The following is a 116,931-nucleotide window of genomic DNA, read 5'->3' as shown; positions in this document are numbered from 1 at the left end:
GGAACTGGTTGAACAATTTTTGAGTTCACATGTTTTCTAACATTTGTTTCTTGAACTCGAGAAACACTTTCCCCATAGTCTGCAACACGCTGACCTCTGTCTTTGAGTAGTTCATCCAAGATGTAATTTCTTTTATTTTTGGTTTCACTTTCTTCTCTCTCATACACTTTGGCTTCTGCCTCCGCAGTTGCTGCTGAACATGCTTTATTTAGAATTGTATTTGTCCATTTTTTGACTTTTCGGTTTGATGGCCAACCTGCTGTCTGACTAATGCTAATTTTGTTAAAAATACTGACCAATTAGTTTTACTAACACAGACTAAAAAAATCATAGCAATCATTTTTGCACGTTGCTTAACTTTTTTTCAAAGCTTTGCCTTTACTTCAAACCAAATCGGTAATGAGCAAATAACTTACATAAAAGGCAGATATATACATGTAGGTATTTATGCCCGCTTTATTTTAGATATTCTGAATATTGTGAAAAATTTTAACAAAAAGGGGATCCTGTTATTTTTAGACTTGGAAATAGAATTTAATTTTGCAGAATAGAATTTTTATAATTCTAAAACACCAGAAAAATTAGACTTTGGGGAAAACTTTTTAGATTAGACAAAAATTCTATATATGAAAGTTCATTAATTAGAATAAAGAATATCGGATGGATTTCAACAACATACGAAATGAAAAGAGGAATAAGACAGGGCTGTCTAATCTTTTTGTTGCCGATATTTTATCTGAAAAAAGTGCAGAATCAATGCAACATACTTATAACCTACCTATGTACCACAAACCGATTAAAATAAGTATACTAATATAGAATGCATACATTAATTACCTGTGCATGTTCACTTGTATATTGTAAGATTATCCATGAGATTAGATTTATATTTGATATTTTCCATTTATTATGTTGATTAGTATCAAATAATTATATTGAAGTCATATTGATGTTTTAATGTATGGCGTATATTGTACCGGTACCGTAAAAAGATGTTCTAAGCAGTTTTTGTTTAAAACTGACTAATTCTTTTTTTGTCAAAAACGAATACAAGTTTCAATGAAAAAAAAAGTAATTTTATCGCTTTCTAGGTAGCTTTTTAGATGTTAAAGCTTTACACAAAACTCTAACGATTTTACCGAAATTCTAACAGGTTTGCACAAAATGCTACACAGTTCGCATTTCGTGCACTGCACGGAAGTCACAGGCTTTTTGATGTAGTTAAACGCTTTAAAGATAGTAATATTCTCAACAAATTCGTTGCATATGTATTAATTACATCCGTGAATTGGAATGACCAAGCGGTTCTAGCTAGTTTGATGCAGTAAAAACAAACTCATTCAAATTCATGAGCATATAATGTGATTGTAAATTAAATTTTCATCACTTTATATTAATTTTTTTAATTGACAGATATGAGAGACGGCAGCACATGTCAGAGTCAGTGTTTGTGATACTGTGTGAAATCATTGGTAACTCAACTCAGATGGCGATCAGAAGGGAAACATGCGACATCAGAGAGGTTTTGAACAGACGAGTAGCAGCTAATGATGGGGTCATTGGAATGTTGAGTGGAAGTTTCAGAGAAGGATTCAGACTGAAAGGATCAGATATTGACTTTATGTACTGGCAAAATGACCATCGAGTGATTATGGACATGTCACAGTCTGAGGATTACAACACAGCCAATACAACCTTGATTCTCTCTGACAGTTCTGAGAGTCCACCAGGTTTCACTTTACTTCAGCCACTGGCATTATCAACATACAAAAATGTCCAAGAAGCAAAGGTCATAAAAAATAACGGGGAATATATATCTAGTTCTAAATACAGACAATTAACTTGTTCAGCAGTAACTCCTGGTTCTACAGTACATGGTCCCTGTGGTAGTGGTGTTAGAGGGGGAGTAGAATATGACCATGCCTGGTGCTTTGTTTGCGACTTTTGGCCATCGCCTGCCTCTTCTTGGAAAGACAGATGTCACTCATGGCCTGATCCTATAGTTGTTAATGACATTATTAGAAATGGATGTCATTTTGTAGCAATAGGATGCCCATTAGGACCCCATAGAGATGAAGAATGGAGAATTTCCTTTTCTCAAGCCGAAAACAAACTCGTGTCATCAATGAATCACTGTCAGTTTTTGACATATGGACTGTTAAAACTTTTCTTGAAAAATGTTAAACAGCAACTATCAGATGAAACTAAAACACTTTTGTGTTCCTATCACATGAAGACAGCAGTTTTTTGGGCGATTCAACATAACTCGGTTCCTCACTGGAGTCCACAAAATCTCCTGGCCGGCTTCTGGGTCTGCTTTAAACTTCTCCTTCGTTGGGTGTATGAGGGAGTTTGTCCCAACTTTTTTATCCCACAGAACAATCTATTTATGACAAAGGTTCATGGCGCAGCACAAAACAGATTGTTCCTACAGTTACATGAATGGTACGAGAAAGGTCTGGCCTGTGTGTTACAGATTCCTTCTATCAAGTCCGATATGATTTATGCTCTAAACAATCCAAATGGCATTTCTCTTTGTATAATTAGGTCTGAAGCTGAGTATGTCATAGAACTTGTCAGTGAATGTTTAACAGTTGTTACTACCTCAGGAGAATTATCTTGCCTAACAAAAGCGATAACAGCTGTAGAAAATGTAGTATGTTCACAACTGACACAGTTTCAAGTTGTCATGTTACAAAAATGTACAGCCTTCATCCTTCAGTGTACTGCATTCAAATTACACAACAGGTATTCTAGCACGGGTTGCCATAAACAGGTATACATTGCTAAAAAAATTTCCTATCAAATGCTGAAATTAGCAGCTAAGTTTGGGTATATTTCTGATATGTTGCACATTGCCATGTATTATTACAAGACATTCAGATACAGGGAAGCTATATCTGTTATAGAGATGACAAATGCCAAGTTAACACGGGAACATTCGATGTATTGGAAACATGTACATGTTTACAGAGAAAAAACAACTGAGGCTACGAGTGGACATTTCTGGTCAACAAAGATGAGACAGGCTTGTATGGTGGCTATAGAACTTCACAGTAAAATCGACTATATCAGTGAATTGAGAACAGAACAACAGTCTGCTTTACAAAACAAGGAACTTACAATTCATATTGGAGTGTCTGTACTGTTACACTTTCTTAAGTTTTTGTGTTATAATAAACACTTTGATGCAACATTATCAAAAAAAGCTCTGAATGAGCTATATGTCCTAGTTCACCGAGATCAGGAACCGCAGACTATTGATACATACAGAGATTTTTCCTGGGAGATCCTAGGAATATGTCAACAGATCACAGGGAACTATAAGGCTGCTCTATACTCATACCAACAATCACTCGAGCAGTGTCCGTTTAACAGAATACAAACTGCTACAAAGAGAAGAATGCGTGAAGTACGAGGGTTGTCCCAAAATAATGTAGACAGGACACATCATTTATAATCTGTTCACTGCAATTTTATTAGACTTCTATGTTTTCTTCAATGACCCTTTGGCAAACAATACTGAAAAATTTACATCTGTACTTTATTTATTTCTCGAGAAAATAAATATTTATTAACAACAAGTTTTGTCAGGCGGCGCAATGTGCGACGTCGAAAATTTCCAGTTTTACGTTGTTGCTTAACCCTCCACATCGTTTTACGATAACATTTACGTTTTATTTCCGAAAATGTTTTCGAAAAACATCATCTTTGAACATGTACCCTGAGTGCACATTCAACATATATTTCTAGTTTTGTTTTGTTTTTTTATATTTTCTAAGTACAAACGATCAGTCGTCTCCAATCTGATATTCAAACAATGTTGTTTAACTACTTATTCACAAAACGCATTTCTAATCGGTTTTGTTCATTTCATTTACTTCCAAAGCCGCTTAGGATTTATTTCATAGTTTTTACAAAAGTGTATCAGTTAAACGCTGACATCGTCATTTTATTACGAGTTAACTTTTCAACTTATCACAAAACGCGCTATATAATATTTAAAAGTTTTGTTATAGCCAAAACATTTTCTGAGTACCTAATAGATTTATTATCAAATATTGAAGTATGTTTTATTTGAATTGTTTTATTCAAAAAGTACTTTTTCTCGCAATTTTTATTTCATTATGTTGATTTTAACTTTTTGTTTTTGACATTGTGCCGCATATTGAATTTCTGATCTAACATGATCTAACATTTCACTAATTTAATCTCAAACAATATTTGATTTTAAAACATTATTTGAATGCAGATATCTTGAACCCTTTGTGGTACAAATTTCATCTTTCTTTGTATTTGATTAACTGAATAACGCCACTTGTCTACGCTATTTTGGGACAACAACCCTCGTACTCTCATATAATCAATAAATACCAAAGTATATTATACATCAGTCTAAGATTTTAAGTTACTTTTTTGGTAGGTATTTATTTATTCAAATCGGCTTGTGTTTACAGGTCTGTATGTCAATGTCAGTGGGTTATAGGATGGATTGTAAGTGTGATATACCGGGTCACTAACCCTCTGTTATTCAGAACTGCACAATTCAGAAAGAGAAGTAATTAGAAATGGCAATGAATCTTCTCTAACAAACCATTTAAAAATTGTGTTAAGTATTTTGTTGGATCTATTGTTATATGTTTAACGGTGCAACCTTTTGGGCGAGCGCAGCATGTGATCAAATAATGATTTCTAATAAATCAATAAAAATAAAATTAACAACGCAGCGTAAATGAATTTGAATGCAAATAATAAAAAAGGGCCATTTTTTCAATAACCTTTATTTATTTATAATAAAAATATCAGATACTTTAAGAACCAGTGTGCGCAGGAAAAAGAACGAGCTTAACCTACAGTTCATGAAACAAAATTTTTTGTCTACATCCCATAATGCTCTCTAATGTTTTCACCCTTGGTGCTATGCCAAAAATGGCCGACGTTTAAATCGTAATTTACGGTGTCTTAAGGTTTGAAGGCACGTTTTGAGTACCGCATTTGCTTTGGCGAGACTCAAGAGATTTGTTACATGCTTCCATACCTTCGTATATTGAGTCGAGATAGGTAAACAAAGACGAACAAATTATAGATGACGTCACAGTGTTCTCGCGCCATATTTCCCGCGATAAATTTAGAGGCGAATCAAACATCTGTAAAGCGTGTACTAGCTATTTCAGTATAGACTGCGATACCTGCCTCATTGACATATGATTTGTTTTTAATTTTTTTTACATATAGAAATTATATAAATAAATACTACCAACCCCCTAAAAATGTTTATCAAATATTTTTTAAACAATAATTTGATCATAAAACTCCTTTAAAATACTTTTTCTGCTTAAATAAATGAGAAACTGATTAAATATTTCAAAATATTTTAAATTCAATGTATCAGGATAATTTAATTTGGCTTTATAAGAATTGTTTCTATATTTTTTTTTGCAAAGGGCAGATAACTCCAATGCAAGAAAACCTTATTAAATGAGTCTTAAAAAAATAATAGAATGAAATTCTGTTTTTAGATATTTTCCATTAATGAAATAGGTTAACTGCTTGAATAGATAACAATATTTATGATTTTTACCACTTTAAGAAGGCTTAAATTGATTTTTTTGTATGATAAAGGGCAGAAAACTCCAAATATCCGCACAAGGGGAAAATGATATATCTTTTCAATGCAACTCCAGAAATAAAAATCAACACTTACTTAAATACTAATATTTAATTCTTCAAATTAATATTCAAAATATATTCCAAATCATGAAAATAATATAAAAATACACAACACAGTAACAATAAATTAATGTTGAATTGCTCAATATTTTAGCGAGTTCAGTTTGTTTATTATTTGTTCATCTAGCATTGTATGTCTGACTGTCTTGCTGGTCTTGGTATTCACTGGACTGTTCTGATCATTTTCCTCAACACTCTGCAATGTTGAAAAAGTAAAATATTACATGTATGGATCATTTAATAAAATCATTTACATGTATGTATTTCGCATAAAATACCACAACAGACATGTTCAAATTTGAGTGAATTGTTGTTTTTTTTTTTCAAATGTTGTTGTGTTTATGTTTACATGTACAAAATTTAAAAAAGTGAAAAAGAGGAAATGGCTTTTAATTATTATCTCAAGTTATATTGATTAATGTTATTTTCACTTGGAATATTAGTCTATAGCTGCATGCACTAATTAATAGCTGCAACTGAATTAGATATAGCATAACAGGGCCCGCCATTAACTAAAATATTAACCTGTTCTTTGGGCAAGTTGCTTACTTGTGTAAATGCTATTTTAAATTGTAATTTGTCATTGAAAAGTATGGAAAATTATGAATAGCATATAAAACTAGAAACGAGCTCGTTGCAAGCAACGATTAGGTTTTCCGTCGTAGCTGCGTCATACTTGTGACGTATTACAAAAAATTGATAGCTGACCATAGTACAATATTAGATGTGTAAACACTGAGAAACAAAGTATTATACTTCTGTGACCGCGTAGATTTTACGGTGATAGAGAATTCGTCTGGATCTGCATCGGTCGTGTGCAGTACGAATCGGGTGAGGGAATGTTGGCGTAAAGTGTATAAGGTAAAAGGTTGGGGCGCGCTGTGGGCCGTAAGCTTAAACGAAGGGAAGGTTTGCCGTATTCCCGAAGGTCAACCAGTATTCAGTTCCAGAGAAATAAACAATTGATGCAGGATTCCACATTATTGGACGAGACTCAACGATGGCAAACTTATAACAATTTAACAGACAGACATGTTACAAACAAGTCGGATATGGCCAGAAGTGGCCTCCGGACTTAAGACTCTGAGAGAGTCGGACGTGGCCGGTGCTGGCCGCCGTATTCCAGACTGCGCATTGACAATTGTACATAACTATTTATAAGAATCTTAACAATGAGTATAAATTGCAATTGACAGGTAATGATATAAGTAAGCTGGTTGAAAGGTTCACAGATATAAAATAATTAAATAAACTCAATGAGTCTTTGATGTCCAAGAAATGAAAATCTGATAATTGCACAATGTTGTTTTAAGAGATTAACAGTCCTTGAGACATGACACTCTGTCTCTTTGAAATCACATATAAAGTCTGAAAAGTGTCAATCACTAAATAAAAAAAAGGTAACTATGTAAGAAATAAACTGTGAGAAAAAATTACGAAACAGATGTTGAATTTTACAAGTAAAGTAAAAAAAATTATAATTGAACAGTGCATTTTGCACGATGATACTACATGTTTATAAGCAAATACAGATCTTAACACGTTGTCTCTAGTTTGATTCGCCGCATCTCTTAGTATATATGCGGAGATCCTGGAAATTTTCAAGGGGTTTTGAGGAATAATTTTGTATTTCGAGGAGGGGGAACATGCGCGGATCAGAAAATTTTTCCGGGGTGGAGGTTGAAAAGTCAGACGGTTATTTGAGTTTGCCAAGGGATGTCCGAGGCATATTTGGTAAGTTTATAATGTACAGTTGTACACGTACTTGACAGAAATTTCGCGGGGGGGGGGGGGTCTGGAACCCTTCCCCTTCTAGATCCGCGCACGGAGTAGACCGATGCCGGTAATTTTACTGTAATTTTAACCATTTTTTAAAAAAAATTATTCATGTTCATAATTATCAGAAAACCAATATTACCTTTCACAACAGTTTAAACTTAAGATACGAACCATTTAGTCTCGGTGACTATTGCGTCCGCGTACGAAAATAATGGCAATTTTCAAGAAATTCGGATGGACGATCTGTGTTCTAGGTCGTCCATCCGATTCTTTTTCTGACTAAAAGCTACAGACCCGCAGTTAGAGATTGTGTAACTCTTATTGATTATGTCAATTTGTTTGTCTCAAAGAATCATTTTTTAAATCAATAAAGTTTTACCTTAAAAATAAGAAAAAAATCGGGCACAATTTTCAATGTTAGCATTTTACAATTGTATGGTCTAATAAAATTTCAAGAAACAACTCTTCATTGCTTTATCCGAAATATTGCATGAAAAAAATTTACATCGCATTTTTTAAATTACAAAAGGATATTCAAAATGAACTTGGATTAACCGCTAACAAACAGGCATAAAGAGAGACTGAGAACCAATTTCTTCTCTTTTTTTTTTTTTACATCAAAAGAAATTCAAAAATAAATCAAAATATATTTTTTCTTTGTATGCGTTAATGAAAATGTAGATCAGCAAGGGGTTCTTTTTCGTGCAAGCACCTACTTAACAGATTGTTACACGGGTCTACAACGATGATATCGAAAAGGCAATATTGTGGGTGAAGGATGAATGTGTAGTTTGTTTTTTAAGTTTATTTTTGATACATGTAATTATATTTATATGGATCGGTTATGTTTGTTAGTTTGTTTTGATTATTAAAGAGGGGAATAAAGAAATGAGTAATTTCCAAGCACGTAGCATCGTTTTTGAAATTGTAGGGGGGGGGCAAACTCATCCAACAAATCTTGACAAGCAAAAAAAATAAAAAAAAATTGAATTTTCCAAAATTTTCAAAATTTCACTCATAATTTTATGATTTTCATACCATTTATTTTACATGCTACCAAAATGGGGGGGGGGGGGGGGGGGGGCAACTCCATGATAATTCATTTTTTATGTAAATTGTATAAAAATAGTTGCTTCGAGAAAAAGTGGAGAGAGGACATCTTTATGTCATATAACATGTGAAACTGATTTCATTCCACCCACAAGCTTGAAATAATGAAATAATTTTAGTGAAAACAATATAAATAGACGTCATAAATCCCATATCAAACGACATATTACCACTTGATTCTGCGCGTCTTCTTAAATTTTAATGAATTTATAAACAACGGCAAATTCTAAAATGTATTTTTAAAGGTAATGTTAGCTGCAAGTCTGTAGACCTTGTATGAAAAATTTCGGATGGTAGTCAATTTTTCCGGGATACAGACCGAGCGGTACATATATGCAGCTAAGGTAACTAAGAATGATTCCAATAAAATACTTTGTTGAGTAATGCAAGCTTTTAAGAAAGCAATACTTATATTTGTTTAAAATATAACACCCAAATACTTCGTCTTACATTCGCTATTTGTAGAACAAGCAGAACCAGTATCAGTCTGACCGGCCTCACCATATACATTGTTGGAATTTTATTGTCCTAGCATTTCATTGCTCTGCATGTATACAATTTCTTTAAAGTGTTCATCTATATGGCTACACATAACATACACACGTGATTCAAAATAACCCAGACGGAAAACGGTAAAGAATTCAGTCATTGAGTCTACGCTTTATAGAACTTGTAAGAAAACACATTTCGGGTCTGAATGTTTGTTGATATGTCAATCTATCAATATACAGTTTGTTAATTATTTTCGATTGCTAAGGCTACAGCGTATTTGATGAACATTGAACAACATTTTTTCCATGCCACTTTTTTCCATGGAAGATAGCGAATACAAGTATAAAGCATTTATAAATTTTATTTAATTACCTCTTTAGAATTGTGTATGGAATAAATAATGTATAAGTTGCTGCTGAAGGTTGTTTGGTATTTTCGTTTGTAGATGTTTTGCAAGTAAAAAACCTGAAACGCGGGGCAAGTCATAATTAATATCCCTAATACAATGTAACCGTAACTTAAAACTAGCGGCTTTGGATTCAAATATTATCGTATACGAATATTAAGTTCACTTTTTAAAATCATCTCCACGATGATAATTATATTATATCCATCGCAAATCAGTATTTTTTTTTTTGCTTTAAAAGAATTGTTCTATCGGGAGCAATCCCGCGTTCGTTTAAATTGCCAGCGTACATTTGTCATGTCAGTAATACACATTGTGCTTTATATGACGGCCGTGTATACGTATTGTAGAAAAGTTGAGTTTAATTACCATGCATTGGAACCATTTTTATTATTAACACATCTCCCAGTGCTGAAACGATTCAAAATGTCTCTGTTACAGTAACACATTGGGGCGTTAATCGTGTACGTCCAGCTCTACAAGCACATGCACTGTCGTCTATGCGACGGCCTGAATACAGCTAGCGACTCTCCTATCGATCGGTTACCTGAGTCTCGAAATGCATCTAAATATAGACAGGGGCACAATTATGAAACAAACAACAAAAATAAGGTCAAAGAGGTTTATCTATATGAAATGAAAATGTACATATGTATAAAAACATTTGGGAATTTTATGTGGAATTATTTTTGCGCGCTACATGTATCAGTTAGTGCATTACAAGAAGCCCTTTCATAACCTCATAAACGTGCGCACCCCCACAAAAATGGACCGAACTGACAACAATTGTTTCTGCAAATACTGACTATAAATTACGAAAACATTTAAATGAATACTATAGAAGGATTCAAAATTAATTTTATGAAATGGGTGGAAATCTTATATAGGAATCCAACATTTAAAATGAAAAATAATGGTTGGCTATCTAAAACATGTAATATGTCACGTGGCATTAGACAGGGTTGTCCTATATCGGCACTCTTATATCTCTTTGTAGCTGAAATTTTAGCAATGAAAATTAAAATTGATCCAAACATAAAAGGTATTAACATAAACTCAAATGAAATTAAAAGTGTTCAGCACGCAGACGATTTGACAATAACTGTAAGAGATGATATTTCTTTTATAAACACTATGAAAATAGTACACGAATTCTGTGATCACGCAGGATCCAAAATAAATGTTAATAAAATGGAATTTTTATTGCTAGGTGGACTAAAAAACACACTTACAGAAATTAATGGAATAAAAGTAGCTGATAATACTGTAAAGTGTCTTGGTATATATATAGGGCATGACAAAGAGGAATGTTACAACAAAAACTGGATGAAAATATATAATGATATGGAAAAACTGTTTGAATCATGGAAACGCAGAAAATTAACATTATTTGGAAAGTCTTGCATAATTAACACACTAGCTATATCAAAACTTATATACGTAGCGTCTATTTTATGCCTCCCAGGGAAGGAATTCTTAAAGAAAATTCAACGTCTCATATTTAATTTCGTATGGAATAAATCAGAAAGAATAAAACGCAATACTCTTATCGGCGATGTAAGAAATGGTGGTCTGGGTATCATTGATGTAGAAAGTAAACTCAAAGCTTTAAAAGCGGCCTGGTTACCAAGAATATTGAAATCAAAAGGAGTTCTGTACAATATACTGAACGGTTTTTGTAACAAATATAATATAGATGTGATGTATGTTTTGCAATTTTCGAGTAACGTAGACAATCTAAAATTTCCACTGTTTTATAAAGAAATACTTTGTTCTCTAAATGAATGTAAAATTTCCCGATTAGATGTAATGTCAAATGTCGATATAGTACGACAGCCGATATGGAACAATTGTAATATGCGATACAAAGGAAATGTATTATTTTTTGAAAATTGGGTTAAAAGTGGCATCCTATTTGTGAAAGATATACTGGATAATAATGGAAAAATTCGAACTTTAGAAAGTTTAACCAATGTTTTGAAAGATAGATCTAATTGGTTATGTGAATATAAGACTATTATTTCTGTGTTAAAATCAGTGGTGAGAAAATATGATTTTGCAAATACAAAATTTCTGGATAAGAAAATTGGTTTAGATTTTTATTTTCAAACTGGCTATGATAACTTGTATGGAAAAAAATGTAATTTTTTTTACAAAAATTTTATAAAGAAGAAGTTTACAAAACCTTGCTATCAGACAAAACTATCGAAGGAGTTTGAAATTCACGATACTCAACAATGGGAAAAAATATATGTCTGTAAAATTTTAGAAGTTGAAGATAAACAATTATCTGACTTCAATTACCGACTGCTTAATAATATATTGTGTAATAATGCATATTTAAGTAAATGGAAGGTAGATGTGAAACCAGAGTGCAGGATGTGTAACAAGATGGAAACAAGTTATCATTTGATTTATGAATGTAAAAATGTGCTATTGATATGGAGGTTATTACGTGAATTTCTTTCTTTTGATGTTAAATGGAAACATATTATTATAGGTTTTTACTTAGAAAACAATAGAAAAACTGCAACATTAAATTTTTTAATATCCTTAATAGCATTGAGAATATATAAGTATAAAATGTATTGTAGATTAGAAAAAATAGATGAAAACGAAGAAGGTCTTAAGACGCATATCAAATTATCTCTGTTAAATTACGCATCTGTTTTATGTTTGAAGTACAAATCTAGAGCAAGTTATATCACTGATTTTGCTCGTATGTTGTAAAATACTACTATATGTAAACTTATGTTATATAAAATTATACATTTATAGATAAAATATCTACTGAGAGGAAACCAGTCCTCCAGTAGCGCTGTCTATAGGGTATGTGAATGAACTGTAACGAAGAAGTGGTGATCCCTATAGACAGCATATATCTACGTTTACTGTACTCGGATTTATATATATGAGTTTTGTGATAAACCCTATTATTATTATTATTATTATTACCACTATTTTCTTTTTTTAAAGCAATATACATGTACCGTAAAATGTAACTTAAAAAAGAAAATGTCTATCATTTCATAAAGATGTATGCATACGACCTAATTTAGATATTTTATATTATTACCAGCACATGTTCCGTGGCTACTTTTGTCAATGCTAATACTATCATTATTATCGCATCTATTATATTTTGATTGATAAAATGTTGTTTATATGTTGTATTTAATGACAAGAAAAAATAAAATCTACAAAAAAAAAAAAAAAAAAAAAAAAAAATTAATTTCTTTACAACTTTGCTTCAATAATGCATCAGAAATGTTTATTCCTTTTTAAGTTATTGACAAGAAACTTTGGACGCCTCTAACTCCCTAATTATAAGGACCAGCCCCTTTTTCGGTATACCGAATGAAAGGTCTGGGTAAGACCAAGAACTTTTAAAATACATGTTATAGCAAATTTTTATCAGGTAGAAAACTAACACGGAAAATACGCGAATTTTTTTGATTTTTTTTCTTATCTTTGTTTCAACATCTATACCACCCCTTTTATTTGCATTTAAATAATAAATAAAATATATCTCGGACAAATTCAATGTATTAGCTTCCAAACCAGCCCATTTTTGAGACTCTGCCAGTCATCGTTAAAGCTAACCCACCTGGACAAAAGAAGTTGTTAAATTTTACTAAAAGGAGAATAACTCAAAACCGGATATGGATTTTCCTCAACTAAAATATGCAACGACAACATCACACGGCATGTTATCAGTCCTGAAAATTTCAAAACAATCGGTGAACAAACGAGCGAGATATTAAGGATCAAAGTTGGCGTCTAGAAGAAAAAAAAAATAAGAAGAAATTTGAAAAATTTTCTGATAATAGTAAGGTTTTCCACTGAGAGCGGAAAACCTTAATAAATGATAGAAATTGATAAGAGGTATGGTATGGTATTGGTATGGTTGGTCTCCATATTATTTACTGTCACAAAATATTTCATTAAAAATTATCCTTATTGTTGTTATTATCAAACGCAGTGTATCTGAGTACTGGGTCAGTATAAAAAAAAATCTTCTTAATATTTAAAATAAATTATTAAGGTTTAAAACATATCTTATCACTCAAGAGAAGGATATTCTACTCAATCTGCTGGTGTGTTCTAGTGATATGACACTGACAAGTAGATTTAGAACATTTATTTCAGTAACTAAGATACTATATAATTTGGATATAGGTTTTCAACCTTCACTGAAATTTTATATTTGTTTTTTTTATACTTAAAGTTTGATCTGTTCCATTACAAAGAAAAAAAATGTTTTAATTTTTCATGACATTTTTTGAGGTCTATCATCATATCATAATTGTTCGAGAAAAATGAATTGTAAACCTGACAAGTGTTTGTGTAGATTGACTTGTCCAAATACATAGATCAGCTGGACACAGAAACTGGACAAGTGTAACTCTTGATCCTTGCATGATAGATAATATACTATCAGCTGATTTGAATATCTACATGTGACATCACTTTTTGATTAATTTTGTTTAAAATCATCAACTCACATTTTCTGTTCTATGTCTCCCATTTGACAGACTCTCGCTGTTGTGATGACAAGAGACAAATTCATTTATTTCTGCAGCATACACTTAATCCTACAATTTCATTTTAATATATTTTCAGCAAATTTATAACAAAATGAATCATTTTAAACAAATTCCCAAATTACCTTTACCTTTACTTTAATGCTGTTAACTTTACATGTATATTATTAATCTAAATAAAGAAGTCTGTTCCAAATTGCATTTCCATCATTGGTTGCTTAATTAAGATGGCTTAAATCAGCGAAAAAAAACCCAGCTCAAAAACAACTTAGGTAAGAAATATAACATGATGCAAAAGAAGAATATAAATCAAAAAGGTGAAAAACATTCTTTTTGGAGGGGGGGGGGGGGGGAGTATTTGTATTTTCTATTACTTTAAGTATCAATATACAGATAACCTTAAATTATCAATTTAAAAAAAAATAACCACTAAAATTTCACATTGCGAATAATATGAACAACCTGGGTGATACTGTTAATGATTGGAGAGGGTGTTTGAGGGGGGGGGGGGTAATTTTGTTTGCCAGGGGAATCTGATGCCTGATTTTTAAAATTAACTCTGTACATTGAGACCTGAGGTGTATTCATTGAGAAAATCAACAAGCGATGGAAGCTTGAACAAACTATAAGATTGGTTGAAAATTATTTGATTAAGATGTGAATATACATACCTTGACCAGTTGGAATAAGGACTGCTATGGACTGCATCTTATCTCCATAGACTGTCTTTTTATGATCCTATTTTGTCGCTTGTTCATGAGGTTTTAAACATGTATATTTCAGAGATTTGGGGTTAATTTAATCAAACCACATCACTGACACCATATCTGACTTTCACATAAAATGCATGGCAATGATGGATTTCTGTAATCCCTGTGGGTACCTCAGGGTCCACCGCCATAAAACATTTTTAAGTCTGAGAATGTTCTCAAGTCTGAGAATATTCTCAACTCCCCAATTCTCAGACTCAGCCGCCGCCATAAAAAAGTTGAGCAAAATAAAAATTCTCAAATTCTGTTTTATTCTCAAATATTTGAGTCTACAAAAATGTAAACTTAAGAATATTCTCAAGCAAACAAAATGGCTGCCGCTTACAGAAGATTGCATCGAAATCGAAGACGACCTAATGTTTTAGTTCGTCCGAGGGTTTTCAGATATAGAAGTAATCCCTTGGATCAATCGGAGACGATTGAGGAGTTCAAAATCTATCATCGTGATAGATTTTGTCCCGACACCATTAATTTCATCGTCAATGGTGTTTCGGATCAGCTGATCACAGACACCAAGAGGGCCCCACTTCTGCAGGTCTTATTGTGTTTTTGCGTTTTGTTGCGACTGGGGCCCACCTTCGCCTTATTGTGGACAGTCTCGGAATTTCAGCGTCATCTGTTGGAAGATCCGTCAGAGCTGTTGCTGCCGCCATCGTCGCTGTTTTTGCCAGATCCCAAATCATCTTCCCTGTCGGTGAAGTGGCAACAAAAGTGAAGGAGGGTTTCAAAAGAGTTGCAGGTGCATGCACACACAATGCAAACACTATAATACCTTGCTTTTTCAAATAAAATTCCTTGTCTCTTACACTACCACCGCATATAACACATACTATTTTCCATATACTGACTCGGTGAAGTAGTCGTGTTCAATAATATACCATATTAATGTTTTCCTTTATAATGAGAGTTCTCGTGTAAGGGGGGAGTACTGGATGAGAAAAAAGATAAAGGCGGATCCATCTATTACTGAATGATCTTATAGATACACGAGGACGGCAATGAACAAATATGGAACGAAAATACAAACACTTTCCAGTTTTCTCATTCAAACTAGCTTCCCTAGAGAACAAAAACTGCTGTCAAATAAAAATTGAAAAAAATATTTTTAAAATATAAATTTGCAATCAAAGTTGGGGTGGGGATGGGGGGGGGGGGGTGGGGGGGGCAGTGATAAAGTTTTTAAAAGTTTGTATAAATTATACATGTGCATTTAGAATTCAAAATCAATTACCTCTAAACCGCAATTCAAATAACTTAAAATTATCAATTTGTTGAACAAAATTGATATAGTTTACATATTTAATTGTCTTTCATTATCATTTATTTTCATTCTTACTAGTTCATATTAATATCCACACACATTAATCAATCTATAGATTAAAAGATAATGAAAATGATAATTGAGTTACATGTAATATGAAAATCAATATACAGTTGTATCTAATCATTTTGTTTTCATGAATAGGGTTTCCTAAAGTGCTAGGATGCATTGATGGAACTCAGGTAAGGATCTTGGCTCCATCAATTAATGAACCTGATTATGTGAACAGAAAGGGGTTCCATAGCCTCAATGTTTAGGTAAAACAAAGGGAAAACAAATGTACTTATTAGGTGGTTAAGTATATAGTAACACACAAAATTGTGCGAGAATACATATACTAGCAAGTGTTTATAATAAAAAAAAAAATTATAGATATAAATCAATCTTTATTTTAAGATGGTGTGCAGCTCCTCTTTAAGAGTAACTTCACTGTGTGCAAGATGGCCTGGCTCATGTCACGACTCCAGAATTTGGAGAAATTCCCATCTTTGCCAACAGTTTAAAAATGGTATGCATGTATTACTAAAATCTTTAATAAACTTGCTGTCTTGCTCTCTCTCTCTCTCTCTCTTTCTCTCTCCCTCTCTCTCTCTCTCTCTCTCTCTCTCTCTCTCTCTATATATATATATATAAATTGTATATATCTTTATTCATGAAGTAATTTTCATCCATCAAGGATTGCATGATGGGATATTGCTGGGAGAATCCGGACACCCCCTTACACGACATCTAATGACACCATACTTGACACCTTCGAAGCGGTCTGAGGAAAAGTTTAATGCCAGTCTTTACCAAACCAGAGTGTTGATCTAGCATACTTTTGGAATCATAAAAAAAAAACAATTTCAGACTCTCCAGGTTGGGTTCAGGGTTTCCCCTCACCTGGCTGCGTAGTACATTACAGCATGTGACATCTTACACAATTTAGGAATTGAACGGGGTGACATTTCTATTCAGGAGAACTATACAGACATAAATGTAGCTTATTGCATTCCGGTAAATACTGTGGAACCAGGACAGGTCCGAAATGATAGTTTGCTCAAAAGAGCAGAGTGTTTTTCTAAATGAAATATAATAAAGAATATGGTTACAGAATAATTTGTTTTACCCTGATTTTCTGTTAAATGATAACAAGTCACTGTCAGACACAGTAAATTCATTTCAATTTTTTTCTATCTCCAGTACATGAAACCTCTCTCTTTTCTGATTTTTCTCTCACTCCCCTCTCTTTCTTTCCCTCTCCCCTTCTTTCTTTTCTTATTCCCCTCTTTCTCTACCTTCCCCTCTCTGTCTCTCATACTCAAATATAACATATATAATAATAAACAGTCAACGAATTTAAACACATTTTCAATTAACATGTAGCTGAGGTTACACTCACGCGCCAAAAGTATGTGAATTTCTTTTTTATATATATAATTATCTAATCTAGTTTTCTTTTGTCATAATAATACATGTATTAACTTAAGGTATTTTATCATCTCTCTGTTTCTCAAATTTGATATTATCCAAAGTAGGATAACTATTAACAAAAACCTATTTAAAGGTTTGTCAAAATTGCAAATTAAATTTGTTTTCAATGAAATGTAGAAAGAAAAAAGAATAGATTAACGACATTTAGCATGTGAGTATATTTAGATCGGAGAGTTGACTAAATTATTGTGAATGCGCATTGCCCTACATTTCAGCTAGAAAAGATGGATAAGTAGTTTGAATGTCCAAAATAAGTTTCTGTATTTTGAGGAGTAGAACTTCTTTTTTTCAGAGTAAACACTTCCTTTTCTTCTTTGATTTCAAATATCTTCCTCTAGTCGCTGGTTGTCCAAAGTTAAGTTGATTTCTTCCAATTCTTCAAGCTTTCTCTTTCTTGATGCACTCTCTGAAGTAAATTATTAAATACAAGTACATGTACTTCATATGATTCTTCCTACTTATAAACATTTTTAGATTTCTATTGAGAGAGAGAGAGAGAGAGAGAGAGAGAGAGAGAGAGAGAGAGAGAGAGAGAGAGAGAGAGAGTGACTGCATAAATATATAGAGATATCTATATAAATCAATGTATTTATCAAAAATTGGAATGAATTCTTACCTTTCTTTTCAGTTCTTTTTGAAGGTTTTGCCTGTTTATCTGCATAAAAAAGAACATCAGAGTATTTTATAATTTCCCAATGAAACTAATTATCTAAAAAACGTTATAAACTAAATTCACACAAAATTTATGCCAGCATAGTCAGTCTCCTATTGAAAAGTGTAAAATTGTAATATGAACAAAATCCCTCCCTCTCCTAACCAGGGATTGGGACACTGGTCATAATTTAAATCTTTGTAGCTTGCTTCCACATTTCTTTCAGAAAACAAACAAAAATTTGTTCAATTAAGATACTGAAAGATAACTTATAGAAACAACACTAACATAGATATTACCTTGTAATGAATCAAGGCTGATTTCCAAAGGCGCAGTGATTGCAATTGCAGGAAGTGTACTATCAGCTGAAATCAAAATATTCCTCAGCTATATTGAGAAGTAATAAAAAACAAGTGTAAAGTGATAAAAGTATTAGAAATTCAGTCAATTGAGTACTGAGGATACTACTTGTGTTCTACATGTACATGTACATGTGAATACCAGCTGTGTTTGTTGTTAACAACTAAATAAATTAGTAAATATAAACATTAAACATTCACTAATTAATCAGTTCCAGTGACATGAAATATCACATTAGTAACAAGATGAACTTGACTGTACCTTTCTGTGAACAGCCAGCTGCTGCCTCAGTATCTGGGACCAGTGGTTCTGATATACTCAGTAATGGAGCTATGTAAATTAAATCAAGCATAAATACATGTATGTAAAGCATGTAATATAAACTGACAGAAATAATTTCAAAGATGTGTGAATTCAATCCTAATTTATACACCATAATTTAAGTCTTCTAATTTAATTTAAGGACATTAACGCAATTTTGTCCTGTATCCTATCTTATATATACCATCTATCATTGTCCTTTAAACCTGGAGTGTTTTTTAACTTTATACATTATATTTTCATGCATAAAAACATTCTTAATTGCCAATTCATTAAATTATTTTAAACTACGCACATTTACTGTTTTATTTGATGTTCTTGAAATTACACAGGGAAGGGAAAAAAGCCATTCTATAATTTCAACATACATTTTATTTATGTGCTAAATTGTGTTAGCCTACTAAAATAAAACTGGAACAGGAACAAAAAGAAAAAAATATACATAAAAAAATTAATAAGCAGATAATAAGAAAAATATTCAAACCTAAATTGTCTTGAATGTGAAAGATTTAGCAAAGTGACTGTTGATAAAATCAACAAAAACTTTGATCTTTCATTTTTTCTTATTAAGAAATTACACGTTTTTCTTTTGTTTGGTTTTTTGGTTTTTTGGTTGTTGTTCAATTGAAATAATATCTGAACAATTTGTATGATTGTAATTTTATCTCTTAAAAATTTCCTGGCTGTTAAAGAATATTTGCAGTAATTATCAGCAATTCTAAGTACCAATAGTAAATCTCAGTAAATATCAGTAACCGTATATCAGAACTTTCAGCACAAACATCAGTAAATATCAGTAAATATTAGAACCGACAGCAATTATCAGTAACAACAGTAAAATTATCAGTAAATACCAGCAATTTTCAGCAATAACAGTACAGTATCAGTAAATATCAGAAATTATCATTACAAAATGGCACTTTCAGTACTTTTTAAAGCCAATAGTGTTTATACACCGTGATATTAAAACGAGTAGAAAAATAGTAGATATATATAGTACATTAATAAACAAATAAAAAACATGCAAGACATTACGGGGGTGTATGCGTCATGATCCTGCTTAAATTGTTGTTAACATGCTATATTTAAGTTTCTTTTAGGTTTTTATCCCTGTTTGAACAATGTTTTCTACTTTAGAACGGATTGTTTTCTTAGTTATTAATGAAAATTGATTTATTGTTATCTTAAGTTAAGTTCGTTATCACTCTGAATAAAGCCTACTATATCATTGAAGTTTATCATATTCCTGCTTCAATGGAGAGGCAACAAATATATTCGGATCTTGTAATTTAATATTTTGTTCAAAATTCTAGACATGTCAGAAAATTATTTTTGAGTTCAGTGTTTAGAAATTTCATTTTCAAGAAGAATGGAAAGAACTGTTGGGTTCAAAGATCTTATTTTTTTTTATATGTTATAGATTTCATAAAACTTAACATAACATTATAAGTACTTGATAACGATTATCTTAGTATTTTAACTCAAGCACTATATAATATCTGCCAAAAATAATTTTGACCGTTTTATTTTTATTGAAAATACAAACTAAAATTTAATAGAATTGTCTATATGACAGGTATATATTGGAGAAAAAGCCGTCGACGTTTTAAAGATTATAAAACATTCCAAACTAAACATTTTGACAACATTAGCTTAAAACAAAACTCTTGTTGTGTGTCATCTATATCTAAATAAATACAACAGATAAAAAAAAACAAGTATCTATTTTTCCTCTTTCTATATAAAAAAAAATTAGATATCTTTCGCCTTTAAATCGTAACCTTAATATCTCTGTTTTTATTAATTACGATTCTCACTTCTTAGATTCTCAAAATATTCTTCGTCTTCTTTTTTTAGTCAGAAGAATAATAATATTTCTCCTGCAAATGTCTCATCGTAAAAATTTGGAATACATTCGAGGGTTTTCCCAAAATTACGTACAGAGCACAACATTTGAGTTTGTTCACTACAAATTTATTATACAACTACGTTTTGTTCACTCTATCAATAAGTACCCCCCAAAAATCAAATTTGTTCTTCTTTACTTTTCTTAAGAAAAAGAAAACATAAGTAGCAAGAGGTTTTGTAAGGCGGCACAATGTATGCCGTCCTGAATTTTCAGCCTTTACGTCCTTGCGAAACCCTTCCCATCCTTTGCGATGCAAATTACGTTTTGTTTCCGATATTGCCTTTGAAAAAACTATTTTTATTGAATTTATACTCTGAGTCTGAATTCCCTATGCATCTTTAGTTTTGTTTTTAGCCTAAAGGGTTTCACGTATAACCAAACTTCATGTCCCCGACAACTGTATAACATCACTACATGTTTTATCTTACATTCCTTTAAAAAACAGACTCTTTTATCATTATGGCAAACTAGTTTTTTTTATGTTGATGATAATGAATAGTCAATCTTAAGCTCGTGCAACGATCTCTGTAGCATCATGAAAAAGTCCAGGAAATGAACGTTTCTGATACTCAGAAGGTTTATATGGGAAATGAAATTTCTTTTTTTTTTCTTGAAGCTTGAATGTATTTTTTGACGATTGCTTAGATTTTGACCTCAGCATTTATTTTATGCCTTTTGATAAGAAAAAAAATTAAGGTCAAACATTCTACCAGAAGTAACTGATATAGAACATTTTTTCCATACATGTGTATTTTTTTCTAAATAAAAATACAGAATTTTGACAAACTTTAAAATTTATTAATCAGGATGGAGAATAAAAACACATTTTTCAATGTTTTATTACAAAGATTTTTTTTGTACTTATTTGTGGTACTCAAAAGCGACATCGGTTGCATCTTTTACAAGAACAGCATTGTGGCAAACTCATACTGATCAGTTTGAAGCCATTGAAATCGCAGTAGATCCAGACGTAGAAGGTTCTGTAGCCGTCTGGAAGACATGTGCTGGACGACATAGACGTTCCGTAACAAGGGTCTCCTACTGCGGGAAAATTCCTCTTTATTCTACCGCCAGCACCTCCACCATCACCATCACCTCCACCATCACCTCCATGACCTGCTGCACAAGGCCTTATTTCTAAAAAAAAATCCGTTAATTTAGCTAACAAGTTATTACTCGAACGTATCAACAGAATATCACCTAAATAACAAGACATTATTCAAGCTTCTTAACAAGAGCAGCACATCAGCAACACCGGAGTGTTACATGCATATAAGGTATTTGACAAGAGCAACACGCGATATAATTAACAAGAGCAGCACACGAGCTCGTAAACTAGAGGCATACTAGCTAATTACCAGTACATTTGTATGGCTTGTCCCCATATGAGGACCTGCAAACAATATTATCGCCACTCCATTAAACAGTGCACAAGTCATTTTATTAAAAAATCAGTACATAAGTCATTTACTTAACGATCAATACATAAGTCAGTTTACTTCACGAATAGTACATAAGTACAGGTTCAGGTTTCAATACACATCCCAAAATTGAAAGTCTACGGGGATTTTGCATTGCATCAGCCATTAATAAGCCCGGGTGATAACGTTAAATAATTGGGCGAGGAATCCCGAGTATTTGCGAATGGAGAAACAATGTAAACATTTCCCATTATAAATCTCCGTAAGAAAATTGTTTTCGTTCCTGTGAAATTTTATGAGTGAAAAGGGATAATTGTTCAATGAAGATATCTTGGGTATGTTCCCTTTCATCGATTTCAATTGTGTTTCTTTCACAGGTATGTGTATTTTTATTAAATTTCATCAAAAATTGATGGAAGCAATAACTTAGGACAGACTATAAACGACCAGAACATAAGTCAGTTTACTTAAAGGAAGTGAACATGAAAAAAATAATTCTTGCTTAATAAATTTTAAAAGCCTTTTAAAACTTAAAAAAGAGGTCTGTTACCCTTTTGTTTATTTCTATCCATTATTCCCCAGCATGCATCTGTTCTCTGACGTAGATAAGCCACATTGCTGCTGGTGACTGGGTCAATGTTGGAACTAGCTAGGCCAGTGTTTATGTACATAGTTGATAAAAGTTACGAAGAAAAAATATGCCTTGATATGAAGAAAATTTTTGTGTTCTGTCATGAGAAGACAAGGATTTAGTACATTTCTATAAACGAAGCTCAGATAACTATTTATGATTTGTACAAAAAAATGAATAGATAAATTAATTTGTGAAATATAAGACCATCTCATTCCAGATGTTTATACGGAGATGTGGCAGTCAGTGTTTACATAAATAAAATGCTGTTTGTAGATTTCAATTTAAATTAATATAAAATTGTAATTTCATTTTCTTTGTGGGGTTTCTTACCGTTACTTTTTATTTAAGGAGGCCGACTTTAGTTTGCATTGCGCATGTTTTTGCGCATTCTAATATAATACAGTTGATTTATACTTCTTATGATTTGTTTTCGATATCATTTATAAAATTGAACACAATAAACAAAATACAGATAAAAATATTTAGATTTTTAAAGGAAATTTTTATTTTTAACACGATTTTTACGTTGTGCGGTAGGGGAGCATTGCCATTGCGCTTTTATGACGTTATGATAAAATGAAGCTTTGTAGGAGTACGTTATAAAAAATAACATAAAAGAAAAAGTTAAAATTGTGCGCAGTTGAAATTTTATATACAGAATGATGCTATCCTCGAGGACATTTTCCTAATTTTTGGAATGAATCCATTATATCAATCATCATTCGTGACGATCCAAATATATAGCAAAATTTGGTGCATTTTAATATTTTGAGATGGCCCCCACTAAAAACCAGACGGTAGAATTTTGTGTTTTTTACATATAAGGTAGGAAATGATATTACTAATCATATATTACAATTTGAGAAAAAATGCTATTGTAGTATTTTTTTAAACTGCTTTGATGTGCGGAAAATGACAGTTTCCTATATATTCCTATAGTAAATGTAGCTCTAGTTTGAGATGGTCCCTAAAAAGAACCAGACGGTCGATTTCTATGAACCTTCGCAAATAAACTAGAGTTGGTTTAAATTACATATGGTTAAAAAATAAAGAGTTATGCTATTGTAGTTTTTCCGCAAAAAAAACCAAATCGGCCTCCTTAAATGCCCTGGAAATTTTTCTGACTTGTCTTTATTTATACATAAGATCTTGATGATATGTACGCCGGTTCTATTTATGCTGTCAGAAGAATAACAGGACTAAGACACTTTTTAAAAGTCAGGATGCTGTGCAGTGCACCTTGTGTGCCCATTTATGTAGCACACATAATGTTCAAACTCATAAACAAGAAATTTCCGAGTGCAAGAAAAAATAGGTCACAATAACACTGATCCACGGACATTCCATTCTAGTTACATGTCACATTAACTGCAAGTGGGAATGCATCATTCTGAGATCCAAAATCTTCCTCCATAAACACTGTTTAAAATGACAACTCTTTACACTCCTTTCAAGTTTCCATTCACATTTTGATGATGGCATTTTATCTCTGTTACTAAACGTGTCTAAAAATGCAATGTGTCTCACTGACGTCAGCATCAGGGTTGTCCTCTCTTAGATGCTAAGAGATAACCCAGCAGGGAGGTAATGATTTTAACAATATGGCAGCGCTCATGGATTGCAAGAAATAGTTATTCTAAGTGGTATATCTTCTTACTGAGGAAAGCTCTGTCTAAACGGTTTTCAGATATCATTATACACATCAAACAGACAAATTTGAGCCCTTGATAATTTTTTCATGTTCACTTTTTTTAAAAACTTTTAGACAATTTGATGTCAAAACTGACCGTAAAATATGATTCAGCTAAGTCCTCCGTGTATAATGTTGTGATATACGAGCGTAAACAGTTTGTGATATATAATATCAATTAGAATGTAAATAATACTGCACAATATAAATTATACGTTTTTTTTTAATACAGAGTGAAAGATAAAAGCGTTGAAACCAGTATTATTAGATGTATCTCTGGATCAACGTTCACACTTAAAGTATGAAAACAATGTTCAAAACATTATTATAAAAACCGAAAGATATGATTTATACATTAATTATTTAATTAATTAATTAATTTCTGTTCAATCAGATACATATGCAAGTATCAGAAAGAGTGCATTTTCTTACTAAATGACATAATTTGTATCTGATAAGGCAATTCATGTCAAACTCAAAAGCAATTAAGCAAGATTTGGAATTTTTATTTGAATGCCTTTCATATCTGATTTCTATGTAAACGTTTATCGACGCGTTTACCGGCGTATTTAAAAAGAATGTGTTTTTGATATCGTTTTTGATATGTAAAGCACTTACGATCAAATTAAAGATTGTAACTTCAATAAGGGTCAAATCCGGAAATTGTATCTAGGAGGTTTACAGGCAGGTATACGGACAGACAGACAAACAAACAGAAAAAGTATTTAAAAAATAAGCTTTCAGGTCAGATGAGATAATAAAGATAAGTTCACCACAGTCGTTACGCCTGACTCATTGAATAAAAAAAATTGTAAGTAAGACTAAAAATGATATTTAATTATCGATGATGATGATGATAAAGGTTAAAGTTTGTTCAGACAGGACCAATCTATTATATTATTGATAAATATCAATATGTTAAGTGTATCAGACGTTTTGACTGATAGTGTAACTAAAATCAAAACAGGAACTTAATATTTTGTATTTATGAACGGGACGTGTTAAAATGACATTTTAATACGTTTGCGGTTGTTCAGGGTTACTGGACAAAAACAAGTTAACTAGGTTACTAGTATTGATCAAAAGACACTATGGATTACAAAATGTGTTTCCTATTTAAATGGGTTTAAGAATTTTTTCAAAGGAAATTAATTTCCGAACAGTCCTCATATTTGAAAAATTTAATTACATTTTACAAATATTGATTGTGTTTTCGGGCAACATTGTGATTATATTAGCCCCCTTGGGACTGATATATTGCCCTCTGCTTCGCCACGGGTAATACTTCGTCCCCCGAGGCATAAAATGGTTAATGTTGCCCCCAAAAAAACCCAGTCAGACAGTTTTGTTATATGAAAAAACAACCCCAAAATCAAGAATTTATTCGAAAACGATTAGCGTAATTTGTGTTGCTATACATTGAATTCACGGATTTTAATTTTGCGCAGAGTTCATTTCCAAATTATCGTCGGCATCAAAAGGTCACTGGTGTATTCCACCGTCCGTAGGAATTAAGCTAAAGATGTACCTGATTTTACTTCCCAATATTTACCAAATCCATATATTTATAATACACAAATATTTGGCTTGTAAAGTGTGCTAGAAGCTACGGCAGTTATAACACTGTAATGCACACAGGGTAATCAAAATGACGAGTTTTATTCATAAAGGATGAACGCTTTGAGCTGCAACGTCACAAGCGAAAATCAAAGTTCACGCTTGTGGATGTTGCAGTAGCTTTCCCATTAATATGAACTTATTCTTAGGATAAGATATGAACTTTAAGGTATAAATCAGATTTGCAGACAATACAAGAAGTTTAAAAGAGTAAATTTTAGCATTTAATCATGATATTTTGACAGATACAGTCTCATAACTGCCGCGATATGTACATAAAAATTGTTATAAATCGCGCTAACGCATTACTCAATTTGTATGCACACACCGCTGCAGATTTAAGACTGTATTTTTCAAAAAGTCATGATCTAATGCTATAATAACCATTACGATAGCAAACCGTCGCATTGTGCGTCAGTTGTTTTCTTGCCTTGACGTATTGCCTACTATGACGTCACCTTGTTTTGGAGTCGCGAAAAGTTTTTTCGGCGCGGTTTACGAATCAACAAATGAGAGGCGATGAATTGAAAAGGGAATATTCTGTAAATATCAATATTTCTAACCGGTCAATATAACATAGTGAGAATGTACTACTTAATATAAAAATACGAAATATTTCACAGTCCTATCAATATTATTGATGTAATGAAAAAATGACATTAACAAACTGTGAATCATCTCAAAAATATGTTTTGTTATTTTGTGGTTGCTATATATGTCTCTTAAAAAAGGAACATGTTTTTTCACATTATACTCTTTTATCTAATAAAGTAGCATTCCAAGATATTGTTCATCACATTTCGACTTCACTCAGAAAAAATATTATACATATATAATTTCATTTTGGTTGTAACGCGCTTTCTGATTGGCTTAAAATATTTTGTATCGTATAAAGAATGTTGCCTACCTCAAAGTAAGACAAAAATCAAAATCGTATCAATCAGACTGAATTTACGCTTGATTTTTATACAATTTGACGTCTTTTCAAAGGTCAAATGACTATTTTTTTTTTACAATTAAGAGTAGAAAAAATAAATTATAAGCAATGAATTCAATTTTATCAGGGTTTTTTTTACGATATAGAATGATTTGAAACAGTTTACACAATTTGATAATTTAAAACCGCTTTGTGGTTTATAAAAACGTAAACGGTTTCAACCCATGTTTTATCGTATAACCCCCCCCCCCCCCCCCTCCAAAAAAAATGATATCATTGCCTGAATTTTCAGGAGTTTTGAGTAATCACCATTAAAAAACAACTACATACATTTTAAATGATCATTGTGACGTCATATAACATCGAGGACATGTTGCACATTTAGAGTTCATTATGACGTTATATCATTAGTAATTTATAGTAGTACGGTAAAAAACATAAAATATATTTAAATATTAAAATGAGTTGCGAGTTTGGTTTTGTCATTTAACTCTGTACCCAATTTAAACAACTCGAGTGGCCGTTTTGTGCACATTCTTTTTGATGTCGTAACGGAGCCATCTCAAGCTTTCCCGATAAAACCAAATGCCCAGGGGTGTTAATAAAGTTATCATTTATATCCATACCGTTATTACTAGTTTATTTTCTTAGAGAGAGAGAGAGAGAGAGAGAGAGAGAGAGAGAGAGAGAGAGAGAGAGAGAGAGAGAGAGAGAGAGGGGTCTGTAAAATCGTTAGTCGTCGACTTCGGCAATAATTCTATAACAATTTAAAATTGTGTATTATATCAATGCAACAATGCATTATAATATAATAAATTGATGATATTTTATTATATTACAAGTAACGGTCTTGTCCCAAAATTAGTTAGTAGCAAAGCTGTAGACATATTTTCTAAATTAGTTGTGAAGATCTTGAAAGGCAAAATAAAATCCCAGAGCTCACAGATACAATTTTTTTTTCTAGAATTGAGATAATATACATAAGGTTTAACTAATTTTCCGACCAAGCGAATTAATTTGGAAATAGGGAACAGGATAATCTTGCACTTTCTAACAAAATTGATACCTCCCGTTCCTCGTTATTTTAGATATAAAAAACATAACATTCATTTGATTTAGAATAAAAGGGTAAAAAGTAGTTTTTCTGATTAATTTTTTGAAATATCAACTTAAGAGATCTATATTCTTTATAAGACAAGAATCATAGTTATTTGCACGTCAGTACAAACCGTATAAACATATGTTTAATCTCTTTCATATTCTTAAAATAATTCCCTTTTTAGAAATACATATACTTCAGCAATGTGATTGTGATAATTGCTTTTAATTCACTTTAACTGTTACGAAGTTGTTTGTACAAATATCGGTTTAGGTACAGTACCGATCAGACCCAACCTACCAGAAAGTAAATCCCAACTAAATCCTGTGTTTACTTTCTGGGTTTAGTCTGGGTTTCCTCCGGGTTTACTACAGTGGACCCAGAGTAAACCCAGAGTAAACCCAGAGTGGACACAGAGAGTAAACCCTGTCAGAAATGTACCACTGAAAGCAGACGCTAACTGTGTATTCGGAATATACAAGGGACAGGAATAACAGGCAGTAGGATGGTAAGATAAAATACGGGTCTATTCCACACTTCAGTGCGTACATTTAACCTCAAATACAATTTCCAAGTAAACCCAAAGTAAACCCCGAGTAAACCCAAAGTAAACCCCGAGTGGACCCAAAGTAAACCCCGAGTGGACCCAAAGTAAACCCCGAGTGGACCCAAAGTAAACCCCGAGTGGACCCAAATTTTCAAAAAGTAAACCGTCCCAGAGTAAACCCAGAGTAAACCCAAAAAGTAAACCCAGGGTTTAGTTGGGGTTTACTCTGGTGGTAGGTTGGGTCTGATCGGTACTGTACTTGCTGCGTGTATATAACAATTTTCTCTTTTCTGTAGTTTCGTGGAGAATTAGAGAGGTTAAGCATTTGAACGTGTACGTCTACGTGTACGTGTCTTTACACGTACCAAAATTTGTTTAATAAACTGTACGTGTAAAAGAACATGTACAATAATTAGATTTAACATGTTCAGATTACTATTATTGTTTATGAAATAATTCTATGAATTTGATGAAACCAAAAGCACAGTCGTCCTCAATTTATCGTGTGCTTTACATAAAACAACGTTTGATATAAACAACGTCTGTATTTCTATTCAAAAATGCTACAAGTTTTCATCTCCGTGTACTTTTGATTCTACACGTTCTGCACAACTTGTAAAATTACGCGGTATGCAGAATTTATGACGTAATACACAAAAATTTAGGGGATTCCCCTAGTCACACGTACTCGTAAACGTGCACGTTCAAATGCTTAGCCTCTCTAATATCTATGTAAAAAGGATCCGCGTCGTTTATTAAGCCTTAATTCTGGTAAAGTTTAAGGTTTAGTGGTCTTACATTTATTTTTTTCAATAATTGCTATCACTGAGTAAGTGGAACAGGTTTAACATTTTTGACGTTGTACTCATGACGTCAAATATGGAAATACGACAATTTGTGGTAGAATTATCGGAAACATAAAATAAAAGAGCAAACAATCAAGCGAGAACACATGTATTTTTTTTTTACATATATAATTTACAAATACCTGTTTTTAAAAGCACAAAAACAGTTGATAATTTTGTCTCGCTATTTGAATAAAAAGAGAAATATGCTAGTTTTCTATAAATTTCACTACAAAAGCGTCAAAACAGCACCACAAACAATACTAAATTCAGAGCGGTATTACATACAAAAAGCATATTAGGCAAACTGGGTAAACAAATTTATATAATGAACTGTATATCCTAAATAACGAATTGGTGAATTTTTAGGGTTTGTTTTTCTCGTGAGATTATTAATGGGTTAAACCCGCGACCCTCCTTCATAATTGTAGTGCATTCAATTCTGGTTTACATGATAAAATGAAAAGTTCCTCTTTTGCTTCACGTTTTTTTTCGGTTGTTGTTTTACAAGATCTAAAGATATACTTTAAAGTAGGGGAGGATTTTTTTGGCACAGTTTCTAATGTGTCCGCTGACAGTCGTTCAATTGCTGTTTACGACTTTGTTGTCGGCGGACGGGCATTCGATGTCTGCGGGTATCCCCAGTAGTGCTATCCACATCCAGAACATGCTATATCGTAGAGTAATCACCGTCCTAACTTTAAAATGTAAAGGAGAAATGACATTGTATGTTAAAATTTCTGCCGTTTTTGAATTTGAACTGTTGGCCTTAATAACAACAAGTAACCTTCAAGACGGCCAACAGTACTAGTTTTTTCTTTAAACTTTACAGCATGTCCTATGGATTAATTGTATTAAAGAATTGAATCCAATATTTATTTGTTTTAAACGATATAAAATGGTTTGGGCAGTTTACGTTTAAAAAAGCGTAAACCATTTCAAACCATTTTATATCGTATAAAACTAATAAATATTGAATTCATTGCTTATAATTTAATGATATTACCCTTCATTGTAGATAAAAACGGTCATTTGACCTTTAAAATGACGTAAAGAATTGTACAAAATTCAAACGTAGCGTCAGACGTATTGATTCGTTTTTGGCGTTAGTCTTACTATGACGTAAGCAACATTCTTTATACGATATAAAATAATTTTTTTAGCCAATCAGAAAGCGCGCTACAACCAGATTTAAATTATATAAGATAACCAAAAAGACACAGTATATTTGTGTTATGGTTTTTTTACGAATGTTTTAAAATCTTATAATGACACATATTAAAATTAAATATTTGTTAAACGATCATTTCAATTGTAGCAATGGTATACGAAGTTGTCGTATTACATGTACACCTATAATACATTTAATATATTTAACATATATATTTAACAATATATTTAACAAGAGGACATCATTTTTCTCGTTTTACACCATGTGGAGGGAGATTCAAAATAGCATTATGTTTTCTATTTCATTTAGATATTATCTTTTTCTACCGTCTTAACAGTGTTCCAATATTTACACTGTGTACAAACAATAATTTTTAGAATCTTTCATGTATTTGTTTACAAACTTTTAAAATGCCAATATTTCGTTAGATTTGTCATTAATGTTCATTTGTCCTGGTAATGGTATATTTATTCTTTCTTCTCTAAATCAAAAATAACTGGTTAAAGGTTCTTTTTATTATTGTAGGCGCTTTTTAATTTTCCATCTTCAATCAATGGTATACAAGAATATACCCTGACTTGTGTTACGAATACTTGAGACAAAAGGCCCAAGAGTGTATGGGATACAACTCGGGGTAATTCCGGGTATTAGCGTACACTTTCAAGGTATACCATTTTCGCCTTCAGTGCATTGAGACGTCACAATTAATGCATATTGTGACAACATGCTATATACCTTCGGTTCAAATCGTGTGTACGGAAATTTACACCCGGCTTATAAGCCAAACCTTGTTTTCCAAGCTACATAGCTAATAACAAATAACTGATGAACATGTAACTTAACTCCCACCTTCACGCACGCGTTTTTTTTTCTCATTTCGCTGTTACTAAATGCAAAGATCGTTCCTATCACTTTAATGTTCCAAATGATAACGATGCTTATGACCTATCAAAATAAACGTTTTGATGAATATTTTTAAAGTTGGGAATTAAAATGACCCGACTTCCCCTGGAGAGGACTATTCCAAAAGTATATAAGCAAATGTGCTGTGGAATGTTTGAAAGTTGTCAGAGATCAGCAAAAGAGTAAGCTTGTGAAAAAATGACAGAAATAGAAAGATATAGGATGAAGAAATAAGAAATAGGGTTCAGTATGAACCAGTGACAAGAAGCCCAAGGAATTGAGTCAAGGTGCTTTGTGTGGTGAATCCGAACAAGGTTGAGATACCAGTTTTATGTTTAGCAGTTGAAACCGGATAGAAACTGGGCGTAAAATGCCCATCACTTTAATTACTTAATTGACTGTAAATATTTTAAACATTAACCAAATCGTTGGAAAAAATTTACAGACAATATTCTCTCTGAGAACCCAGGGCAAACATGCCATATTATATAATGCCTCAAAAACTGGGGATACAAAATATCCTGATAGTTTTTGAAAATGTTTTTATATCAGTAGAACAGAGACTGTACTTCTTTACGTTGCTTTATTAATAATAGCAATTATTGTATTTTTTACATGAACAACACTGTGGTAGCTCAATGTTGATCAGTCTGAAGCCATAGTAATCGCAGTAGATCCAGACGTAGAAGGTTCTGTAGCCGTCTGGAAGACATGTGCTGGACGACATAGACGTTCCGTAACAAGGATCCTTTCCTTTGTCTGAGATCTGTCGTCTGAAAACGCCATTCAGAAACGAACGCTTATCCTTTGTAATAACTCCACCATAGGCACACGGGCTGAATAAGAGAAACAACAAACGAGTTACTTTCCAAGAATTGCATACGTGATACTACCAAAAACAACACATGAGCTAACTAAGAATAACAGTACACGAGCGTATAACAAGAGCAGCGCATGTATTAATTAAGAAATGCAACATATAAGCTATATAATAACAGTAGCACACGAGCTTGTGAACAACAGCAGACGAGCTATTGGGCCCGTAACGTTATTTTTATTTTACAATTCATTCATATCAAATATAAATTTTATCGTATTGTGCATGTATCCTGTTCTCTCGTGCGTTAATTCTATCTTATAGTGCTAGAATCATAGCGTATCATTTTTCTTGTAAAATATAACGTTGTGGGTAATGTAATGAACAAAAATAGCGCACGAGCCAATTACCAGAGCAGCGCGCGAGGGAATTAACAAGAGAAGCCAACAAGCTTATTAGGAAGAGTTACACAAGAGGCAATTAACATGAGCAGCTCTGCTTATTAGCGAGAGCATCAAATGGGATACTTGGCAGGAGTAGCATACTAGCTAATTATTTAAGCAGCAAACTAACTGATTAAGTAGAACAGCACATATGATAACATGTAAAAAAGAGATATAAAGAGCTGCAACATTTTATTAAGTACATAATGGCGATAACGATGGTTAAATAAGTTATCTTTCATATTTTTTATTTTTAACATAAAATTAATAAAAAAATATATGATATTCATTCATTTTAGCTTAATTTTCAGGTTAAATACAATTTAAGTTTCTCTACGTCATAAAAGTTTTTTTTTAGAACAAAGCAGATAACTTGATTTTAAATTTAAATCGTTTCTATATTTAAAGACATCAAGTCTAATTAATTCTACCTTAAATATTTTTATAAAGTCCCGACTTTGTAGGTACTCGCCTCTAAAGTTATTATGATTTATTTCGGAACCATATTTTTATTTGTTCATTTACGATTTTGGATCATTTCAATTTTGATGATGAATACAATTTCAAAATTATAATAATGGTTATTTGACTCGTGAAATTAAAAAAAAAACCGCACAACATCGTACGATCTTGAATCGGTCTTGTTAATGCCATACTATGGTAAACATCCTTTTGTTTATTGTTGAATTGTTTAAAATAAACTGAAAAAAAAGAATACATTTAACAGCTAGCGGTTACCATCTTTTGTTAATTTCCCATACTGAAGGTATATGCGTCAAAGTTTTAAAGGTATTTTTTAACTTAAACGTTAGAATTTGAATCTTACCTTTTTCTATCAAGGTTGAATGATCTACACTTTGTTTCTTAAAAGTCACAATTTGATTCTTACCCTCTGCGACGTATGCAGTATCTGTAGGTTACACATTGCTGATTGGGTCTCACAATGTAACACGTGTTGCCCCGGTATCGAACCTCAGTAGCTCGGAGGAATCTGGATGGACAGTTGTCTTCGAGACCCGCTGATCCCCAGTGACTTGTAAAGGCAACGAAATGACAGAAAGCTGAATTAATCATATCGACATGCTGTGTTGTTATATACAGACTAATACTTCGATTCGAATATCATAATTTTAAAAATGAGTTCTTTTAACTTTGCATAGTAATTAGGCAAACTGTATAAATTCAACAAGTATCCGGAAAGTAAACGTAAGTGAAGTACTTACTTATAAGACAGTAAATGTGCAAATTAACAAATAAGGGTAAAGTACGATTACAGTCGACCTTGTTAAATGATATTACTTTTATTATTCTTAAGTGTGAACTGTACCTTTTTTCACAGTTCATTGGGTTTTTGGATATTGCCTGCTCAACCGCAGCGTTTTTGCACAACATGTGCTCTATCTTCCTCCTTCAATAAAAATATATGCACACATCATTGTTTGCTATGCATCTCAATTAAGGCATATATGATTCACGTCTTCATAGTATAATGATAAAATGATTTAATAGCCGTTTTCATTTGAAATGAGTTTCTCTGATAAATAGGTCAGCGCGTGTGTTTTGCAAATTTAATTTTTTTTTTCAACAAATATTAAGCTAATCAGTTTTTCTTTCCAACTATAAAGGCATTTTATTTACTAAGTTTTATTTACTATGTCCCGTTATTAAGACCAAATACCTGATTGCTAAGTTAAAGAATTGCAACCTTCATTATACAAAACATTAGAAAAGCATAGGTTTATCCATACGGTAAGTATTTAAAGGAAATAGTTATGGAATACTGCTTAAATCAAGGCTTTTACGGTATTAAAGGTTTAGAAATATCAAATCTCAAGTTTGCAACTCCAATACACTTTTTTAAAATGACCCTCGCTGCCCGAAACTAAACATGTAATAGCTCGAAATCAAACTAAATGATTAAATCATCTGTCTTTTTTGATAGATATGGCACAATTATCAGGATAAAAATAGCTTCAAAACAACGTACAGAAGTTTTGAATGTTTGGGGAAAGAACATTTGAATCTAACAAAGCAGAATTGAGATAAATATGTGACTACAGGTCCCAGCGTTTCACTGATGTGTTTTGCTAAGTACTTCTAACATGGTTTACCTGACATGTTCAGACTGACTCTGGTCGTTCACGCTAAGTGAAGGCGCTGTTGGTCCATTTCTGTAGCAGCAATCCTCTGAATTGTAGCCACCATAGATAGAACCTGAATCACGAGAAGATGAGAAGCTTCCAACAGGGCTTTCTGCGATGTCGCCTTTTTGATCAACAACAGGAAGTGGTTCAGAGGGCCTTTCTTCTTCAGCTCCTATTGGCTGATCAACTTCAGTAGCTTTATTAGGATCCTCCTGGGCTGACACATGTTGTCCAATGAAAACCACGACAAGAAGGCCTAAGTAAACTCTTGTAGTCTGCTATGAAATAAAATTTAAAAAAAATTAAAGAAAATCGTTGTAGCGTATTCATTTATTCCACAGTAAAATATTTAGACATTGTGGCAACGCACTTTGGAAATAAAATTACGCATTTTGACTTTTTTTTCAAATAACAACAACAACTCTCATTGTTTTTTTTTCAAAGTTCGTTTGAGACCCAATGTCACACTTTTTTTCACACACCAACTGAAGAATTTAGCGTTTATCATCACAGAGACAGTTTTAAAAAGCCTTCGAAAAAAATCTAAATTTAAATAAAAAATTCTGTACTTGGTATTGAAAAAGTAGAAATATGAGTAAGTGACTTCAATCTTTAGGAACGAAGATGGAAGGAAAAAACCAAAGATACAGTTTATATGTTTTATACCTTGAATTACGTATACTACTTTCCGTGAACTGTTAGCAAATTGGAGTTAATTCAAAAAAATGTCTAAGACTACACCGACTTCCAAAGTTCAAACCAAGATATTTTATCATAAGAGATTCGAAAGTTATATGTATAGCCAATGAACCATTAACAAATATATGTAAAAGTGTCATATCTTTTTTGCATTTTTTTTCTCAAAATTATGATAATGTAAAACGTTTTCTTATTAGAAAAAACCTACTTATCAGATTAGCTAAATTATCCAGTAATTACAAAATCTCTGTTTTATATCCCATTTAGCTTAATAAGTTTGAAATGTAAATATTAACTTTATTTTCATTCTAAAAAATCGAATTTCAACTGTACAATATATTTTTTTATTTCTAAAGAGCTTCAATATTTACCATTTTTACTCACTTTATTATATAAAAGAAAAATTCATATTCTAACTAGCCCTAGTTGGTACCCTTTAGGTTAATTGGTTTCATGTTCCAATTTGCTCTAGTTGTTAGCCCTCTAGATTAATTAGTAGATTATTCTAGCTAGGTTTGGTTGTTAACCCTTTAGCTAAATTGGGTTCATGTTCTAATTAGCTTTAGTTGTTAGCCCTCTAGCTTAATTGATAGATTATTCTAGCTAGCTTTGGTTGTCTACTCTTTAGCTTAACTGTTAGATGTTTCCTCACTAACTTTAGTTGCTGACCCTCTAGCTTAATTAGTTTTATAATTCAACTAGTTGTTAGCCGTGTAGCTACATTTTGCGTTCAAGATTTGTTTAACTCGAGTGGTACTTTTGAAGACAAGAAACACAAAAATTGTCTTCACAAACCTAACATTAATTAACTTTTACCTAAATGTTGTTTAAGTTTTTAGAAACAACTTGAATAATCTTAAAGATGTTACTAGAAGTTTGAGAAAGAGAATTATACAATACAAATGAATTTACTTTACCTTCATTTTGAAGTCCTCGTTGAAGTGAAAAGTTAAACACACATCCTCTATTTATATACAAAATTTTTATAAAAGAATATGATACATTCCCAAAAACAATTCGAGGATTAAATATAATTTGGACATTAAAAGTAGGAGTATGATGTTTAGATAAAATAATTCTAATCTGCACAAAAATTCCTTTGATGGTTCATCTCTTTTTCTCGTTTCTCGGAAACTAACGCAAACGATACTTATCTGATTCAACAGTCATATACAAATATTTATGTGCAACCTTGAAAAAAAATGTGGGACACAAAATCACATTTGCATAAATGTTTCCAGGTCAATAAATAAATTTTACTAATGTAAGGATGTTTGTAATATTTCGTATAAAGAAAATCCTGTTTTAGCACAGAGAGATGATTGCTATTCAACAATTCTTTTGATGTATGGTATTTAAGGGGATGGATGGTTAGGTCTTATCTAAATTACATTGATTTCGTTGAGAAAACAAGATCAGTATAAAGCTATACAAAACCAATATTAAAAATTCAAAGCCAAAATGTTTAGAATTTTTATTTTAATTAAAAATAAATTAATAATTTTTAGCTTAAAATAAAACCATTTCTAAACATTTGAAGTATATCTGATATATGTGTAAGAAATTAGCCAGTCTCCTTGAGATAACATTTTGTTCTTGTTTTAAGTAAAGAACTTAGAAGACTTTTCGATGATAATTAAGAAAGAAATCCCCTGTGTCTATAAATAGAATTTCCAGATACATAAATGGCTCAATTAAAGTCAATGAATAATGACTAACAAACCAGAACAAAACGAAAAGGCTGTTTCCGTTATACCTTCATCGATATATTTTGTTGTCAAATTTTGACTTTACAGTCAATTTTTTTCTGTTTATCGACTTTTTATTTAAATCCAACAAATGACAATAAGACGAGAAGAAGGGCAAGTAACTAGAAAGAAGAACATATTGATAGAATAAGAAAACTAACAGAAAAAGAAAACAAATGAGAGCCATGTGTTTTTTGTAAGGTCATACCACCTTTCAAGTGAACGATCTTGTTTTATCATATGTTTTTCTTATTTTTATTGGTGACAGCTTTTTTCGGGAAATATTGAAACATTTTTTTCTTTAAGTAATTGACCATTAAAAGTAATGGTACCGAATGACCCTTGCCTTAATAACTCTCAGAATTAGAAAAGTTATTGTCCTTGTGTATGAAAAGCTTGTTATCCCTACTCCTCTTAAACCGTTCGAGGTAAAGACCTGAGACTATTACTAATGTTTCAACTTCACTTAAATGCTACTTCCATCTCATCATACCGAAAGGGTCCGATGTCTCATTTTCGCAGTTATTTCCTCTCAAAGTTTTGAACATTCCGTAAAACACAACTTATATAACCATACTTCGTAGAGACATCTGACCACCTGGGATTAAAGCGTCTACTTGGGCGATCAAATTGACAGAGAAGTTATTAATGAGTTTTCATATTTCCTTTTGAAGATATTAAGAAACTTTTTCATGGATGTAGTAAGACTTTTGAGGGCAATTTAAAATATAACTATTTATCCCCTATCTTTAAAATTTGTATAGAGTGAATGCTACTATTGTACAAAATACATGTTATCGCTACTCCTCATCAACCTTTAGAGGTACACTGTAGAGACTTGAAACTTTTACCAATGCCATTAGTACACTTAGATGTTCCTTCAATCTATTCATACTGAAAGGGTCCGATGCCTCCTTTTAGCAGTTGTTGCCCATGAAAGCTACACATTTTCAAGATAAACACTTAATCTTGAGAACCAACAATCATAGATTCATCGGGCCACCTGAAAAAAAAAGCGTCTACCTTGGCGGATCAAAATGACAAATATATTAAAGATCGAGGTCATTTGACGGTTTTTGTATTAAATTTAACATATTTTTTGTTTAAGCAGGTGTATAAAAACGTTTTATGGATATATTAGGACTTCATACATTTCAAAATATTAGACCCTAGTTTGAATTGGTTATAGAGTTATTGCTCCTATTGAACAAACTGCTTGTTATCGCTACTCCTCATACACTGTTTGAAACAGAGGCTTAATTTTTTTTACATGTACCAATATATCTGTTGACGCCATTTGAATAAAGTTATGCAGAGAAAACATTATATATTTTCTCTTAAAACAAAGATATCTAAAGCATGAAAAATAAGAAAAATTTAACCTCTCTTAAACAGCAAACCATACGTTTGTGAGAAAATTTTAGCATACTTCAATTGCAATGTGTATAACTACACCTCTTTGCTCTAACTCTAATATTTGTATTTAATTTTATGAAATTTAATATTTTTTATAACACACAGATAAGACCAAACCTGGCAGCGGTAAAGAGAAACACCTTTTCTGCCATTAGTCAGTTTCAGGTCTTGAGTTAATATCAGATTTGTAATATTGTCTTCATCGACATTTACACCATACATGAATTTCTTGGCTCAAAGGAACAAGTTCTTTTATTGTTGGATCAGACCATCATCAAAACTAAAATTGAAAAATAAAATAAAATGTATGTAGGAAAAACTGAATATTGGTTGTGAGGTTTGCGAGTTGAGTACCTCAACTAAACATTAAACAGTTAAAAAACATTAAAACTAAAGTGTCATCATATATTTAAATTGTAAGGTGTAGATTATAGTTATACGAAAAAAGAAGAAGAAAAAACCCACGATATTTAGATATAGAAATGAAATGATTTTAAATGTTTTTATAAATTTACGATTACTTTGCATCTACGATAACATAATGTTTACTTGCCTTTAACAAGTTTTGCGACAAAAAACAGTCTTTAGAACTAAACCGTTATACCTCTGTTCGTTAAAAATATATTTTCATTTCAAATGCACAAGTATACTGTAAGTTTTGTATGTTACTAAATTTTTAAAGTAGCTGTCTTCCTGAGCAGATGTGGATATTGTACCTTACGTAAGCAAGAGGCTTAAAAAACGCGTTTTTAAATTAATGCTATTGAATTTTATTCTTTTTATGAGAACAATGTTTATCCTTTATTCATTTTTGAGTCGTCCGTCGTCTAAAGAACTTTATTTTCTCAGTTGTTACCAATATTCTTTAAGATAGGATGGTTACATGACCATGATTCATATTTTCTACATTTTCACTTCACTAGAAAAAAATAATAAATAACCAATCTAGGTACATGTGTACGAGACATTGAAATGAAAAAAAAGTTAAAATTTTGTGTCCTTTGTTTGAAATTAAAATGTTTTATTTAGTTCTAGGTGCTTTAGATATTAAGAACGATATCATAAACATCCTTTCAAATACACCGGTAAATACGTCGAAAATCTTTTACATAGAAATCTGATATGAAAAGCATTCACATTAAAAAACAATACCTTGTTTTTATTGCTGATGAGTTTGATACGTATTGCTTTATCAGAGAAACGGAACGTAATCATGTGAGAAAAAAAAATATCTCCATATCATAACATTATACACAGGATGCTCAGTGAAATTATTTGTAATATCAGTATTTATATCAAACATATTTAACGTTTAATAACAGCAGCAAATCGAAAATTCACATTCTTTTTACAAACATCGTTTGCTTAAGAAAATCATTAAATATTACTGAGATTTTTTGTCAAATTGAAACTCTACCAACCAAGTTTTGCTTTTATCTCTCCATATTTTATGTCTTGTTTGCAGTTTTTTAAAATGATATTGAACTTTCATTATCTGGTTAGTATTTTATTGTCTAAGCTTTTAAATCAAGTGACCCTTTCTGATGTGTATTATAAGTTTTTTTAACCCCCCCCCCCCGATCAGAATATACGCTTTTAAGCATCTTCTTGTTTTTAAAAAATATTTTCCTTTTTAATATGTAGTTTCAAAATCTGTGATAGTTTCAAGCGATATCAGTAGCTCTATTTTATCTTTTTCATGTCTCTCTTTTTGTTTATTTCTTCGTCTTTCTCTTGAGCTCTAAATCAAAATTTAAGAAGTCTTCTTTATCTAATTTTAAAAAAATGTGGTATCATACTTCTTACATTGTACATGCATTTATAAGTTATCAGCTTTGTTTTGATAATATTGGCATCTAAAATGTTTCGCAAATAAATACACCAGAATACTATAAATTAAAAAAATAACAAATTGATAATACATTATTCATTTACTTATGATTTTAAATATTAAAACATGAAAAAAAAAAATCACTGTATATGAATACGGCTATAGAGGAGTAAGCAAACATTGTTAAAAAAATATTTATTTTATTTGCTAATTCAAACAGTTATAAACTCAATATGAATAGAAATATGCAATTTATTCAGTTTTTGTCTTACCAGTAAAGATGTTTGTACAAATAGTTTTTTAGAGATTAATTTTCACGCTTCTGTTCTGATACGTTTAATATGTTAGGCTTTATTCAATGATCAACGTGATAATTCACTTCAGCGAAAAGATGATATGATATTGTTATTTCGCAAGAATTGCATTGATTTTCATAAAGGATAACGTGTTTTGATGTTTACGTTCAATGATTGAACTGTGTACATAAAAAGATAGCGGGAATACATAATGACTGGGACGGATTAAATGATTTCATCATTCGTTAATACATGTAACTACCGTGTCAGGAACGTGTCACTTGTTTAAAAAGTTAAATTATTCTCCCTGCAATAAAGGCGGATAAGGCCGGTGCAAAAGGCCGGTGCTTAACCCCGACTTCCGTGGTGCTAAGTAGATGAGATTCTTTGCCTCTCCCTGGATGGCATGTGACACCAGTCCATCGAAGATTAACTGCCAACGTAAGCCAGTACCACATTTCAGCTGGGTTGACTGAGGCAATTTAGATAAAGTGTCCTCTTTCAGTGCACAACACACAACATCAAGTGACCACAGCAGGGTTTGAACCAGCAACCTTTCGGTAACTAGTACTGGCCAAACACCTATGACCTCTGAGCTCCGCTTTTCACTTATCATCTTATAACAATTTTATGATTCAAGCTAAACGCTTTCATATTTAATTTTTTTTTTTACATTTTTCACATAATATTAAATAAAATAATTACCCTTGAAGAAAAAAAAATATCAAAGGTGACCTCTTATTTCAATACAAGATTTAGTCCATGCACGAAAAACGGAAGATCTAAAAGCATCATATGTAGGTCTGTTGTAAGAACGAGTTCTTTTTTTAAAAGGGAATTGAGATTGCTTTATAGTATTTGATTTAATACATGTATTAGGTAAGGTGATGAAATACACATTTCTTTCATTTATATTTGAAACAAAAAACACATTCTTTTTTTCTCGTACTACAGTTTTTACTTTAAAAGGAATATGATTACGTGTGACAAAAAAGAACAACTTATTTATTTAACTGAAATTAACATCCAAATTCATAAAAGCCGATTAAGGGCAGAAAAATTCCATTCAGTCATATTTTAGAAAAGTGAGTTGAATTAATGGCCTAGTTTTACCCTAAGATGTGACTTATAAATATGTCAAAAACAACGCAAACAACGTTGGAATACATTGCAATTTTAACATAAAATGGCTAAATTTGTTATGTAAAAATAGTGTTATTATCTTTCAAACTGTTTCGCTTGGACCCAGATCGCCCACCCGCATTTCTTAAATATTGCCTATTTCTTTCTTACTCGTACGCAGATTGGTCGAATCCTCCCCGAGACTAACTTAACTTTAAACGACGCATTAAAAGGTTAAATCGAAATTCCGATAATTTTGAAAATGATTAACTAAATAAAATGAATAAATTTAACGAAAAAGAGTAGGTCCTATCCCCACCCCGGAAACAAAAATTATTCCCTCAGAACCCCTATAATTACTTACAGGGTCTTCGAATATAATCGTATCTTTTTACAAGATTCATTAGCCCTTGCCGCGTTCGTTAAAAAATGCGCGTAAAATGTTTTGTGGTTTGACCTTCATACCGGGTATACCCACTGTGTAAATAAAGTCATCCACGTGCTTAGTGGCCATGTTCTTTTCACCAATTGCCTTGACAAAAGATGCATATTGCTCTTTTTTGTTTGGTTGCCCCTTGTCGCTTTTATTTTGTTAATCTACATTTTATTTGGACTGGTTGGCTTCATTGCGTTTATGTTTCATGCTGTATTTAATAATACGCAGTATCATTTACATTCATTGATTTTTATACGATAACCTGTTCATATCAAAACATTATACACAGGATACTTAGTAAGATCATATTTTAAGGTCAGTATTTACATCAAACATTCAAAACGTTTATTGACCAAAGTAAATCACAAATTAACATTTTTATCAAAAAATTATTTAATATTATTTAGATGTTTGTAAAATTAAAACTCTACCAACGAAATCTTGTTTTCATCTCTTTATTTTTTCGTCTTGTTTTCATTTTTTTATATCTGATATTCAACTTTCATTATATAATTAGAACAAGGGTTGATCCAAAGGTTATGTCACACTATGCACCGCGTTTCATACTGGCGCTGTATTGTACAAAATGATACATCAAAATTCTAATTTGAAGTAAAATTTTGATTTAATTTCGTTGAACACTTAACAAGATATTGATGTTCATAGCATGATATATGCATAACATCGCCGCGTCGTGAATTTATGTCTTTTTTAAGGTTTGTTTTATGTATAAATTTAATCTTCAAAAAACAACCAATATATTGAAACATCATCAACTTTTTCTGTTTTAAAAAATTCTAGGGAATGTGACCTTCCATTTCATATATCTACAGGATACCTTTTGTCTCTAGATCATGGAAGAAGGAGCAAGAAAAAGACTGGATGTACGAATCGTGATACGGGGCGTTTTTTGCTTCGATAAATAGAAATCACTAGAAAATGTACTGGGATTGACATATCAACCTAAAATTGACAGCGATTGAACAGGGTCATCTAAACTTGTTCCAATATCTAATAAAAACATATGTCATATTAATAAATAAATTAAATAGACAGAAGATATACGCTCTGAAGGAAAGTTAAAACTAGGTTCTTACATCATGAGCTACTAGTAAATCATAAAGCTACGTTCATGACTTCTTAAAGAGACCTCGACAAACTGATAGCACATTAAATGATATCCAATATACTTATCAATCGATTTCAAAAATACTTATTAATTACTCTATATTAAAACAAGAGGCCCATGGGCCACATCGCTCACCTGAGGAACAATAGGTATGATAAAATCAGCTCAATGGAGTCATAATACAAACTATCTGGACAATGTACAATAATTCATGTAAATCCTGTATAAATAAAATTCATTTTTCCCTGGATATTCTTAGTTTATAATCATTAGTCCCTTTTCTAACAGGATGATTTTATAGTCATATCATATGTTGAGTATTGCAGTTCTAAAAAAGATCCCTAACAATAGTTTATATATGGGATATAAACGTACATCAAACTCTGAACCTTCTCGTGAGGCCAAAGAATTGTCCTGGGGCCAAAGTCTTAACAATTATAAAGAATCATCTGGCTGATTAGTTTCTGAGAAGATTTTTAAAGATTTACCCTATATATTCCTTTGTTAAACTTTGACCCCCCCCCTCCCCCATTGTGGCCCCACCCTAGCCCTGGGGATCATTATTTTCACAGCTTTGAATCTACACTACCCGATGATGCTTTCACACAAGTTTCAGCTTTCCTGGCTGATTAGTTTCTGAGAAGAAGATTTTTAAAGAATAACTCTGTTTATTCCTATGTAAAACATCGACCTCCCATTGTGGCCCCACCCTACCCTCGGGGGTCATGATTTTCACAACTTTGAATTTACACTACCTGAGGATGCATCCACACAAGTGTCAGCTTTCCTGGCTGATTAGTTTCTGAGAAGAAGATTTTTAAAGATTTACTGTATATAATCATATGTTAAACACCGATCCCCCATTGTGGCCCCACCCTACCCCCGGGGGTCATCATTTTTACAACTTTAAATTTTCACTACCTGAGGATGTATCCACACAAGTGTCAGTTTTCCTGGCTGATTAGTTTCTGAGAAGAAGATTTTTAAAGATTTACTGTATATATTCCTATGTAAAACGTCGATCCCCCATTGTGGCCCCACCCTACCCCCGGGGGTCATGATTTTAACAAATTTGAATCTTCACTACCTTAGGATGCATCCACACAAGTGTCAGCTTTCCTGGCCGATTAGTTTCTGAGAAGAAGATTTTTAAAGATTTACTTTTTATATTCATATGTTAGACTTCGACCCTCCATTGTGGCCCCACCCTACCCCCAGTGGTCATGATTTTCACATCTTTGAATCTACACTACCTGAGGATGCTTCCACACAAGTTTCAGCTTTCCTGGCCGATTAGTTTCTGAGAAGAAGATTTCTAAAGATTTACTCTATATATTCATTTGTTAAACTTCGACCCCCCATCCTCAGGTGAGCTAAAAAGGTTAAGTTTAAAATTCAATAAGTTGGTTTCTGGAAGAAAAGATTTTGAAAATTTTCGTAATAAATATTGACAATTTTTTTTACTTTTTTAATCTTTAGCTTTTAAGATCTGTGTACAAACATAGAATTGTAAGTAAATCTCTGTATCTTGCTTATAATTCGAAGCTTAACACTCAAATATGGTTAGTAAATAGAAATTGTAAACAATTAAACACAAGAAACATGCACTACATGACTGTATAACAAATAAAGAACACTATTTATTTTTTCGAAATGAAACATATATATATATACATGTATATACCTACATATTTCCGTAAGCGATATCAAACTCTATTTAAACCGAATAAACTAGAGAAAATGCCGAGCATCTCAACAAAACCTATTGCATTAATCTACCATAACGCAAAAGATAATGCCGAATTACCGATATAATGAATTGTATTTCAGTACCCCTACATCAGATTTTGCTTAATTTGCGCAGGTAAACAGTTAACGTAACTGTTTGATTTACCGAAGTCTCTGTTTGATTTGATACGTAAAAATCACGAAATACAGATGATAGTTTCCAGGTTACAAAGCATAAATAATAAAAACGAAACGAAAATCAGAACAAGCTAACACCAACGTCATGTGTGAAAACTGTCAACGCATTGAAATATTTAGCCTCAATTTACTTCACAAAATCGGCACCAATATATTTTTCATGTTTCAAAATTTCCCTTCATACGCGAACTGTTGCACAACAAGCAAATTCCTCATAGTCAGATCGACCCGTTTTCGTATAATGTCATGGCTGCTTTAAACAAAGAACCTCGTTTTAGAAGTATGGAATACGAGTCTTGGTAAAATGGGTATGAAAACCCGGGCCGTGGCAAAATAAATGCCGGGGCAGATCGGCAATCGTCAATTCCAAATACGCATTATTTTGCAGCAATATCTACAGCGAATACAAATATACTAGTCCATCAAATATCCTGAAATTTTAATGAGATTGGCAGATTAATAACAACTGCCAATCTTTTGTTTTGCCCAGGCCAAGTCTTGCCTACCCATTTTACCGGATGCCGAGCCCGAAGCTATTAAACTGATTGAAACACGCCTTTCCTTTATTATTATTTTCGTAATAACTTAGATTTGAAACAAACCTACCCATTAATTTTTGCAATTTATATTTTTCTTCCCATAAGGATAATTTATGCTAAACTACGTTGAATTTCCCTCGATAGTTCTTGAGAAGATTTTTAAAAATGCACCCCCCTTTTTCTACAGTTTCAAAGTTTTCTCCGCTTTGAATACAGATCGGACTTTTATTTTTGCAATTTATATTCGCCCTCCCATTATGATGCTTTGTGCCAAATTTGGTTGAAATTGGATAAGCAGTTTTAGAGAAGAAGTTCAAAATGTAAAAAGTTTACAGACGGACAGACGGACAGACGGACGGACGGACGGACGGACGGACGACGGACAAAATGTGATCAGAATAGCTCACCTGAGCTTTCAGCTCAGGTGAGCTAAAAATGAAAAAAAAATGTAAAATAGAGCATCGTGGCCAATTTTTATAGAGTACTAAATTACGACATTCTGCTAGAACGCCAAAGATCCAGAAATGACGTCGCAAGCGTCCGTTGACTATCCTTGCTTCAAGCTATACAAAACATATTATCTTCAGAAATATTTATAATAATGCATTAAAATTTTCAGATCTGAATTGAAATAGGTAGATATCTCAAAGCACAATTTTTGTCACTTTACGCGGATTTTTCATGATTTTAGTTTACTTTTGGATCAACCCTCGTAAATGTAACTTCCGTGTCAGGAACGTCGCACTCATTTAAAAAGTTTAATTCTTCTCCCATCAACAACGGCGGATAAGGCTGGTGCATGAAGCCGATGCTCATCCCCGATTTTCTAGGTGCTAAGAAGATGAGATTCATTGACTCTCCCAGGATAACACTGGACACCAGTCCGTCTGTGATTAACTCCCAGCGTATTGTTATAACGGTTTTTTCTTTGTGTACTCGCTTTGCTGAGGTACCGGGGAATAAAGGATCTTCGGGGACTTCGAAATAAAACCAATATTAACTAAGGTAGCTAAACACAGTTTCGTATAAAATCCAGGGGGTTTTTTCTGAGGAAAAGCATGATGGGTAGGGATTTTCCTGCTATTTTTATGCGGTATACATGAAAATCAAATTTTTATACTCTCAGTTGCATAATATAGTGAATTATCTTTCGAATACATGAAAAAAGTATGTAGAAAAATTTTAAAAATTAATTTAGTGAGACTCTAAAATAAAGGGCGGTAACTCCAAAAACATCCGGATTTTACACATGCAGAATTTCATGAATTTTTTAGCGGGTAACAAAGCTCTTTAAAAAGCTGGCGAATGTACCCTGAAAATACTATGAAATGATGCCTAAGGACTTGTTCTTGAAAATGTACAGAAATAAAAATGGCTGATTTGGTTGTATTCTGCTTTTAGGGGGAGCCTAAACTGCATGGGTGTACTGCATTTAGAGGCATCCTTTTGTCTTTTTTCCGCATGTTTTGAGTGCCAAATAAATTCTAGCATTAAGTTACATGTGCATTATTTTTAAATATTTAAAAAATGCACAATTTTATCTTTCTATTGATATATAAATATATATGTAACATGTTTTAACAATTTTTTTATAGGGGGCAGTTTTGCTTGCCCCTCATCTGAAAACGTCCATATAACGTAACTTATAAAACTGTGTTTTGCACCCTTAGGCCAAAATATAATGTTTATCAATTTAGATTGCAAATGTCAAAAGGTGTAAATTCACAATAAAACAATTGACAAAGAAAAATAACATAAAATGAAAATATATTTACCTTCGAAATAAAACCAAATATTAAAATATGGCCAAAATATAAAGTTTATTAATTTAGATTGCAAATGTCAAAAGGTGACAATTTGCATTTGGTTTTATTTCGACGATAATTACAAAGTCACGCCCATAAAGTGAATCCCGAAATATAAAACAGTTATGGGCGTGGATAAAAATGAAACGAACAGGTAACAATCATTATAATTAGCGTTAACAACCACTGTTCAAATTATGTAATTAAAACGCTCACAGGTGCCAGGTAAGATGTCAAAACAGGTTGAATTATGTAATTAAAATACTAAGCGGTCCTGTGAGGCTTATTTAACAATTGACGTTAATTTAAAAATTAAAGATATAAGTATTTTAAGATTTCGACATGAAAAGTAATAGGAGCTAATTATTAAGTAAAATAATTATTGCAACATTTATGGCCACATTTATTTTTTGTTTTGTTTTTTTCTGGGTTTTTTTCTGTTTTCTTGAACATATATACAATAATGCTTAATATAAAGGGAATATATACAAAATATATAAATGTTACATAGTACAGTAAAATATTTACAAAATATGTACATGGAGCATAAAATGCTGAAACAGTATACGTAAGCAGCTACCCAATGTCAGCTAGGTGGACTGAGAAAATGTAGATAAAGTGCCTTGTATAAGTGCACAACACATAACATCAAGTGACCACAGCAGGGTTTGAACCATCAACCTCTCGGTTACTAGTACTGGCCAAACGCCTATGACTTATAACCTTATAAAAATTCCATGATTCAAGCTGAACGCTTTCATATTATTTTTTAAGTGTTATTTTTGAATTTGACCATGTACAAACCACAACAAAAATTAATTCTTGTTCAAGATTTACACAAAATATTACATATAGCACAAACATCATCGGTATGCGTATTGTAAGAACGTGTTTTGTATATAAAAGAAATTGGGATTGCCTAAAACCTCAGCATCACAGAGAAGATAGTTCAATTTGCAAACAGCATAATATTGTTGTTTATCTTATTTAACTGTCTAACAAATCAAAAGATAACATATTTGTTTCGGATTTGTTAAAACGTGTTTAAATATTAGAGATACTTAATGTCAACAAACTTCCTTCATCATAATGTCTCTTACGTTTGGTTAATTCTAAATTTTACGAACGACGTTAGTCACATTACAGGTTTCTGCCACGGGTAAAACTGTATACTGATTAAATGCTGAGGGGGAAATTATATGCTGGGGTGATTTTTTACGCACAAGGGGATAACATATAACCCAGGCCCATTCCCCTTTTACTAAAATTTAACGCCCCTTTCTTACAGATGGGTTTAGCATTAACGATGACTGACAGAGTCTCAAAGATTGGCTGGTTTGGAAGAAGATACTGCAACATTGAAAAGGCGCATGATACTATCTATTTGTTCTTTACATGTAAATAAAAGAAGTGGTATTAGTGGTATAGGTGTTAAAATATAGGTTTGAAAAAAAAATGCAAAAAAACCCGTATTTTCCCACCTAGTAATTTTGTTATAAGATATTATTTACAAGTTGTGGGTCTTACCGAGACCTTTCTTTCGAAACAAAGAACAAGAGAAATTTGATATTTAGCATAGTTAAGTACCATTAATTTCTTATGTAAGATTAAATAATTTTATAGAGGGGTGGGGATGAAAATAAATTGTGTACTATAAACTAAAATGAATCACTGGTATGTTAATTTTTGCAGTATTTTTAAACACATTTGAAGAGTAATGGTTCCTTAGTGATAAATTTTGGCATGCACTGGCTAAAATGTATATTATTTTATTTTTTTTTTAAATTGAACACTTACTGCGGGCCGACCTTTTCTCCTGTAATCATAATTTGAAATAGTTGAATCTTCACAATTAGAGGACGCAAAAATTCTCGTTCATTGATTTCTATATCAGAGGTCATGAATTTTATATTAAGTTTTATATAATAAAATAGTGGTTAACCATTTAAACTCACTAGGCCCTTAATTTAAGGGTCGAGGCCCTTCATGACATCCTAAGATAGTACGTGTTGTTTCACGAACCTGTATTTATTTCTAAGATTAATACAAGAAGGACGCGCAAAATCACAGGTAATTTGTAATCTAAATTGTGTCCGTTTTAATCTAGGTTCATTTATACGCCGACTCGATATATCCCAGATGTGCAGTGAAGCTTTCATAAGCGTTTTTTGGCTAAAGCTTGAAAAATAAGAACCATTCTCTTTGATGTGAAAAAATATGAAACCTGTTGAAATATGTTTCAATCACAATGACATGATTTAACATTTCTACAATGAATGCGATTATAACATATTGACATCAGACATATTTCATTTTAGAAAGCAAATTTGTTTAGAAAGAAACATTACTGGTGATATAAAAAGAAACTAGTGTATAATTTTAATGCATACACATTCAAAAAGTAGTTACTGGTAATACATTAGTTTTAACAAATTTTACAACTATACTGTACATGTAAACAACGCATATAGTTTTTCAGTGTCTTAAAGTTATGCATATTGTGCATTATTGTAGATGAAATTAAATATTGAAAGTCAGAGTAACAACCAAGACTACATTACTGGAGATGAGTTTATTGGGGATAATGGCCATGGCTGCTTAAGTTATAAAAAGTATATGTAGGTATGAAAATAATTGGCACGAGGTGTACCCTGGGAACAGACGTACACTTTGGTGGCAAATCTTTAAACATAGCCTTACTAAAATTAAACCGTCCATATAATTAATATGAAATGAGCATTACTGGTAAGCCAAAATCCGCAATCGGCAAACAGTTTGAAAGGCAGCAGACGTCCTAGAATAGCAGCCATGACGGTTTGTCGGGAAGTGGGGTTCCTGAAATGAAATCGAAAAGCAGAAGCACAGAAAAACCAGTACAAATTATATATAGATCAACATTCACAAGTAACAATTTTAGCTCAAATGGCTGTAATTTGCTTAAATAACAAAAGTAGATGCGAGTTTCAATTTGAGTGTTGAGGGAAGGTGAATTGTATATGGAAAACTGGGATGACGTCATATATGGTATGACTAATAACCATACCCGATGAAGATGTGGAGTAGTGATAACAAGCGGAAACCGCCGAGGACCTAAGGTGCTATCTATCAAACGCGTTAATTAAAAAGCAAGTTGAATTCCACTCCAATAAATGTATTTAATCTTTAATGCATAAATACCATTAAATTAAATGAATATAACGTAATAAATTGGGCGTGGATCGACTAGTGATTTGCGGTAATATGCAAAAGCTTTGAGTGCTCAAAACTTTTTTTCTTACGAAATGTTTTATTAGTTTCAATAGAACCTTTCATAATTTCTTTTACCACTTTTTAAAAGAACTGCAAAGGAATCTATCTTTTACTTTTGCGATAATAAGGATAATAAAGTTCGCCTTTTCCCCCTTTACAATCATTATCATGTACATATCATATACTTTCATAATTTCAATTTTACAATAATCATATGCAGTGACGAGTAGGATTTGGAATGTACAGATGTGGAACTTTTAACCCAAATTCAATATAACGCGTGTCTTCTTGTTATAGTTGATATAAAATTCGTTTTTTTTTTTGATTTGTTTTGTTTTTACAAAAAGAAACAATCGAAATTCGCAAATAAATGCATCTTGGCTTATAGAAGAAACGAGGATATAAGGCAAGATTTTCAGTAAAAAACAGCATTCCCATTGGGGATTTAGCGTCAACAAACAATCAATTAGCACCCCCCCCCCCCAAAAAAAAAAAAACAAACAAAAACATACGCAGACACACAAAGCACCTAAAATTTCTCCAGTGTAAAAAAAGCTTATTTCTTGTAGGGATTCATCAAGTCAATCTGTAATTGAGTATTTATTTAGTATTTATTCTTGATTTTATCAAACTAAAAAAATGTAAAATTTAGAAGTCTACACTATAGAAATTAACTGATCATGAAGAAATATAGGTATATTTTGATAATTTTGAAGTTTTCAGTTTAGAGTAATGTATCTCGATCGCCGGAGGTTTGAAATGAATCGTCTAGTTAATTAATTTGGACCATAATCTCGCAATTTTAGGGCCTGTCTTTTTTAACTTTATAAGGAACAAATATTGCGTCTTTTTGGAAAAGATTAAAAATCTTGATAATAGCCCTTTAATGATACGTGTATTCTATTATTTGTGTTCAACTTTAATGTGCATATAATTCATTAAGGTACACAGTTGCCATAAATTTGTTCCTTAGACATCGATTGACCTGTCTTAAAGTTAAGACATAACTTAAGAAATTCATAAGATAAGATTGGAAGAGTGAAACGGATAAGTAATGAACTTAGAAAAAAAGTTCTTTTCTAAGATACAACTTAGTCCTACGTATGCTTTGTGAAACGAGCCCCAGATTTATTCTTTGAACAACTGTATTCTTGACCGTATAATTTTGCAAGTGGATTGCCCTGTGTATATTGTCCACAAAGTTCAATTTGTTCTGAATACACGTTTGTTTTAGGTCAAGTATTAGCCGAAAAGGGAAGAAGTATATCAGGTATTTATAAGCATGTTCAAGGGCAGAAAGTTAACAAACAGGTCAAATAGGGTTTACTAGTCCTCTCAGCGATGACCTTTTTGTTTACATTCATTCAGTGCACTGATATGAATACTCTGTCTCCTAGCATTTCACAAGATGAACTGGTCAGCGTTAATATCGCTTACGGCCCAAACGCGAATGATAGACAACAATTTAGTCTTACTTTTAAAAAGGACAGGTGTATTTGATGTTAAAATAAATAATTGGTTATCGCACATTTCAGATTAATGCAATTATAATTTTACATGTAAATTATACAGGGCAGGTAATCACTGTTATATCAAAACATATATAAAGAAACTCATAAACATTCTTGAAATAGTTGTAAACGCCAATGTTTGTTTTAAAATGTTTCATAGAAGGACGAATAAAAACATAACAAAACCTTTTATCCTTGTTCATATTTCTGTCAATTACTACACAGCAAACTAGGACATTACTTTATATACATATGTGACAATTGTTATCTTTAGATCTTTCTAACATTGTATGCGTCACCCCGAACTATGCAAACAGAGGTCTAGATGAGAGAAATATTTGTACATTTTAGCAAGGGTTTAACGTGTAACTAGTCAAGTGTCTCCGGAATGTCATTTAAAAGTTATAGACTTCTCAACTTCGGTAATGAAGTCGTTACAAATAAAATTTGGTTAACACTTTATCTTAATACTGGTTATATTCTCTGGACATAAATGCTCGCATTTTTTATATTCACTCACTTGAGAATAATAATCATCAAATATATATAACAGCATGCATCATTTACATTTTGAATCGCCATCTTGACCTATCTAACGCCATTTTCGTGAAGACCAGCATATGTTTTGGACCAAACACACTTTAATTATGGTACAAAAATGATTATTTGCCGTTTAAACATATTTCCAGAGACCTTTTTTAAAAATTAGGACCAGACAAGACAATGGTATACTCGTAGTTGTCTAAATATGTAATATTGTTTAAGACCAGTAAAAGTTTGACTGCTTTAATTGTGATTGTATTGCCCACTCTACAGTGATAACATACATCAGATTACTGACGTAAATTGATCATTTTTGTCTTTAGACAATTGAATTTATTATTCTAAATAGTGTTAATATATCTTGGAATTTATTCATATTTTGTCCATCCTCTCCAATATGTAATGGTTTAATATTTGTAACACATTTACGTGTACTTGTAATGGCATTAACTGATGTATTGAATTATATGATAACAGGGGAATAAGAAGAACCTGCTATAAATTCTTTTAAAAAAGTTGAGAGAGAGAGAGAGAGAGAGAGAGAGAGAGAGAGAGAGAGAGAGAGAGAGAGAGTTGAGTATTGCCATAAAATTTAAGTACTTTAAGGTAACATTTAACAGCACACAGTTCACTCGTCGGTTAACAAAGTTTAAACCACGCCAAGATTGCGCTTCCTGAGGCTTGTTTGTATTGAACGCTTGTAGGATCACATGAGATGGAGCTGGTCAGATTTCATGTAATTAGATGACTGATAAATGATGACAATTATTTGGATTTTTTTTTTTTGCAGACGTGCCCGGCCTACACCTCCTCTTAAAAACAAAACTAATCAAACAATTATGACGGCTGCCAGCACGCCAAAAAATATAAATAAATATACATAAAAAAGAAAAACAAAAACAAAACCGCACGAATCGATGAATATTACTAAATCTTTAACAAAATTCTTTAAACTGCATTAGTAAGATTTCTTAAAAAAGGCTAACATCTAAATAACTGAAAATTGTCGGACTTTGTTGACAAGCCATCGTCGTTTAAAATACATTAGATCTAGTACTATCTTCTAGAATTCAAAACTATCGGGATAGAAACATCCATCCTACGCATCTTCGTGATGAGTCAAGTTTTTTTCATTGCAATTTCGTGAGTTTCCTGTCAGATTTTATTCATAAAAATCCATACCGTTATAGCAAGTTGTTTGGGAACGTTCATAGGCGCATCCATGACATTACCACCTATTTTTTTTCCTTTTTTAAACTAATTTTTACAATCTTAACTCCGTTTTTCTAAGCTTTGGTCTCGTTCCATCTTTCTCTATATCCTCCATAATTTAAATGTTGATTGATATTTAAATATATAAATCGTGCTATTTTTCTAAACACGCAACCGTAGTGTAAGTTACCTCCCATTACTTAGATACATATCGCATATTATTATTTTTTAATTTTCGTCAATAATTAATATTATTATAATATCGTATTTTTCCCAAGCATATGATTGGTTGATTGCTGTCACATGATCGTGCTATAAATTTTGTTCATAGACCTCACTTTATAAAAAATATATTTTCAAGACAAAATACTGGAGTTTTTTTCACATGCGACATTGAGACATCATAATAGCGAAATCAACACCTATACATTATGAATAAATCATATCACTATTATACGCGTGAAGAGAGTGAAGAGAATAAGTTTTTGATTTATTATAAATAAACAGTTATTATAGCCTTTTGATATCGGTCAATACATGGTTTTATAGATCTATAAAACCATTATTGACCGATATAAACAGGCCATAATTGTATGATATTCAAACGTGTATGATTTGCTTTATATAATTTCTTTATTATTCTATTGTTACTTTACAAACTAGTTTTAATCACAGCAGATATATTTTGGGCATTAGTGATCTTAAATTTGAGGGCAATACACCCCCTTGACGACGGACTGAGACAGAGATATATCAGCCCCAAGGGCTTTACAGCCCTAGCTTTTGGTTGCTGTCTCACCTAGTCCTAAACACAGGGCTGTTACACTACTAGGTATACGATATAATGCTATAACTATTATAATATAACTGTATACATACATTTACCCCGAGTAAGCAAAGTAAAACAAATTTAATAATTTTTTATCTTTTATTTTAAATTTTGATAGAAATAGTTATACAAAAAAAATGAAATGGCAAATTTTATCTTATTTCATTACATCTATATAAGAAACGAATAGAGAGCCACACCTAATATTGCCTTTTTTTAAGAGATTGAATTTAATACTCAATTCATGCCGGCATCAACTTTGGGCTGTGTACAGCTTGTCCACTTGAAACCGTTTATTACAAAGACGGTTATTATCTAGTTAAAGCTCTATAAACCTAGTACAAGGTTTTTTCGCCCCGTGTAATTTTCGCCCTTTTTTACTTACAGTTTCACCTATCTTGAATTCGCCTAGACAAAGTTGTGTTTGAAGAAAGATAATCTAAGACGTTAATATTCGTCCGGTTTTAAATTCGTCTGCTGACAACAAAGCGAAAATAGCAAAAATAAAACAGGGGCGAATATTTTCCTGCATTCAGCCTTTATTAAATGTTTTTGTTAGTGGTTGGTATCGATATGGATTTTTGCTTTTAAATGTGGAAAGTTAGGCCATTTGACTTTACAATGGCGTTTTTAGCACAAACGTCCCAGAGAAATAAATTGTAGATTTGAATATTTTAACTTTGTATTGGTCTTGTAAAGCTTTGATTTATTATAAATTTTTCTCATTTTCACCAACATGAAACTATACACAAAATTTAAAAGATACCAAAATGTAGCTCTTTCGGAAAAAAAAGAGTTATCAAAAAATACAATAAAATGCGAATAGAATAGGTCTCCAACAAACTTTATTGAACAAAATTAAACTCAAAAGTTGAGATCAGGTACAGTAGATCAAGTATATTACATGTATGATGTGTTATAGATATATTAAAACTAATTTCAACCTTTACGATATATGTTTCAATGTATACTTTTTCTATTTACAATGGCATGAAAAACAACAGCAATTAAGTTAACTGTATTGCCTATGCATATGGTCATTCTGATAATGTAGTTGTTTATACAATCATTCATCATCCTTTAGATCTAAGGTGTTCATGGTTTCTGTGTGATCGTCGTGAGAAGAGCACGTCCATTTCTTGTTCAAGATTCTGTTGGAAAACAAATAAAAACCCCATAAAGGCTTATTCGTTCTGACATATAGTTATGCATGTACATTTCGGTATCCACATTAATGTTATAAATTTTAAACAAGTAGTGTTTCTGTGACATTAATGGTGATGTGTGTGTCTATGGATGCGTGCGTGTGTGCTTGCCTGTGTGTTCGCTCTCTCTCTCTCTCTCTCTCTCTCTCTCTCTCTCTCTCTCATTTTAACTCTCTTTTTCTCATACAAGTTTTACCTGCAGTATCAAATCCATATTATCCAACAACCTGTTCCATTTCATCTGACTTCTCTCCAAATTCAAAATTCGGGTGTTTCGTTGTTTTAACAATTTAATGTATTCTATCGACGAATCAAGGATCCTTGCTTTCCATTTTCTGAATTACAAACATAAATAAAAAGAATAATACCTGTATGAATCTTATGTAGATGTATCAATTTATAAAATTTATGTAATACTTATAGCTTCTGACTAGACCTTCATTGGTTGTTTACCTGGTATGCGTTGTGCGTACCTTAAAACCATGTTCCTATTACTGGTAATAAGCTTATAATTTCACTTTTTTTAACTTAAAGTTGAAATTTAATTTGATATCCATTAATTTTGCAAAACTTAAAATGTAACATAAATAATAAAAAAAGCGCGTTTGCTTATCAAAGCTTAATGAATGACCATAATAAATATGCTTCTTGGACTTATTCCTTGCTCCGTTATATTGCATCCAGTAAATAAAAACTATGTGCGCAAAATGAGGTTGTTTATTGCTTAATAACGTACCGTTCCATGGCACAACTTTTGATGATTCTGTCTCTTCTATGTCTTTTTGATTGGCTATGAATGTAACCTAAAGGGAGAAAATGAATAATAAAACCCATATTCCATAATGTACACATTACCTCTAACGCATTGCACACGTAAATTTTTGAGTTTTGCGTACCTTTGAACGTAAGAAAAATCATTTGTTCTATTATCAGAATATTTTTGAACTTGTTAAACCCTTAATGTTTTGGAAATCATTGCTATATTTTATCAGAGCCTTGAACTTTATATCAATTATTATTGCAATTTCATATTTTCGCGTTTTAAATGGTTGTAAAAATTAGTCATCTAGCCAACCACCCCCCCCCCCTCCCCACAACCCCACCAACTCCCCCCCCCCCAAAAAAAAAAAAAATGTTGAATTATTATATTGTAAAGAAATATAACGGAGGAAAAACTTAGTGTGCTAGAATTCAGAAACAAATTCGTTTGCAAAAAGTAAGCGTTCTTAAAACTAATGTTCTTAACATCCCAAATATTCAAGTTTTACTGATTAAAATGTTCATACCATTAACTCAAACACACACTTATATGACTGTATTGTACCCCAGCAAAATACTCCGCGTAATGACTAAGCTATTGTTTATTTCTACTGAGAATTCCACTCTTATAATTATATAAACTAGATTTATTAAGTAGTTAGTTTCATTTATCATAAACAAACAGCGATTCACATTGTTTTTGTTAAGAATTTCTTTGATTGGTTTTCGCATGATATCTGTTTAGCGTTGTAATTTTTGTTTGGCTCTGGTCTTTATTTTCTTTCATTTTATGTATCGTAAAGGTTTTTATTATGTTGCAAAAAATATACGTTTAACTTTTTTTTAAAGATTGATGAATGAAAATAAAAGAGTTTACAAACGGTGGGGTGGTTTAGTTTCTCCAGTAGATATCAGGTACAGTTCCATAGAAAAAATGATACCTGTTCTATAGTTTCTTTTCCTTTTCAACCCAACTATGTAGGATCTCTTTGTACACTGTCCATTGACGGGTCTTTGAATTTTTTTCTGAATATGCAAGTGAAGTAAAAATTATAAAATAAACAAATTTTAACAGAACAAAAACAAAAATGCTCATATCAGTCAGAAGTAGGACTAACTTAAACGATGTCCAGGGCCATTTTCCGTTTGCACGCAAATGCTAAAATAACAGGTATTTTGCACTTTTAGATATCATCATCGGACGGGACAGTGTTGAGGTTCTTTGAAAAAAACTTCAGGCCAGTAGTCACATCTAAAACACTTAGTGTAACATTTTAAATCGAAGATCAGTTTAGCCTACAGTCCAGAGAGAGAGAGAGAGAGAGAGAGAGAGAGAGAGAATATAATTACATGCATATATCAGGTAGAATTAGGTCGAACTTTAATGGTAATGTTCAAGGCCTTTTCCCGTTTATAGATTTTCTGCTGGATAGTATTGTTGTCACATGAAACACTTAGTATATTTCATTTAATATCGAAGGTACGCTTAGCTTACGGCCCGACAGAAAGAAAAAGAAAACAGATCTGAAGGAGGGAGAGAAGAAAGAGAGAGAGAGCGAGAGAGAGAGAGAAAGAGAGAGAATATAATTACATGCATATATCAGGTAGAATTAGGTCGAACTTTAATGGTAATGTTCAAGGCCTTTTCCCGTTTATAGACTTTAAAGTAACCGGTAACTTGTACTTTTAGATTTCAGCTCGCTGCTGGATAGTATTGTTGTCACATGAAACACTTTATATTTTATTTAATATCGAAGGTCAGCTTATCTTACGACCCGACAGAAAGAAAGAGAAAACAGATCTGAGAGAGAGAGAGAGAGAGAGAGAGAGAGAGAGAGAGAGAGAGAGAGAGAGAGAGAGAGAGAGAGAGAGAGAGAGAGAGAGAATTTCAGGCAGCCTTAAGCGAAGTAAAAATATTGTGAAACATATAGAGTAACAGAGAACTGTTCAAAGTGCCTAATATATTTCGTATACGATTATGTTCACTCGTCGGGTGATATTTAAAATAAAAACCACCAGCCCCTAATTTTCAATTGGATCGCATGTTGACTGACGTTTTCTATAGTTATTGTTTGTTTATTTATTGTATGTTTAATGACATTGTTCTCTTTTAATTTGCATTGATTTTTGTAATTTACTAACATTTTCAATCTGCACGTATATTTAGTCCTTTTAACAGAATTTAGTATAAACCCTATAACAGTAATGTCCTGATTGTCTTAAACATCCTATTATTCTGAACTTTCATTTTTTTAAATATAAGGAGATAATGAACATAGATTTACTTTCCATATCAATATAAAATGAAACGTATAAAGGACGATGAAAAAGTACGATGGAACTTTATAAAAAACAGGGAGATTATTTAGTATCAACCATATAGACAATGCAAATTCCTATATTACTTATTTATTCCAATATCATTAAAGGGGAAGGAAATTAAAAATATGTTGTACAATAAATAAATCAATTATCATCTACTATAATTGTAAATCGTATTTTTTTTCATTAAAAACCCCGGAACAATGAATTAATCAAGAAAATCGATCGCTTAATTTAAATTTCCCGCCGCCATGGGGGCTGCCATTTAACTTTAATCTATGACGTCACACCATCTACTCCGGTTTGTCTTATCAACATAACATCATGATATTCGCTCTAAATGACAAGTTCTGGAAAATTTGAAACAATATTGATTTGAGACCGTTCTTTTACATTTGCAAACTACAAACTAACGTCAAATGGAGCATGTTCGTTGAAATCTAAAAGCGGAGGTTAGTGTCGGAGAAATATCCGCGTAAATGTGGAAATTGTCAACCGATGTCAAGTATCATAGAAAATGTCTGCCGTCGTTATTTTGACATGGTAATTCCGACTTTAAAGAATAAATTTTAAACATCCCGATTACAAATATAACATTTATTCAGTTAGCGAAGAACTTGACTTGGAATAAAAAAATTAATCGAGGTCGTTTTCAACTTTGAATGATAGCAGATTAACAGCTGTCATTTACTTATAAAAATGCATATATTTATGCATAAAATGATACATGTATTTATTCTTTAGATTGACGTGTGAACTCAAACATTATCAATTTTGTTTAGTCGATTATTTGAGTAACAGAAAGGTATAAACCAGCGTTAATTATTTTCAGAGCACTGTGTACATTCATTTGTATATGTAAACCAAACCGGAATAGATGGTGCAACGTCAAAATAATAATTTTTTTTTTGGTTTTTAATACAAAAGAGTTCTACATCATGTCAGCCTCCAGTAAATACGATTTCTCCAACTTCAAACGTTCATTAAAGCTTAATTACGTATTTTATTTTCAAAACAACATGACTACATGTGATAATTTACACCACTTTATTAAAATAAATAAATTATGTTTTTGAATTTCCTTCCCCTTTAAATAAGTTCACGTCCAATCAAGAAATAGTCTAACTAATATACTTTTAGTTGTGCCCATAAAAAAAATAATGGAGAAATATATCCTGAGGAGTTATAAAGTCGAAAGGACCAACCTCTGTTACCCGATAACCAAATTACTATACACAGCGATAATTCACTGCAGCAATGTTTTTATTTTACCTTTTTAGATATATCTCCACTTCTATTATCCAAGAGTATTCGGTCTGTGTTTTTTAACGTTTGCTCCATCTTAAGGTTCGTTGCTACTAGATTTAAACTTCACCAGTTTGCTGTCTAGATATGAATGCCAACAGGTCAAACGATACACTGGGCATACCAAAGTCAGTGCGGAGAGGTTTAATTAAATCGTCCAATGTGCTGAAAGTTCAACAGTCACAATCCAGGTAAGAGAGATTGGATCTTCCTCCTTGCCTTACTCGGTTTACTGCCGACAATTAATCTTACGCACGGGAAATAGTTTTCAGCAATTTATCGTTTCTATCAAATCAAAAGAAAATAACCAAAATACAACACATCTCTATTTTTAAAAAAAATATTTTAAAAAATATTATTTAAAATATTATGGTTACAAAAATATATCGTTTATTTCCGAAATATTTCCAATGATAGATTAAGATTACCGGAGGGCTGATATAGTATACACATGTAAAATTAAAGCAGTGAACTTTGTAAGAATTTAGCACACGAAAGGCCATCTGGTTCTGTGAGAAGGTAATTAATTTCATGATGACTATGTGTGGGGTTGTTTTGTTTTTTTTTAAAGCAAAACCATGAACTTATTGTTGAGAAAATATAGCGGAAACCACTGTTATCAAACTGCCAGAGGATCAGTCGAGGTGTTTTGTACATGTTTTACTCCAGCGTTCAATACTGAGAATGATTTTGTTTAATTGATGTAAGCATTATTTTATATATTTTTTCTTTTGAATTCCAAACAATACTTGTCAAAGATTTAGAATTTAAAATAACATAAATACCTTAACTAGTACTTCAGAAGGCTTAGCACGTTTTGAGTTGTATTGACAGCATATCAAAGAGGCAAATTAGAATTTTAAAATGAGTAATGGTGCAAACCAGACGTAGATCTTAATTTTAACAAGATATCATAAACCTGTTATCACGTTATGAAATGACAGGTTTACTTGACTTTCGGAGTGCTATGCTGTTTATCTTACAAACAAGGATATTGAACATTATAAGACTGTAAATCAAAGCTTTTATGTCTATCAGGATCGAGAGTATCGTGTTTTATATTCCTCTATCCTTATGTATGTCTGACGGTCCTTTTGTCGTCATGTCTCCCTGTCCGTCTGTCTGTCTGTCTGTCTGTCTGTCTGTCGACATGTCTGTCTGTCTTTCTGTCGACCTGTCTGTCGGTCTGTATGTTTGTCTGTTTTTTGTATATGTCTGTGAAGTCTGTTTCTTTATGCGAATATTTCAATTCCACTCTAGAAGCTTTGAAAAGATGACAGGCACTTTATATTTATTTTATATTTAAAAAAGGCCCTGTAAATCGGAACATTATTTTAAAAATAAAACTTAATTTACATGCTTGCATTATTTGCATCGCTAACATTTCTTTTATTACAAAGACATCAATAAGATATATATATATATATATATATATATATATATATATATAGATATAGATATAGATATATATATATATATATAGATATATATATATATATTTATATATATATAGATATATATATATATATATATATATATATATATATATATATATATATATATATATATATATATATATAGATATATATATATCTATATATATATATATATATATATATATATATATGGTTCCTATTTTATAACTTTGCAAATTAATTTTTTTTTTATCGATTAAACAAATTTGCTTTTAATAAAACACAGGTACAGATACATAGTTGTCAGAACCAGAACTAGGTCGAGCTTTAATGTTGAAGGCCATTTTCTGTTGATACGCACTAGTTACAATGACAGGTATTTTGGTTTTTTTTTAGATATCATCGTCGGACGGGACAGTATTGAGGTTCTTTGAAAAAACAGCACGGTCTGTTGTCACATGTAAAACTTAGTATAACACTTTAAATCGAAGGTCAGCTTAGCCTACAGCCCAGAGAGAGAGAGAGAGAGAGAGAGAGAGAGAGAGAGAGAGAGAGAGAGAGAGAGAGAGAGAGAGAGAGAGACTGTGATAGAAAAAGTGATAGAGAAAGTGACAGAGAAATTTTGCCTAAAGCCACACACAATGGCTGAATGAAACTTATCGAGTAACAAAGAACTATTAATGTGCCTAACTTATCTTTTGTATGACTATGTTCGCTCGCCGGGTGGTATTGTATTGTTTATTGGTCAACAGCTATACAGCTCACAATCATATACAATTGATATACACATATTAAAATACATATAAGCGGGTCAGTTAAAAAAGACAAGTTTTTACATAAAGATTTATGATCACAAAAGCATTCTTAACATATAAACGAAAACTGCACAAATCCTTTACACTTTGTGTTGACAATAGTTGAATTAATGTTAAGACAGAGGGTTTGATACATAAAACGTCTTAAAGTTTCTCTTAAATTACAATAATAAGGACATTTCAACATAAAATGATATTCATTTTCTATCTCTGAAGTATATAAAGGCTATAAACGTCATTTTTATGGAACACTGCTGTATCTACCAGTTTCGACGGTAAGACATTGAGATGATAATCTTAATTTACATAGAAGTTCCTTATATTGTAAAGGCATTCTTTCTGTTAGATATGACTGCAAAGTACAATAATCAACTAAATATGTTTAGATTAAACATTCGGAAGAGGCACTCTTATCAGCAAGTAGAGACTGTTTATAATTATCCAAAACGTTGCTTGGCGACTGTTAAAATAATTTCTGGCTTTTCCAAAAATTTATTTTCCCATAAATTCATTAGTCTAATACTTGATGACATATTCTTAATCTCCGCAGCCCAGGATGATATTTATAAAAATAATCCCCACCTCCACTCGACTGAATTGCATGCTGACTGACGGTTTCATAATTAATTTTAAGACAATAATTTATCAGTAGATTGTTTACCAATTTTTTCGTTTTCCCGATTACAACAAAGAGCACACGGCGGGTGTGACCGGTTAGCAATGGATGCTTACTTCTCCATAATACCTGATCCTACCTCTATTTTTTTCTTTAAACTTTTGTTTTGGAACACTGTTTTTTTCATCACATTTCATTAATTTGCAAAATTCAATATCTTGAATAAAAAAAAATGTTTTAAATACAGACTAAAAATGTTAGTAATTAATATCAATTTCATATGCGTGTTTTTTAAACGGAGAAAATGATGAATGTACAAATAATAAGTTTGATGTTGAAAAAATTATAGCAAAAACTGAAGAGTTTCACTCTTCATATTTCAATGGTTTTTTTCTGGGTTTTTTTTTACAATGCAACAAAATCAAGTATAAGGGTTTTTAAGGGATATATAATTGTCTTCATATACTCTTTCTGGGTATCTTCATTACCTTATTAATATAAAGTTTTCCTCTACTCTTCCATAGTTTTAATGATTTGCTAATGCTATAGTTATTATACCAATGGCCCTACCGGGTATATTGATGACTAGGTAAACTGTCATCGCAGACTTACCTATATTGGGTTTCTTGTGATATCGAGTTTTAATCATATGCAGATTTACTACGTCCTCATTCACAAAATTCAATACTGCTGGTGAAACCATGTCTAATTCTTACACTAGCCGAGTTTACTTTTTCTGATTTTTGTTTTTTTTACACTTTAATTCTCTTCCGCTCAGGTTCTCAGTTGTGTCGCCTTAAAGCTTCCCAGCCAGTATGCTTAGCTGCAGGCTGAACTGACAAATATACCTTCGGGCAGTTCATTTTAAAGAGGTTCGATCCTCTGATTTTGAGTAGCCATTTTGTGTCACCTCTAGTCTGGAAATTCTGTGTCATATATGAATTCTACTTGTAAATTCCTTTTTTACAATGCCAAATAAACTCTATTGAATAAAATAGTGAAGAAAACATTTCATATTTAGAGAGTGTAGTAAGGGACTATATTTTGTGGCGGAAGGTTTTTAAGAAGAAAATAAACATTTTTCATAACTCAGTTGTTTTAGAGTACCGTAATTTCAGCTTTTTTGTTTTCCGTGCAGACCAAAGTTTCAGATAGTTTATGCATTGGGATATTTTTGTATTGTTTCAAAAAACATATTTCAACAATATTTTAATATTTCTATCGACATATATTGGCATGTTTAAGTGATATTTCATAAAATAAGAAAAAATCAACTCCAATTTTCCCCTAAAATTAGCTTATTTCATGCCATATCTCAAAATTTACATTATAGACCCATACTTTTGGTTTTATTTTCTGAATATTTAAGTTTCTTTTGACAAGTCTGTCATAATTTGAGAAAAAGTTTGAGACTTTTAAATTATTTAATTGCATGTTGAATCGTTTATGAATAAGAATAGTATTTTTTCAGTGAAAAAAGGTCAAAATATCAATAAGGTGAAGAAATTGCAAACTTTTTCATTATGATTATTTTAATTTTATTAATTCCAAATAATGTAAATTTGTATTTGATACCATGGTTCATTTTAATAAAAAATTATAGAGGGAGAAGCGATTTATGCGCAATTTGCACTTTCAGTGCAGAAAGGTCACCGTAGAACTGAAAGTAGCATATACACCCCAAAATTTTGTTTTGAATTTTGGTTTAGATATGTGTGTAGATATTAAAAAAATACTTTAGAAAAAAACGTAGAGACTTTTGATCGCAGGATCCAACGTCCTTAGAGATGTCTGGTCATTCCATTTTATATGAGTGTGATCAAATTCGTTTCAACAAATATATCTAGAGTTTGCAATTATTTCAAAATAGACAAACTAATTGATTTGAATGTAACAATAAGAGTTTTCGATGAATATTTAAAACCTTCCGCATAAAAGTGTATGTTGCGGTACTCGTGCTTTAAAATCATTTATGTCATAATCAGTCATTCTTTTTGCATGTCTGACCTTTGCATTCTTTAGATCAGCAAAAAAAAAAAAAAACTGCGCTGACAAATCATAATTGCCTGATGTCACGTTGTGTTCTCCGAAACAGTGTACGGATTGGGAGCTAGCGTCATCACTATTTTTATAAAAAGATTATATACGATGCTTCTTAATTGTGTCAACTTTAAAATCCGAAAAAATGAAGATGTTTTATGGGGCATAATACTCACAAAAATCAGGTTTTGTTGTTGTTGTTATTTTTTTTTATAAACAGGCTATTTACTATGATGAAGGTATGGTATATTGTTGTAAATATAGATGGACTAATAAAACAAAACCCGAACCCCTCCATGGGTCAATGGATGAGTTCATTTGAAGCATCAGGTAAAGCATTCTTAGGATGAAAAGTGAAGAAGGATCTCGCGTCAAACAATGTAACATTCTTAATTCTTACCCACCGATATTAGATAAGTTGAAAATCATGTCAAAATGTTTAGAGCTCTCATAAAATGTGAATATTCTGAAGCATATTATGTATGCAGCTTTGTCTGACCTGAAATAGTTTTAAACAATATTTTTGGACAACTCATAATACATATGCACTTAAATCAAGACAAGAATGCATACCAGCTTGAATCTGCACGTTCCGTTTATAAACAGCAGTGAAAATGAAAATTTATTTCATATAAAGTACATGATCCTAATGGAATAATGTTGTTTAGTCTGGTATGTTATTTATTATAGTCTGTCCCAAGATTTTTTTGCTGCATATTTGAACGATTTTTAATAAAAATTCACATACCTGTGACTGAAGTGCAATTAAAATCGATGTAAGGGAAAATTCCCAAGATAACTTAATTCACACATTATCATTTTTTCCTCGTAAAAATTCACAGGAACGAAAACAGATTTCCAACGGAGATTTATAATGGGGAATGTTGACATCTTTTCTCCGTTCGGAAATACTCGGGACACCTCGCGCAATTTTTCAACGTTATCATCCGGGCATCTTCATCTCCTTGGCAATGGAAAAACCTCGTAGACTTTTTATTTTTAGCCGTGTACTGATACCCGACAAGCTAGAGGGGGCGTTTCAAAGGGGAAATCTTGGGATTTTTTCATACTATTGAATAAACATCGTCTGAACCAAGAGGTATTTATAAATATTGAATAATTTAAGAAAATATGCGGCAAAAATATCTTGGGACAGACTATACCTAAAATAACGTGTAAATAAAGTATATGCTACTGTATATCTTTTGTACAGCGTTATAATTCTAAGGTATAAAACACTTGTAAACAAAATAATAACAAGTATTTAGACTGAAGCACCAAACACGTCAACTTCACAGAGCGTGAGATACTCGGTAACCATGGAGATCTCTACGTATCTCCCCATTGTTAATGGCGGACAGTCGAGGACCACCAGTTGAGACAAGGTACCAGGACCAGCAAAGAAACCACATACAGAGTTGACAGAGGATGCAGTCATCCCGACAGCCACTTTTACATCACGAAGTCGATGTGAGTCATCTGGAATTTAAGTATTATTTTTTAGAGCATCGAGGATATATTTAATATGTAAATTGTGTGACAGTTGGACAGAGCGCATATTTAACACAGTGCATTTTAATATTTTTGAAGAACAAAATTTATTTGAAATGCACACACTGCAGTAGGATCCGCCTTTTTACTAAAATCATAAACAAAGTTAGATTAAACGTTGCGTGCTCAATCTACATTTTGACGTCATGTATCATATACGTAAAACTTTTGTCTTCGAAAACAGCCGAAAAATAGGACCTGATCTTTTTTATCTTCTTTCAATCTTATAATTATGATGAATATTTCTCTTCTTTTTTCGTTTTCTAAAGAACTGGTTTCTTACGTTATTGTTAACGATTTTATTTTCCATCTAATAATTTTTTCAGACATGCGTGAAACAATTCGGATTTCTTGATTAAAGTACTCGTAATAGTTGTATAGTTTAAATAGTCATACCATTCATTTTGTATTACCTACTAAGTACATATCCAAACCCCTATTCAGAATCCTGACTTTTGTAATGTAGTAGACAGCTTGCAGATCCACCCTCCACCATGGGTTAAAATCTTTAATATCTGTGTGTGAACAGGTGTTTTCTATCAGGTCCGTGCCTCTGTCACCATCCACTGCGTGGTCCGCGACATTAGTTTCAAACGTCGACGACTGCGTGGCCGGTTTTCCCACCGCTATATCTGTCAACGCTGTCAACAAATAAACAGTAAACATGACTGAGGTCATATATATTAAGGATCAGTGACTGTTTGGGAGGAGAGATCACTTTTCCTTAGATAAACATAATCTTAAATGAAATTGGCAGGGTTTCTACCAATGCCTGTTGTTGTGTATGATGTCACTGTTTGCATTTTATAAAAAGTTCTTACGTATTATCAACAAACATTATATCTGATTAAGCAAAACCCCTAAATAATTGTTCGGAGGAAAGACTGCCCTTGCCGCGAGATAAATTTTACGAGTGAAGTTTTACCTCTTACCAAAGACAACTCATATGATTTTATACCAGTTTCTTCCATGAATGTAGTACATACTGATTGACTTTTTGTACAATATCATTTATTAATAAGTAGAAATTCCAACAGACAGGCTGAGAATAAATTCATGAATAATCAAAAGGAAAATGAGATAAACTCGCCCTGCTGCGCGTTTTTAGAACTGCATATAAACAAAAGCTCTCACTTGAAATGCATGGTGTTTGATGAGAGCTTTCAAAGCTATTCCTTTGTCCATAACTAATCTCTTATGCTGAATAGGAATTTGCAGAATTCTAACTTTAATGTAAATTTTACTCTTCATACCGACAAAGTTTTTGTTTGTGTAAGTTTCTGTTGCTGGTCGCGATACATTCCAAGTAAGTATATATTAATATCACAACTTTCTTGTCTTAACTGTTAGTTGAGAACTCTAGCAACTAGGTTGAGCTATATTTCTAGAATACGTATGCTAAACTCTACGGTCGGGCATTCTCGGAAAACTACTGTAAATAGAATGATCGATTCGATTTCTTTTTATCATAAATAATAGATATGGCACGAATTCTAAAGTTTCTTAACTCATTGTCTAACCTTCATTTAAATGTACAAAAATAATATAGGACATATAATGCCAAGACTGTATATCAAAAAACCTAGATTTACCTAAGTTTATACCACCTTCCTGGATAATTTTTGCAAGCTCATTAAAAACAAATAAACATTATATTTTTTTGACAGAAAAAGACAAATGAAACGACATTTAAGCGGGAAAACTTCAGTTAAACAACCCTGTTTATCATGAACTTTCCTTTGTGTTTATAAAAATGGCCAGAACGCTGTCGCATCCCCCTTTTAAGCTTGTATTAAAACATCTATTTGTAATATGGACAAAAAAAATTCTAAAGGGATCCTGAACTTAACAAATGTTCTAGCAGCAAAGTAATTGAAATCCTCGATTACAATTTGTGTTCTATTGTTTCAGTATACATCAACACCGTGTTTCGTAATGAAAATCAAAACACGTACATCGTTAAATGATGCAAAAATTTTCAAATTATTTTTCTGATGAAATATAGATTTTTCTTATTATTGTAAAAATCGTTTGGATTGATATGAACCCAAGAGAACAGTAATCGTTGGTCCTTACTGATAAGCAGGGATATTTCTTAGTTTTTCTAATTTTACTAAATAATGGATTTTTAATATGTCCTTTTTAAGACATATTGTCTTTATTCTGCAACATAGATGGACTTTGTTTGGTGTGATAAATGGAATATGATATATATTTTTTTAAATTGTTGTTTCTACTCATAAAACACGCAGCATTAAAACGTAGAATGATTCCTTTATATTTACAGCAAAAATGTTATAAAGAAATGCAAATAACGCAACATTAATTTAATGTTTAATCGTACCATTTGGAAACATCATTTAATCATGAATTTATTCCTTGAATTCTTGTATAAAATATGAGATGATAACATGCAAATTGAGAGTGATCGAATCGATCATAAAGCCCTTCCGGCTTCATTGTGTTTGATACTCATATCACCACCACCAACATTAGAATCTCAATATACCTGAATAATTATTTATTATTCATTAAAGTGTTTATAATGGTTGAGACTCGTTTTGTGAGCGATTGCATTTATGTATTAATTATTTATAAAGGGGTGCTTGATTAAAGAACTTGCAAATAGCTACATGTATATAATAGTGATTTTATTTTATTTATTTGTTCTGTGCATTACAACACTGTGGTTTGAAGGTATTGGAAACTTTTAAAGTTTTTCTTAATTTCTTAATAATGTAATGCATTTTATTACATTTGACACCTGAAGGCGTTTTATGTCAGCTTCGATACATTTTATACAATGCATATATTTTTATGCAGTAAGTGTTTTTTGAAGATAAAAAGAAATTGAAAAAAGATGTAATGATATGCCATAAATATTGCGTTAATATCTTTTAGTAAATCAAGATGGCATATCATTGTACATGTTTAAATAATTAGCAGAGGTGTGCATGTAGGGCGAATAGCCATTAAAAGACCAGAAAGCCACCTTGACAAGTAATACATACTCTGAACACATCTATCAGACATGATTGTTTTGTAATCTGAGTCACATGTGGCGTTCAGAGATCCCAGCAAGGGAAAGTAACCTTCATTGCAGGTCCCAGTAACCGTGAGCCCCGGTAGAAAAGCTTGTTCAGCGTCAAGTACACCATTTTGAAGGTAGGTGCTGCATTCTAAATAAGAAGAAATTAGACTCTGAATTCCATTTGTAAAGATAAAACTTTCATTGCTTATTCAAACTTTCATGAATTTTTAGATATTTTTTTATTTCGATTGGAAAATAAATAATTAAATATAAATAAAAATAAAAATAGGTAAAACTGATCATTTGATTGTTATAAGGGATGTGTGGTATTTGTGACCATTAACATATTAAAGTCATTTGCTTCCTATGATTGAAAATCCACATTGTACCTATAACAGCTATGTTCACCATACACAGGAACTGTCAAAAAATGGCAACCTTTCGGTTATTGACCAAATGTTGTATCGTTTGCTCCACAATTAAACTTACAATGAAGGAAACCATGATTTTGCTATTTAAGCATATGATCAATTCATAAAGCTACCCCCCCCCCCCCCCCCCCGGAGATTAAAGATACGTCGAATATATCAAAAAACATGAAATATTGAGACAATTTTGTAATTTTCCCCCTTTAACACTTGCACCCCCCCCCCCGTCTTGAATTCGCACAGACACAGTTGTGTTTCAAGAAAGATAGTAAAAGACATCAGAATTTGCCCAGTCTTAAATTCACCTACTGATAACAAGGTCGAAAGAGGCGAAAAAAACCGGAGGCGAATATTTTTATCTGTATACAGTATTAATTTATACATATATATCATTGTCTATCCTTTTGATATTTTTTTTCAATTGTAGTTAACCTCAAAAGTCTATACGTTATCATATATCAGTATTTCGCAAATGCATTGAAGTCGAGGCATTATTTCATAATTATGTCTTGTTTATTGTATGTATAAATAGAGAAAAACGAACAAACAAACGACGAATTTAAATTAAAAATCCAATACCGGGAATTTAACAATTCTATTTCATAAATGTAAATTCTTAAATACAATACTTTGGACCCAAAAATTAAGAAATGATACATAGCAATAAATAGTTACTAACTTCTTTATTCTTAAATAACAACTTTACCTTGTACTTTGTAATGTTCCCAGTTGGTCACTTCTTGTTCTGTTGGAGAATCAATGGAACACATCACATGGAACAAAAGGCAGCGTTTGGAATCACCGTTCCATGCATAGGACCAGCATATTCCTGAATGCTCTGTACACTTTGTTCCACACAGCAGTCTGCTGTCCAACAAAACTTCCAAAAACAGGGACGAGTCTCTAAATATGCTTCCTTGGTCCCAACATCTTATGTAGTTTCTGCTTCCATGTATTTCTTTAAAACAAAGACATTGTGTGAACAGTACAAAGAAACATCGCAACCTTTTTGTACTCCACATATTTTTACTGATTGTGATTAAGGTCCGAAGAAATTAAATTTGTCATTAAGATTGTATAATTTTGGTTCTTCTGGATAATATGTGTCTCCACATCTCTGATTGATTCTCTAGCAAAGTATTAGAGGAAAAACCAATTATATATGTTATTGATATTAAAAAAATATCTCATAGATTAAAAATAAAACAACCAAAGAAAAACATGCAAGCACTGTTCAATAGCAATATCGTCACATGACTTTTTATCGACTGAGCTCCATTATACACAGTATTATAATATGAATTATATAAATATGAATTATCCATAACAATAATTAAGGATCCTCAAAACCCTCTGACTTCAGATTTTTTTACGGTACGTCACAGCATGTCGACTTTATGCAATGTTAAACAGTTTATACATGTACAGTGTATCGCCAAAATTTGTTGTCATACTACGTGGCGCTGTGGGTGTTACTGCAGTTTACCATCTTCATGTTCCCAGTTACTGAAGGGACTTTAATTTGTATGAAGCGCATTAAAAGTTAAAAAAGTTGATTTCTGCCCTTAAATTGAATAAGTTTTGGTCAGTTTCAAGTCAAACAAATGCCATGTCTTTAAGTAATTCAGTAGAATCAGCTTGTACACAGGACTTTTCCCTGGTTTAAGGGGACCCATAGGTCGTACACAAAGGAAATATTAGCTTGTTTGGTTTAAGGTTTTTCTTTTTTTTTAATAAAGCTTCCAATATATTTATGAATCCTAAAGTTAAGATTTTCATATTAAGTTTGTATATTTCAAAATAGTCCCTAAATGTTGATTTAAGTTCGAATAAGATGACAAACGAAAATATACAAAGGTCGAATTTCACTCAAAGGTTATCGATAAATTTTACTTGGTATTAATATTCACTGAGGCTACAAGCTTAGTAAAATCTAAAGATGTGATCTAGTTTAAAGTTTTCGACTACTTTAGAGCGGTATTTATTTCTTTTCAATTTTTTTCTTGACATTTACACCGCTATGATACAAATTTTGAGTAAGAATGAGAGCATCAGTAGTTTATCATTAATAAGATGAATATAAAGCACAAACATTTGTTCTAGTCAATACCTTAAAGGATAACGTCGGCAGATTTTCATCCTTTAATTTAAAGATCGGCAAAATTCGGAGATCTGCTGCAGCTGGGATTTTAAGCACACTTAATTGAGCTGTGTGTTCTTATCTGATGCTAGTCAAATGGAAAAATTGTTATAAACTGATTTATATTAATCAACGAAAATGTTTTTAGAAGAAAATGATTTTGTGTCACCTGTCCTTTAAATGGAATTCCTCTGATCCTTGAAAGAAAATGTTTCCTTCAAAACCTTTTCCCTTTGATTTGTTTAACATTGAAAATTAGACTGATAAGTAGAAATGAATCCATAATCCATAGATGATACAATATATATATATTGATACTTTTATCAAGTCGATCTTGATATCGTTTAAAGAAATTTGTTGATGGAATATTTAAATTGCTAATTCTAACAAAAGAAGGAAAAGAGTCTCCAAGCAATAAGCATGTTTCATTGCTAATTAGATGTATTTTTAGACCATCTAGATGTATAAAAAAATCCCTTAAGAATACAAATGCCAAATATACATGTTGTTCTCACTTAGATATACCAAGCCAAAATGGAGTATAGAAGTACATATGAATCAAGTTAATATACCCCCTTCCCCAAATTACGGAGTTTCTATATAATCAGATAAACGGTAAAAGATAGCTTCATGAGAATTTACGAAGCTCTCCCGTGAATATGTAACTACCTCACTGAACACATCTTTGAACATTATCTAAAAAAAAGATTCATCTTTACCTAGTTGAAAAAATTAAGCTTAAGATGTATAGTTCGATGATTATTTATTCACTAATTTGTATTGGTGATGAAATAAATGAACCCTTGAAATCAATATTTTTTTTATAAAGATAAAATTATTTTCAAGAAAGGTGGCTTTTTTAGTCTGTAGAAAAGTCCTTGGACCTGTTGTCAGAGAAAAGCATAACGTAAAAAGTCTTTGTTGATATGACCACCCTACTGATCAGATGTGTAGCCACTTAATCCAAAAGTATATCTCTTCACTTGTTAGACTCTAAGTATTTGTTTTATATTTTATATTTTATGATAGCTATATATTAATTGCCCATGAAAGAAGTAGTATAAACTAGTATAGACGTACGTGTATTTGCTTATTAAGAAACTCGAGGTTATATGTAAATATGTTAAACTGTCAATCGCATTGAGTACAATCTAAGAGTTTGCGAGATGTTCATTATAGTAATAATGCCTGCTAAAAGAATTATCATATAAAAGTAGATTAAATTATATATATATATATATATATATATATATATATATATATATATATATATATATATATATATATATATATATATTGTTTTTGTCTGTGATAACATTACGAATCAACTTTGAACACTAAATCCCAATAACTTCATTAAAAATGAGTGACAAAAAATGGGGGGATATAAATGTAAGTAATTAGGAATCATTCTTTAAATATTATGAGGTGATTATATCGGTCGGAGTATTGTTAAAACTATCGTAAAACCCTTCGGGTTTTATTGGATTTGACAACGCCCTGACCAAAATTCTCACCTCATAATACTCAAAGACTGATTTCTTATTTCCTAAACATGCTTCAGGAATATTTCTTAATTAGTCATAATTATCTGTTTTGCTTTTGGATCAAGTAGGTAAATGTGAAGCAAGAAGGATAAATATTTAACTGAATTGAAACGACATATGAAAGTTCTGCGTTACAAGACAAAAGCTACAGATGGAACATCATTTAATTCATTCAGGTAAACAAACGACTGACACATTTCCATGGAACTTATTCTTAAACATATCAATTAATATATAGATGAAGTAAGTATCCACTATGCAACACTTGGACCACCGATGTTGAATTTCATCCGGTGTATAACGATGTTGTCCCGTTACAGTCATTTCATGCATATCTTTTACAAATTTATGTTATGCTGTGGTATGCAATTTTAATTATATGCTATGAAGTTTGTATGCATGAAAAAATAAAATGAAGGGCTTATTGATATGGTGTGTTATGCTATGCTACGAGATTTAAACATAAATGCCTCCATACACAGAAGAGTTCCAAACATTTCAAAGTAAAGTGCTAAGAAGTTAAAGTTAACACTAATCTGCAATGTGAACATTTATTCTGTTGAATAAAAGTGTTTAAAACCGAGTTAAAATCATGTTGTATGCTATGCAATTGTATGCTATGGTATGATGTGACGAACGAAAATCTCTGAGATTGTATGCTGGGATATGAGATTCTAATGCTTAGCTATGAGATTTAAATGCTATGCTATGGTGTTTGTTGCAAAAGATATGATTGAACTGACTGAGGATATAGATTTAATGGAATCAAACGACATATGAAATTTCTGTGTAACAAAGACAAAAGCTACAGATGGAACATCTTTTAATTTACTCAGGTAAACAAACGTCTGACACATTTCCATGGAACATATACTTAAACATATCAACTAATCTATAGATGAAATAAGTATCCATCATGCGACACTTGGACAACCGATGTTGTAGGTCAAGCCACATTCTTTGAATTCCATCCGGTGTATACATGTAGTGATGCCTTTTTATCTTATATTAAAAGTTCTTTCCACAAAAACAGAGAACAAATAGCTGATTTTTTTTTCTTCTACACGATTTAATCCTTTGGACTAAATACGTGCCTGTTAGATTTATTGCCAAGTAGCAAACAGATACATGCATTCCGTCTTTGAATTTTCCAGTAATCTGTCTTTATTGGTCCCAATTATTTGTTTAGATTTTTCATCAAGTAAATATGAAGAAATGATGATATAGATTTGACTGAAATCAAACGACATAAAAAATGTCTGCGTTCCATGACAAAAATATACATGACGTGCAATTTAATTAGGTAAACAAACGTCTGGCACATTTCAAAGAAACATATACTTAAACAAGTCAACTAATCTATAGATGAAGTAAGTATCCACTATGCGACACTTGGACCACCGATCTTGTAGCTCAAGCCACATTCTTTGAACTTCATCTGGTGTATAGTGATGTCCTGTTATCTTATATCGAAAGTTCTTTCCACAAGGACCTGCATTGCGATATCCACAGCTAAACCCTTTATGTTCTAAAGCAGCGGCACCAATATGCTGTCTACACAAACCCGTTATGTAAACGTCTTCAAATATGAAGTACGGAACTCTTTTAGCTGCACTATGAAGACTTGAAATGATGTCTCCGCTAATAAGGTAAGCAGTCCCCGCTATATATTCTGGGTAGTAATCATTTTCGTATTCGTCTCTGGAAATTTTCCATTTTGAAAATGCACTTCGGAATGGATAAGCCCCGCTTACTTTGCAACCAGTTATTGAGTTCATTTTCGGATGTGCTTTTAGTTCTTTCAGAAGTCTTGGAAGATTAAGAAACATGTCATCATCAATTTTCAACAGATACCTCACTCCTTCACAATTCTCCATTGCCCAATGCAGTATAGCAATAGATTTCAGGGAAAGATTCTCATAAGTCTCCAATATATCTTCAAATAAAATATCATTATAGATTGAATTTTCTGTTTCCGCAAGCGTCTGATCAATAGAGTATCTACTTTTACCCAGCATAAATTTCAATAGAACAGAAGGTGTTATTATTGAAACGTTTCCCCATGTTTTGCGAATCGCACTTCTCTGCTCAAAGTTTGACACAGCGCTTGGGACCATGATGAGAAGAAATACGTTTCTATTCCTGCAATGTACTTGGCTTGGTATCGGCAGATGCAGAAGACCAGATTTAACGTAAGCTTGAATAAGTGTGTGAAATTTTTCTTCTGACCTCTCTTTATAACCTCTAAAAGGTGTACAAACGAGATAAGTAGTCAGGAATACAACTGCAATCCATTTGATAATACGTCTTAGTATTTGTGTCCTTACTCTTGGGTGATTCATCTGAGAGAAAAAAACACATTAATACTTGATTTAAAGTTATCGCTAGTTTTATAATTCTAAATATATGTTTGATCATATTTTAATGTCAACAATCAGATCATCTTAAATTTAAATAGATGAATTGTTGTGCTACAAACAATACTTCTATAAAGAAAACATATATCTGTTTTATCTTTTAAATTTTCTATATTTTGATATGAAGCTCTTCTTTTAAGCGACATCAATGTAGTCTAAAATGGCCACGACCATCGAGCCCTGTCAAAACAACTCTTTATATCTAAAAAAACCATGTTGCTATTATTTAGAATCCTTAACAGAAACTGTATCAGTTAGTTTAGTTATTCATTTTTGGAAATAGACGTTTTCGTCAATTTTTACTTTACACGGACATGTATTTAGAAAAAAATAAAGACATAATCAAAACTTATAATTATCTTCCTTTAGCAATTTTGTATTCCATTTTATTTTATATACAAAGCGCCTTATCCATAAGATGGTTCTGAACCATTAAGTCAACTAAATGTTAAGGGGGCTAGATGTTCATCAACATGTTTAAGGTTGTTCACACTTGTTTAGACGAAGAGACCTATTTAAGATACAAGCAAAAGATCGATTTCTATAGCTAAAATATTTAGATGTTGCCTTCACTGAATAATGAGTTATGGCTAAATTATTTTTTTTAATGTTAACTTGATGGTTACTTTGGAGACCATCAAGTTTTCTTTACATACAGGTCTCAGAGGATAAATGAATAGCAGAGCTATGATATGCAGTATTCTTAAATTCACACTATATACGAATAGCCTGTCAGTTGTAAAACTTGGATGAACATTATTTTCTTTCTTGAAATGTTTTCACCGTAGACAAATATTCATGATATTTAAACAATTTTCTTTTTCTCAATACATGCATTTTAAAGATGTCAACTTAAAAAAGTTAAAAATGCGTTTTCTATACATATGACATAAAAATTACTAAAATCTATGAAATATTAGAATTGCTTTTTAAATATATAAGTTTTTACTTGAACAGTGGCTGTTGAATAAGATAGAAGAAATATCATCAGCACACTTTCAATGATATCTACCTATGGTAATTAAAATAGTCATCGAAACTATTCACTGACAACATCCTTAATCTAAGAGCACATTAAAACGAGTGTCTACTGTGAATTCAAAGTTCGATAACTCAGTATCTTAAACGAGAGGAAAAGAAGCAATGTCGACAAAAAAAGTTTTCATTTGTATAATTATTAACCCTAAAAATGACTTCGGACAATTGTAAATCGATCGTCTTTCCCAGAAGCTCAGTCGCGTCTGTCTCGAGGGACAATGCACTATTGTCTTCATATTCAGTACATGTATACAGTATATACATATAATAATGAACCTTAATTTTAATAACATTTGGGACAGGGGTACATTTCATTATATACTTTTGAAGTTCATGTCCAATTTTCTTTCCGTATGACGTAATACTAGACATTAAAATCGAGAACATTCTATATCAGTCAGAAAAAAATGTTTGGATTTTAGTTTTTCTAAATGATGGCCCAAATAAGGCAGATCTGATGGATAATTTGGTGACCATCTAGCCTCCTTAAAAACCAATTATAACCGCAACAAATCAACTGAAAATATTTTTTAGTTCAAAATTGCTTCTTAGTCCTTTGCGGCAACGTTTATATGTTTATATGTTTGCACATCAAATTGAAAAAAAAAAAAAAGCTTAATGCATTGAATTGTAAACCGTCTAAATGATAATGATCCCGACATCATTGAAATAAATTGGCACCTCATTTTTGTACACACAAACTTAAGGACACGGTCAAACAAATATAATAATGATATTAATAATAACGTGTGAAAATTGTCCAATGCATACACGTTAAGCTCTTTATAAACTTATTTCTCAGAGTTGTAAAATTTAAAAACACCACTCTTGTTTAAATATTTGATCAAGTTTTACAAACATCCCCATGGTTTTCTGGCGACTGCAAACACATTCAAAGGTTGTTTTGTATGTTTACACGTAGAGCCCTAACTGACACTAATCAGACAAACAAGATTTTGATGGAATGGTATTCATGTACTGATAAATGACAGAGCTTAAAGCATTCTTGAAGCAGATCTTCTTCCGGGCAACTGCTTTTTAATCTACTATAAAGAAAAACAGTGATAAGATTTTGTTTACATAGATACAAGCCTGATGAGGGAGTGGGAAGAATGGGGCAAAACATGGCCCTTTTCTGTTTCCAAAAATGATCTCACAATTTTGGATATATATATGCTTAGACGTTGTCATCAAGAAGTCGAATGTTCCAGAATATGGTCTCTTCCTTTTGTAATGTTTCATAATTTTCGTAAGCCAAAATAAATTTATACATGTCCGGTGATTGATCTGCCCTTAAACGACACGACGTTCACTACATTAAAGAAAATTACGTATAACACTTTCTTTGTTCTTTGTATCGTTTTGCTATAAACGGTCGGTTTGCCTTTAATAAACAACATTTTGTAATCAAATTTCCTTTGAGGTTCAAAGTAATATACACTATCAATGTTTTATCACCTGTATCAATTTACGATCAACGTCATCTATTGCAAGTTTAGTAGATTTTAAGTAGTTTTCTACACAATTTAGCCCGCAATCGGGTGTTTTTCTCTCTCTTTTTTTTAAATTTGTAAATAGACAAGGCATCCATCTTGCACTTACCTTTCGGAGGCCAAGGTGTTTTTTTTAAATGACATATATAATCATATTCTAGTATAGAATATCAAAGCAAAAATTATATGCCCTGCCTAGAAAAGGTGTATCGCGAGTTCATATACATTTTGTATAATTTTTACTCGCTGAACCAAGTTCAAATACTTGTTTTACGGTATTTCCTTGGAACTCACAGAGAAGCACATTATAAGCTATACGAGAAGAATGTGGATGAAAAATTTGAATTTGTTTTTTATTCTACATGTCATTTTATATTTATAACTCATTTAACAGATGCAGTTAGTTTGAATATGAAATACAAAGGTATTACATAAAATTTCTTAAATTACACACCAAAATTTAGCAAGAATTTAAAAAAAATCACAGATACTGTCACTGGTTTTGGCAAGGTGGGGAGGATGTGCAGGTAATTATATTTATATTATACACTTGTTATATCAATTTTCGAGAACATTTTTTGGTAGAAATCGCAGTTTTAATGATTCGTAAATTTCATGGCCAAAATGACAGTATGTAAAAGGATATTGCTCTCCAAAGAGTATAATTCCTGAAATAACTAAAATATAAAATGAAAGAAAATTAGAATTCAAAAAACATTGATGAAACAAATCACGGCTCAAAGTTTGAAATTGAATTTATCATTTATTCATTGTATAAACAAAAGGATAAAATAAATTCTACCATTGAAAAGTGAATATATTCAACGGCAATCATTTGAATTAAGAATTGAAAAATGTTTAATAAAGAGAAGAGGCCAATTAGTTTCGTAAATGCGCGATTTATTTTTTAATAGAAAGAACATTCCAGAACGGATTAACCTAGAACTAAGGACTGACTAATTAACATTATAGGAAAAGTGCACAAGAGTTTATTATGCATCGAACAAATAGCTTTGATTGGTCTGACTTAAAATATACAAATATGCATACATTCGCGTTTTAGGTAGATATTATACCCCCAAAAAAGTTGACAAACTTTACATAGCTATGCAAAATACTTGAACGTTGCATTTAAGTAGCAGGGGGGGGGGGGGTCCCACTTTTTTTTTTTCAAAACAGGAAAACATATTTTGATAAGATAATATTCTAGTATGTGACATAAGGATTACTTTAAAAAAATATACGTCCAGCCCCCTTCTCCGTTTTGAAAAATCCTTGTGCATGATTGCATGAACAATCAAGGTTTAATATTTCTTATAAAAAGTAATGGGGAAAAAATAATGTCTGTTGCAATTTAATGCAAGAATAAACTGCATACGGAAAAAACGGTTAAAAGCCAAATTTGTTTTCTTTCAACTTTAACAAAAACAAACTTTGGCCACATATAACATCTTTTTAATTTCCCGCTTTTAATTAATGCAGTTAAATATTTCATAACTAACTATTTACATTTAAGCTATAAACTAAAAATTGCTATAAATGTGTTGTTGTTGGTGTTGTTCTCTATTTATTTATTTTTTTAATTTTCTTTCTCTATATATTCTTAATAAACAAAAATCTTAGGAATCATTTAATAATTATGCATCAAAATACGTATATGGATTTAAAATATACCTTTTAACACCCCCCCCCCCCAAAAAAAAAAAAAAAAACTAAAAGCAAAAAACACACACAAAAAAAAAAAAAAAAAAAAAAAAAAAAATACATTTATGCCATACTTTGAAATGGCATTATAGTTATTTACTTTGTATAATATCAAATGTAAAAAAAATTAATCTAAACTATTTGAAGATAAAATGGTTAAAAACACCTCATGTAAACATTAAAAAATATACATCATACCTTAAAATGACCTTCGGTAAATAATCATATTCTAGTATGAAATATAAAAGAAAAATTATATATTGTACCCAGAAAAGGCGTATTGCAAAACATTAGTAAAATATTTAAAAACAGTCCAAATACTAAAAATTTATAAAGTTTATATGCATTTTGTATAATAATGTTCACTCATTGAACCAAGGTCAGGATCTTGCTATAAAGTATTTCGTTGGAGACTATACGCGGAGAATGTGTATGGACACTGAATTTGTTTGTTTTTTTTTTCATTCTACATGTGATTTTATACCTATAAATCACAAACGATACATGATATAATTGTATTCAAAAATAGAGTTTTGTTTTGTTTTGTCCAAATAGAAGCGTATAATAATGTGTTTGCAGCCGAGATCAAAATTCAAAATACAATTCAATTTTTCCCACAATCTTTGTACAAAAAGGCAAAAAATATGAAGAGCTTAATGTCTTCATTTTCTCACTGACAGGATTTACATAAGATCTTTTTACATTTAAAAAAATTCAAAATATTATTAAGTAACTTATAATTAAATTCACCAAGTGGTTCGTCACACAAGTTTACCTTGCTTTCAAAAATATATTTTTTTCAATTTTCTGTGTCAATATTAGATAATTTGCTTAATGCAGATTATTAATAGGTTGGTTTACATTGTTTATGAAGCATGTTTTTCATAGTATAATGTACATCTGTTATCGAATATATCAAATGTTTCCTTATGAAGGCATAAGTATTTCTATTTAGTATTTTTGTATAAAAACAACACTTCGTGACAAAAATCTCAATTTTTTCTTGGTTATTTTCTTTAGAATATTGTATTCACACAACCAGATCATTTTTTCAAAAAGTTCTAGCAATGTTCACCAATTCACCATTTTTGTTTAAAAAATCATTAGCCAGTTTTAAATAAATAGTGGTTTACCATTATGTTCGAATAGGGTATTATTCCACAATGGTTGTTGTGCAAATGTTACATTTTAAAGTTCTGACATATTAATTAACCTTTTACATTCATAAAAACAACATAGTGTTTCTTTACACACAAACGGTAGTTTTTTTTTTTAAATCCAAAATTATCAGATATCTAATTCTGTGTTTTATATACCCTTGGAATATATTATTAAGCATACAAGATTCATCTACAAGTTTTATTTTCACCTATAACGCTTTCATTGCTTTAGGTTTCAGTTCTATATCGACCTGACAAACACCCCCTTCCTTAACTTTGCCAATTATTGTATCTCATGTTATTCTATCTCTTTTACCACCCCCCCCCCCCCAAATGAATAAATATAATGTTGCATTTGATTTTTTTTCATCAAATCTTGGTTAGAAATAGGTAAAATCATAAATTTCATACCTTGAAAAGGTATTTTGGTTTAAATACGCCTTGCATGTATATTCCTTACCTTGAAAAAAATACCGAAGCAGGAAGACTTAGTGTTCATCGACGGAATAAAAAAAAAGTGATCATGCTAGCAGTTTGAATGCATGCATATAAAACGGTTTGATTAAATATTACGTAATATGGCACCTGGGTTATTGGTTTACCTCCTTCTTCTCACTTATTAATAACATCTTTGCAGATTCCTGTGACAATTCAGAAAGAAGAAAGATGATTGCACTGTAAACTTGAATATAATTTTATTTAACAAAAATGTCCATTCTTGTTCTCTACCTACCTTGTATCGGAGCATAGCGACTTTTTTATTTTATTTCAATGTTCGATAATTTTTTTTTTTGGCGAGCATCTTATCAAAGATTTTGTACATTTACCACGCAAGAGATGTTTAAATTATTGTTATTAGTTTAAGATAATCAATTCAAAACATCTATGAGTTTGGAATTTCCTACTGAGAGGCAGTCACATTTTCTGCAATTTTTTTTTTAATCATACCCCTGAATCATTTGTGACTTTACAATTTCCCGAAAAGAGAACTAAATGCGACGGGCCAATTACAGCGAGTATTGCTATACCCCCTGATCAGGCGGAAGTAGAATCTAGAATAACATTAAAACATCCGAAGCTCTCTTCACCAAAACAGAGACCTTCTATCAAATTGGTGCGATATTTAAATAATATTAGAGACACTATTTGGTTTCTTAATACTATGTTGCCTTCAGTTACCTCAACTGTTTGACTTGGACGCAGCAAGTAATCATCTTTTTTATAGGACAATGTTAACAAATATGCCAAAATGTTTAAAAATTTAATAACTGCACTCAATATGCAATTCAATACAATTCAAAAAAGGAATGTGTTCAATTGCTACCAGATTTCTACGAGTATAATTTTGTTTGAAACAGTTTACTAATCAAATACTGCGCAATAGCCATATAAAATTGCAATTAATAGCTTAATGGCCTGACCCGCGTTAAATTCAAGACATTTCCGCGAACAAATAAATGAAATAATAATGCATAGCATGATATTTGTTCGTCAACATTTCAAGATGTTTCTTTCCCCACAGAAAAGTAGCTGATGTCCAACTGGGCTGTTAATGTCAAAACAATTACAATGACCATTCCTGTAAAATCACACTGCGTTATAGTAGCAAGAAAGGAAATCAACAATGTTAATTTGCACTTCGAGAAAACTAGTTAAGCTTACAATTACATTTTTAAAAAATGTTTGTTTTCTTTCAGATTGTATTTCTGGTTTGGTATTTCTATTATTTTTTAAAATAAATATCTATGGCTTGTGTCAAGAACATGTATTTTCCATAAATCGCGTGTGTTACTTCTGAACATTATATTAATAACTTGTTTTTTATCTTTCGGATAAATTAGGTTTAATGCTAGGATTTCGTTACATGCATGTCCTAAAAGGGTAAAAAAAAGTACATTTATATGGTTTTCCTGTGACGATTTTATGTTTTAACAAAGACTACCGGTAATTTCATCTAGAAAGATTTTTTGATAAGAAAATGGGGGAATAAGATGGCGCAACTGCCCATTTGGTTTAGTCGTAAAATACAATTTCAAATTTAACATTTTTTCAATTAAATATATTTGATATGTTATAATAGAAGTGTACAAAAGGGTAATTTCTAACTATACTCAATTTGAAATATTTCAAAAAACGATAAGAAAAAATAATAAATCCTTAAGTTTTAGCGGTGTCGATCCACAACCTAAAAACCTAAGTTGTTTAAAGTTACTTAATGTCTGGTGCTCTAACCACTGAGCCATTTCATTCACAAGAAAGTGCGTTGTTTAATTGCTATATGAGACGTTGGTCACGAATTTACGGACTTGTATTATTTTTCTAAAACGTTCAATCGTTGGGCAACAAAATGGCATTTTTAAAGTATAGTGGGTCATCTCTCCACGTTTTTGTTGATTAAAATCGGTTTAAATTCCATTTAACCGCATTTAGACTATGACAAAAATATGGAGCTCAGACCCACTCTATAAAAGAGAAGGCATTTAAGTTTTAAAATTGACACTATTTGGAGGTTTTGACACGCAAACGCCAGTTTAAATCAACCTATTGCAAGTAATTAAAATATTTAAGGGTTACAAACCGATGTTACGTTAAATATACATTGTTTTCAATCATATTTTTAAAAAGACTCAGATTTAATGATATTTTAATTTTGCAGTATCTAATCATTCCTTATATGGGCATTTTACACGCCTTATTCACCCATCTTCTTTGAGAGGATTTTGTGCCAGTACAATTTTAACTCATCTGAACCGAAGATTCAAGTGAGCTTTCCTTATCACCTTTTTTCCGTGATCTTTTCGTCTGCCTGTCTGTTCGTCTGTAAACTTTTTACATTTTGATTTTTTCTAAAAACCTTGTGGCCAAATTTAACCACACTTGGTACAGATCAGTCCTATGGGAATGAATTATTTTTCATTGTTAGACCAAGGTCAAATCTTTAAAGGACAAAGGAGGAAACAATCTCAAACCAGTGAACACAACTTCTTAAAAACCACTGTACCAGGAATGCCAATCAACATTTATATCAAAGCTTTAATGTTTAGAGAAAATTCTAAATCATTCTAATCGTGATCCCAGGTCAAGGTCAACAATTTTTTTTTTAAAGTTTGGTTACAATACTATACTTTCTGATTTTAATGATTTTTAATTTTTTTAGTTGACAGATTTTGCAGCTGTGTCAAATAAACTCAAAAAGAACGCCATCATTGGTTGATCAATGAATTTTGCGGCTAATTTAAGGGGCATGGTCACGATTTTGGTCAAAATTATTTTTTCGATTTTAATGTTTTCAATGCTTCAGTAAGGCATTTTAAATAGACAACCAAATTTAAGTGTCATTTGATGAGTCATAAGCGAGTTACAGAGCTAACAATTCTTCGCTATGTAAACAAAGCGTTTGTTTACATTTTGAATGTTGAAGTGAACATTCCAGTTTTAGACCTAAACTGTTTATTTATGCTTAACATGAATAATAAGATGGACAAACCAGCTTTAAAAAGATTTTTACTGATATATTGAACCTATGTAAACAAAAACAGGGCACGAGCCTTTTTACATTACGAAGAGTTGTAAGCCCTGTATCTTGCTTAAAACTCAACGACTGGCACCCAAATTTCATTTGATCATTAGAAATGCATTGATAAACTGTAATAATTAAATATTCATTATTCCTATTGAAACTGTGTTTCTTCAAAATGCATTAAGCTGTTTAACCTGATGCACTGTAAGAATGAGCAAGAGATCATCTACCAAAGTTGTGAGAAATCATGATTTCTGAATTAGCGCACAGGGTTCAATATTACAGTTTAGGTTAGGCTTTATTGATCATTTTGTGTAACTGCAACACTGGTTAATAGTTTAATTTGCTTTCAAGTAATTTACTACTGTAGATGTGAGTCAAAATGATAAAGCACACTCTCATGATGATGGGTTGTCAACCATACCCCCTCCCCTCAAAATAAAACAAAGTAATTGTCCAAGGGTTTAGATTTTGATTCGATATGTGTATAACTTTGAATTTTTTACCGCCTTTAAATAAAAAGGAATCATTGGCAAACTATAGATAGCCATATCTAAAATGGTACATTGTAAATAAATGGCATTGTAATTTAGAACAGATGATTATTAGTGAGAATAAAAGGGTTTTTGTTCGGGAGACAACGGCACCAATGTGAAAGTATCTGACAATGCAAGACCAGTTAAAATGTCATACCCGTTGTTATGCGTCTGCGATTTCATGGTATTAGCTTTGTGAACTCATGGAGACCGTTTATCGAACGGCAAAAAAATCCATGAAGAAAGCGGATAAATAGTGTTTCCGAAAACAAATTGAATATAATTATTTAAAGTAATTCATACTATAGATATATTTGTAATATCAGATCAAGAAAAAGTAATGGTTGAACAATGAAATACATTTTAGTGATCAAGTCACTCTGTATTCTGTCTTGCCAAATAATCATCTAAATACCCACACGAAATGTTTCAACAGTGCAGAAAAAAGCAACATAACCTTAATTAACGAGACACTATTTTTCCAGACTTTACATACACCTAAATGACAAAATAAAAATTATTATTGCGTTTGATCTTACGTTAGTTATACATTTTTCAGTTTGCTAATAGAGTCTCTTATAATGGAAAAATACATTATTGTTGTCCTGTGCAAAATTTGCGTATGTATTCATTGAGTATTGTCACACAAAGTGTGAAAAGATCTTTTTAAAATCATTATAAATTTTTGAGAAAAGTCGCAAAGCGTTTTAATTTATTTTTTAATAATTAGGAAGGTACATTCATATTTCATACCTTAAAAAAGCAAACTGCCCATCAACAGAAATCAAATTTGAATAACATCAAGCTGGTAGTTTTAATGCAGATATATAGGTTAGATCAAATATTACGTAACGCAGCATTAGGGATATTAGTTTACCCCCCTCTACACGCTGATAACACCATTACAACACTCCAAAAAGAATCACTTTGATACTGCATGCACTGTCACACCGTCAGCTTGCATATGGAAACCAATGATAATTTATTATACAAAAATCTGGTTTCCTTCTTTTGGGGTTATAACGGGTTTTAAATTAATCGCTAAGATATCGGAGTGTTGGTAAATTATTTCGGCGAGAATCTAATCAACTATATTGCCCAATGTATATTCATCACGTATGGATTGGGAATTTCCGAAGTTCTGAATTAAAGATAATCGGTTAAAAATGTTCATTTTGCTTCCTCGCAACAACCACATTCTCTTCTGGATAATGATTATATCAAACTGTGACATTATGATTTTTTCAGCAGCTTTCAAGTGCATTATGCCAGAGAAAACATCTGTTCCTGACGCATCATGCCAAAGACAGATTATGTTGCAAATGCTGCTGACGCATTATGCTAAAACAGAAAACGTTGTTCATGCATGATGCATCAGCAACAGTGATGTTGCTGATGCATCACTTCAATGACTGGTAATGTTGCTCGATCATTCATCATGTTGATGACAAATAAAGGTTCTTTTGCATCATGCTAAAATAGAAAATGTTGTTCATGCATGATGCCAGAAACAGATAACGTTACTGATGCATCATGCCAATGACAGAAAATGTCGCTAATACATCATGCTAAAACAGAGATGTTGCTTATGAAAGCTGCCTATGGTAATGATGTTTATTCATCATGTTTATGACAGGTAATGTTGCGAATTCATCATGCCAATTACAGATAATGTTGCGAATGCATCATGTCAATGACAATAATGTTGCTATTGCATCATGCTAAAACAGAAATTTTGTACATAAATGATGCCAAAAAGAGAGTGTTGCTAACGCATCATGCAAATGACAAGTAATAAGTGTTGCCAATTCATCATGTAAATGACAGATAATATTGCTAATGCATCATGTCAATAACATATATTGTAGTTTTTGCACCATGCTCAAACAGAAAGTGTTGTTCATGAATGCTGCCAAAAACAGAGATTGTTGCTAACGCATCATGCAAATGAAAGGTGATGTTGCTAATTCATCATGTAGATGGCAGATAATGTTGCCAATGCATCATGTCAATAACATATACTGTTGCCATTGCATGCTAAAAGAGAATGTTGTTCAAGCATATAACAAATCTACTGTACAAATATTGGTCAGAGGTATATAAAACTGTGTGATAACCGTGTACTAGAATACTTAGAAAAACACAATTTCTCTTTCATATCTACTAATTAATGATAAAACGCTAATCAGTCGCCTCTACGCCTTTCTCTGTAGCCGGTAAAATAAGGATATTTGGCCCATCAGTTGTACACTGAATAAAAGTTCCAAGTGTTTCGCCAATAAAAGTATTGACCGTATGAAATGAACACATTAGTTTGTCTCGCAGTTAGAATGGCTTGGTTTTCATCTACCTCTCAACTTATTATGAAAGATGTAGCGATATTGACATCTGGTTGCCTCCAGATAGCTTGACCTTTGCTGGATATCATAAACACTTCTCGACAGTCTTTAATGTGGTTCACTACACCGTCAAATATTTTCTCAAATCAGCAGAAAATTACTTGATTATGATAGATATCATAATGGATAAGAAGTATTTAAGTCTAATAGGCCAACAAATATGCAATTTTGGATGAAAAATTACATTTTCAAATATTTAATTCAGTTTACATTAACAAAAGTTCCAGGCAGATTCGAACTCATGATCTGCGGTTCAGAAGCCCAATACTTTAACCATTGACCTATTGCGATATACAACCCAATCGAACGATATAAACAGTTTAACAAAACATTTAAATCTCCATCTTGTGACGTAGTGACTTAAAAAGTATAAGTGTAGGTGTAGTGAGGTACCTTAAAAAGGTTCGTTCCTCTGTTTTTTTTAATCTGTTGCGAAATAAATTATATTGAAAAAGATATGTCACAGTTTAGAACATATATATGACTTTTTTAAATAGGTCTTTGGACGTATATTGGCATATTTAGCTTATAACGAGCCCAGCGCCGGCAAGCGAAACGAGCTCTAAAAACCAGTGCATGCGGCAAAAAGACCAGAAACAATTAAAATCGTTCCTTTAGTAACTATTTTAATAGGCAAAGCATTGCGTTCAATACCTGGCATATAATCAAATGTAATTTTATTATTATAAATATCATGTATATGTACTAGTATTACATTCTAATTCATGACTTTAAGACATTTAAATATGCTAAATGTTGCTAATAATCTACGATTCAAACAGCAATCAAGGTGAAGGACACCTGTCAATATTAATGTGGATAAAACCCCTTATACTAGAAACACTTTCACTGGTTAAGAATTTTCAAATTTGACATTATTTGACCAAAAATAGGTTTTACAATTTTTTGGAAAGATTAAAATCATAAAAGCTCAAGTGGGATTCGAACTCATGACTTCAAGGTTTGTACAGATCAACTCTCCAACCCATTGCACCACGCTGTTAGGGACAGTGTAACAATTTTGGGAAAGACAAAATTGTGAAATATAGTTGATTTTGAAATATGTCACAATATGGAGGTGTCCCATACCACCCTATTGGCACTTTTAACAAATTCTACTTAGTAAAGTGTGATTTAAAAATCTATGAATTGCAAGATGCAAAATATTTACAATTTATAAATAGTGCCTGTTTGGGAGAGTAGCAGTTCAAATTGACACCTTGAGAAAACCATTGTCAACCGACTCAAAGCAAGGGTTGACAATGGGTTTTGAGGGGTGTCAATTTCAACTGTTGCCCTCCCAAACAGGCACTATTTATAAAAATATTTTAGTAATTTTACTATACTGAATGTCTTAATTTTAAAGGAAACTTTACTGACTTCTATAACGTGAATTCTACGGCACACCATACATGTATACGTAATTTATGAGCATGTAACAATTCATTGTGTTACCCGTTGCAAAGTGTGTTGCTAATGCTGAGGGTAATAGAACATATTACAAACTGCATCTGAACCAATCTGTATTTAACATGAATGTATAAAAATGTACAATGTAATACCTGTACATACTAACACATGTATTATAGTACATGTAACATGCATGCACATGATGCACAAGTAGGGTTTTATCAATGGTAAATATATCAATGATCAATCTGTTCACAGCTATAAAGGTTATTGTCTTGTAGGTCAATTTATTGTGGTTCTGTTGTAGACTCAACACTACAGGGTTGTAATTCTTCTATCTGTGGGGGATCCCCTGAAGAAGTGTGACTGACCATGTGGGACGTCAGCTTCTCTGAGTCGGGAAATCCCTCGTCACACAGACCACACACAAAATTCTTGTGTTTGCCGACATGCGTTTTTAAGTTTGAAGCCTGGCTGAATGATTTCCCACAGACATTGCAGTTGTAAGGTTTTTCGCCTGTATGAGTCCTTGAATGAATTCTTAGTCCAGAGGCATGATAGAATGTTTTATCACACACGTCGCATTTGTACGGTTTTTCTCCTGTGTGTGTTCGATGATGTCTTTGCAAATCAGCAGTCCAACGGAAGTTTTTCCCACACAACTGACAAGAGTAAGGTTTTTCGTTGGTGTGAATGAACATGTGACGTTGAACATGAGCAGTCTGACTGAATTCCTTTCCACACACATCACATTTGTATGGTTTTAATCCGGAATGCATGCGCATGTGAACTTGGAATCCTGAATGTTCTGCGATTTCTTTGCCACATATTTCACATTTGTACCGTTTAACTCCAAAATGTGTTCTCTTGTGTCGCTGAAGGTTACACTGAAGACTAAAAGATTTGCCGCACATGTCACATTCATACGGCTTGTCTCCTGTGTGTGTTCGCATATGAGTCTGCATGTGTGAGATGAAATAGAACCTCTTATTACACACTTCACAGTCATATCTCTTCTCTCCTTTGTGTGTCCGCATGTGTGTTTTTTTGTGTGACATGAAGTAAAATCCTTTATCACACACTTCGCACTTGAATCGCTTTTCCCCGGTATGAGTTTTCTTGTGCACTTTCAGTCTTGATAAATGAAGAAAATCTTTGCCGCATACATCGCAGGTGAAACCTTTTCCGTCGGGTTTCTTGGCAGACTTTTCCACTTTGCGGTTGTACGACTCTTTGATGTTGTGTATGATCAAGTGACTCTCTAGATCCTTAGCTTCTACAAATGTCTCTCCACAGAGGCTACAAACACTCAACTTTTTACCCGCTTGCGAGCCACTTCGAGGAGCACTGCTACTCCGTGGGAATGGAACTGCTCCCGCTTCTTCAGCTCCTTTCTTTCCCATCATATCAACCAGTTCTTTACTCACAGACTTGCAGATCCGATCCAACTTACTGCAAATTTCACACAGCACTCCCTCATCTAACGGATGATCTGAAGCATGAACGTCCAGTTCTGCAGCTCGCGAGAATATCTCTCCACATGTTGCACACTGAAATTCACTGTCGGATTCTGTATCCATATCTAAGTTACCTTCTCTGTTGAACAACTTTCGACATGATCCACACTTGCTCATGATGTTAACATTGTCACAAGAATTTTCTGGGGAAGTCATTGTATGGAGCCAAATATTGACCTTTTTTTCCTGCAGGTTGAGTGAAAGCCTGAGGTCAATAAATGCCACTCATATTGTCTGGTGTACCATGGATCAAACCTAAAAAATAATGAAAACTCTCTTATAAACAATGTAGATGATATACCGGTACATATACAGCAAAACTCGTTTATAACGAATTTCAAGGAACCATAGAAAAAACTTTGTTATAGCCGTAATATGCTATACGTTTATAACGAATTCGTAAAAAAAAATATAGCGAATTCGTTATAAAATAATTAAGGGTTTTTCCGGCTAACAGTTTACTAAACTATCGTAAGTTATAAAATTAGTATTACCGTCATTTACAAAAAATGTGAATATAAACATTTCATTTCAATTTTTAAAAAAATTCCGTACACTATTTGAATTTGAGTATTTTATATATGCATCTTAAAATTGCATATTTTCTTCAATGAAGTTTGAAATGGAAAAAATTCGTTATAAAAATGATAAAATACGCTAAAATTTTGCCAGCGGGGGTCTTAAAATTACTTCGTTATAGCCGTAAATTCGTTATAGCCGTGTTCGTTATATACATCAATTTTCTATAGGTTTATATAAGAAATTTGCCGGGACATGAAAAATAATTCGTTATAGCCGTAATTTCGCTATATCCGTGTTCGTTATATTCGAGTTTTGCTGTATATGAAAAGAATTAAGCCAATGTTTTAAAATCAATAATTCAACAATACCAGTAATCAATCTTCGCCAAAAAAAAAATCTTAGCCTGCAGGAAGTTAAATGTTGTAAGGACTTACATTGTCATAATTTCTACCTCTGTGATATGAAAATTTGTAAAATATAATAAATAGTATATTCTGCATGAAGGTAGTTAGTGCAAACTTGGATTTGAATTTTTGTGTATTTTTGAACGGCACGTCTTTTAACCCCAAGGAACCCCAAGGAACCCCAAGGGAACCCCAAGGAACCTCAAGGAACCCCAATTATAGAATTTAATAACTATTAATACCCTAGGGGGTCTCATTAGAGTGCAAGGGTCACCCCTGAGTACCCCAAGGATACCCCATGGATACCCCAAGGAACCCCAAAGATGCCGAAATAATACAGATTTATAACTCTTGATACACCATAGAACCCAAAGGAACCTCAAGTATACCTTAAAAATAAAAAAATTAAACTCTTGGTACCTCTGGGGACTCATTAGTATCCAAGACCCACCTCTAAGAACCCCAGGGAATCCCATGGATATCCAAAGAACTCTAAGGATACCCTAATAATACAAATTTATAACTTCTGATACACCATAGAACCCAAAGGATACCATAATAATACAAAATTAAAACTCTTGATACCCCTGGGGACTCATTGACTTTCCAGACACACCTTAAGAACCACAGGGATATCCCAAGGAACTCCAAGAATACCCCAATAATACAGAATCATAATTCTTGATACACCATAGAACCCCAAAGATATCTCAAGGAACCCCAAAATTACCCCAAGGATACCCTAATAATACAAATTTACAATTCTTGATACCCCTTGGGACTCATTGTTATCCCTTACACATCCTACAGATACTTCAAGGAACTCCAAGGATACCAGTACACCAGTAATTTAAATTTTATAATTTTTGATATCCCAAGGAACCCTAAGGATACCCTAATAACACAATTTTATATCTCTTGATACACCTTGGGGTCTTTTTGATATCCCAAACACCACAAGGTATCCCAAGGAACCCCATGGATACCCCATGGAACTTAAAGGATACCCTTTTAATACAGATTCATAAAAGTTGATACCCCATAGAACCCAATGGAACCCCAAGGGGACTCATTGGTATCCCAGACTTACCTCTAAAAAGCCTAGGGAACCCCACGGAAATCCCAAGAAACTCTAAAAGATACCCTAATAAAACAGACTTATAAATCTTAATACACCATAGAAAAGGATACCCTAATAATACAAATTTAAAACACTTGATAGGTCATCACTAGGTATCCGAAGGAACCCTATGGAACTCCAGTGATACATCCATACATTTATGACCTTTGATACACCAGGGCACTAAGTGTATACCATTAATACTCTGTGTAATTTGGTTCAATTGGAGACCATAATACATCATATGCTTTATATGCATTGTTTTTCAATGCCTATTTGTGACGACTTTATTTCCCAAATAACCTAAGATAAACTCATCTATGGTGACTTATTTTTGCGATCAACTTTAATCTACAACTGTGTTGTTCTTACACCTATAGGGCAAGAACTGATTCTTAGCAAGAAATATTTGTGAGGATGAGGTTCCCGGGACCTCTTGAAAAATTCTTTCCCGCAAGTAAAAGTTAATTGCTTTCCAGTATTTGATAAACACACATGAAAAAAATGACATTCTCAAAAAAATGTCAACCCAAAGAACCTTAAATATACTCTAATGTACTCGAACAACACTCCAATTGTATGGTATTTACATGTACCTAGTATTACCTAAATTGATAAACTAAAACAAGATGCATTGATTATTGTAAAATAAAAAAAGTTCAGTTTTTTAAACAGCATTTCTTGAAACATATTTTCCAAGTTTTTGCATCCTCTTTTCCTTTGATTTTTATGCACATCATAAGTTTAATGTACCTCAAATACAACCAGGCTGGTATATACTTTTTATTATTCTTTCTTCTTGTAATTTTATTAAAATTTTTTATTGTCTTAAAAAAAACCCACCCTTTTTTAAAGGATTTTAAGTAAGAGAGAGGAAGAGAAGGGGGGGGGGGGGGGGGGGGGAGAGAGAGAGAGTATTAATAAAATTGTTTGATATCGTCAATTATCAATCAATGGCCTAGCTACATGTCTATGACTAAACAAGTTAATGAGAGTAATATAATAGTTCAGATTTTATCTTTGTGAAAAAGGGCTAAAACTATTCATTGTGTTTTAATTTGAGTTTTGATAAACAATTTGCTGTAGGGATTCTCCAGATGTTCATTTTTATTAAACATAATTAATCAATACAAATTCAGCAACAATTAATAAGGATTGTCTTGGGTCCAAACTGTGTACTGCTTTTGCTTTGAATTCCCCTTGTAATCCAGACAAAAAGTCCGTTGGAGCTAACCAAACTTCATGAGGGTTGTCTACCCCCAATAAACAAGGAGATGTAGGTATGACGGTTGTCTACCCCCAATAAACAAGGAGATGAAGGTATAGGTAAATATATTGCAACAGTGATGGTGAAGCCATTGTGTCTACATGTAAAGGGTGATGTTGGCCCTTTAATCCCTGTCCAAGAGCTACTACCAATATACAAGGGGTGTCTACCTGCAATTAACAGGTACCTAGGTGCCTGTCAGGTGAACATTCTGCACCCCTAATGGGTCAATCCATTGTGTTGCACCCATGGAGGGGAGATAGCATAAAATCATGCAAATATATAGAACATGTCTGAATTTTTTAAGCCAAATTTTGCGAGAATTTTACCTTTGAAGCCCTATATCTAAAATTTGACATCACTGACCCCCATGTTATATTATGTCAAAATGATACTGAATACATATCTAGGCAATCTGGATTAATCTTATAAAATTCTTGATATTCAAAAAGTTTTTATTTCAAATCAAATTGTAACTATTATAGAAATTGTCTATTTTAAGTGCAAAAAGGTCACACAAAAATTTATGCAGCTTCGTACAATTTTTTTTCGTAATCCCTCTATTCAGTGTGACCATTGTGCATATTAATTAAATACAATATTTGAAGAAATAAGTTCGCTTAATCAAAAATACTGACAACAAATCCTAATCAGGATGAAATTGCATTTTAGGTGCGAAAAGGTCAAATTATATAGGCCATAACTCAGAGGGATGGATACTGACCCCCCATTATCTTTGTATTTTTTAAGTATGTTTTGTCTACAGATTTCAATGATATACTTCTCAAGAAAATCTTTATACAACAACATTGAGTAGTGGGATACCTTAAGAATCAAAATTCGGTGGCCACGCATAGTCACTGATTATCTTCGTACTTCAAAATTTGATAGATTTTAATAAGTAATAAAGCCTAACAACATTTATTTGTTGCTATGTGGTCCTGTTGTCATGGTAACAGAGCATAAAGATGTAAAAATGACATTTTAATGCTTATTAGAGATATTATTGTAAGTTATGTATATAACCTGGGGCTTTTAGGAATGAATAAATTATTGTACAAAATTGTCATTTTTCAAGTAAAACATTTATGGGGAAACACATCTTTTAAAAGTGTTTCCATGGTAACTAAAGAGAAATTTCAAAATATGATTTTATCTTTTAATTTGAATAATAATTGTAAATTTCTGTTTTTTGGTACACACTATCATGGTTTTTCAATTCAGATTTCAAAAATAAAAATTGAAAACCGTTGCTATGGTAACAAGCTGAAAAATAAAGTATTTTTAAAAATAAGGTTACCCAGAGATGTTTTTATGATATTCCATTGAGTCAATTGGTATTAATTAGAAATATGTTTTACAGTAAAACCATTGGGGTGGTTATTAGATTGTATCATTTAGGTACCTTGGGGTTCATAACTTCCTACAGGTATCCTTGGGGTACCAACAGTTGACCCGTAGACTCCAGTAAGTATCCTTGGGTATCAATAGTTATCAATTTTTATCATTGTGGTATCCTTGGGGTTCCTTGAGGTGACACTTGATATCAATGAGACTCCTGGGGTATCACTTGTTACTAATTTCTATTATTGGGGTTCTTATGAGTATCCTTGGGGTTCCTAGGGGTATCCTTGGGATACTTGGAGGTGACCCTTGGATTCCAGTGAGATCCCTTCGGTATTAATAGTTATTAATTTCTATCATTGGGGGTACCTTTGGGTGAGCCTTGGATTTGAATAAGACCCCTGGATTTTCAGTGGTTAATAATTTCTATCATTGGGGTTCGTAGGGGTATCCTAGGGTTTCCTTGTGGTGTCCTTGGGTTACTAAGAGGTGACACGTGAACTCCAATGAGACCCCTTGGGTATTAATAGTTATTAATTTCTATCATTGGGGTTCCTTGGGGTTAAAAGACGCCCCCTTTTTGAAGAGTAAATAATTTTCATTCAATGAAGATGGGTGGATAAGGCGTGTAAAATGCCCATACACGGTCGGACAAGCTACTGAAAAATTAATATATAAACAAATCTGATTTTTTCAAACAAAAATCATTTAAAACAATTAATATTTAACATATCATTGATTTTTAACCTGTTCAATACTTGAAATATGTTGACTCAAACAGGCGTATACGTACATCAAAACCTGCAAATACTGTCATTTTTTGGAACTTCAAGGCATTTTCTTATATAGAGTGGGTCTCTGCTCCATATTTTTCTCATAGTCAAAATAAGGTCTGTTGGAAAACAAACAGATTTCAATCAACAAAAACATGGAGAGATGACCCACTATACATTAAAAATATCATTTTGTATCCCAACAGTTTGAAAAAAATAATACAAGTCCGTAAATTCGTGGTCAAAGTCACCGATATTGTTTAAACAGCCTATTTGTTTGTGTCTGAAATGGCTCAGTGGTTAGGGTACCTGACATAAGCTAACCTTAAGTATCTAGGGTTTTTATGTTATATATGGGTTCGATTCCATCGAAATTTCAGGCAACATTTTTTTCTTATCTTTTGTTAAATATATCAAAAACTGAATATAGTTAGAAATTGTGCTTTTGCAAACTTGTATTATAATGTATTTTAATAGATTTAATTGGGAAAAATGAATTCAAAATTGTATTTCACTACTAAACCGAATGGGCATTTGCGCCATCTTATTCCCCCATCTTCTTTAGTAAACATTTTACAATGCATTTTATAAGAAAAATCAATATTATCTTATTATCATAAGTTCTCTAATCGCAAATGGTATTCAGAACACACACTAAAATTTAAAATGCACAATATGCTAACCAACCAGACAAATGCTAATAAAAATACAGCATCCTTTGGTGTTTATATCAATATGGCATGTTTACTTATGAAAATATTAATCATATAAATGACAAAAAAATCAATTTAAATGTGTTACATAATCAAGCTTGGGGTGAAATGCCTTTGACCTGATTGTCTCTGAGTCAAACAGTCCTGTTCCTGTGCAGCAATGTGTTCTACATTTTTCTGAACAGAATTCAAATTACATGAGGAAGAAAAACAGTGCTGCATTTATATCATCCATACATGTCAACCATGTGTTTGAGACTATTTTGTGTGAATTATCCATCTGTCACAAACGTATTATGTCTGTATCCCAGATAGCATGACTACGTTGGGCCAACGTTGGTAATTAGTTGTACCGTTGGTTGATGGTTGGCGTTGAGCACACAATGTTGGCCCAACGTTGGGCCAACATTATAAAACATCTTTCATAGCACATTGATTGCTTTGTTGGCATGACAACGTCGGGCCAACGTTGGGCCAACATAAGTAAAACATATGATCTATATTTGTTGGTAATGCACAGTTGGCCCAACGTTGGGCCAACATCTTACCATGCCATGAATTTCGACTAAGTGTTTGTTGGTGTAACAATGTTGAGCCAACGTTGGGCCAACATAAATAAAACATATGATCTATATTTGTTGGTAATGCGCAGTTGGCCCAACGTTGGGCCAACATAATAACATGCTATGAATTTCGACTAAGTGTTTGTTGGTGTAACAATGTTGAGCCAACGTTGGGCCAACAAATGTAAAACATATGATCTATATTTGTTGGTGATGCGCAGTTGGCCCGACGTTGGGCCAACATCTTAACATGCCATGAATTCTAACTAAGTGTTTGTTGGCGTAACATTGTTGGGCCATGGGTGGGCCAACGTAGGTAAAACATGTGATCTCATTTAATTGTTGGTAATGCGCAGTTGGGCCAACTTTGGGTCATTATTTTTACATGCTACGAATTATGACAGAGTTAAAAGAAACAAACAGATAACATAAACACAACCACAAAAATTTAAGGTATAGGTGAGTAAATAATGTGATTTGCTCTGTTAATTTTGATTGCAATTATAAGGAATTTATTGTGTCTTTATTATGTTTTAACACATGAAAATGTTAATTAAAAAGTTTGTATGTATAACTAGTTGAGTTTAATCTATTTCTCTTACTTTGGAATACATAACATCATCATGATACATTGTATGCATATCGATCTCAGTAACTTGGGTTGAAAAATAGTTAATATATGTTATTAATATAAAAAGTTTTAAACTGTCAAACGTTGGCCCAACGTTGGTTCGTTGTTAGATTTTAAACCCGACAATGATTTTTTTATTTTTTGAGAAATTTAGTGGAGCATTGTAAATTGTATTGGGCTTAATTATTTAAAACTGTTGGGTCATAGATGTTGGCCATTGTTGCTCTGTTGAGGGATGTTTATATAAATCTGATGACCTGTATGTACACGTGTAGCTGGAGCGCCTATTGCATAATGAATCTTAAAGTGTCGAAATTAAGAGGCAGACGGAGCTCCTTTACTGTCCAAGTATCTAGGTCAGTGCTACTCACAGCATGGGACTGGCCAGTTTCCTTGGAGATCGGTCATCTGATATAACCAGGATGGTCAAAACTGCAACGTTTTATTTTGAATATATTGCAACCGTTGTGTGTGTACACCTATAGTAAATAGTGTTTTTTCTACTCTACGAATTATACATTAGAAGATTGGGGATATATATGCTACAAAAAGTAAGTACATGATAATTTATTATATTAACTTATGTAAGTAATAGTTTTCTTTCAAGAAATCGAATGCTTGTGCAATGTTTCTTTATATCATATAATGTTTGAATTGTCAATGAGTTAAATTAAAAAAATATAGAAGCATTCATAATCATATTATACATTCCTTTACAGTATAACAGATAACGTTAATTCATATTGCACAATAAAAATAACAACTAAAATTTACATTTTCAGCCGCAGTAAGAAAAAAACAGACTGTGTGCCTCTGCAACAGATGTAGAGATAGGGAAGGACGGGTTCCGTTTTCCAAAGACCGTGAAGGTGAAGGGAAAAAAGGGAAGAAAGAAAAAAAGCAAGGAGGTAACCCAAGCCACTGAAGCCAGTGACCCGGACAGTGATCAGACCCTACAGTTCGATTGTTACTAAGGAATTTACATAGACAAAGAAATATGCTAGCGATTCTTTTTAATTCTAAAAAGTGTTTAAATGTATTGTAAATTTTTTCTAAGAAAAAATAAAATCTGTATACTATGTTTTCGTTGCATAGAATATTTGAACTCCTGCATCTTAATAGCCAAACAGCAAACAGGAATTAATTGAACAAGAGTGTTGAAATTAAATTGGGATTACATTGAATAAGTGCCGACATGCTACGTTAAGCCATTGAAAGTTTGATCGTTGTCACTACGTTAGCCCTCACCTGTTTACTAGGATGGACCAACGTTGACAGAGGACGTTGGGCCGATGTAATTTTCCTCGTAATCTTTACGTTGGGCCAACGTTGACCCTCAGTTGTTCATTAAGTTGGACCAATGTTGGCAGGCTACGTTGGGCCAATGTAATTTTGCTCATCGGCCCTACGTTGGTCCAACATGTTGGACCAACGTAGGCCCAACATGTTGGACGAACGTAGGGCCGATGAGCAAAATTACGTTGGCCCAACGTAGTCTGCCAACGTTGGTACAACGTAATGAACAACTAAGGGCCAACGTTGGCCCAACGTAGTCATGCTATCTGGGATACGACCACTGAATAAATTACAGTTCTGTATGAGGCTTTAACTAATCAAGTGACCATAGCTGCCCCCATACTTATGTTTGCGTTAATCACTTTATACATGCACAACCCGTAATAACCACAGTCATCGCGTAATGATGAAATGATCATATGTTGTTTTACATCATTCCCAGCACTCATTATGATATATAAATATCAAACAAAACGATATTTACAGAAGGAAAATGGCTAAATAACGGTCAATCGCTTTGAAAAGAGTCTGAAGTTTGCAGAAAGTAATGATCTACGTACCAGCTGTCACAAACCCTTTAATTTGGGGGGATTTTATCCAATTTTATGTCGAAACCTTGAAAATTTCGGCTTTGTTCCGATGAGTCTATGTAAACACGGACCTCGAACCCGATTCCTAACCCGACGATTATTTTACGCCTGGATGCTTTAGATGAAAAGAAAATTTACAGAGAAAAAAAAACTGCTTTTAGAGTGTCAAATTTTATACGTATCAAATACTTGTTTTCATCAATGTGGCTGATCGATGGCTGTACATGTGTGTGTGTGTGTGGGGGGGGGGGGGGGGGGGGGGTCGGCCATATCCGAAAAAAAATTCCAATTTGTGGTTTGAAACGGTACATATTTTTTCACCACAATAAAACTACATAAATAGGTTTCATTATTTGATTTTTTTCATTTGCATTGAGATTTGTCTCTCTTTGTTAGGTTGATATTTTTTCTTCATTTGAATAATACAACATATAGCATATCCTCAAAAATACATTTAATAAATAAATAAATAATTGCTATTGCCCAATATCTAAAAAAAAACAAGTAAACAAATACAAGTATATATACCCTTTTTTAAATATGTTTCGTTAAAATTCTCCATATATTTTTCCAACACCCCTCCTTTCTGACATTAAATAAAGTACTTGTGTTAAGGATATATTTTTCAATGCATAGAATTTATGGGGATCTGTAACAATAATTATATAGAAATGAATATAATATAATATAATACACATTCACACAGCTTAGATTTATGCATTAAACTTGATATATTTTAAGATGTTTGAATACGATTAATTTATGTTCAAATTCTTATCAATTATTTAAACATTTAACTAAGCAACTGCGGTAAACGAACTTACCGAAATGACAGATGTTCTATATCACCATTGCAGTATATTGAAATTGATGATATATTTGGGAGAAGGAGATAGACTCTTCCTTTCTCTCGGCTGTCTGGGGGTGAAGTGTATCAGTTTCAGGATGAATATGAATGAAATGTATGTGGAAACGCAGAAAATTCTACTGATCTGTAATTCACTAGGTTTATAGATGACGATGAAAATGATATTTGAATTAGTTCATTATATATCAATATATTAAAATGAATATTGGATCAATGAATATTTAATCACCCTGTGACAATGAATTCGTCCAATTGAAAATTAAGATTATAAAATAATTATTGCTTGCAATGTACAAGCATACAAGCAAGGTTTAGGGTCCGTTCTACACATGCTTCAGCAGTACCATAAATGTGTGCCACAATGAATGGTCATAAGGGTGACCAGTTAGCTGCAGAGACTTAGTACGCCCCCCCCCCCCCCCCCCCACCAGCCGTCTAGACTATAGCTGATTACCCTGTGTATTTTGTGCGTTCAAGCGGAAAATGTTTTCTTGTCAGAATTTGGTTAGGTTATATTTGGAATATATCACAAATTTGTTAAATAACCGGTTTGTGCAGCCCTATTTCAATATTTCAATTTTTAATACACCCTGGACGTCAAAGGAGACTTTAATGCACTCAAATTGTATACAAAACATCACCTAAGCTTTTTTTTTAAATAACTAAGAAATGGGAGTTCTGTATTAAGCTTATATAACAATTTAGTTGACTATTAGAAATTAATGCCATACTAAAGCATTGTAAACATTCAAAAAATTAAAACGGGAAAATAAATTTTGACCAAAATCGTGACCATGCCCCTTTAAACAAGATATTAACTTATTAATGTAATCAAATGAGTTACAAGCATAATGTTATCACCTGTGCATGTACATGTACTCTGCAAATTTAAATTAGATTTTCGACGAATCTTTTATGCCAGCGTGACTGTATTATTGTCAAAATGATTTATTTTTATTTGTAAAGCTTTTTATCGACGCAAAAAAGAAACATTCTATTTTTTAATCGTGTAAACAAAACACATGTTATTATTCCACTTTTTAAAATATTTACTTAAACTTTTTTTACAATACAAGTTTACCACATTAATAATCAATATTAAATAAAGAGGATAATATAAATACAATGCGTAACAGTGATTAATAATAATGAATAATCAAAGTACTGAAAGTACTGAAAAGCGCTAACCTAGCTTGGTTCTAAGAAAATTTACTGTGTGCAAGCGTAGGCGGAATTGAGCCTTATTGAAATTTTGGTTTATGTTTAATGAGTATCAATTTAAAGTATCGAAGGCCAGATTTCTTTAAATATATGTTACTTTCTGAAGATGATGTGAATTAAAGCTGAACACGACTTGTATATGGATACTTGCCTGAAAAAAGATATATGTTAAAATCACAAATTATACCTTTTGAACAGTAATTTATCACAGTTTTTGACATTTTCTTGCAAAGAATCGATTTTATTTTTCTAAATTTTAGCTTCTGAATACGCACTATATTTTTTCATCACTGCGTAGCATCCCGTGCTGATGTACGTAAGCCCCGCAAACCAATCGTATCTACTCGGCCATTTCCGTCACCCAGATAACTGGTTCCCTATACATCTTACCAGTTTAAATGATGTATATTTCTGCTCATAGAGGGCAGTTATTCCTTGCACCGGAAATAGAAGTCTAACGACAATAAAGCGCTGAGCTATGCTTAGCGCTTTAAAAAAGAAGAAAAAAAGAAGATGTCAAAACACGTAAAAAATACAAGTAAGGTGATGCTGTATACAGTTGCGTCAGTCACATCAGTGCATTGGGGGGGGGGGGTGTATAAGTCGAATAATGACGCATCACGTTATTCATGAATATTCAAATTTTTGAAAATTGAAGTTCTGGTATAAATTGAGGAGGTGTTGGCAACGTTAAGACCGTGACTAGCAGGCTCTGTGACAGTTTTAAGCTTGTCGGGACAACCAGTAAGTTCTCATCATGCCCTTCCCCTGAAAATAGAATAAACTTTAATAAAATATACGAATGTTTAAGAAACATTTATCAATTCAAATGACAATAGATGCATCTAACTTAAAATCACAAACGGTATAATGATGTAGTTATATGACATGAATAGAACATAATCAAATCAGGACCGACTTGCCTTTATTTGTATTTCTCCTCGTTCTTCAAGCAAAAAGTCCTGGTGAGTTTTCAGAAGGTTGCGAGTATTTTCACTGGTATGTATTTTCATGGCTAAAAAAACAGAAAACAATGCAACAATACAGAATACAGCTCAGATGTAGGTACAGTCTTAGTTATAGAATTTAGGAAATAAACTGCAAGGATCTAGAATCACATATTTAAATTCGACTTCTAATTCGACGGACGCGTACATTGTATGCTTTCTTGTCACTATACAATAAACATGTACGTTTCTTTGTAAATCTATCATAAAGCCCTTTGAGCTTTATTAGATTTGATAACGCGCCGACCAAAATTATCTCCTCATAATACTCAAAGAATGATTATTTATTCCTTATATAATTCCTTTTGCTGAAAAAAATTCTAAGCTGGATCGATAAGCGAAATGTGCAACATGATAAAATTACCGAAAACACTTGACTTACGTTCCCCACTGGATTCCATCCGTGAAGCTGTGTTTACAGTGTCACCAAACAGGCAGTACCTCGGCATCTTCTGACCCACTACGCCTGCGCAGACTGGACCTATCAAACAGCAGATTTCAACAGGTTGTTTAATATTATGTGAATCTTCGGGTGCCATTTATAGATTCCTATTCTTAGATTTATATTAGATCCTTCTTTGTAAGAAATTGCTAGAAAAATATGTATGCATTTAGTTGATAAAATCTGTTGAAAATAAAATTTTGATTTTGGGGTAATACAGTTGGGCTTGAAAAAATAAAACAAAAATCATCCTAAAACAATGCATGGATCTTTCTGGATTCGAACCCATGATCGGTGGCAGACAGATTCTTGTGTGAATTAGTGATCTGCAATTATTATATATAACGGTTGAAAAAATCTGTAAGTGAATCTGTCGTGTGATTTTGGGCTTTTTAATGGAGAATTTGACACGGTAGTCCGATCTATCTTAAAATAGATCAGACTGATTACAAAATTACACCGCTACATCACTATTACCAACCAGAGTGCATTCCAATCCTGGCACATAAGCGGTGATCCGGCTTGTGTTTGATTTTAAAATTCTTAACGCTCTCTAGGATAGAACACGACATCCCGGCTATTTCCACCACGTGTTGGTCGCCATTTCTCGTTGGTAGACCGGAAACTACCATGTACGCGTCACCGATTGTCTCAACCTGAAAATACAAAAAAGGTGTTGTTTTTTTTGTTTTATTTTTAAATACATTAATGATTTTTGTATGTGGTAATTAATAACCAGTGTATTTTTTGAATGTTTTAATATGTTATTTATAAAAATTAGATAATACTGCACTTTTATTTCAACTCTAACCTAAAATACGAAAACCCAGTCATACCTATACCTTTAACTAATATAAATCACATTTCAATTATATCTAATCACCGTGACATATTGTGTTTATGACATTAACACTTAGCGCTTTAAATCATATAATGACCAACACATATATTTTGACAAAATGACACGTAGTAAGTAAGTGTGGGAACGTTTTACCTTGTAGACGTCAAAGTGTTCAATGATTTTGTCGAAGCAAATGTAGAGATCATTTAGAAGGTCAATCACCTAAAAACACAAACAAGTAAGTAAATGTATCTGAATGTATATACTTCTATACTTTTGATAATGTACAATTTTTATTATTATTGATTTTAAGTAAATCAAACTCTTATTATAATTGATTTTAAGATAATCATTTTTACTGCAATTAAAAAACAAAAATTGAACAAAGCACGTGACCTGCATGGGGGTACTCTGTGAGGACAGGCTGGTGAAGCCCACAATGTCACTGAAGTAGATCGTTACGCACGTGTACGCCTCTGGCTCCACCGTGCATCCAGTCTTCAGTTTGTCCGCCACGCTCCTGTACCATTATTTTTACTCAGATATTATTATCAAGATATCAGAATATCAAAACATATGAGCAAAACCCGTCTGGTAAAACATACTTTTTGCTTACATCGCGTGCATTGTTCTGTGAATACAGACAACAATTTCAATACCCACTTTCGAATGGTTAATATAAATGACACTTTGAAATGATACGTTGAATATATCAAAACATGATAAGAATGTCTACATTTAGATTTAAAGACAGCCACAAGCACAAGTAAGAGACTGTTAATTAGGTTGCATTATACCTTGGCAAGACCTGGTAGAGGAGTTCATCTGACTTCTTTTTCTCAATGATCAAGCTCTGCGTTCGATCTTCCACTAGATCCTCAAGGTTATTGGCATACTCTTCCATACGAGACAGCAAATTATCTAACAGTTTCTCTCCAGATTTATCCCTTAAATGAAAAAAAAAATCGTAAAGGAATCATATTATATTGTGGTCGACGAATTATCCACAGATTCTACCTTTAAATTCTAGATATCATATTTTTGTCCATAATTAATAGATAAGTTTAGTTGAGAAAAAAGCTAAATATATCAGTTTTTAAATTCTAACATTTTTCCCTATCTATTCATGCCGAGCTTTTCTTTACAAGGAGATTAATATAGTCAAGAAATGGTCTTGATCATTTAGCTCTCCTAATTTCCACGGAATTTTAATACCTCTAGCTTTCATGAAAATTTGGCATTTTACCATTGTAACTTGCGAGATTCTTTTCGCAGGAACTGAAAAGTGGGCCTGCAGTTTGGGTCTTCTTCCCAGCAGTACTTCATCAGTCCGACGACATCCGTGTCAATGCCCACCATGTTTAATCGGGGCCGGAACTGGACATCGTCGACGATTTTCACTTTCGTCACGATCTCTGCAATGTAGAACAGTTCGTGACAACATTTAGATCTGAATTATTAAAACATCTTAGGAAATTAAAAACATCGCCTTGTTATTTCAATTGTTTATGAAGTGTACGGATTTAAACCATTTCTTACTTACGTTGGAGAAAATAAACCATTATCTTTATTCAAAAATTAAGTCTGAATATTTAAGTCTGAATATTTTGCTATCAAAAACTTTTTTTAATCGTTAAACATGACTTGCTCAAATTAACAAAAAGACAACATATTTGCTCAATTTTTGACTAACTTAAATAAAGATCCTGACGTATGAGTGAATTTATTCAATCATTCAAATAATGCCTATTCACGAAAAAAAAAACCATATTAATGAAAAAAATTCTCTTTTGTCAAAAATATTTAAGAATAGTATCATGGTTATACTAAATATGTTTAAAAATTACCTTCCAAAGTTAAGAATTCTTTGTCATCTTCAAATGGCTCCTTTCTAGACAACACTTCATACATGATAATACCAAAACTGTAAACGTCCGCACATTGCATTTCTAAATGATCGGAAGTAGTCGTCGATTTCCGGAGAAGCTCGGGGGCCATCCACAGACATTCTTATACAAAAAGAAAATACAATCGTTACTGTCTACGCTTTAATACACTAAACGAAACTCATTTAAAAGAAGAACTTTGTAGAAAGATAAATAAAATTGTTCAAACGTTAAAGTTTTATTATTAACTTCTCTTTACAAAAGTGTATGGCTGTTAAAACAATGTCTAAAATACAGTACCGATTAGACCCAACCTAACAGAAAGTAAACCCCAACTAAACCACGGGTTTAATTTCTGGGTTTACTCTGGGTTTACCAGAATGGATCCAGAGTAAACCCAAAGTAAACCCAGAGAGTAAACCCCGATCAGAAGTATATCACTGAAAGCAGACTCTACATGTGTATTCGGAATATACCAGGGGCAGGAATTATAGGCAGTAAGATGGTAAGATAAAATACAGGTCTGCCTTACACCTCAGTACATACAAAAGCAGTTCTTGAGTAAACATAAAGTAAACCTCAAGCAAACCCAAAGTAAACCCCGAGTGGACTGAAATTTTCACAAAGTAAACCCGGAGTAAACCCAAAGTAAACCCAGAAGGTAAACCCAGAGTTTAGTTGGGTTTTACTTTCTGTTAGGTTTTGTCTGATCAGTACAGTATTTATTGACCATCCAGTCTCCTTGATGTTTCGTATAATATCACACTAAATGTTGATGAGATGTTTTTATACATTCATAAAACAAATTACATCCAGCTCTTACTTTCACTATGTAAATCAATATGATGGTCTTTCAAAGACTGTAAACCAAAGTTGGTCACTTTGAGGACGAATCTGCTGTCGATGACACAGTTACGACTATGAAGGTGGCCATGGAACTGTACGTTAGAAGAATGGAGATAATCCATGGCCTGATAAAGTGTGAAATATGTTCTTAACTGATGGTAAGGAAATTCTATAATAGTTATAAAGGAAAATTACAAACAATTTCTAAAATTTAAATAAATTGTAAATAATAAAAGCAATAAAAATACTCACAAAAGGTAATTTTTTTTCAGTTTTAAGTAAATTATCTGCATATTATCAAAATTTGTATTCTTCTCTTTGTAGGCTACAACATTTTATTCATTAAGAAAATAATCAATTCAAAATAAATTTCAATGAAAAAAAATCAATCTTACCTGTATTATATCGCGAATTAATGAAATGCTGAACTCCCTATTTAATACAAACGAATCATTGCTCAGAATATCCTAAAAATGAAAACTGTGGTTGAATATAATTGAAAATAGTACCCGAGCATATATTAATCCTTTTAACTGTTACATGTATCAAGAGCGTAACTGGGTTTTTTTTTCGAACCATTTATTAATATTAAGCTCATGCTCTGAAAAACAATTTTTATTTTCATTTAAAGATAAAGAGAAAAAATCAAATGAAGCATTCTAGGAAGTAACAAATTTTACATTTGTCATAAGAAATGCTTATTCATTTTAAAGTTGCGCTGTTTGAGGTATTATCCATGATTTTGTTACATGTATATGACATATATTTCTTAGTCACCCTTACCCTGAGGTCTCCGCGTGGACAGAACTCAGTGACTGAGTACAGACTTGAATCGTGCTCAGTGAGCCCCAGAAACTTGGTCAGGTTCGGACAATTGATGCTTCGTAACTTAAAAATCAGTAATAAATAACATCCTATATAATAAATACAATTGGTGTCTCGTAACTTAAATATCACAAATGATATCCTATGTAATATATACAATTGGTGCCTTCGTATTAGAATTAAAATTAGTAATAAATAACATCGTATGTAATATATAAACAGTTGGTGCCTTCGAGCTTAAAAATCAGTAATAACACAGCTATGATCGGCCGATGCTAATCACAAAACACGTCACAACTACATGTACCTAATCTAATTCCATAAAAAAATGTCATGGGATATACTGTAAATTTCTACATGTTTTACCTGAGACAATTCCATATAAAACGAGCGACATGATGGTCGTTGTTTTTTGTTGAATTTTTGTAAATACACTTTTAAACCCTAAAAATGAAAAGCATTTTAAAAACTGTATACACAGAAATAATAGGCATTGCTTTCAGATATCAATAGACAATAAACAAGTCTGTATCATTTATTTTTAACTCCGAAGTAATCACTCAATTAGTTAACAGAGAAACATAATATCTTATTGAGGATTATATTGACAAAAATATATTCATATATTTCTAAACGGTTGAAAAAAAGGAATGCTAGTAAATTTTGATGCTTCTCCTTTCTAAGAATTTTCGGCTGAAGTGAATGGATTTGTTGCGAATGAGATATTCACTAAATAAACTAGTCAGTTGTATTAGTCCAAAAAAAGTTATGACAGTTTTAGAAGTTATTATCTTATTTTCAGAGGGAAATGAATCTTATAGCGTTAAGAAGTAATGAAAGTTGACTATTTTAAAATCAGAAACAGGCATAAACGTTTTTTCAACATATTAAGATTTTGTTGAATAAGTCATAGGAAGGAGAAACTTATTGAGTTTAAAAAAAATACCACCACAAAACAGGAATATGAATATTGAAAACTACGTGTTTTTATATTTCAATATCGAGAGAATACCTGATATGATGCAACCTTCTGATCCACAGCCATTGTTTTTAAGCTCATCTCTTCAGATTTGGACTTAAGCTTTCAATTACAATAACATTAACATTAAAAACATATAAGTTTTAAAACAAATAGAAGTTATAATACTCTTATACAATATTAATTTCATCTACATTTGTTGCAAAAAATCTTTTCTTTTTAATCAAAACGATTGACAAAATCATTTCAAAGTGTTACTGCCTTGAAAGATTTTACTTGTAAAAAGGAGTGAGATTTTGTGTGTTGAAAATTATAATAAGCGTGCTTTTTTTTCTCGTAGAACTTATTTGATAATATCCTTAGACAGTTGGTGTATGTTTTAATATTAGGGAAAAATGAACTTCAATAGTAGACACATAATTTTTCCGAAGGTTTAGCGATTGGATCTTGATCAAAGCGGAAATTGAAATTTCAGTTATGTAATTTTTAATTTTATTTTTTTTTAAAAATTGAATCTGTGCTGCTGTGATCCACATGAAATATCATTTAAATACACATGTGCATTTTATAAATCACAAATGTTACAATAATATTTGGATAAACATTAAAAAGCCAAAAGTAAGGAAATAATGTACGAAAAAACTTAATTATTAGAGATTACTTCCGTCCCAGTCAGGACATGTCAGTATGTCCCCGTCTGTATGTCTGTGTGTGTGTGTCTCTCTCTCTCTCTCTTACTCTGTCTCTGTGTTTTTCTCTGTCTGTCTGTCTCTCTGTCTGTCTCTCTCTTTCTCTCTCTCTCTTTCTCTCTCTCTCTCCGTTTATATAACATATTTTTGGCAAATAAATAAAACATAAACCTGTACCTTTCCCTCAGAAAAACACAAAAGGGAATATCTACTATGACACTGGGACAGCCATGCTATGTCTTCCCAGGGTATTTTCCACCAATTACTCAACATTTCAGCGTCTCTCTTCATTTTCCTTCATAATTCATATAGAAACATTTTATCCCACAATTGTTAATTGTTTTCAATATCATGTTAGTAAGCTGTTTACAATATTTTTAACCAGTTATGATACAAGATCATGCAAATCTTTATTTATCTTTCCACTGTTAGAATTGTGACAACATGTGTTTCAGATTTGACAAATTAAGAATTAAATATAGTTAACATTAGTTCCACCTTAAATGGTTTTTCAAATCTAAAATGCGATAAAAAAAAATATAGCTAGCCACTTAGTTAAGAAAGGGATATTCAACAGAATACAAACCTATATACAAGTAAAACCATATTGCAGATGGCTAGAATCAACACCGCCAGCACAATGGATAATACCATAAAGAATTTGTTATCTATAACAGATGACACGATTTAATGATATAAAAATCATGATATATATGATAACATGATATATTATATAAATAGTACATAAAAGGTTTTCGAGGGGTGTCAATTTCAACTGATACCCTCCCAAACATGCACTATTTATTTTATTATAGTGAATGTCTAAATTTTAGAGAAAATTTTACTGCTTATATAAAGATGTTGTGAACTTTACGGCGAACCGTACGCGCATAATTTACGCACATGTAGCACTTCGTTGTTACCCATGGAGGTAACGCTGATGTTAATAAAACTAATTAAAAAGTTTGTTATATTATATTCTTCAGTACATTCTCATCATATCACTCTTTGTTTTTCCTCGGACCGAAATGTCACACTTTCATTGGACAGGTATTAAACTTAGCACGTGACTGCCTCATGTATCTCAATTTGGCTGTCATTGGCCGACGCTTCTCCTACTCATTTCGAAATTTCATATTAATTAATACAAAAGCTGCATGTCATAAGTTCTTTATATATTTGGAGTAGTTGCCATCTGAAATATTTTTTTTTTTAAATAAGAGCGGTTGCTCTTTGAATATTAAAGTCACTTTGTTATGTCCGGAGCATAGCAAAATAGCAGCGTCGAAATTTGCTCAATCTCTGCAAAGGAAAGGGAGAAAACGTTTAAAATTATATAGCAACAAAAATCGTAAGTAAACATTAATGAAGCAAGGTTTTTCAAAGAGCTTTTGAAAGGTGAGATTAATAATTTTGAAAAGTTTAAATAAGATAAATTGGACGAGATTTCAGGCAACTTGAATGCATGGTGGGGTTGCGTAGATGAAGTAAATCATCGCTTTTTGTAAAAAGGTATGTCACTTAATAGTCCTCATGAAAACAACACATGTATTAGGTTTGTTACTGACTGACTGCAGAGATGTATCGGGTTAATAGAACTCATAGATGGCGAGGCGTAGCACAAAGAAATAGTATACCTATTTGGTTAACAGTGTTAATATTAGATTTAAAAGAACTAAATTTTCTGAAAAAAGAAAGAAAAGGAAAAAAAGAAATCAAAAAAGGAATAAATACCGGACCTTCGATGACGTAACAATCAGCCCCAGTAAATCCACATCGAGGTTTGTTTATCGGAGGTCCTTTGTCGTTAGGCCAATGAATTGTATTGGAATTACTGAGATGGAATGCAAGAGACGACCCGCCGTAACCTACAGGCTACAGTCAACAATTGGTATTGTGTCAATATACTTAGCATGTACAATAATTCGAGCTTAAGTTAAGATACGGAAGCCAAAAAAATAAAAAAAATAGAAATAATTTTGCAAAGTTTAATGTTATATCAAAACGCAAAATAGTATGTTAAATCCCTTTCTAACAAGTGAAAATACAAAGGAAATGCCATATCATTATTATTATACTTAATTAGTCTGTTTGTCACTTCATAATAATTTTTTTCAGGGTACTGAACATTGCTTTTATCTGAGTTTACAGACTTGCATCATTCGTGAATGTCATACTTATTGTATTTAAGACACATTTTCTCATATACAGTTAATTTTATAAAACGTACGACAAATTCGCCAATGAAAGGGTCCAAATCCATGATCATCCAATTGATAACTCGATCACCAATGGCATTGATGAATAGATCACCGTTGATGCCTACAATTTAGGGGTCAAAGGCACATTTGAATTCCTGTGGTATGATTACAGTAATCGTGTTGAATGTTATTTATTATTCACACGTTAGTTGTCTTTATTTAAGCAAATCTTTGAAACTTGTTTGTTTGATTCCCTAGCGCAATTTTACTACCGAAAAATGTTCAACTGATGAAGAAATAACCCATGAACATCATAAACTTGAAATGAGAATAATAATGTTTCGACTGCGTATTCGAGTGATCTAGAACAAATCAAATATGTAACTATTACTAAATGATAATTAAACCATTAAGAATATTGATATTAATTATGTTAATAATAATTAAATACCTAAGCATAAATGAAAATAACAGAAAAGTTCCTCTACCATCAAATGTCCTGTTCTTTAATCTTCTGACTATATTTAAACCGTCTCTAAAATCAATTCCATCTTGAACAGTTTCCATGACAACTTCTCCATACAGCACTAAAGCTTCGTAGAATACCATTGCGTGTGGATTCGGCTGAAAAAGCATTGTTTAAATTGTTTACACTGTATCATTTATAGGACAAAATTCCTGATGACAATGTAACACTATGCGTTTTAAAATAACAACATGTAGATCGAATTCTAAGAATCGTGTTAATCATTTTATTGCATACAGAAAATGAAAAATGTGTTAACATTGATTGATTGTATTCAATGAATGTAAATAGACGCTTTTCAACTCACATCTTGGTCAAATATATCCATATTGTACTCCTCAAAGGACTTCCGTTTTATTTCCATCGCAAACTCTTTATACTCTTTTGTTTCTGATTGATACAAACCAATCAGAAAGACAGACTCAAACGCTTTTCTAACTGTCTGCAAAACATTTGACGTAAAAGTTGTCAATTCAAATATGACACATCAATTTTATTAGAATAACATTCATGTAAAATATGGGAGTACATATCAAGGGGGTTTGGTGGTCAACAATTTAACAATAAGATCTTTCTTAAACTTTTAGCGATGATCTTTTAGGCTATAAACTTTTAGATGGTAAAGAAAAAAATCTTTTATTTAAACTTTAGAATTCGATTATACTGTGGAATCATTTAATTTCGAAGGGGCCAATTCTCAGGGATGGTGGTTTTTTTGCGTATTTGTTGGGATGTAATTTCGTGGATGCGTTAGCTTTTAGTTTCAGAGTTGGTAAACTAAATCTTTTATGATAGGTATTCGTTGAGGATGTGAATTCGTGGGCGAGTGCTACCCACGATTACCACGACAATTGAGCCACCAAGAATTCTAATGTTTCCACAGTACTTCCTATATCCGGATATAGAGCTTCTCTTCTTAAGGGGATCAATATAGTCGACTAAATATGGGCTTGACCATCCAGCCTTCTAGAAGGTGATTTGCATATACCTTACATATACACTTTTTAAAAAGTGTACTTTGATTTTAATGAATGACTGTCTTAAACTCAAAGCCCTTAAAAATAAAATGCAAATCGACATTAAAATCAAGAAAAGAAGAGATTAATGTCTGTAATAGTTTGCATTGAATGCTTTTAACATAAAAAAGTATTCATAATTTTAAAAATAAAAAATATGTTATCTAAACCTGGTCGTCCTGATCCCCCATATTCCACGTGAACCTTCCGTTGACGTAACCATTATAATAAAAGAAAACAAAGAATGCATAGTCCCCCTCGGTCATTCCCATAGAGCTGGCCTTCAACATCATCCCACGCAATGCCACGCTGTCAGACACAACCAGGAAGACTACACAAAATAACACAAAAACACAAAATATAAGTCACCAAACTACATGCAAATACATTCTCTCTCTCTCTCTCTCTCTCTCTCTCTCTCTCTCTCTCTCTCTCTCTCTGAGAGACACTTATCTAAGACAAATACTGCAAGTATATCTTTTACTAAAATTAGAAACTGACATACAATCAATTTGTATAGTTTTTAAAATCCTTTTTACTGTATTATATTTAAGGTAACTCTGTACCAATAAAATTATGGGTTCAAAGTTAAAAACTTTTAACTTATTGGACTTGAATTTCATCAAAAATTAAATAAAATGTATAAGTATCCATACTATTCAAGATGTAAGGTAATACAATCCAAAGGCTGAAATTATCATCTGAAAATCCCACTTTCTTTGGTTTAAAAATTAAATATAAGTGGATGGATACTTGTTTGTCTATTCAAATTTTATTGCTTACTTCGCCAGAAAACTAAAATTAATTAAAAAAAAAAAAATTGCTTACATTAGAAAAATTATAGCATTTAGATATATCACTTAGAGAAAAGTAGAAAAGAGGTATTTCCCTCTGTCATTATTGAATTATGTCGAATATAATGATGAAAAACGCTTATTAAATATCTCCAAGTAAACAGTGATTTGAGTTTTCGATGTGCACCTATCATAACATAGAAATTACAAATCTACTTGCAAGAATTTTAATGAATTATGGTTTATGTAAAATGTATGACGTCACAGGAGGGTGGATTTACTTTAATTCTATAAAGACTACTATACAGTATACAGGTAAATATTCGCCCGCATTTAGTTTTCGCCCCCAATCACCCTCGTTGTAAGCGGGCGAATTTAAGACTGGGCGAATTCAAACGTTTCTTATTATCTCTCTTTAAACATAATTGCTTTTAGGCGAATTCAAGACGGGACGAACCTGTTTGCAATTGTATAAGGGCAAATATTAAACGGGGCGAAAACAACCCTGTATGCAGTATCAAACACGTGGGGAAAAATGAACAGCGTTGTAAATATTACTTCGCGATGTTTTGTTCGCCTCTTCTAGAACATCTTGATATCCATGCTCTGTTTGTGAAGAAAATTCCAGAAGGGTGGATTTTAATCCAGCTGCTAATATATTCCTATGAAATGTTCTAGCTAAGTCAGTGTTATGGAGGTTAACTGCCGGTGATAACCGTGTCGCGTTCTCTTCATACATAGCTGTAAAATCCGTCCAATTAAAGTGCGAAAATAAATTTAGATAAAACACAGAAAGTTCGTTATAGTCAAACGCCATTTTAGTCAGTGTCCTGAAAACGCGTTTGTCTTCGAAAGCCCCAGACGACCCTTCACTTCCAAATATTGGCATGTTCCATTCTGCGGCCATTCGTCCAATAAATTCCGCTGATGAACTGCAAGCTATGAATATAACACGTGATTATGAGGATGGGCTCTTACTATACTTGTTTTACATTGGAAATAATCAAAATTTAAGTTTAGCAAAAACCATTCTTTTTTTTTGCAGATACACAGATCGAAGGGTGTAAAAATTAGAAATCCTCTTACGACGTAATTTGAAATTTACTTACACAATCTAAAAGCAAGATGAAAAATAGTTACTTACTTGGTCCAATGACTGCGGTTACGTTCTTCAGGTGATACATCTCTGCTGCTGTCTTACCAAACAGACCACTCTTGGTAGGGTCACACTCCATTCCGTCTGGCGAGACATGCTGAATGATTTCTATGTCCATGGCTTCTCCAACAAAGTCTTTCAGTTTTCGAAGGCCTAATTCGACCGCCGGTCCACTTTGGTGAATTCCAAAAGGTAATGAAGTATCAGTCATAAAAACTCCTATTGTTATTTTGTCTCTTTGTGCTAAGACTAGAGTAAGCAATATAAGAAAGTAAATCTGACTTATATCTACAAATACTCTTCTTTCCATTATCTTCAATTTGAATCTTTAACCGTTTTAAAAATGTCAAAACTAGTTCGGATTTCGAAGAAAACAATTTAAGCAATGGTAAACAACTGGAAGTCAGAGTGCTTTGAAACACACAGTATTTATACATATAACATGATTTCAAATTAAGAAATAAAGCAATCAGTCCATTCTAATAGGGTCTTTAATCTGGCAGTAAATGCCATAAAATGTGGTCATTATTTTTACATTCTTCTCAAAACCATTAAAACAAAGACAATTTTTCAAACTTTTACAGCCTACTTATTTTTATGGTAAAATTAATTTCTTT

The 116,931-nt window shown here is 32.2% G+C and overlaps 5 protein-coding genes, 1 long non-coding RNA gene and 1 pseudogene across 8 annotated transcripts; 1 reads left to right on the top strand and 6 right to left on the bottom strand.

Moving 5' to 3' along the window:
* The first annotated feature begins 1,432 nt into the window (after positions 1–1,432).
* LOC117688236 (putative nuclease HARBI1) lies at positions 1,433–17,328 on the top strand (annotated as a pseudogene).
* Positions 17,329–17,367: 39 nt separating this feature from the next.
* On the bottom strand, positions 17,368–18,968 carry LOC105345184 (uncharacterized). Its single transcript, XR_010710170.1, has 4 exons — positions 18,899–18,968; positions 18,577–18,642; positions 18,242–18,280; positions 17,368–18,031 (listed from the first exon to the last, which is right to left on the bottom strand). It is a non-coding gene; the product is annotated as an uncharacterized lncRNA (long non-coding RNA).
* Positions 18,969–32,308: 13,340 nt separating this feature from the next.
* Positions 32,309–36,901, bottom strand: LOC105333052 (uncharacterized). The gene is made up of 5 exons (XM_020069218.3): positions 36,752–36,901; positions 35,103–35,413; positions 34,319–34,399; positions 33,881–34,024; positions 32,309–32,567 (listed from the first exon to the last, which is right to left on the bottom strand). The coding sequence occupies exons 1-5, from the start codon at positions 36,755–36,757 to the stop codon at positions 32,318–32,320; spliced, it is 792 nt and encodes a 263-aa protein (XP_019924777.3). The 5' UTR covers positions 36,758–36,901; the 3' UTR covers positions 32,309–32,317.
* Positions 36,902–56,254: 19,353 nt separating this feature from the next.
* On the bottom strand, positions 56,255–61,224 carry LOC105333014 (uncharacterized). The gene is made up of 5 exons (XM_066073403.1): positions 60,985–61,224; positions 58,332–58,416; positions 57,368–57,434; positions 56,828–56,966; positions 56,255–56,577 (listed from the first exon to the last, which is right to left on the bottom strand). The coding sequence occupies exons 1-5, from the start codon at positions 61,051–61,053 to the stop codon at positions 56,500–56,502; spliced, it is 438 nt and encodes a 145-aa protein (XP_065929475.1). The 5' UTR covers positions 61,054–61,224; the 3' UTR covers positions 56,255–56,499.
* A 13,692-nt stretch (positions 61,225–74,916) lies between these two features.
* On the bottom strand, positions 74,917–76,946 carry LOC105333015 (beta-1,3-galactosyltransferase 1-like). The gene has a single exon (XM_034454042.2). The coding sequence runs from the start codon at positions 76,940–76,942 to the stop codon at positions 75,926–75,928; it is 1,017 nt and encodes a 338-aa protein (XP_034309933.2). The 5' UTR covers positions 76,943–76,946; the 3' UTR covers positions 74,917–75,925.
* Positions 76,947–90,559: 13,613 nt separating this feature from the next.
* On the bottom strand, positions 90,560–101,118 carry LOC105333016 (zinc finger protein 227). Of its 2 annotated transcripts, XM_034454041.2 has the most exons (3): positions 100,988–101,093; positions 97,245–97,343; positions 90,560–92,049 (listed from the first exon to the last, which is right to left on the bottom strand). In XM_034454041.2, the coding sequence occupies exon 3, from the start codon at positions 91,948–91,950 to the stop codon at positions 90,565–90,567; it is 1,386 nt and encodes a 461-aa protein (XP_034309932.2). In that variant the 5' UTR covers positions 91,951–92,049; positions 97,245–97,343; positions 100,988–101,093; the 3' UTR covers positions 90,560–90,564. The 2 variants fall into 2 exon arrangements, with proteins under 2 accessions (XP_034309932.2, XP_011434108.3); XM_011435806.4 differs by lacking the exon at positions 97,245–97,343 and having other exon boundaries at positions 100,988–101,118.
* A 1,930-nt stretch (positions 101,119–103,048) lies between these two features.
* LOC117683642 (atrial natriuretic peptide receptor 1) lies at positions 103,049–116,686 on the bottom strand. Of its 2 annotated transcripts, none has more exons than XM_066073432.1 (23): positions 116,303–116,686; positions 115,717–116,097; positions 114,535–114,695; positions 113,656–113,790; positions 113,311–113,446; positions 112,852–112,943; positions 112,361–112,496; positions 111,208–111,289; positions 110,799–110,916; positions 109,966–110,034; positions 109,320–109,397; positions 108,912–109,016; positions 108,524–108,595; positions 108,106–108,220; positions 107,244–107,405; positions 106,643–106,811; positions 106,194–106,343; positions 105,793–105,916; positions 105,550–105,618; positions 105,037–105,211; positions 104,496–104,594; positions 104,030–104,121; positions 103,049–103,874 (listed from the first exon to the last, which is right to left on the bottom strand). In XM_066073432.1, the coding sequence occupies exons 1-23, from the start codon at positions 116,622–116,624 to the stop codon at positions 103,830–103,832; spliced, it is 3,087 nt and encodes a 1,028-aa protein (XP_065929504.1). In that variant the 5' UTR covers positions 116,625–116,686; the 3' UTR covers positions 103,049–103,829. The 2 variants fall into 2 exon arrangements, with proteins under 2 accessions (XP_065929504.1, XP_065929503.1); XM_066073431.1 differs by having other exon boundaries at positions 108,106–108,253; positions 116,303–116,685.
* Positions 116,687–116,931: the final 245 nt, after the last annotated feature.

The sequence above is a fragment of the Magallana gigas genome, chromosome 10 (genome assembly GCF_963853765.1).
Source record: "Magallana gigas chromosome 10, xbMagGiga1.1, whole genome shotgun sequence".
Classification (NCBI taxonomy): domain Eukaryota; kingdom Metazoa; phylum Mollusca; class Bivalvia; order Ostreida; family Ostreidae; genus Magallana; species Magallana gigas.
The sequence above is the reverse complement of the archived record's forward strand: the minus strand, read 5'-3'. Positions and strand labels throughout refer to the sequence as shown.

Coding starts and splice junctions, on each gene's coding strand:
- LOC105333015 (XM_034454042.2), bottom strand. CDS start 76,942: ATGAATCACCCAAGAGTAAGGACACAAATACTAAGACGTATTATCAAA.
- LOC105333014 (XM_066073403.1), bottom strand. CDS start 61,053: ATGGAGCAAACGTTAAAAAACACAGACCGAATACTCTTGGATAATAGA. Junction 58,417..60,984: donor GTGGAGATATATCTAAAAAG/GTAAAATAAAAA, acceptor TTGCATATTCAG/AAAAAAATTCAAAGACCCGT. Junction 56,578..56,827: donor ATATGGATTTGATACTGCAG/GTAAAACTTGTA, acceptor GTTTTCCAACAG/AATCTTGAACAAGAAATGGA.
- LOC117683642 (XM_066073431.1), bottom strand. CDS start 116,624: ATGGAAAGAAGAGTATTTGTAGATATAAGTCAGATTTACTTTCTTATA. Junction 112,497..112,851: donor CTTTCATTGGCGAATTTGTC/GTACGTTTTATA, acceptor TGTTGACTGTAG/CCTGTAGGTTACGGCGGGTC. Junction 109,398..109,965: donor AGAAGGTTGCATCATATCAG/GTATTCTCTCGA, acceptor TTTCATTTTTAG/GGTTTAAAAGTGTATTTACA.
- LOC105333016 (XM_011435806.4), bottom strand. CDS start 91,950: ATGACTTCCCCAGAAAATTCTTGTGACAATGTTAACATCATGAGCAAG.
- LOC105333052 (XM_020069218.3), bottom strand. Junction 34,400..35,102: donor AGTCAGTCTGAACATGTCAG/GTAAACCATGTT, acceptor TTTTTATTGAAG/GAGGAAGATAGAGCACATGT. Junction 32,568..33,880: donor TACTGCATACGTCGCAGAGG/GTAAGAATCAAA, acceptor TCTCTTATTCAG/CCCGTGTGCCTATGGTGGAG.